Raw genomic sequence first — 144179 nt, forward strand, 5'->3', positions numbered from 1 at the left:
TTGAGATTTGTTAAGTTAAATATGAATGTTAAAATTTCTAGACTAGCTACTAACCATATAAAAACAGAATGTATAAAAAACAAACTTTTTCAAGCTGGAGCACGTATGTTAATTCCCATCAGTAGTTAATACCTAAGGAGGGCATATGATGTAATGAGCACTGGGTGTTATATGAAATGGATGAATCACTGAACTTTACCTCTGAAACTAATGATAATGAATTTAAATATAATAAAATTTTTAAAAAATACTTAATACCTAACCTAATTGCACTTTCAGCCTTGTCCAGGAGTGGAATTTTAAATCAACCAATCTGGAAGTTTCTTATGAGCCCTAGTAAGATAGTCTGCCTGAGAAAATCCCTTGCCTTTTCCCCAAGGAGAGTGACCTTGCCTGAAACAATTCTTCCTTTTCTTTTCTCTTTTTGTTAATAACTTTCTCATCCCACCCCATTTCTACCTATAAAATTCTTCCATTTTGAGCAACTTCTTGGAGTTTCTATCTACTTGCTAGGTAGTATGCTGCCTGATCCATAAACTATTAATAAAGCCAATTAGACATTTACATTTACTCAGTTGAATTTTGTTTAACAAGTGTATGATTTCTGAATTAGCAAAGAGCAAAAATGGAACTTGGTAAGTGGAGACCTTAAATCAATGCATTTACAGAAGTTAAAAAGGCAAAACTAAACAATGTGTTTTATCATACATATATGGTGAAACTGCATTAAAAAAAAAACCAACAAGGGAATGAACACAAAGAGTTGGTTGGGTCCTTAAATGAAACAAATGACACACTCAAATTAATTGGAGGAGAAGTTACTAATGGGATTTCTTAGAAGGTAGGGGCAGTGTGTAGAAAAATAAGCTAACGGAATGACCCATTGGCCAAAACCAACCGAAAATTGGAAGGCAATGGAGACGAGGTGGAGGCCATGCAAGTCAGTTAGAGCACACAGTATGTGGGGCAGAGTGAACCAAAGAGGTCAAAGGGAAGGGCAAATAGAAGGTATCTACACAGTAAAACTTATTTCTTTTTCCTTTTAAATCAGTAAATGTATGTTATATATATAGCTTAAAAGTGGGGAAAATTACAATAAAGATAATGTAGCCTTTTTTCTCACTGAAATATTACTCTAAAGACGTTTCAAAAGTAGAAATGGGGGCATCTGGGTGGCTTAGTTAGTTAATCATCCGACTCTTGATTTCTGCTTGGGTCATGATCTCAGGGTCCTAGGATTGAGCCTGGCCTCAGGCTCTGTGCTCAGCATCAGTTGGGCTTGAGAATCTTTTCCCCTCTCCCTCTGCTCCTCCCCCAAATAAATAATAAACAAATTCATAAACACATAAAATCTTAGAAAAAAAATAGAAATGAGGAGCAAGGAAAGTAAGAAACATTGATGTAACTAGCAGCGGCATTATTTTTTCTTTGCTCTTAGCTAGCTCCTTTACTTCTATTTTTCTTATTTGTAAAGAAGATAGCAAAATATTTTAAGTTGTCACGATCTCATTTATGAGATCATCCAGCAAAAAAATAAAGGCAATTTCCAAGTTTCTTACTGGGAAAAGTCAGGGATAACACTTCATATTCAGGGAAGGCAGTGTGCTGGCTCAAAAGTGGCAGATTGAGAATAAATTAGATCCCATTTACTGTGAAAATGATACCCAACATAGACAAAAATTAAATAAACAGAGACAGTTTAAACATAAAGAAGTTCAGCCGTCATACAGAAAATGCTTTTCAATTCTTTTTTATTTTTTTAGTTTCAGCTGTTTGACTATTACAAAATTATATGCAAAAAAATAATTAAGCAATAGTAATAACCAACAATTACGGAGTGCGTATTTTTTTGTCAGGGAGTGTTGTAAGTGCTCTGCACCTATGAAGTCAGTCATAGGTGAAACCAAATACCTTGAAAACCACAAGGTAGCATTATTAGTACCTTTTTGTAAATGAGGATACTGATTTAAAAAAAAACAGTTTTTTGATTAAAAAAAAAAAGAAATCTAGTCACTGGACAGTGGAGTTGAGCTCATGTTCTTTATGTCCGTGTCCCTGGAGATGCCCCAGTTGAGGTGTGGGTACACCCAGCCAAAGTTCCAGCCCTTCTGTCTTCTTTCCTATCATCAGGGCACCCTTCCCAAGCACCTACAGAACTCCAAATACAACAGGGAGCATGGTTGAAACCTACCAACTTACAGAGTAGAAAGCACATAAGAATATTTGAGGGTGTTTCATTTGAGTGTTTCATTTGATACTAGGTTTCCTTAAAGTCAAGAAACACTGGGAAATAACAAGGCTTATCCTGGGAGTTCTTAGCCTATAGGTCATTGAAAGCTCTGATATCAAAGCTTAACTCTTGCATGTCATCTAAATGTCCCAGACATCTGGCCTAGGAAATCAAGTTTCTCTTTAATATCCAAGTCAGGAATATTTGAGACCACAGTGCTCTTGGTTGCAAAACCCAGTTTTTTTCTAGCTTCCTTATAAAAGGAGTCTCAAAATTTCCAGGCAAGCTTACAGGTGCCACAGATCATCCTAATCATAGGATGATTAGGATAATCATACTACTTAGTAAATAAGTATAACTTAGTAAATAATCATACCTTGCCACCTCAAGCAAACTTCTAGCTCTAGAGTGTAGCCCATCCCGTCTGCAGATTATCTTTTGCCAATTAATAAGGATAACTGATTCCTGGAATCCTTGCCTTAGGGAGACTGAGAAGCATAATAATATTGCAAAAACATGGGTAAGGTCTCAGACTTCAAGATCAAACAAGCCTGGGTTTGAGTCCTGTGGGCTGTGGATAAGTTGTTTTAGCTGCCCTTTGTTTCCTCATCTATGTAAGGAGGATTATAATATCTACTTAGTAAGTTTATAGAGAGAATTAAATTCACTAAAGCATGCACCTAAAACATACAGTGTACTCTCTGAATGGAAGCTTTTGCTAGATTCTTAGTCCCTTGCAAGAGAAACTTCTAAAAGTTTGCAGAAACCCTAATTTCACAGGACCATTTCTCCTATCAATATTCAAGAATGCCAAAGAGCAATATTAAGTTACATTAGTAAAGGAAATTTTATAGAGAGTTACACTAATTCTGACCAGATTATTTAATTTATAGTGATCTAATTGGATAAAGAGCTGGAACTGAAATCTTACAAAGGATAAATGGTTAATATTTTATTTAAACTGATATGCTCTCATGTATCAGGTATATGAATGGCACTTTTTAAAAAAAAGATTTATTTATTTATTTGAGAGGAGAGGGCAAGGGGAGAGGGAGAGGGAGAGAGAAACTCAAGCAGACTCTGAGCTGTGTGTGGAACCTGAGGCAGGATCACAACCTTACCAGAAACCAAGAATCAGACTGGGCTACCCAGGCACCCCCTGAATGGCATTTGTTGCATGAGTTAACTAGGTCAACTCAAAACTAAATTTTCTGGTGAATGCATAGGACACAGAGATTCTTTGTTCCTAACTGACACTAGATCCATAGATTTAAGGTATCAGATGTGTACATGACAAACTTAACTCCTTATTTGGAAGTTATGGAGTACATTTTTCTAGCAAAATAAATGAGGACTTGATCTATTCTCACACAGAGGTAGAAAACAAGGGTAAAGAAAATTCACTCCCAGAGAGCACTTCCCCTTTTACTTCCTAGAATATCATCAAGAAGGGCATGTGAATTTTCTTTAAAACAGGATGACAGTTTTTGCCTCATGATCAAAACTTCTGCATTCAATTTTACAAAGCTCGCTCACAAAAAAATCGTCATAGTTCAGTCAAAATTGAGAAGTTAAAATGTTTTTGAAACGACAAATCCCAAAATACAACTAAGTGTGTTCAAGAATTTGGTCAAAATTCACCTGAAGTAATCCTTTCTTCTCTCTGAACAAAGCATTGCAGCTATTGTGCTTGGAAATAATGCTATAATGCATGCAAACTACTCTATCACTCATCCAAATTTATATTTCTTTAGTGGTTATTTACTAAGTAGTTTATGTGCTAAATCATACTAACTTAAGTACAGTGTATTGTGTTTTTATATTTTTATTTTTTACTTTTTATTTTTTTATATTTTTATTTTTTAAAACATACTTGTTCCTCATAATGAACCTGGGAGTTAGGTGAGACAGGAGAGGTCAAGGTCAATGTTGCTACAAACATATCTTAAGCAGCTACTAGTCTATAAGGAAGCAAAGACACATAAGGAATTCTAGTTCCTTGGGAAATGATAAAATAATATCGCTCTACCCCAGACTGAGTCCTGAAAGGCCATAGTGAAAAGAGAGTGACTGGATGAGAATAGAAGGACTTGGAGAAGCCCCAGGCACACCAAAAGGGGCAGGATCCTAGTGTTGAAGCAGAAGAGACCAAGAGCTACAGAGCAGGGGATAGGCTGCTGAGAAATTTCCTGTGGCCCCTATTCTCTGCCCTTCAATCCTTGGCTGGACATTACCAGTTGAGGTCCACGGCACTTGTCAGGAGCTGTGGTGTCGCATCAGGACAGCCGGGGAACAAGTTGCCATGGGGACAAATGGCAACAGGCACAGGCAGACCAGCTGATTCCAGATCATTTATCCTTCAGCCCTGCCCCAACACTCCGGGGGGACAGGAGATGACAGCCCAAGCAAGGTCACTTTGGGGAAAGGGCAGTGTTGGGCTAAGGCGGGGGAAGGTCCCCTGAGAGATGGGGTAATAGGAGCTGGAGACACAATAAATGGGACTTCACATCAGAGCTCTCGAGGCTGAGGAAAGTGAGGTTGGGGGCATTCCCTCTTTAAATGCCCTTGGAAGAGCAAAAACTAGGAGTTGAGCCTTTGTCCCCTTCCCAGTACACCAACCAGCTAAGGGCAACAGGGTTAGCTTCCTGGGCAAATAACAAGACCATAAGCTCTAAACACTTCTCCCAAATTGATCCATTGTTCTTTTATATATCTTGACACTAATTTGGCTGGCACATGTATGGCTGTCACATCTTGATCTCAGGTTCCTTTTTCCCCATATTAATGTCTCTCTAACTTTTAGGATGTTTGTTGTCCTAAATTCTGTCTTAACCTAAAATTGTTATCTCAGGTTCCTTTAAGTTCATGGTTTCCTGGTGTATCTCTTTCCATTCACTCCTTTCAACTTTTCTATATCCTTCTTTGCTGCAAAATCTATAAGCTTATATTAATAAGTTTGAGTTTTTAAAAGGTATTGTACTTATTATTGTACTAGAACATTTTCCTGCCGTATTTCATACTTTGTATTGGCCATACTTTTTCTTTCCTTTTTTTTATTTCTATGTTTTTTACTAGATAGTTCAACTTCCTTGTTCAGAAATTTACACATTTTTTTGTCTCTCCAGGGAGCACCCCTTATTTTCTAAAATAAATATTTGTGTTAATGTTTATTTTTCCCTGTTCAACATTCTTATCAAGATACATTTGTTTCCCTTGAAAAGGGCACTTTTTGTTGTCTGATTGCTGTTGCTAGGACTTCCAGCGCCACGTTGAACAACAGTGGCGAGGGTGGGCATCCTTGTCGTGTTCCTGATCTCAAAGGAAAGGCTGTGAGCTTTTCTCCATTGAGGATGATATTCGCTGAGGGTTTTTCATAGATAGATTTTATGAAGTTGAGGAATGTTCCCTCTATCCCTATACTTTGAATCATTTTAATCAGGAATGGATGCTGTATCTTGTCAAATGCTTTTTCTGCATCAATTGAGAGAACCATGTGGTTCTACTCTCTTCTCTTATTGATTTGTTCTATCACATTGATTGTTTTGAGAGTGTTGAACCACCCAGGGTTAAATCCCTCCCATGGATAAATCCCACCTGGTCATGGTGGATAAATTTTTAACGTACTGTTGGATCCTATTAGCTAGGATCTTGTTGAGAATCTTGGCATCCATATTCAACAGGAATATTGGTCTGAAATTTTCCTTTTTGGTGGGGTCTTTTCCTGGTTTGGGATCAAGAGAATGCTGGCTTCATAAAAATAGAGTCTGGAAGTTTTCCTTCTGTTTCTATTTTTTGAAACAGCTTCAAATAGGTTTTACTTCTTTTTTTTTTTCCCCAATTTATTTATTTTCAGAAAAACAGTATTCATTATTTTTTCACCACACCCAGTGCTCCATGCAAGCCGTGCCCTCTATAATACCCACCACCTGGTACCCCAACCTCCCACCCCCCCGCCACTTCAAACCCCTCAGACTGTTTTTCAGAGTCCATAGTCTCTCATGGTTCACCTCCCCTTCCAATTTACCCAAATTCCCTACTATTCTCCAGGGAATCTCTCAGGTCCTGGGCTCTTGTTTTTTGGGAGGTTTTTGATCACTGCTTCAGTCTCGTTACTAGATATTGGTCTATTCAGTTTGTCAATTTCTTCCTTATTCAGTTTTGGAAGTTTATAGGTTTCCAGGAATGCATGCATTTCATCTAGTTTGCTTAACTTATTGCTGGCATATAACTGTTGACAATAATTTCTGACGATTGTTTCTATTTCCTTGGTGTTAGTCGTGATCTCTCTCTCTTTTCATTCCTAGTTTTGTTAATTTAGATCTTCTCTCTTTTCTTTTGGATTAATTTGGCCAATGGTTTATCAATCTTACTGGTTCAGAAACCAGCTTCTAGTTTCGTTGATGTGTTCCACTGTATCTCTAGTTTCTATCTCATTAATCTTTGCTCTAATCTTGATTATTTCCCTTCTTGTGTGTGGGTTTGGTTTAATTTGTTGTTGCTTCTCAGTTCTTTAAGGTGTAAAGAGATCTAACCTCTTTGACATTGGCCACAGCAACTTCTTTCTAGACATGTCTCCTAAAGGCAAAGGAAACAAAAGTGAAAATGAACTTTTGGGACTTCATCAAGATCAAAAGCTTCTGCACAGCAAAGGAAACAGTCCACAAAACAAAGAGGCAACCCACGGAATGGGAGAAGATATTTGCAAATGACACTACAGAAAAAGGGCTGACATCCAAGATCTATAAAGAACTCCTCAAACTCAAAACAAACAAAACGGATAATCATGTCAAAAAATGAGCAGAAGACATGAACAAACACTTCTCCAAAGAAGACATACAAATGGCTAACAGACACATGAAAAATTATTCATCATCATTAACCATCAGGGAGATTCAAATCAAAACTACATCAAGGGGTGCCTGGGTGGCTCAGTGGGTTAAAGCCTCTGCCTTCAGCTCAGGTCATGATCCCAGAGTCCTGGAATCAAGCCCAGCATTGGACTCTCTGCTCAGCAGGGAGCCTACTTCCTCCTCTCTCTCTGCCTGCCTCTCTTCTTACTGTGATCTCTCTGTCAAATAAATAAATAAAATCTTTAAAAAAAAATCAAAACCACATTGAGATACCACCTTACACCAGTTAGAATGGCCAAAATTAACAAGACAGTAAACAACGTGTGTTGGAGGGGATGTGGAGAAAGGGGAACCTTCTTACACTGTTGGTGGTAATGCTGGTTAGTGCAGCACTTCGGAGTGGAGATTCCTTAAAAAATTAAAAATAGAGCTACCGTATGACTCTGCATTGCACTACTGTATATTTACCCCAAGATACAGATGTAGTGAAAAGAAGGGCCATCCATACCCCAATGTTCACAGCAACAATGGCCACAGTTGCCAAAATGCCCTTCAACAGACAAATGGATAAAGAAGATATGGTTCATGTTTACAATGGACTATTATGCCTCCATCAGAATGGATGAATACCCAACTTTTGTAACAACATGGACAAGACTGGAAGAGATTACTCTGAGTGAAATAAGTCAAGCAGAGAAAGGATCTGTACAAATCAACAACACAGGAAACAAAACAACAGACAAAGGATATGATGCAATTCACAGAAGGGGAAATACAAGAGGCTAACAAGTATATAGAAGCCAAATCTATAGAAGCCACTATTCCTTGTGGACCTGAAAACTAAATGAGATCAAACACTAGGTTATATTTAGATAGATCAAATAAACATCAGATAGACAAAAATCTGATAATCAGAAAACACGAAGTTTTAGTAAAAACAGGGGGAAAGAAGAATGATTATGCATCACAGGTGGAAATGTACTATTCTAGTCATTCAGGAGTCTACACAGTAGTATTCAGCAGACCCCATGAACAGGCAATGTGACTCCTGGGTACAGTCCTACAGGAACCTCCATATAGGCTCAACAGGCACAGGGCCTGCATGCAGGGACACCTCCACTGAGCAGAAAGTGAAAAACATTAAAGATGTCCAATCCTGGGGGAAGAGATGACTGAAATCTGATAAGTTTTTGTTAGGAATGTCATGCTACAGTGAGAAGGAATATGGAATATTGAGTTTTAAATGTATGGGAAAAAAAGATTGCTATCTCAATACTACTTAAATAAATTTAAAAAACAGATCTATGTGCAGTCAGCAAGGTATTTTGCAGGATATATGTATCTATATATTTATATTTGTGTGTGTTAAAAGAAAAAACACCAAGTCTTTAGTATTAGTGAACCTAACTAGAACTGCTACAAGTAAGAATTATGCTCTCACATCCAGCTCCCAGATCTGAGCCAGTTATAAGGAGTCCCTTCAACGAAGAGGTGATAGAGTTTCCCTGAGAAATACCTTTCATCACTGCCATAATTACGCACTATATATCTTTTTCCTAAATCTTCAACAAAGAGGCATGTGGTCCTTTGCTAGGGTAACTAAGCACTGGGAAATTGGAACACATTATTAGACTGGATCTGAGCAGATCCCCAATCTCTATAGAACCAGAACTCCTCTAGCCCAAGAGGTCTAAGAGGCAGATGAAAATGAAGTCTTGGCCTGAATTGTCTCAAATAGTCTGCAAACTCAAACTGTGATGGTTTCTCCACATCCTGGGTACTAGTTCAAAGAGTTGTATCACATTCTCCAACCACGGATTAAGGGCTATTATGGAAGAAAAGACTAAATTAAGTGGTTTAGGCTGATTGCCTCTTCCTTCAGAAATAACAACGGAAAAAATAGCATACCCCTAAGGAAATTATAACAATCAGTTCCACCCTCCATCAAAAGCGTGGAAAACGTAGGGATTGGAGCAGGACTCCTATGACACCCCTACTTGATTGGGTTGCCTAACTTGTATAGGAGATACATGAGTCCTGGAAAATGACTGGTAAGTATAAATGTAATCACATGTAAAATGACTCTAAGTTAAGGTACTTTTACAAATGCAGCCTCTTTCCTGGAGCACATCAACTCAGCTCAGCCCCTGCCAAACACTAGGGGTTAGAGAGCAACTATCAGGATTTTCATATTCAGTAACAAATTTTGTGGAAGACTAGAACAACTCGATAGACATAGGATCACCAAGGGCTCCGACCCTTTAGGAACAATGGTTAAAAAAAAAACTCAACCAACTAAAAAAAATCATTCAGCCATACGAAGAACTCCAACCAATTAAGGAGTTGGCTAAAGTCAAAGGGTACACAAGTGGGTAGAAGATGAAGAGAGACATAAATATAAGCTAACCTTATGATAATTTGCAGAAAGAAGTATTAGACTATTCAGAATGTACTAGTTGTATAGATGAGGAGGAGAATATTTCTCAACTCTGAGCATCAGTTTTCTGCTCTATAGGATCTAGGCTGAGGATAATCATATTTACTGTGCATAGCTGTTCTCAGGTTTACAATCAATATATTGGTATTTTGCACTTGGATTTCAGCACTTGGTAGGAATTCAACACTTCGTAGTCATCTTTTAGGAAGGCGGTAGGATCTAGTGTAAGGTGATTAAAAGCAGAGTAGTGGTTGAAATCCACTGTTTATAGATCTGGGACATGTTGATTAAGTTTTCGAAGTTTTAAATTTCCTCTTCTACAAAATGGAATTAGATATACCTATTGAATGGTTTTCTTAAAAATATTCAATTGGGGGGTGCCTGCGTGGCTCAGCAGGTTAAAGCCTCTGCCTTCAACTCAGGTCATGATCCCAGGGTCCTGGGATCAAGCCCAGCATTGGGCTCTCTGCTCAGCAGGGAGCCTGCTTCCTCCTCTCTCTCTCTCTCTCTACCTGCCTCTCTGTCTACTTGTGATCTCTGTCTGTCAAATAAATAAATAAAATCTTTTAAAAAATATTCAGTTAGGTAGAATAAGACATTTAAAAGTATTAGAAAATAATAGCTATTATTTTTATGAAGTAGAGTCCTCATTTCATAAATCTAGTGGGAAAAGCATACATAAGTAGATATATGTTCAATATAATGTGATAAATGGGGAGAAACATAGGTGTATGATGAGGGTACAATGAGAACATGCCAAAGTGTAGACAGTGGAGATACTTAGTGCAGTCTGGTGGACATTGTTGATGGATCTAAGTCCAGATAAAAGTAAATTTGTCCATGGTCCCAGACATAATTGAGGAAAGACCTGGGCCTAAAATACAACCTTCTGACTCTTGGACAAATTTATTTTTTCTAAGATTTTATTTATTTATTTGAGAGAGAGAGCAGGGGGGAAAGGAAGAGATAATCTGAAGCAGACACCAAGCTGAGCACAGAGCTGGATCCCACAGGGCTCAATCTCACAACCACAAGATCATGAACTGAGCCAAAATCAAGAGCTGGATGTTCAACTGACTGAGCCACTCAGGCACTCCACAAATTTCTTTTTTGTGACAAAATGTTGTATTCGGGGGCACCTGGGTGGCTCTGTGGGTTAAAGTCCCTGCCTTCTGCTCAGGTAATGATCTCAGGGTCCTGGGATCCAGCCAAGCATTGGGCTCTCTGCTCGGTGGGGAGTCTGCTTCCCCCCTCTCTCTCTGCCTCTCTCTGCCTACTTGTGATCTCTCTCTCTCTGTCAAAATAAGAAAAAAAAAAGACCACTGATTTTTAAAAAAATGTTGTATTCGTATGACATATGAACTAAATATAACTTATTGAGTTTTCCTGGGCAGAATTTTCAGAACATAAGATATATCTGCCACATAATTATATGTGAATAATAGCTGAAGTATATGAGTCTTTTATTTGAAAACTCTTACCTTTCCTTTAAACCCATCTTTTAAACATAATACAATATAGTATGATCATTAATATCTTTAGGAAGCACAAAGGAAGGAAAAGACATTAATTTGCTCACTCAAATATTTCAATGTCTTTCATGGGTCAGATACTATTCTGGATAGTGAGAATACAGAAGCTAATAAAAACAGACACAACTGGATGGGAGAAAAGTAATAAATACCTAAGTGAAATACACAATGGTACATCAGCCTTCATGTGATAAAATGGGCAGGTATGGTGTTATCTTTTATGTATGTTTTCAAATCTTACTATTTAACAAAAAGTAGTGTTTATATATATCTGGGAAAAAAAAGATTTTATTTATTTATTTGAGAGCAAGAGAACATGGTGGGGAGGCTCCAGAGGGAGAAAGTATCTCAGGTAGACTCCACACTCAGCACAGAGCTCAACATGGGGGCTTGATCCCACGACCCTGAGATCATGACCTGAGCCAAAGTCAAGAATCAGGCGCTCAAGCAACTGTGCCACCCAGGTGCCCCCAGAAGTGCTTAAGTATACTTTTTAAGGTGAGGATTTGTTATCACTGTGTTTTCCCATCTCTGAGAGAGGTGGCTGGGAAGAGACTACTCAATGTACGTTAGGAAAATAATAAAGCAGAAGCTGAGGTAGAGGGAAGAGAGAAAATATTTCCTGATTAGTTAGACGTTATCTATAAGGTTTTATCCAGGCAACTGTAAAGCTCTTCACAGGCAGATACATTCTCTTATACTTTCCTACGGGAACAAAGAAAACCAGAAATTTCCATGAGAGAGAATAAGAACCTCTAAAAACTATCTTAGAAGTAACCCTTGAGGGAGGGCTAGAAAAATAGGCAAGAATTTTAAAGCTCAACAGTCAGAAAGTTGCAAGAAAACGTTAGGGATTTTACTTCAAAGATGGGGTAGAATTCTCAAAGCCTGAAACTTCATAACATGCGAGAGTTTGGGGCATGAAAAGTATTGAGATTTAGAAAGAAATTTTCAGTTTTTTTCAATGGAGAAATGAAGAATGGATGGAAAACCAATACTTACGAAAGAAGGAAAAGAATGTTAATTATATTTAAGTATTTGTATTTCTTTTATTCTTGTTCTAATTATATTTTCAATCATAGTGACTAAATAACTGTGTCATGCTTAAAGTTTTATGATTTCCTTAGAAATGTGTAACAGGAATAAGGCAGAGCTCTTATCTGAATCATAACTCTAATATGACAACTGTTCATTTGGACCTTGAACCAAAGTACAATTGGTTCTGGCATATCCTTCTCTCAATATAATTCCCAACACTGAGGCAACCATATAGTGATACAGTAAATTTCGACAACTGTATAGTGATAGTGATTATCATAGGCAGTCGAGAAAATCCACCCGCAAAAAGAACTTCCAAGAAACCAACATAGTCTATGATTTGTTCCCTCAAATATTTGACAGTGCATACTCGGCATTGTCAGAATAAACAGTCCCATCCTGTCATCTCCAGCTAGACTGGAGTTACCATCCTTTTGGGTGGCTCGTTTGTGTCCCACATTCCAATCAGCCTCTTCTAAAAGCAGTTGGTTTTCAAAGGGTTGCTGACTAAGAAGAAGGCTGAGTTAGAGAACATTCTTCTTCTTCTTCTACTTTTTGTAAATCATAAAAAAAAAAAACCTCATATCCTAGGAATAATGAGTCAATAATAAAGACCTCTTGGGTCTTTAGCCCTTGGTGGTCCTGACTATCGAGTTGTTCTAGTCTTCCACAAAATTTGTTACTGAATATGAAAATCCTGATAGTTGCTCTCTAACCCCTAGTGTTTGGCAGGGGCTGAGCTGAGTTGATGTGCTCCAGGAAAGAGGCTGCATTTGTAAAAGTACTTTAACTTAGAGTCATTTTACATGTGATTACTTTTATACTTACCAGTCATTCTCCAGGACTCTGAGCCTAAGTGGCTCAGCTGGTTAAGTGTCTAAGTCTTGCTTTCAGTTCATTTAGGTCATGATCTCAGGGTCCTGAGATCTGCCAGGTGGGGCTCTGTAGTCAGCATGGAGCCTGCTTAAGGTTCTCTCTCTCCCTACCCCCCCTCCCCGCTCTCACTCTAAAATAAATAATTTTTTTAAAGGTTTCTTTAGTAGCCAGCATGATGGTAGCAGTAGAAACAGACAGAAATTTATATTCTGTCTTAAATCTTTCCAAAATCTGTACCTCACATCTTCTTTTTTAAAATTTGATTTAATTTTAATTAATTTAAAATAAATTTAAACAAGATAAATTTAAAATTTAAATTTAATTAAATTTAAATTTAATTTTATTTTTTCAGTGTTCCAAGATTCATTGTTTATGCACCACACCTGGTGTTCCATGCAATACGTGCCCTCCTTAATACCCACCACCAGGCTCATATCTTCTGAAATGAAAGGTTCAAGAAGATTGAATAGGAGCATTTATAGCCTCTGTTTCTTGACAACCATGGCTAATTAAAAAAAAAGTTCTCCCACTGTAGGTCCTTCTATCAAATAATAGATAACAAAACCATTCTCCAGTTTTTAATAAGGAGACGCCTAGTATCAGGATCGGAGGCCTCACTTTAGAGGCAAAGGAGACAAGAAAAATTGCATGTTCAAGTCTCTGAAATCAGAGGACCTAAAATCCTCTGAAATCAGCTGACCTAAAGTATTTCTCTTTCTAGTCTAAAGAAAAAGAACAGCTCAACAACAATTCAGAAACATGCTAACTCTTCTCAATGCCCAGAAATTCCCATTTTTAAGCCATGCTTTAGGTTATTCAGAAATGTATTACTCCTCGTAACAACTTAGAAATTTCTTAAATGGTCAGCACAAATAAAGCATATTGTGCAACTTCCCCTCAAACCACAATTATAGGATAAACAATCAGATCCTTAAAGAAGCAACTAAAAATAATAGATTTGACTTTGAGACTATAGAAAAGGGATACTTTTTCTGAAATGTAGCTTTATGTATTTTTTTGATAAAGAATACTCTGTAAGTTATAGAAATAATAAATAACCATTATTTACTATGTACAGGATACTGCTTTACATACAATTCTTCACACAATCCTATGAAAAAGTCATTATTATTATTAATTATTACCCCCTTTTTACAGGTGAGGAAAATAAGGCTTCTGGAGCAGGTGACTCAGCTCATGATGGTAGCAGTAGAAAGAGACAGAATTGGTCAGGTTCTGGGCATATTTTAAAGGGAAAGCCAAAAACATATCCTGATGAATATGATAGAGATCTAGGAGGAAGAAAAATCAAGGCTGATCTCATGATTTGGGGCCTGAGCATTTGGAGTAAAAGAAGACAAGAGCGGGAGACGGGGCTCGGGGATCCTAAAGATCTCGCTGTGGATATGCTAAGTTTGAGGTGCTGGTTGGACAGCAGGTGCAGGCTCGGGATGTAAATATTCAGAGATGACAGCAATGAGGAGGAACCAACAAAGGAGAAACAGGAGCAGGCAGTGTTACCAAAGACTCAACCAGGAGTGGCATCTCAAGGTTAAGGAAAGGACAAAGGGACATCTGGTATGTCAATTGATCTATGTCTTTTTTTTTTTTTTTTAAGATTTTTATTTATTTATTGAGAGAGAGGTAGTGAGAGAGAGCATGAGCGAGGAGAAATCAAAGGGAGAAGCAGACTCCCCATGGAGCTGGGAGCCCGATGCGGGACTCGATCCCAGGACTCCAGGATCATGACCTGAGCCGAAGGCAGTCGTCCAACCAACTGAGCCACCCAGGCGTCCCTGTCTCTTTTTCTAATAAGTCAGTGAAATGCATCTAGAGAACTGCCTGATCATTGGGTTTAGCAAGATGGGGACATTGTGAAATGCTATTTCATTTTGCTATTGAGCTCCTTCTCCTTATCATTTAAAAGTGAAACATTAAGCACATCAATTTGTTTATTTGCCTTAGGCCCCACCATCAGCTACTAATTTAGCTTATCTTTTTATTATACCCATAATCATTCCTGTTTTGGTGGGTTTTGTTTTGTGTTGGTCACACTTTACCAATACTACACCTACCTCAGACCTCTGTTAGCTCAGGGCTGAATCACTGTGTATCCTTCAAACCTGTCTCGCAGTTTCTGGTCTCCTCACCAGCAATGCGTCCTAATTAGTCATCCTGGAACAAAGCTTTTCTCAGGGATTCCTCTGACTCTTTGGTTCTCATCAGAAGCATACTAAGGAGGGGCGCCTGGGTGGCTCAGTGGGTTAAGCCACTGCCTTCGGCTCAGGTCATGATCTCGGGGTCCCAGGATTGAGTCCCGCATCAGGCTCTCTGCTCAGCAGGGAGCCTGCTTCCTCCTCTCTCTCTCTCTCTGCCTCCTTGTGATCTCTGTCTGTCAAATAAATAAATAAATAAAATCTTAAAAAAAAAAAAAAAAGAAGCATACTAAGGAGAGGCCTCTCTCACCTACCTCCCCAGCTCAATGTATGAGTATGCACTCCTAAAACACAGCATAACCCTATGTGTATGTGAACAGCAAGGCTCTGCCTAAACTCCACATGAGAGAATCCACAATGAGAACCACCAATCAAGATGATTGGGCTCCTCTATCTGTCATAACCTGATGGACTCATAATCTTTCAATCTAAGAGGAAGTGTGGGAGAGTGAAAAATACCAACACTGATTAACTGGCGAAAAGCCTGGTGCTTTCCAATACAATAAAATCCCATACACCTATTAAAGTCGTTAAAGTAAAATTAAAAAAAACAAAAAACAAAAAACAAAGAAACTTCTACTGGCAAGGACACTGGTGGGAATAAGGAGCAGCTGGAACTCTCATTCACTGCTGGTGGGAATGCAAAATTGTTTGGCCAACTTGGAAAATAATCTGGTCGTTTCTTATAAAGTTAAACAAATACTTAACATATGACCAGCAGTCCCATTTTTTAGGTACTTGCCCAAAAGAAACTACAATATGTGTCCATACAAACTAACCTATCAGTGGAGGTTGACAGTACCTTTATACATAATAACCCAAACTAGAAACAATGTAAGTGACCATTAAATGGTGAACAGATAAATGCATGGTGGTACGTCCATGAGATGGAATCCTACTCAGGAATAAAAAAGACAAATTCCTGATACATGCAACAGCATGGGTGAATCTCAAAGCATTACGCTGAATGAAAAAAGCCAAACACAAAATGCCACTTACCAAATGTTTGCATTTATATGGCAGCCAGGAAGAAGCTAAACTGTAGAGACAAAAAAGAGATCACTGCTTTCCTAGAGCTGGGGATGGGTAGAGGATATGATTATATAAGGGCTTTTGATTTTGATGATGGAAAATATACTTTAACTTGACTGTGGTGTTATTTACATAATTGTATAGGTTTGTCAAAACCATAGAACTGTACATCCGAAAGTGGCAAACTTTACTGCATGAAATGATACTTCAATCAACCTGATTTTAGAAAGAAAGTTCCATAGGGCATGAACTTTGTTTTTATTTTGGTTTGTTTTTTAGGAGTTTCTTTTTCTTAAAAAGAAAAAAGATTTTTATTTATTTGAGAGAGAGAGAGAGTAGAGTGAAAGAGAGAGAGTGCATGAGTAAGGGAGAAACAGACTCTCCCCTGAGCAGGAGCCTGAAGGGGGGCTCTATCCCAGGACCCGAGATCATGACCTGAGCAGAAGGCAGATCCCTAACCAACTGTGCCACCCAGGTGCCCCTGTATTTTTTTTTTTTTTTAAGATTTACTTATTTTTTTGAGAAAGAGAGGGCCCAAGATGGGGGCGGGGGCAGAGGGAAAGAATATTGAAGCAGACTCCCCGCTGAGTGCAGGCCCCCCCCCACCTCCCTACAACATGGAGCTTGATTCCATGACCCTGAGATCATAACCTGAGGCAAAACCAAGGGCAGGATGCTTAACCTATTGAGCCACCGAGTGGCCCTGGTTTTATTCACTGCTTTATCCCTATCCACCAGAAAAGTAACTGGCACATAGTAAGTATGTATGGGAAAGAAAGAAGGAAAGGAAGGAAGGAAGGAAGGAAGGAAGGAAGGAAGGAAGGAAGGAATTGAGGAGAGAGAAAAAGGTAAAAAGAGGAAAAAAAGAGGACAGAAAGAGAGGGTGGAAAGGAAGATCCAATTCTGAATTTTAGTCTGAAGATTCTTTAGATTCTCTAATGCAAATACCCTGGAAGTAATAGGTAAGCCATCCCAAGAGCTCCAATTTACTAAACATTGGATTTCAAATTTCTTTTATAGCCCAAAGTAGAGGGTAAAGATTTATGACTTGAATTTTGAAGCCCATATAGCCCTCTTTCCAATGTTTAAAACACAAATAAGGATTAAGAGACTACATACGTTTCTGAATGAGCTAATACAGATAGAAAACAAAAAAAGAAAATTTGCAATAAAACATTTTAAAAATTGATTTGGTATAAGAAGAACACAGGACAAATTTAACTTTGCATATAACTGTAGAATTTTCTATTCAAATTATTTAAGCGAGGAGTTCAAAACCAGTCATTTCAAGTTAGAATTCTCTGTACAGAATCATCAAAACAAACAGGAGTGAGTTCCAGTAGTAAAAAATAAAATCTGAAAGAGAAACTCCTTTAACCTCCTTTAGTCAATAAGCATGCTATGTGTCAAATTTCTAGTACATGAAGTTGGAGTGCAAAACAGGCTCTATGTGGCCCCTAAGGGACAGCGTATGAAGGACACCTCAATGAGTAACAAACTTTAAGAATAACAGCAGCCAAACTTGCCTAACATGAAAGAAAGAACCCATTGTCAGGTAGAATAGAATACTAAGCTAGCAGCTTGGTATTCTAAATAGCAATAAGTGTGTTTAGAAATGATACCTTCCGAGATGTAGATTATATCACTATAGATTAAATCTTTGGTTAAAGATGGTGTTCACATGGGGCGCCTGGGTGGCTCAGTGGGTTAAAGCCTCTGCCTTCAACTCAGGTCATTATCCCAGGGTCCTGGGATAGAGCTCCGCATTGGACTCTCTGCTCAGTGGGGAGTCTGATTCCCCCTCTCCCTTTCTCTCTGCCTACATGTCAAATAAATAAATAAAATCTTAAAAAAAAAAAAAAAGATGATGTTCACTTCCTCTGATTCACTTCTCTTGGCTATCTTGGGATTTCTGAATGCCCCGTCTTAGAATCACTTGTTATTATCAACCTTAGTCTATCAATGTCAACTATGTCATCACCATGAAGTCTAGCCACCTTCCTTCCCTGGAAGTTCCTTACTATCTCCTATGCCAGACTCTTTCCCACAGTCTCTGAATAGAAACAGCAACCCCCTCTTTTCTGAGATGAGAAATAATACAAATACACCAATCATGGTTAACAAATCATACCGCGAGACAAAGGAAATGTATTGATTTTGCAACAGAAAAAACACAAATGGCAAACAAATAGGCAGGAAAATATGCAACCCCAGTTGAAGGTTGGATGGATTCGATTTTGTTTTCCTATTAAGCCAGAAACCTTTCTTCGTGATATAAGAAGCCTTGCTAATAACAGAAGAGGCACTCTCATATGTTGTTTCTAGGAGTGAAGTTGCTACAGTATTTCTGAAAATATTTTGGAAAATATTTATCAAGTACCTCTATAGCATTCAGATGATTTGGCAAGTAATTTTACATCTAGATACCCACCTAAAAGTGCAGGAAAAGACTCATGTATTAAAATGTCAACTGTCGCATTCATTGGTTGGAAATTAAAAACAATCTAAGATTCTCTCAGGAGAATGAGTAAGTACATGACAGTTCATTTATGGGATAAGAATACCTAGTCTTTAAAAATGATATTTATGTATAGTCATTAATGAAAAAAAATGCTAAAATGCAATATTAAGCCAAAATAAGGTAGAATACAAAGTTGAATACTCAGCACATTCGTTTTTATTTATTTATTTGTCAGAGAGAGAGAGAAAGAGAGAGAACACACAAGTAGGGGTAGCAGGAGGCAGAGGGAGATGTAGACTCCCCACAGAGCAGGGAGCGCGATGCCGGCTCCATCCCAGGACCCTAGGATCATGAACTGCAGACACATAACCTACTGAGTCACCTGGCTGCCCAATCTATAGATGACATTTTAAAACTAAGAGTGGTAATAACAAGTGATTCCAAGACAGATCATTTAGAAATTCCGATATACCTGAAACATATGGAAAAGAAGTCAATCAGGGAAAGTGAACACCATTATTAACCAAAGATTTAATCTGGAGTGACATAATCTTTTACAACTTGGAAGCTCCCATTTCGAAGCTCATTTCTAAACCTTTTTCTTTTTCTTTCTTTTTTTCTTTTTTTTTTCTCTTTCAGGCAGGAAGCATGAGGGGAATTCTGGCATGTTATAGCACTCTGTTTCTTCTGGGTCCTGGTTACTTAGTAAATTCAGTTTTCAAAAATGAATAATGTTTTCTTATGTATGCTTTTCTGTGTGTATAATTCATTGAAAGTTTTTAAAAATATATATAGTTCTCTTCCAGAAAGAGGCAAAAGCGGATATTTTAAAAATCCTGGAAATCTTCATAAAACTATGACCAAACATAATATTGTCCAATTAATCTATTTTCTCCGTAGAGATTTTAATTCATCCCACTGCAACGAACAACCAAGTAAAACATTGACAGTTCAGACTGTGAGGATTGAGAGTGAATGGAGGTCTTCATTCTTGAATTTCCCAGATTTATGTGGGGATCCTCACTCCAATAAAGACAGTCAGAAAGAAAGTAGAAAGCACAAAGCAGTTTATTAAAGGGAACATACCCTCTCAAGGTGGGAGGGCAGGTAGGTTCTGAGGTAGAACCAGTCTCTGGGTTGTTTCAGGATTGGATATTATTGGGTCTCTCGGAACTGGGAGACTCTGTGAAGACTGTGGAAAGGTCTCTAATGAAGGCTGCTTCCAGTCATTTGGAAAACTCCTCCCATAGATTAGGAGGGGGAGTTTTTGACTCTATAGTGTTTGCATTGGAACCATCATGGCAGCCTTTCTCAATGGGAGGTTCTGGGCCCACAATGCAGATGTATTATAATGAGTCTAGAGGTTACCCTGGGGCAGATGTGGATGAGGAGTGTGCATGTTCTGAACCTGTGATTCTTACTCTGTCAGGCCCAAGGTCTTGGAAGCCACAAGGTCAGGACATGGTGCTCCCAAGGCTTTTAGGGTAGAGTATATTCATCTATGTTGTTGCCTCCAGCTCATGTCTCCATCGTTCCCCTTTGAGGACTTGGGACTCTGCCTGGGGTGGTCCTTCCACTGTTCCTATCTAGCTTCTACCTAACAAGATCTTAATACTAACTAGTTCTCCAGATTCTCACAGATATTACTAAGAACCAACCCCCCCCCCAAAAAAAAAAAACATTTAAAGGCTGGCAAGAAAATGTTCAAGGGACATACATGCACAGAAAAGAGTTGTGCTATGAATTTGACTCATCAGTGTGTGTCTACAGGTGAGAAAATTCATTGCTCTTTCCTTCCAGGCCAGCCGATAAGGACGTCTTTCAGAACTCTTTCTTGCAATTGGGTAGAATACTGAAGAGGAATAAAAACAGCCAAACAGAAAAGGAAGACAAAAGTGATAAACCTCAGTGAGGTTTATTCAGTTAAAGGCCAGACCTGGGTGTTGGTAGGAAAGGACTAGAAAAACTGCCTTGTGAAGCATATGTACAGGCCCCTCTTGAGAGGTAGTCAATGAAGGGTGTGTATGGAAAGGAAATTACAACTTTGGGCATTTTTAACAAGAAATTGTTGAAATTAGTCAGAAGTGTGGCAGGTGGGAAATGTAGTAAGAACATGCCTCAAGGGGCACCTGAGTGGCTCAGTTGGTTAGGTCTCTGTCTTCAGCTGGAGTCATGATCCCAGGGTCCTGGGATAGAGCCCCACATCAGGTTCCTTGCTCTGAGGGGGGCCTGCTTCTTCCTCTGCCCTCTGCCTGTTGCTCCCCCCACTTGTGCTTCTTCTGTCAAGTGAATATATAAGATCTTAAAAAAAAAAAAATTTGCCTCAAGAGGAAGAAGGGAAAATAAAAACTTGAGGTCTATTTTCATCCCTTCCTTCACTTATTTGTTTTTAAGATCAAGAAACTCCTGAAAAGTCCCTCAGATATAAATCTTTGCTTCCTCAATCTTGAAACAATGACTCATCTATTTAGTACAGTTCACCACTTTTCCCCTCCCACCTCCAAATCTCCTTTGATACGAAGCACAAAAAATTATTCCACAACTTTTAAAGATAGGCTTTCTGCAATGTCAGAGCCAAGGGGGTTTTCCTGAGAAAACAGAGTAGTCTAGTCAGAAGCACTCAAGAGTGCAAAGCATCCTAGACATGGGGGTAAGAGCCCAGCCTTCAGGATAAGTCAACCAAATCACCTGGCTCCCGGAACCTTGGGAAAGTCATTTGACCTGCACTTCTGTTACCATGTCTACAGAACAAAAACAAACCATATTGGGGCTATCTACAGCTGGCAGTTGGGAAAATTCAGTAATATAATGGTTGTTTAAAAGTGCTCCCTAAACTGCAAAGCAAACAAGTTCCTGTTACTACTGTCATATGAGTCAGTGTTGAGCAATGGCCCATACACTCAGGCCAATGACAATGTGAAAAATTGAAGAGATTATCAGATACAGTGCTAGACCAGGACCCAAGCTAGACCTCTCCACTTCAGAATCAGACCATGACAGGTGTCATTCTACCTGTAGCTAAAAGACCGCATGGGTAAAAATCAGAAGCCATCGAGTGGCCTCTTGAACCACGTGTGAGAAAACAGAAAAACAATGAAATAACCCTCTCAAGTAGCCCAGGGTGCTCTCCTTGTCCCTGCCTCCTCTCCCAAGGCCCAGTCTTTGGACTTCCTGAGATGTCCTGGTATCCTTCCCAACAAGTTCAACTTTTTTGGACTAAAATAATAGACCATTTCAAACCTTCATCATTTTCCGAAGGAAGAGCAGGCAGAAGACCCGGAATCTCATAGCAGGATGGAGGCATTATCAATCTCAAGGAAAGCAGGGACACACTGACTGAGGGAGATCTGAGCAGGGAGGATTGCTCAAAGCATGAGAGAGGAATAACATGGTGGCAGGTGGCAGGCTGTTGCAAGATCCAAGCAGGAGAGCCTGAGGCCAACATGGCTACGCCACGGATGCAGAGAAGATGGCAGAAATGAAGAACATCCTTGTGTAGTGCCACAGATTTTAATATGAACCACGTATGTGATTTTAAATCTTCCAATAGCCACATTAAGCAAGTGTAAGAAGGTACAAAGAAATACGGGCAATCCATTTCAAAAACATATTTTATTTAACTCAGTATATCCAAAATATGATCCCTCAACATCTAATTAATATTGGAAAAATATTAATGATAGTTTTTGCTTTTCTCTCTTGTATGGAGACTTCCACATCCAGAACGGGTTTCCTCTTACAGCATATCTCTCTTTGGACTAGCCACATTACAAGGGCTTGGTAGCCACATGTAGCTATTGGCAAGTCTAGCCTCTTAAATCATCTTTTGATGTTTCATTCTTTATCTCATTTTGTAACCGCAAAACTGGACTGGGGTTACAGATTTTTAAATCCAAATCCTCATCTCTTAAAAATAGATCATCTGCCCAGGCCATTTATTTTTCTGACTCTTTATACTTTAAAGAGAAGAGTCTGTTGAGAGTAATTTGGACTCAAGCAGTGGGAGGATTCTATCAACTATTCTAGCTTAAAACTACAATTGCGGTTCAGCAAACTCCCCAGCTCCTCTTCACTGCTGACTAATTAACACACACATTTTAAACCACAGAGTTGAGAAAACAAATCTTTTGAAGTGATGATGAAGTAATGATTGGAATTTAACACCTTCTAGAAAGGAAACTCATTGCAATTAGCTATTTAAACGTCCAGACTACGATTTAAAACCTCCCCAGTTTTTTCGACAGAGAAAGTGAGAACCGTTTTAACCCTCAAAAGATTGCTATTTCTGTATTTTCATTCCTTTTCCTAAAAGAAATACAAAAAAAATTTAATACCATCATTATGACATTAAGCATTTTATAATGAAACTACAGAGTTCCTGAAAATTTTGAGGCCCAGGTAAGAGATAAATTCAAAATCTATTTCCCATGAGCTTGAGCACCACCAACAAAGGCCCAAGCACTGGGGAACGGGAGGTTTTATCTTTCTCTTCACTCAGTCAGAAATGAGGCCCATTCACCTCCTGAATGTCTCCTCCAATTTCCTGTTTTCCTAAGGTACTGTGCCTAGTATGGGTGCAAAAATTGTGCTGGACACCATCTTCCTCCTGAAGTGGATTTTACTAATTTGCTTTTTCTGGATATTTTGCTTCCCAGAGGTAGCTGGAGCCAAGTTCAATTGTGTGGCCAGGTAGTCAGGGATATTCTTATGGTTGCAGGCCTACTTCTGGAAATTTAGTTTTGTGCTAGTCCCTACCTCTTTCCTTAGCCCACTCAGTGACAAGTACCCCCAAATGGTAATAGGAAGACCCAGTTCTGCCCATATCATAAGCCAACAACTGAGAGAGTGGGAAGAACCTATGTGCCCGTGGATGGTATTATCCTGAGGAATGCTCAGTCTGTCTTCATATTTAGTGTCTGTCTTGTCAAAAAAATGGACATCTTCTTCACTTTTGCAGAAAACAACAGAATGGCTGAGAAGGTTAATTTGCTGTATTAAGTTGGTTGGGCCACAGTACTCAGATAGTTGGTTAAACATTATTCTGGATGTTTCTGTGAGGGTGTTTGGGGATGATATTTCCATTTAAATTGGTGGACATTAAGTAAAGCATATTGCCCCAGAAGGGCAATAGGTTGGCCTAGAGTGAGGGGTAGGCTGTACTCTACCCAAAGCCCATGAGCGCTATGCAGCAAAGGAGGGCCGATATGGATGTTTGCAAGAAACAACCATAATGTTCAGAGCAGGTCCTCACACTTTCCTAGCTTGGTCAGAAAGGCTAGCAGCATGGTCTATGAAATCACAAACTAAGCTTGAGAAACACTGAACATGATTATATAGATCAGGATTCTCCAGTAAAATGAAACCAGTAGGATATGTGTGTGTTCATGTACGTGTGTGTATATACAACATATGTATATATAATGTATGATATATTATGTTTATATACATATTATGTATATACATTTTTAAAGATTTTATTTATTTATTTAATCTTAAATAAATTATAAATAAATAAATAAAGCAGGCAAAGAGGCAGGCAGAGAGAGAGACAGGGGGAAGCAGGATCCCTGCTAAGCAGAGAGCCCAACGTGGGGCTTGATCCCAGGACCCTGAGATCACAACCTAAACCAAAGGCAGAGGCTTTAAGCCACTGAGCCACCCAGGCACCCTGGGAGATTTATTTTAAGAAATTGGCTCGCATGATTATGGAGGCTGACAAGTGTAAGCTCTGTAGGGTAGGCTAGCAGACTGGGGTCCCAAAGAAAAACTGATGTTGCAGTTCAAGTCCAAAAGCCATCTGCCAGCAGAATTTCTCCTTGCAGGGAGCGGTCAGTCATTGTCCTATGAGGACTGGCCACTGATTGAATGACACTTCCACTGATTGAATGGCTACTGACTGAATAAATGCATTCTTGCGCCACACTTCCCACTCAGAGTGATTTTCTCCCAGAGGTCTACTGCTTCTCCCTGTAGTGCCTCCTATCAGTATCTATGTTTCTGAGTCTCAATGTCAGGCAGGGCTCAAGGTCATCAAGAGGATGCTAGTCCTACGGTAAATCAGAGATGTGGCTTAGCACCTGTTTAAGGTTCCTCAACATTTCATGACAGTCAACAAATCCCCCATGTCATGTGACCATCCTCAGCTTGTTTCTTCTGTACACTCTGAGCAGCTGTAATGTGTGGCTTCATCTAACACCACCAGCCAGTGCCTCAGCTTCCACCCCACTACATAACCAAAGTTAATGTCAGGAATGTCGGAATGGAGTTGGCTTGAGCATAGAGTGTAATGGGACGGAGGATCAGAGAAAAGAGGAAAACTGCTGATACTGAGAAAAGAGAAAGGTGGCCTGTGATGTCTCAGGCACTCTCTCTGTGTCAAGCGCCATGCTACTCTGTCCCACACATTTGCTGAATTCCCACATCTGCCATGTTGAGGTAAGGATGACTATTATCCACATTTTACCAGTGAGGAAAATGAGACACACGGAGCTATACTAACTTACCCAAGCTTCCAGAGCTATTAGATGGGTCTAGGATTTGAACCCAGGCAGTCTGGCTTCCCACCTCTGTTTTTTCTAGCAATGGGACTGAATATGAGCATGATCAGGAAAGGATATCTTCTCTTTCTCCAGGATTCTACTGGAGACACATTGAATAATTTTGCATCCCAGACCTCCATGATTTTTCTGTGTTTCCATCATAACCATTCTTCTTTTGATGTGATTTTTAAAAAATACATTAATATCTCCACTTAAGTCTTGATTAAATTGTTCTTCCATCTTTTGGTTTAAGGGATAGTGTTGGCTTTATTATATTTTAATTTTAATAAGCAAGCTCCTTCATAGATGCAGACAACAAATAGGTAGCTATAGTGGGTGTGGGGTGGGCAGAGGAAGTAAAATGTGTGAAGGGGTTCAAAAAGTATAAACTCCCAGCTATAAAAGAAATATCGTGGGGTTATAATATACAGCATGGTGACGATAGTTAATAATACTGTGTCTGAAAGTTGCTCAGAGAGTAGATCTTAAAAGTTCTTATAAGAAAAAAACTGTGACTAGGTATGGTGACAGATACTAGTTTATTGTGGTGATTATTCACAATATTTACAAATATGGAATCATTATGCTGTGTACCTGAAACTAATAAAACATTGAGTTCAATTATACCTCAATTAAAAAAAAAGCAAACTCTTGTTATGACATTCTACTATCTTGCTGATGTACTTAAACCTGACCCGAATGACTAAGGAAAGGGGTGTGGTGAAGGTACAGAGTTTGTGGGCTCGGATATGCTGGAGCTATAAAGGCAAAAACAGGGGGAATGCAAGCTGGTGTTGCTTACAGATTTGTTATTTCCATTCGCTGAAATCTAAGCACTTTTGTCAAAGACATAGTCATTTCCTATTAGTCTATAGGGAAATAATACTTGTTGGGAAGAAAGAATTTCTCGTCCCCTTCAAGATCCTTCCAGCCAAAGAATCAAGTTGACGTGAGACAGATTAACAGGAGAAAATAAAATTTCATTTCATTCACACAGACATAGAAATTCCAAAGACATAAGCCTAGGAGGCTCTGTTGATGAAGCTTCTGTCTTGATTTCTGCTCAGATTGTGATCTGAAATTGAGTCCCTTGTTGGGTCATGAGATCGAGTCCCTTGTTGGGCTCTGCATGGAGGACGAAGCTTGTTGAGTTTCTCTCTCTCTTTCTCTCTCTGCACTCCACCCTGCCAACGTACACACGCGCGCACACACACACATGCACTCTTTCTCTCAAAAAAAAAAATTCCAAAGGCAGTCAGGCAAAATGAGGTATGCATGTCATTCTGACGTAAAGAAAGGAGGTAGGGGTCGGGGACTTCAAAGGGAAGGAATTCAATCCCCAGGAAAATGAAAAAACGTAAATGGTAGACAAATGTTTGCTGGGACTCTCAGAAGCAAGTGGGCACAAAGGACTTTAATCAAACAGGTTACTCCCTGTCTCCACACCGGGCTGATGTCATGACATAGTTATTTATGGTGATAACTCTCTTCCTGGAGCAGATCCTCTGTCTCAATTCTTGTAGGCAGTTGTACGGAGGGAAAGAGACTTTTCTGAATCTGCTGGGTTTTGATTGCTTTTTAATCCAAAATAGTCTTCATGCCCAAGTGGCACATCCTGGGACATCCTGCTTTCAGCCCCCACATACTGTTAAAATTTTCTATTTTATTTTCTCCACCACTAGTTGGTGGTTGCTGGATCCCAAGGTGAGAATAGAAACCAGTTTCAAGATCGCTTTCCACCCGGTCACTCTCCACCTCTTTGAATAGAACTAACAACCCTTCTGTGTTCTCACCACAGCTAACACAAACTTCTATTACAATACAAAGCTGTAATGCCATTTAAAATTTTTTTTTTGTTCATTTGCCGGAAAGAGAGAGACAGAGTACAAGCAGGGGGAGCAGCAGGCAGAGGGAGAAGCAGGCTGCAGAAGGAGCCCAATACAGGACTTGACCCCAAGACCCTGGGATCATGACTTGAGCTGAAGGTAGACGCTTAACAGACTGAACCACCCAGGTGTCCATGTAGTGCCATTTTTTATATTTATATTTATATTTATTTAGAGTTTGGGGGGGTACAGCAGATGGACAGAGGGAGAGGGAGAGAATTGTGAGCAGATGCCATGCTGAGTGCAGGGAGCCAGACACCAGGCTGCATCCCAGGACCCTGAGATCATGACACAAGCCAAAACCAAGAGTCAGAAGCTTTAACCAACTGAGCCACCCAGGTGTCTCGTGTAATGGCATTTTTTTGTTTACAATCCTCTATCTCATAGAATAAGTTCTATCCAGAATTAATCATAGTTTATTCTTTAAATTACTGTGGCAGGGGGTATCTAGAATATACTAATACACAGCTAATGTTTATCCACTTACCTGTCAGGCATAGGGCTAAGCACTGTTCACAATGACCTCATTGAACCTTCACAATAACCCTATGTGCAATACATTATTCTATCTCCACTTCACAGGTAATGAAATTGAGGCACAGAGAGATTAAGGAACATGTTCCTAGTCACGTGGCTAATTAATGGTGATGGATACATTAAGCCCAGGTTGTGCAGCTTCGGAGGCTGCATGCCTGTCCTTGCACTATGCAGTTTCTCTTCAAAATGTCTGATGATGGACTGACTCAGTCTTGCTCACTCCTAAGGAGCAGCTAGGATTAGCGCTTTCCTACATGATACATTTCCATGTAAATGCAATTGTTCTCTACACAATTGGAAGCGTCTTCATCTCTTCCAGCTGCAATAACAGGATACCATAGACTGAGGGGCTTGTAAACAACAGAAATTTATTTTGCACAGTGTGGGAGGCTGGGAAGTCCCAGGTCAAGCCACCAGCTGACAGCAGTCTGACAAAAGCCAGCTTGCTGGTCCATAGACAGCCATCTTCTTGCTGAGTCCTCACAAGATGAAAGGGGCAAGGGACCTCTCTGGGGTCTCTTCTACAAGGGCACTAAACTCATTCAAGGGGGTCCATCCCTCTGACCTAATCATCTCCCAAAGGCCCCACCTCCAAATACCAATAAAATGGATTAGGATTTAACATATGAGTGTGTGTGTTGGGGGGGTAAACTATGTTCTTGGACCAAATTAGGGCCCTTAATTAGGTTTCTTTGTGTAGAGGGGTGCTTCCCAACACCAAGCAATTCTGTCAGTAGCAGGGTTTGACAATTCAACTAATGATTCCATTTTGGGGCTGTGGTTTTAATATATATATATATATATATATATATATATATATATATATATAATGGAGAGGGCCCGTGTGAAAGATTACCTCTTCGGTACTGATCAGAAAATTGCTGACTGACTGGTAAAATTACATTTCTGGGGGAGGTTGAAACTGCAATCAGTTTATGTATTTTATATATATATAAAAATATTGCAGGGCAACACTGTCATTCAGTTTATAGCAAGTAAAAAGAAATAATTATCCTTTCACTGGTTTAATTTCTAGTCCAAAAAAATCACATTATAAGTTCCTCATTTACACAAACTTTCAATTCTCTTTTTAGAGGCCTGGATAATAGCACTTACACATTCTTTGATCAAACTATTGATTATGAGAACTTGGCAAGGTATCATTCAAGGTTAATTAAATTAAAGGATGATATGAGGTAGAGGTTTCAATTTGGAGTTGCTTATGCTAGGCCAGTAACCAAACTGGGGCTTAATACGTAAACTGATTGCAGTTTCAACCTCCCCCCAGAAATGTAATTTTACCAGTTAGTCAGCAATTTTCTGATCAGTACCGAAGAGGTAATCTTTCACATGGGCCCTCTCCATCCCCCACCAACCCCCCTCGCCTCCAAGGAGGAAGAGAGAATCTATCTAATAAGACCCCCTGTCCTTTCCCCTAAGGGAATTTAACCTTGCCTGAAACAATCCTTTCCTTTCTTTTGCTAATAACTTCCTTGTCCCCCCTCTTTCCTATACAAACCTAGGTGGCTCAGTAGGTTAAGCATCTGACTCTTGATTTTGGCTCAGGTCCTGCTCTCAGGGTCCTGATCTCAGGATCATGAGATACAGCCTAGTGTCAGTGGCAGGCTCAGTGCTCAGCAGGGAGTCTGCTAGAGATTCTCTCCCTCTATCCCTGCCCCCTCCCCATTCATGCTCTCAGTCTCAAATAAATATAAATATTCCCCTTCTTTATCTCTCAGAAAGGGAGGGATGTGCAGATACATTTTGCAGGAAAAGCTTCCTTCCCCACAGTAAACCGTTATGATATCTGGTTCTCATCACATGGCTCCAGGGGAGAAGAATTAAGACAAAGGAGAGATGGAATGACTATTTGCTCTATGTAAATAATATTCTGTTCTGCTCTAGAAACTCTGTGTTGGCATACAGGATAATATTAATCAATATAGATATTAAAAACTTAAAAGGAATGTATACTCTGCTAGAACCAATGCAAATAAAACTTTCTTGCTGACCAAACAAAACAGGTCTACTGACTGAATTCAGTCCATGAGCTGTTAGTTTACAGAAGCTAGTATCAGGTGTGTGCTGTGTTTGGGATGACAAAAATAAAAAAGGGAACCTCATTTAACATAGAGTCACAGAGCCCTGAAGGAAGAGCCCTTAGGAACCTGAAGAACCAGTACTAAAAAAGACAAGAATTATTATGACAAGGGAAGACATTTTTCACATAGCTATTTTATGTCCTGCTTTTAAGAAGAAAAACGATCAATGCACTGAGCACCCCATGCAGCCAATGAGAAACCATCACAACCTTGAACTCTTATTCTTCTCCAGTGAACTTTTGTTCAAAACCCTCACCAGCTTCCTCCTAAATCCTAATAAAAGCTGCCCTTCCCTTTGTCTCTCTGGACTTGTCTCTGGTTCACCACAGTTTGCAATTGCAATTCCTTTCCATTTCCAAATAAAACCCATTCTGCTAGTAAAATAACTGTTTTATGATGTTATATCATAATTTGAAAAGTACTCAAAAGATTCCTTTTCCCAGAACAAATACTGTGATCGATATGTACCTGTCAGTACCTCAAGACCTCCAACATCACTGTTGCAACTGTATTGTTTTGCTACTTAGGAGCTGTTATAATGCTAAAATATCTAAAGGTGCTAACCCCAAAAGAAATACCAAATGCTAATACATCTAAAGTAAGCTGTTCATTCATCTTTACTCCCAAAAAGCTAAGAATATCTGTCTGTGCATTATCAAATGGTTTACCTAAATGCTGGTCAAAGATCAAGGTAGATAGAGGTCTTGAGCCCAAGTTTTATGAACCAGGGCAGTTTTAGGGATTTCTCAGCATGGGAGGTCTCTTAGTATGGAAAGAACAGCAAGGAGGCACTGGGCATTAGTGAGGTGAGGGAAAGCACTTCAAGAGGAAGAAACACTGAAAGAGGAAGTAGTAGGAGGCCCTGGGGACAAACTCCATGCTTCTTTAAGTCACTTGGTTTTTTTTGTTTTGTTTTGTTTTGTTTTTCCAACAGCAGTTAAGCAACTAGTGTTTTGTATGATCTGGAGAAATGTTTTCCAAAAGAAAATGGTATCTGTCTTTTAAGAAGCTGACAACATATGGCTTGAAATTATCTTAAGTGAGTTTTTTTAGATGACTGGGACAGAGACACTGATTTTGGTGCAGATGTGCTGCAAAGTCAGAAGAGGAAATAGTCAGCTGTGAGCCAGTCCTCATGGGCCACAGTGAGGGAGAAGTGTTCAGGGTACACAGCCTTGATAGCAAGCTTCTGGCCGCTGCTGCTGCTCTCAGACTGGGGTCTCTTGTTCTCCCCTTAGTGAGGGATCTTCTTTGCTTAGTAGTCTGGAGTTAGACTTTGTGTCCTTGAGTCTGTTGCTTTTTTTTTTTTTTTTTTTTTTAAATTTCTCCTTACCCCCAGCCATTCTCCTTGTCATTGTGGTGTACATTCCAGCTCTCTGAGAGAGATTTAGGTTGGCCTGACAGAGAGTGAGAGAAAATTTCATGTTAATTAACAGAAAACCAGACTGGCGGTAGCGTAAATCAATAGGACTTCAATTTTCTCTTATAACAAGAGTCCAGAAATAGGTGGTTGCAGACATTGGTTCAGCTGCTCAATGCTTACATTGACTCCTCAAGCTTTCTATCTTTCTATTCTTCCATTTTTAGCTGTTGGCTTCTTATCTTCAGTCATGTTGCCTCATGGTTGCAAGGTGACTGCTGTATCATGTGTCTACATTCAAGGCAAGAAGATTGGGGGAGGGTCAAGTCTAGCAAGTTTTTCCATTGCATCTATCACATGCGTGTGTGCATGTGCACACACACACACACACACTTCTGCTTAAGTCTTATTGACCAGAACTGTGTCATCTGATGACGTGTAGCTGCCAGGAAGGTTGGGAAAGTGAGTATTGAGCTTTGACAGTCTCTATCGTGGGAAGGCAACAAAGCAGAAGGATATTGAGCAAGGTTATTAGCAGTCAGGTAGTGAACAAGGTCTGCCACAGTCAACATCTTGCATGTGGCATCTACCTTAGGAAATGCTCTGAGAGAAGCTATCTGCTAAAAGACTTTGCAGTTGATGGATAACTGTCTTTGAGTCAGAGGTATATGATCAGATGATATGATGACATTACATTATTAGATGTCAGCATGACAGCTTTCCTTGGAAGAGGGCTGGATGAAGGGCAAGAACTAATAGTCCTCTGGTAACAGTATGATATACAAATGTCTCAATTCTCATCAGTGGCCCAATTATAGCTTAATTAACCACAAATTTAACTGTATGTGCCACAATCCCCCATCTATTCACAAGCTTGCTTGGTTCATTCATATATTTATTCAATAAACATTGGTGTAATGATAGGTACTTATCTAGGTACAGGGGATATGGTGGAGAAGAATATAAGGAGCTTACTTCCTAGTGGAAGAGAGAGAGAACTTATACTCCAATAACCCCATTGCTCTCTTTGGTAACAATTAGCACAATTTCACTACTTATATATTTAGATGGTAATAAATGCTATGGTGAAAATGTAAGTAAGAGGCAATGTAGAAGCATGGGTAAAGTGTGAGAGGGTAGGGGAGCATGAACTATAATTTATAGAATAATTAGATTACAGAACTAAATGCTCTGGCCACAAAATTTTCAGCCTGCTGCCTTTAAAGGAAAATGAGCATTTTTGCTCTAGAGAAAAGGGGAAGGAAATACACATAGCTAAGAGCCAAAAGTGCATAGTTTGTACCACACACACAGTCTCTGTTCTCATTAGATCATTGTCTAATATCTTCAGTTATTTTATTTGTCCTATTACTTTCCTGTGTTGAGTATAGCCTACAAAATGCAGCCTTAGCTCCGAGTGGCACTTCAACTTTTACTTAGCTTTGGGATTAACCATCTCTTACTCTACATTGTATGTTGTTTGCTTTGGTTTGGTCTGGTTTTAAAATCTCACCAGAGGATATAAAGAAACCACCATATACTGGGATATTCTCCAGCCCTTAAGCACAAGATTTTTACCAAGGCAACTGCCATTGCTCATTTGCCTTCTGTGTGGCTATATAAGATTTGTATATTGGAGCATAAAATATATTTTATTGATCATCCTCCTACCTTACTCATTACTTACTAATCTTACTAATTTGTGAGCACCAATCTCTCAATTTTGTCTAGACTAATTGCTTCTTATCCTTCAGGTCATGGCATAATTATAACTGCCTTAAGAAAGAATTTCCTTAGGGGCACCTGGGTGGCTCAGTGGGTTAAAGCCTCTGCCTTTGGCTCAGGTCATGATCCCAGGGTCCTGGGATCAAGCCCCGCATCGGGCTCTCTGCTTGGCAGGGAGCCTGCTTCCTCCTTTCTCTCTCTGCCTGCCTCTCTGCCTACTTGTGATCTCTGTCTGTAAAATAAATAAATAAAATCTTTAAAAAAAAAAAAGAAAGAATTTCCTTAAAACTTAGACTAAATTTCAGTTTATTCTCTTATAAATCCATTGTTCTCCTTGATGAGGACACTACAATTCCAGTATTTATTTATGTAATAGTTTGATGAAGGCTTGTTTAATCCCTTATAGACTATAAGCACCATGGAGGCAGGGGCCATATCTGTCTTACTTAGCTCTTTATCTCAATGTATAAAAGGGTTATATATACATAGTGGCTCTCAATAATATTTAGTAAATTAATAAACATCCTTAGTCTCCAAGTGACTAACAATGTGCCTCAGAAGGACAGACACTATTGTGAATGCAGATTGTGAAGTTCTGCCCATAATACCTTTTAAGAACAGAAGATTAAGCCCCATCCGCTCCTTGTTGGGGGGAAAAAATAAAACCTTTATTGTCAGCATTATTTGGATAATGCCTCAGTTAAAGAAATGGACAAGCCCAAATCATGTCCCCTTACAGGGGTTTTTTGTATCCAATAACCAATCAGTGTTGGGAATTGAAGGGCCAGTCACTTACATCATCTCATGATACCTCTAAAAGATTATCCCAGTTCCAAGGGGACAGTCGAAGCCCTTTTTTAAAAAAATTAACATTTAATGTGCTATTAGCCTCAGGGGTACAGGTCTGTGAATCGCAGGGTTTACATACTTCGTAGCACATACCAGCTGAAGCCTTTGTTAGGATGACATCACCGATCAGTGTCTCCCTCTGTTCAACCCTTGAGCACAACAGCATGTCCTACATACTAATCTCCTCTGTAGAGTCTACTTCATGAGTAATCCAACCCATGTTAGCCACTAAAAAATATTTACTGAACTGAATTGAATATCGTGTTCTGTCCTACTCCAGCAAAGATCAATTCTTATTCACCCTCACATTCTTGCAATGACTAGGTGTCTTTCATATAGTGAGTGCTATTGTTTGAATATTTGTGCCCCCCAAAACTCATATGTTGAAATTCTAACTCCCAAAGGGGATGGTATTAGGAAATGTGGCCTTTAGGAAATGCTTGAGTCTTGATGGAAACCTCATGAATGGGATTAATGCCCATAAATGACCCTTTATAAAAAAGGGTCCAGAGAGCTCACTCCCTCTCCCATCATGTGAGAGCACAACTAGAAGTCTCCAACCCAGAAGACAGCCCTGACCTGATAATGCTGGCACTTTGATCTTTGACATCAAGCCTCCAGAGTTCGAGAAATGAAATTCTGTTGCTTATAAGCTACTCGGTCTGTGGTATTTTGTTAAAGCAGCCTAAACAGACTAAGACAGTGGGCATCATAAATACCAACGTATTCCCCCAACCTTGATCTACATAGAGGTAAAGCATCCCTATTCAAAGTATGGTCTTAGAGCCAAGGGCACTGGCATTCTCTGTATATCATTACAAATGCAGAGTCTCAAGGCCCAACTGTATCAGATCAATTAAGTTAGAGTCTGCATTTTAACAAGATCCTCAAGTGGCTCATATATTCATTGAAGTTTCAGAAAAAAAAACCCTGCTTGGGAAAAAAAAACCAAACCCTTATTTTCAGCATTATTTGGATAATGCCTCAGTTAAAGAAATGGACAAGCCCAAATCTGAGCTAAGAGATTTATTAATATAAATAAAATGATCCTTTTAATAATTCCTTTCTAGAATGTACAGCATCTTAAATTTTTTCCCTCTAAAATTTTGCTTAATGCTACGCAGTCATGCATTCTTTTGTTCAACAAGTGCCAACCAAGTGCCAAAGATTTCAGGGTGATGGAGCTTACATTCCAGAAGGAGGAGAAAATAAACATTGATATGCCCCTAACAGAGCATGGGGGTAAGGAAAGTGCCATGAAAAAATAGTAGGACAGGGTAAGGTAAGGTGAGAAGCTGGGTTGTGATTCTAAATTTCTGCAGAGCCATGATAACAAGATACTTGAAACAGCTGAGGTAGTTAGCCATATACATATCTGAGTACAGCCTAGAGTGTCCTAGGAAGGCAAAGGCCATTTGGCTGAAGAGGAATGTGAGAAATGCAGAGTTAATATGGTCAGGGAGGAAGGAGGACGTTCTTAATAAATCACTTCGTGATATTTAATTGCTAAAAAGATAACACAAGTTGCTTTTCCTCCAAGGATGAAGTACTTCTTGGCCAAGCCAGTTCGATGTAGGCTGTGGAAGGCTGCACAAACCGTTTCACCACTGAAGCTTCAGTTTCTGCAAATACAAATGCAGGGATTAGAGAAGGCGTTTAGGGCTCTTCCTGTTCTAAACTGTCAGTCGCGTTGACGACAAAGTCGAACAGGGTTAAAGTAAGGATCATGGCTCGGTTGTGGCTTCAAGGAAAGTTCTGCAACCCCAGAACATAAGAAGAATCATCACGGAAGGTGGTGCCCCATCAAAAGAACCTAACCTTTGGATCCAAGTTCCTCATAAACCTGTGAGCCTTGTCACGACCACAGACTTTCACGCCCTTAACTCCGTGAGGCCTTGGACCCGGCCCCTCCCGGCCTTCCCGTCCTAATCTCGCCTCCCAGCCCACGCCGGGTTTGGCAGTCCGCATCCTGTCTTCCAGCCCACGTCCGGATTCCCGGCCTCCATCCGCCAGGCCCGAGATCACGCCTGGTCGCGGCTCTCTCCCCGCCTGGCCCCGCCTCCCCGCCTGGCCCCGCCTCCCGGCTCTGGCCCCGCCTCAGAGTTCTGGCCCGCCTCCCCGCCACGGCCCCGCGACTAGGCGCACGCCCAGCCGCCCCTCCGAACGCCGGTCGGCTGGTCCGGAAGTGACGCGAGGCTCCGGCTGTAGGCTGGACGCCGCATTCTCTCTGGGCCGCTCCCGGAGTCACCGCCGAGCAGCATGGCTCTGCAACTTCTGCTCCTCCTCGTCTTGCAGGCCGAGAGCTGGGCTGAGTTGAGCCCCGCGGATCTGGAACTGCCTTCGGGTACGTCGCTCGCGGCGGGGCGGCGGCCGGGTGGGGATAGGACGAGGGAGGGAGTCGCCCGGGTCTGGCAGCACGGCCCTGCGGGGTCGCGTCCTCTTTGGCCGGGGACCTCGCGCGGGGTTCCCGGACGCCCCGGGACGTCTGCGTGGGCGGCCGCCGGGGAGGCCATTCCGGGCGTCGGCGGTCAGCGGACTTCGGTTCCCTTTCTCTCGCCTCTCCCATTGTTGCCGAAACAAAACTGCCTTTTGGTCTTCCAGTCCTTTTAATTCATTTTTAATTGAGTTTCTCGGTCAGGATTTGGACAGTGTGGCCAGCCCTCGTGACTTAAATATTCTTAGAGTAAACCCCAAATCCTTACGAGAGAAGTTGTTCTTCCCCCATTATGAGAATCCGTAAGTGGCAGTGGTTGGTCATCTTGTGTCTAAGTCTGGCCGCCGTGCGGTGCTGCCTTCGGGAGCAGATTTGTCAGGCTGTGCATCTTAGCTTAGCTCCTCGGAGCGTGTTATTTCTGCCTGCTCACTGAGATTTCCCCGGAAATAAATGCAGGGAGTATGTTTTCCAAAGTTTGGTTGTCCTGGTGATTAGGAGCTCCAGTGAGATCAGTGACTCTCTTCTGCAAAAGCGTTAAATCTAAATCATAGGAAACCCCATCGTCTTGAGTGTCTGCTCAGTATCCACAGTAAGCAGTTGCCAGAGGCCCCGCCTTCTGCACCCTTGGCAAAATCTGGGTCCGAAACTCTCTATTATGCCTTTGTGAGCTCCAGTTAGGGGTGCTGCATTCATATCCACCTGTCCTTTGGCTTGCTTCTTAAGAGGCAGGCAAACAAATAATTAGTCATTCCTTGGGATGGACATTGTTCCAGATGTTGGGAATACAAAAATGGGAGTTACTCAGTTTCTGTTTTCAAGGATCGTGATTCTATTGCCAATACTTACTAAGCGCTAGGCACTGCTGTTACCTTATCACATCTCATTTTCACAACAACCATATAAAGTAGGTGCTAATCGGTATCTCCATTTATGGAATGAGAAATCGAGGCACAAGGACATCTGCCCAGTTTTTAGAGAAGTCACAGCTACTCAGTAGGAAACCTGGCATTTTGGTTCCAGAGTCCAAGTTCTTAACCACTCTGTAGACTGCCATTACCTAGAGCAAGTTAGTCACCTACAAGGGCAGTTACAGTACATTGTGATAAGAGCCTGGACCTTTGCACAGGCTACTGGAAAGCAAGATAGGGGGTACCTGGGTATGACCGGAGTAATCAGGAAGGACTTCACAGAGAAAGATGATAACCCCAGAGTTGGAGCTGGAGGTACAGACTTGTGTGTACAGAGGGAGAGGTGTGAAACAGCACGTTGAATTAATGGAATACTAAGGGTTTCATTGTAGAATATATGTATGAGGCTATAAGGGGAAATAAGATAATGTAGAGAGCTACGAACCCAGTAAATGAAGTGCTTGTCATGTGTAACAGACAACAAAGGAGAGCAACATAGCATAGGCTAATTTAGGCAAATTGGGGGATTTATTAGCTTAGAGAATCCAAGCAAGAGTTAAAGTAGAGATGCCCCCTGGGCCTGAGAAAGCTGAACCAGTAACTCAAAAGTGCAAAGACTGTTTCTTATTACTGACTCTGGGTGCGGACAGCTTTTCCTACTTGGCAGGAATCATGGATGTGGACAGCTTTTGGGCTTTGCATCTTGCAGCTTCTGCCGTCTTAACAAAATCCCAGGAGAAGGCTCTGATTTGCTCGCTTGGGTCAGGCACCAGCTTGCAGGGGAAGGACCATGTTCCAGGGGTGGCAGTAGGGTAGTTTCCAGAAGAGAAATATTCCTGAAGGAAGTACAGGTGCTAGGCCAGTAAAATAAATATGCTCACTATACGTTGCTCTAGTTGGTGGGCGGTCATGGATTATTTGAAGAAGAAATGATTTTATGCAGGATCAGTTAGGCCATTTAGAAAGCCCGTTCATCTTACACAGTACTTTGGGGATAGACTCGAAGGAAGGAGGCCAGTTAGGACCCTGCTTAAGTTGGGATGAGTCTATGGAAATGGCAGTTTAAATGCAGAAGAGAAGACAGTTTGAAAAACCTTTAAAAGCAGAGGCAGGGGCGCCTGGCTGGCTCAGTGGGTTAAAGCCTCTGCCTTCGGCTCAGGTCATGATCTCAGGGTCCTGGGCTTGAGCCCCACATCAGGCTATCTACTCAGCAGTGAGCCTGCTTCCTCCTCTCTCTCTGCCTGCCTCTCTGCCTGCTTGTGATCTCTGTCTGTCAAATAAATAAATAAATAATCTTTAAAAAAAAAAAAAAAAAAGGCAGAGTCAGCAGGAGTTAGTGATTGGATGTGAGAAGAGCAGATGGCTCTGTTTCCTGGTTTAGGTAGAGCATTAAACCATGTGCCATGCCCTTCTAAGTGCAGGCAGGGTTCTCCTAAGCCAGGTACCCCTACCTGTGCAAAAGTCCAGGCTCTTATCACAGTTGCCCTTGTGCCGTAATTGCCCTTGTAGATGACTAACTTGCTTTAGGTAATGTCAGTCTGCAGAGTGGTTAAGAACTTGGATTCTGGAGCCCATCTGCCAGGCTCCCTACTGAGTAGCACTGACCTCTCTACAAACTGGGTAGACATTCTTGTGCCTCCATTTCTCATCCATTAATGGAGATACCAGTTGTGAAGATGAGATGCAATTAAGTTAACAGTGGTGCCTAGCACTTAGTAGCTGTTAGCTACATAATCATGATCCTTGAAAGCAGAAACAGTACCTTCCATTTTTGTATTCACAGCACCTGGAACAATGTCGGGCCCCTTGTGATTACACAGTGTGCACATACTTGAAGACAGCTCTGGGAGTATTGTCTGTCTGCTCTCCTGGGAACATCTACTATGGCCTCTTGTACTCCTGGCATTTTGTAAACAGAAGTGCCAGTGGGACACCCCCCGCCCCCCGCCTTCTATTTTCAGTACATTTGTCCAGGCTTTTCAGTGTATTTCTCTAGTTTGTGTTGTGTTTCCTATGCTTTTAAAGTTAGTTTGAAATGTAAAGTTAGTTTGAAAACCCACAAGGACAACCTACGCCTGGCTCTTTGCCAGCTTCCTTGTCTCGCTAGTGCCTGACATTTAAAAGGCACTCAGTGTGTTCACTCTCACTGTGCTGGGTTTCACATATGCTTGATAGTTCATCTTATATGAGGGAACCTGGTAGGAACAGGGAAGCAGGCAGGAGAACATAGTCTCTGCAAAATCCAAGTGGTTAGGAATGTATTGTGCTACAGTGATAGGCTTTTGTTAGTATTTTTTAGTGAATGGATAGGAAAAATAAACTCATGTGTCTAATAATCAGGTATTTCGCTTTTCATCCAGTTTTACCTGGATGAAAAGTAATATATATACTACTTTTATACTACTATTACAAGAGTAGTATAAATATTTTTAAAAGTATATATATTTTTATAAAAATAGTATATATATAAAAGTGTATAAAAGTAGTATATATATTTGTAAAAAGTAGTATATGTATTTTTAAGTGAAGCAGTGTCTGCCTTCAGCTATTTGCTCTTCCACTCTGGGTGTTAGTAATACCCAAGAGCACACTGTACTTTTTCACATAGATGTGGGGCTCTTAAGTTGTTTTCTCCACTGATAAAGTGGAGAAAGTCTTTTTTCTGACTTTAAGGAAATGCTCTGGGTGTTCTTAAACTTTTCATTATTTTATTTGAATTCTATAGTTAGAGATTCAAAATACTTAAGACAGTGCATTTTTATTATATTTAACAAGTTATTAATCATAATTTTCCTCTTCATTTTATTCTATTTTCCATTTTATTCTGATCCATAATTCATAGGGACTTTAGAAGGTCCTCATTTTAGTTCTATATAGAGGAAAACCTAAGAAAGAGAAATGTAACCTTGTAAAGAGCACTCATAAAATTTGGCAGCAGACAGCAGTAGTGCAGTTGTTTTGTGAACTGGATGAATAATTAATGGTTCCATTGTAATTGGACAGAGAAACAGAATGAGAATTGAACCAGAATTAAATGAATTCCTGATAGGAGGGAATCAGTTTATTTGTAATTTTCTTACTGAGGGAGTCTCTTTATTTTAGATTATCCAAAGGCATAGTAATCAGAATGTTGATACCCATTTCAGTCATGTCCATTCCAAAGAACTGATTTCCTTTAATGCATTGTTCAGATTTTTGCAGTGGTCATCGTATAATTGTGATAGTATATTAAATCAGGCAAAACTACTTGAATTAGATGCTTGTGAAGTCATCCAAAAATAATAATTTCCAATTCCCATTAATATGTGGAGGTCATTTTCTAATTTGTTAAACTATCACAAAGATGATGCCTAAGTAACATTTTTTGTGTTGGTTTTTGTGTTGGTTAACAAAAACCAACAAAACTTTTTAATAATTTTTTATTTTTTATAAACATATATTTTTATCCCCAGGGGTACAGGTCTGTGAATCGCCAGGTTTACACACTTCACAGCACTCACCAAAGCACATACCCTCCCCAATGTCCATAACCCCACCCCCCTTCTCGCAACCCCTCTCCCTCCAGCAACCCTCAGTTTGTTTTGTGAGATTAAGAGTCACTTATGGTTTGTCTCCCTCCCAATCCCATCTTGTTTCATTTATTCTTCTACCCACTTAAGCCCCCATGTTGCATCACTACTTCTTATCAGGGATATCATATGATAGTTGTCTTTCTCCGCTTGACTTACTTCGCTAAGCATGATACACTCTAGTTCCATCCACGTTGTCGCAAATGGCAAGATTTCATTTCTTTTGATGGCTGCAAAACTTTTTAGATTGCTATATTTTTAAATAGCTTCTCTAAGGCTTTGTTCTTTCATTGGTAAAGATATGTATAATGATACCACCTTCCTCATAGAATGGTTTGTGTTGGTTCGCTGAGACAGTGCGTAATAATGTGGACCATATTGCTTGTCTTGTAGTAAATGTTTACACATTAATGATTACCATTCAATAATATCCACTGTTACTTATTTTAGCAAATACATTTTAAATTATTAAATTGTTGTAGTTGTATAGAAGAGATTGTGTTGCCTTTAAAAAAAAAAAAAAATCTCATCCAAATCAGCATGAGAAATTTTAAAATAGGTTCAGCAACTAATTTGTTCTACCTTTTCCCTGTTCTTCATAGACTAAAAAAGACTCTAGTTTTTCAGTTCCTATTTCTCAACCATTTCTCAACTTGCAGTTACTTAGTCCAAATGGGAATTAGTCTTGAGAAAGGACTTCTCTTGGGGACTAGGTGGGTCTGGTCCAATTAGAGTTTATTGGCATGCTAAGCACACCCAACTAGATAAAATGAATTAAGGGGAGCACTTATAAAAATCATACATTTTAGGTCAGAAAGTAGCTAAGCAGATGTTTATTGGATAAGCTGTAACTTGGTGGTGGTTTGAGTAAAAGATCTGGGAGGCTTTTAGTTAGTTACAAATTCCATATAAGACACTATTTGATATGTCCATCTCTTTTTAAAAAAGAGGAAGGAAAGTACTTCATTCATGTCTCTTGTATTCTGGGCTCCACAACTTAGGAGAGAGAGTGAGTGATAAAATCCAAATATATTCTGAAGACAGCAGACATATTAACAGTTTTGACCCAGCTAAGGAACTATTTTATGAAGAGTAATAATTTTATTATTTTATTATTTATGATAGTAATATTATTATTTGAATCCTTAGCTCTGAATCTCTTGTAAAGATGTAAGAAAATAATAGAAGTAGAAAGTAGACTTTTTGTATCATCTCACAAAATGTGATGGGTGATTCAAAGCCCCAAAATATTGAAGTGTTTCAGTGAAAAAACTTAAATGAACATTTGAAATATGTGCAAGAATTCTCAAAATGTCTTTATTCATCTTAAATCTAGAAGACACTGCAGTTTGCTAAGAGAAAAATTTAGAAAGTGTTAAGAAAAATAACACTGTGTTAAGAAAAAAGACACTGCAGCTTGCTAAGAGAAAAATTTAGAAGGCGTTAAGAAAAATAGCCATTTTATAAATTCTGTAAAACCATTCAGGAGGTATGGATTGTGATCGTAAATCTATTTGGAAAAATAAATTGCATAAGTCTTGGTTTGTTATTTCCCCCTTTTCTTCCCTGGACTTCTCATGCCATTTCTCAGTTTGCAATGGAAGAAGAAGCCTTTGTAAAAACACCCATGGCCCTGCCTGCATCTTTCATTAGGGGAAAGGTGGTAGAGCTTTTCTCAGAGTTGTTCATTCCCACAAAGGGTCTGGATGCTTTAATTTGGAGCATTTGTTTTTGAGCTGTAGTGTCAGATGGCTTAGAGTCCCCCAAAACAGTTCGAATGCTGGCCCTTTATTGTTAACATCTTTATGCCTCTCACCTTGTCCTTCCTGTAGAGAAGTGGGTAAGTGGATTGTCGGATGGTGTCGCCAGACCCCAGAGCTCTGCTCCGCGGTAGATGTATCCAGTCGTTGTAGGTGATTTTATTAAAATTGAGGGAAGAGTTCTGTGGCTATCCCTTTTCCAGTAGAGGCACAGGTGCCTTTGGTAGTTACGGGATGGAGGACATGCGGCAGCGCATACTCTGGTCATCATCCGCGCTGAGGAAATTTGGAGATGTCCGTGGTTCCTTGCTTCCCCAGCAGTTACAGCAGAGCTATTCTTTCTGGCTGAGGTTTTCTGGTCTTTTGCGACATCGCCATTGCCCTGTCTTGTGGCACTGCTTCCTCATCTCCCGTACTGATCTTCATCAGTCTTTTTGTCCTCTTCCTTGCTTTTTTTTTTTTTCACATCCTGTCTCTCCCGGTTTATCAAGAGGAAACAGTTGGTTGTAACCAGAACTCTCCTTTTTCTCTGCCTGCATTGTAGAGTGTTACAAAAAACCAATTGTTTGTTACTGTGTTTGGATTTGTTAAACCTCAGCTGTGTTCTAGAAACATTCTGAGAAGCAGATTTGAAAACAGTGAATGTTTATTTTAGGTAGCTTGCACCAAATAACGGAACTCATTGCTGAAACACTGTGAGTTACAGAAAACTATCTGTATCATTTTCAAGAGATGGAGAAATCTGTAAGATTATTTTATTTGATGAGATACTCTAGTAGGATCTTTCCTTAAACTCCACAGCTAATCCTTTCTTGCTATTTCTACATATATTTTTATTGACAGAAGGTAAATTTGTTTTGAATAGAAGTTTGCTGTAAGCCTTAATTATTTTAATTTGAATACAAAACAAATTAAACTTTAGGTCACAAAATTCTAGAACAGTAGAAAATTTATCTATCCTGCGAGTTTGGCAAATAATGACAGAGGCAGATGTGTAATAACCACATGGTTTCTCTTCTGGTAACATTAAAACCACAGGTTACATCCTTTGGTGTATATATTCAAAGTTTCTCCTTTAATAGAATGGTAAAGTCTGTAAGTATCCACTGAGACCTTCTCCTCCCACGGTCTGTTCTGATTACTTTGAAAGCTGTGATTTAAACCCAGTTCTGTCTAACCAGGTCAAGTTTTAACTTAAACTAGGGGAAACGTCATTTGATTCACATTAGAAACAAATCTAATGTGCAAGCCTACTTTGTGGTTTTATAACCATGATTCAGTAATCTCTTCTTAAATGTAAATGCATTTTACTTAATATTCTATATCCCTTTTCCTCAAATATAGGAATCTCAGCCTGAATCTATACAGTAAAAACATCACTCCTTTTGGGAATGATTTTTTTTTTTTTTTTAAGAGACTTAAAAGACTGAAGAACTTCTCATTATTGGAAGCGAGGAAGGCAGGTCCTGGTTACCAGAGACAGAAAGTTTAGCAACACTGTTGCGTTTGGTAACAGGAAGAATAAGAAATTGCCTGGTGAGCTTAGCTACCTAGCCAGGGAGGTTGGAATTCAGTGCTGAAGGTGCCATGTGGTTTCTTTTTGCCTTTTTTTTTTTTTTTTTTAAGATTGATTTATTAGCGCACACAAGCAGGAGGAATAGCAGGTAGAGAGAGGAGGAGACAGTCTCCCCACTGAGCAGGGATCCCGACTAAGGGCTCGATTCCTGGACCCTGGGATCATGACCTGAGCTAGAAAGAGTAACCAAGAGAAGGACTGTTTAACAAAAAGGAACCAGGACCAGGAGGTTTGAAAATAAGCACCCTCCAGAGAGGCAAAAGATGCTAAAGTTAAGAGATGACTTTTGAGAGAAGTTCACATTCATTGTGAGTTTTCTTAGCATTGGTTTCCTCTCTTATCTGGTAGAAAATAATGTTTATCTGTGACTGTTACTATTTTTTTAAATAAAGGTTTATTTGAGAGAAAAACATGCATGCACAAGTAGATGTGAGTAGGGAATGGGGCAGGGGGGCCATGGGTTTGATCCCAGGACTTTGGTATCATGACCTGAGCCAGAGGCAGACACTTTACTGACTGAGCCACAGGTGCCCCTGTGTGAATGTTATTTGATATTAATGTTGACTTGAAGCTAGGGAAATGGCCGGGGGGGGGGGGCTTGTATTTCTTCCTCACAGGTATAAACTCTTTGAGACTAGGTCATTTCATGAATTTGAGGTGCAACCATACAAAACCATACCTAAAGAAACCTAGAAAAAGGAGGCCCCAATATACCTTGCTAAGTAAGGCCATGGGAGCTCTACCAAAACCAAAAGAGAAGAATTAGGGCTAAATCTTCCCAGACCAGTGCTTTTTGGCTCACCTGGAAGAAATTGCTTAAAGAACCAAAGATGCTAGGTACCAACAGCTATTTCAGAAAGAATAAATAGAAAACTTGTAGGTGTCTGATCCCTGGCTGTGGAAAGAGAGTATTATATGCGTGCAGTGTTTGAATCTGTGAGATATCCTCCCAGCTTCATAATCTCAACCTTTTGGCACAAATCATCACATTTCATTTCTTTGGTAGGTGGTTATACAAGTTAGATAGTTGGGCACTAACCAAAGCTATTCATTGTGGGGAAGCCATGAAATATATTGGCTTATCAAAAAAAAATCTGTTTTTAAGTTAGTTTTTCCTCCTAAATAATAATAAAACATTCCTAAAGTTATGAACATAAGAAGCAGGGTTCCTCAGCGTTAGTGCTATTGGCACTTTGGACTGCCAAAATGCAGAGAGCTATCCTGGACATTTATGGAATACTTAGCAACCTTTGCTTCTCTTCTGAGATCCCAGCAGCACCCTACCACTACCAGCCAGTTGTGGGAACCAAGAATGTCTCCAGATAGTGCCACATGTCCCCTCTGAGGCACAAATCACCTCCTGTTAAAAAACCACTGATACAAAGGAGAAAAGTAACTAGAAAGGGGAGGAAAAAGGCAGTAGAATAATTGTTCCCAAGTCCCTATTTTTTACCTAAGTAATTCTGGATCTGTGTTCTGCCTTAAAAAGATAATACAAGTGTAAAATATTATAAATTAAAAGAATGTACCAGTTTGGGTTTGAAAATTGAAATTTTTGTTTTGGGAAAAAATATAGTAGGTGTTTCCTTCACAGTAAGCAAATACCTTAGGTATATGAAATTAACACCTCATGTGTCAAATTAGGAAATCTGAAGTGACAAGTTGTATAACCAGGAAAGAACCCACATTTTTTAATGTCCAACCCAGGGAATATTTTTCTTATTAGAGTTCCAGTTTATATAACCCCCCAAGTAATCATGATTATAGCTGGGGAACTTTGATTTTTATTTTTTACTTACATTTTTTAAAAAATATTCATTTATTTGAGAGGGAGAAAGAGAATCTCAAGCAGAATCCCCACTGAGCACAGAAGTCCAATGCTGGGCTCTATTCCAGGACCCTAAGATCATGACCTGAGCTGAAATCAAGAGCTGGAAGCCTAACCAGATAAGCCACCCAGGCGTCCTGTGCTGGGGAACTTTAAAAAAATAGATAAATAAACTTTGGCTCTCTCGGAGTTTTTGAGGCTGATGATATATTTGGAAGCCATATTACCTGACCGCATTGCTGTTCATTCATTTATCTTAACTGTAATTGTAAATTATGTGTAATGGTTTTCAGGTAGGATTGAATCATCTTAAAATTGAGGTCATATTGCCAACTCTTTATCTTCGTGTTCATTGATAAAGAAGGGAAGGAAGGGAGGGCAGGAGGGAGAAAAAGAAAAAAGGAGAAAGGGAGATGTATGTGTGTGATTGTTTTCCAAGGGATGGTGGACAACAACCTTTTACCCTGAGCAGGGGAATAAATGGCTAGTTTTAGTAACTAGTTACAAGATGTTAAAGTGACTTCTGCTTATTCGCTCATGTGACTCACATCTCAGTAGACGTTTTCTGAAATGGTTTAAAAGAGCAAAGGTAAGAATATTGACTATGTTTTGTAAAAAGCCCTGCACACCCCAGAAAGCAAAATGTTAATGAAACTGACAAGGTGGATGGCTCCTGGAGGCAAGTTAGGTTTCTATTCCTGTATTACAGAAAAGGTGCTAAGGTGTTTGATGATACCAGGCAAAGGGCTATGAGCTTATAGGGTATTTTAGAATGAAATTGACCATCCCTGGGGTAGCCAGTTCTCCTCTAGCCTTGTAAGGCAATCTCTGGTATCAAATATAGGAAATTCTGCTTATTAAATGAATTGAGGATTATTATTACAATGGGCAGTGTATTTATTTATAAAAACTCCTAAAACATAATAAGAGATTTATTGCCTCTACTATACTTGTATTTCCCTCATACTGCAGTGTTGTCTCAGGAATTTAAAATGAGTAAGAATGCTATGCATTTTCCAATAAAATTAACTTTTATAAATCTCAATTTAAATAATTATATTATTTGTCCTTTGAATTTTACTTCAAAATACATATTTGGCTAACATAGCTCTTTATAGGGTTTTCTAATGTTAATGATGGTTTCTTACAATTGTCCGTTTTACTTTTTGAATCTCTTACAGTGCCAGTACCAACCAATATTAACATTGAGGCCTATAACTTTAATACTGTCCTATATTGGGACTACCCAACCATGCCACAGACCCCTGTTTTTACTGTACAGGTAAAAACCTATGGGTAAGTTCTACTCTTTCATCTTTTTTATTCTGTTTTTGTCTAGGTCTCTTTACTTTCCATAACTCTGTGTAGTTATGTTTCCTTTCCCATCATCTTTCCTTTCCCATGTGGCAGGACTTCTTAAACTGTAGATTTCCAGAAGTGCTGAGGAGGCAAATTAATTATTTTCAGAGCACTTCCTGCCTCTTAGTTCTTCTTCGTGTCATAATTGAAGTAGGGGAGTCTCACTAACTTTTAAGACTTAAAGATCTGTTTATTTGAGAGAGAGTGTTTGTGTGTATCCTAGCGGGTGGGGGGGGGAGGGTGGTAACCAAGGGAGGGGAAGAGAAAGAGAATTCTCCAGCAGACTTCCCACTGAGTAGGGAGAGGCTGGGGCTCAATCCCAGGACCCTGAGATCATGACCTACATCCAGATCAAGAGTCAGATACTGAATTGACTGAGCCACCCCAGTGGCCCAGGAATTAGAGATTTTTTTTCTTAAAGGCATGCAAATAAAGCTTACAATTCTGTATTAAAAGTAATGATGCCAGGCACCTGGATGGTTCAGTTGGTTGGGTATCTGACTCAATTTTGGCTCAGGTCGTGGTCTCAGGGTCCTGGGATCCAGCCACACGTTGGGCTCCGCGCTCAGCATGGAGTTTGCTTGTCCTTTTTCCACTGTTCCTACCCCCACTCTCTCTCTCTCAAAACAAAATCTTTAAAAAAAATAAAATGATGTCCTCTTACTTTCCATAGTGAATGTATTGTTGAGTAGAAAGATAAAACCTTCAAAATATTTCTGACAAGTGTCAGGAGTCTGTGCAATGTGGTAGATTCTGCAGTCGAGTAATGATTATTTATGTTAACAGAATCTAGAGTTATTTAAAGATAAGATTTTAAAAAATTGTATGGGGAATGTACTTTGTTCAAGTGTTGTATTTTGAATTGAGCTTCTTTATTGTAAAATTTCTAGTACTTCTAACCAGGCCTATAACTTTAATACTGTCCTATATTGGGACTACCCAATATAGTAGGACTTCCTACTTTGTCTAGGCTGTCTTCTCCAGCCTAGTGTTCAGCTCCTTCTACCAGTCCCATGCTGTAAATGAAAAAAATGAAGCAGAAACAGAGATGATTCGAGTTTATAAATTAACAGTAAAAGTTACCGTTGTGCTTCTTTATTCCTCTTCATTTTAGGAATGCAATGTGGATTGATGCCTGCAATACCTCTCAGCACTTTTGTAATATCTTTTCCGTAATTAATGATCCATCACTTTCTCTCTGGGCCAGAATTAAAGCTAGGCTTGGACAAAAAGAATCAGCCTATGTAGAGTCAAAAGAATTTATTCTGTGTAAACAAGGTGAGTAGAACTTTTAAATTTGAAATTTTAAGTTTGAAAATACTTACACATATCTTCTGTATATGTTTGCTAAAAATTATCACAATGCCCAAGAAACTTTTGGAGGACTTTAGGGACTCTGTGTCTTATTCTTTCGCTGAGCCTCACAAAGTAGGGCTATGAGGTGCCCATCACTTTTGCCCCTTCTAAACCATTACAGTTCCACTCCCTACAAGCACAGATTGGTGCTGCCTAGGTGGACTCTTTGCCCGTCTTCCCCTTGTGCACCGCCCCACCCCCGCCCCAGCTCCATCACTCGCTGCTGAGCTACGCGCACTGAGGACAGCTCTCCCTCTTGCACCCTCTGCCTGATCCCCAAGGCCTCAGCTTAATACATTAACAAATTGTAGATTTCTATAATCTCCTCAACCCCAGTGATTTTTTAGCCCTTTCTCCTGCCAGCAGTGCATTCCTACAGTATACCTGATCTTAGTTATCACCTCAGGCTCCAAAATCATCATGGCCAGTTCTTCTGTGACTGAAATCCTGCCTTGTAGTTCTCACAGCCTCACTCCCGGGTGAAGAAGCAGTTAGTCCCTTGACTCCTCCCTCATGTTCTAGGCCTTGTGCCTTGCCATCCACCTCCACTTCCTTCCTTGTTCAGCCTCCACATGCGGTTTCTTCCACCACAGCCTGGCTTCTCCTGCTCTTCAGATAGTTGCCTACTCCACGCCCTTCCTCTACTTGCCCTTGAAATAGTTTTATGCCCAAGTCCATGCCTTTGTCATCTGTTAACTGCAAGGCATACTGTGCTTGGAAGTACACCAAGCCCTGAGGGTAAATTAGCAAATAAAAATAGGCCTGCCTGGCATGTAGTGGGCAGTAAAAACATGAAGAATAAGCAAACAGTTCACCAACAAAGTCTCAAGCATGAGTGACACATAATAAATATTTGTTGAATGAAGGAATATCTAGTTTTGATTTTCACCATAAAAATTGAGTGTATTTAGCAAACTTTCATTAAGAGCCTTCATGCCAGCCATCCATAAGCATTGGTGATACGGAGAGTTTCAGTGAGTGTTCAAAGGTGACTGAAATGCCTTTTCTGAAACATTTTTTAGAGAATAGGTTTTCTTTGTAATAAGCACACCCACAGAAAAAGGAAAAAACTTAATAGAGCTTCTGTTACGTGAAGGTTTTTTAACAGGATTCGTGACCTGTTGACTTTTAGCACTAGAAGTGCATTTAAGCTGTTAAAGGAGAGCTTCTATTAGATAAAAATACATCCTGCTTGAGATTAATTTAGTATTTCTTTATTAAGGACATTTAGAATATCTTCTAGATATTTGTGGAGTGGTTTAAACATAGATCTGCCTTAGAACAACTGAAAGAGTATGTTAACTGATTGAATTGGGCAGTTTTGTGTAATGCACTATAAAGTTCCAGGGCAGTGCTGATTCTCCTTTTTTTTGTGTCCCTCCCACCCTGCCACAGGGAACATTGGACCACCTGCAGTGGGTATTAGAAAGAGGGAAAACCAAATCATCGTTGACATATTTCACCCTTTAGTTAATACAAGTGAAAAAAAGCCAGTACCCATATATGATGAAAATTATTGTCACATATTTACGTACACTGTGTATTTAAAAATAAATGGAAGTAAGGTAGGTTTTCTATTTCCTTTATTCTGTTCTGTTTTTCTGTTGCTAGCATAAGTTTCTTCTATCTATAGTGTAATTAAAGTGAAACGCTTATGAACACTCAGGCAAGACTTACATGTCTTCAGTGTTGGTAAGAAAAAACCACATAAATAAATGTTGTTGAGGGGAGTTGCTGTTGGAGTTAATTACTAATGCTGGGCAAGTGAATACATTTAAGTTTTGCCTTGGCCTCATTTAACAGCATGGCCCTATTTTAGGATTTTAAACCTGTTTATTCCTATTTCTCCACTGGTAAGACGAAGATGATTTTAATATTTTCTTCCTCATGGGTAGTGATGTAAAATAATAGGAAGCTATAATTGGAATCCTTGTTTTTGAAAGAGAAAGTTGGTGGTTCTGCTGTGGGGATATACTTGCCTTCTGGTGCTGATGTACAGACCACACTTGGATTGGAATGACTCTAATCCATCCCTTCTCCGCAGCGCTGCCGTTGCTTTATTAAATAGTATTTGTCAGGCACGTGCGCTGTGTGTCCCTGGGACCAGCAGACAGCAGTGAGCAGTACAGACCCTGCTCCAGTGCTTCGTGGAATGGAGAAAAACAGAGCAGAGAGAGTGGATGGGCAGTGGGGTTGGGGCCGTAGTGATCTTCAGTAGTATGGTCAGAGCAAGGAAGGTGTTACTGGAGCCAGGTCTGGAGGGTGCTAGGAGGTGAGCTTCATGGATCTAGATGGGGAGAGTGTTTTAGGCAGAGAATCTGGCAGAAGCATGCTAGGCAGAGTGCAGGCCCAGATGAGGTCAGAGGTCACCAGGGCCACATCTCTTGGGGGCACTGGAGAGATTTGACGTTACACTGATGAAGGTGTTAGGTCTCTGGAAGGATTTTAGCAGGAAGAGCGACATCTGACTTAGATTTTAAAACATCGCTCTGGATGCTTAGCAGAGTCATCCTTCTCAGGTACACATCTACCCTTCCTTCACTCCTTAAAATCTTTTTGCAAATCCCTAAGAGCTACAAAATTATATCTAAATTCCCTTCCATGGCATGGCCTACCAGGCCTCGTGATTTAGCCGCTTGTGTCCTTTCAGCTTCCTCTCCCCATTTTTTCCAACCTAAATTTTATTTGTGCTGTGGTGAAGTGCTTTTGGTTCTTTGTTCCCTACAGGTACCATTGCTGTCTCACAGAATGTCCTCTCCACCTTATCAACTTGGGCAAATTTCTGCTCATTCTTCTATTGAGCGGGCATTTCATCTCCCCCTTTGAATTCTCTTCTGACACCATAGACTCTTTGCACCCCTGTGGTTTGATCATTCCTAGTTCCGTGTAATAGCCCTCTTGCAGGACTCCTGGCTCACATTTCTTTCTGCTCTGGGGGACGTTGTTTGAGGTCCGGCACCACTGTCCTACCTTCACGTGTTCAGGCACTCCCTGGCACAGAGGATGCATATCCTTTGGCTGGTTGGATGAATGACAAACTGTCAGAGACTGCCTTTGTCTCTTCAGTGTACTACTACTAGGAGATGCCATGATCTTGGCAAAATCCCTTTCATATTCTTCCTACGGGTACTTTTATCTCTCATCAGCTAAGTTTTTAGCACTATTAGAACAAGACTAATGACTACTGGTTGCTTTAACAACTAACAATGAACATTCCTGCTATTTGAGTTTTTAAATCTGTAATCCCTACAAAGCACATTTTAATGGATATGTAGCATAATGCTGTGTTAAAATAACAAATTGACTTCTTATTTGATATCAACTGTTTGCAGACATGTTCAACTTTGACCAATAGGTTTCCTTCAGGTGTTTGATCAGGATAAAAATGGTGCTTTTTTTGGGTCTGGTTTTGTTTTTGCAGAATAAAAGAAGCCATACATTTTCATTGTTGTTGTTTTCCCCATACAGATTCAGTATCGGGTGTCAGGAGAGAATGAAGATAATTGCAATGAGACTCAGTGCCACCTTGTTATCCCAGTGTCCTCTCTGAGTTCGCACTACTGTATTTCAGCAGAAGGGTTCTCAGAAGATTGGTCTGTTAAAACTGAGATGTCTGATGACCTTTGTATTACCACTTCTGATGATAAACACATAGAAGGCAAGTTTCTGCCGTTTTTTCCTAAATATAGGGAAGGATAACAGAACTAGAGTAATTGAAAAGAGGCAGTTTCAGTAAATCTCTGTTCTTTAAAAAGATATTCAGTGGTTGCATTTCTCAAAGAATTCCAAAAGCAAAAATAAGCTCATTTCTCAGGCATTAAGAGATCGAAAACAACCAATTTGGAAAGCTGTGTGATAACCCAGAGAAGAAAGAAACATAATATCTAAAATTCCATGCATAGATGTCTGCATTTCAGGATTACACATAGTGATAAAAAGCAACTTATTTCAGTATAGCATGATGTTATGTATCCATTAGAATGTTCTCTGTTGGGGTGGTGAGTTTAAAAACTGAATAGCAGAAATATTCATTGGCATGTGTGATGTGAACTGGACAAACACTGGAAATTAGTATCTGAAAATAAATGTGGATAGGTTATGGGTCATTTTTATAACACTTAAAAGTACTTTTATTTCGTTATCTTTTCTTTGTGTGTGTGTGTTGGGGGGGTGCATATATATGATGGAATTTTAGAACTGGTATTTTCAAGTGGCAGGCACCTTAACAAAAATTTGACCTATTCTTGGCACTTAACAAAATGTAAATGTCATTATAGATAATTTATAAAATATAAAAGTCTAGAAGAAAACAAAATTGGGGCACCTGGGTGGTTCAGTGGGTTAAAGCCTCTGCCTTCGGCTCAGGTCATGATCCCAGGGTCCTGGGATTGAGCCCCACATCGACTCTCTGCTTAGCAGGGAGCCTGCTTTCTCCTCTCTCATTGCCTGCCTCTGTCTACTTGTAATCTCTATCTGTCAAATAAATAAATAAAATCTTTTAAAAAAAAAAAAAAAAGAAAAGAAACCAAAATTATCTGTAGTCTTGCCATCCAAATATTTCGTTATAATTTGGTGGTTTTTTTCCTCATTCTGTTCTCTTTCTACATAGCCATGATCGTATTATATAGTATATAAAATTTTATGTAATGCTTTAAGTATATATTTTAAAATATTTTTCCATTTTAATTCATATACTTTATTAATACTATTTTTAATCTCTGCAGACTATTTCATTGTGTAGAATTTGTATTCTATTTAATGTTCCCCAATTTGGGACTTCTAGATTATTTATTATTTTCTCTGTGATAGCATGCTTTGATAACTCTGTGTATAGGTGTATTTTCCAATTAGGCTGTTTTTATAATATATTTTATTTTTGTTTATTTTGAAAATTTATTTATTTATTTTAGAGAGAGAGAGAGACGAGAGCATGAATGGGAAGGGCAGCAGAGAGGGAGAGAGAATCTTAAGCAGACTCCACGCTGAGCATGGAGCCTGAAGCAGGGCTTTATCTCCTAACCCTGAGATCGTGACCTGAGCTAAAACCAAGAGTTGGGGGCACCTGGGTGGCTCAGTGGGTTGATCTCAGGGTCCTGGGATCGAGTCCCACATCGGGTTCTCTGCTCAGCGGGGAGCCTGCTTCTCCCTCTCTCTCTGCCTGCCTCTCTGCCTGCTTGTGCTCTCTCTCTCTGTCAAATAAATTAAAAAAAAAAAAAAACAAGAGTTGGATCCTTAACCAACTGGACCCCCCAGATGCCTCCCAAAATTTTATGATACAGATATCTTCTTTTTTTTTGTTATGTTTGTTTGTTTGTTTTAAAGATTTTATTTATTTGCCAGAGAGAGAGAGTGTGTGCAAGCAGGGGGAGAAGCACTACTCCCTGCTGAGTAGGGACTGGGATCATGACCAGAGCTGAAGGCAGATGCTTTGTTGACTGAGCCACCCAGGCGTCCCTACAAATATCTTCTGGAAGAATGGGATTCTAGGCTGAAGAATTAGACCAAATGCCTAAAACTTATAACTTTTAGGCTATTATCATGAGGGTTTCAAATAGTTTGTGACTTAAAATAATGCAGTGCATTTTATGCCAACTTGCTATTGGGTTATTTTGAAAAAATAAAATCCTAGTTAATACATAAAATTTGAAATAATGCAGATGCCCCAGATTTTTTTTTTTCCCATGTCTGAATTACAAACTGGGCTGGTTCTGTGGCCACATGGTGGCGGCCCTGAGGCTCAGGAGCAGTCCCTGCTTCTCATCACAGTGATTGTATCTTTACTGTCGTAGTAACTTCATGTTTTTCTGCATCCTGTAATAGCTGTTATACTCGCGCTCATTTAGTCATCATTTCCAGAGCGACTATTCCAAAAAAGTAACTTTGGAATAGAAATGAAAGGTAATGAAATGCCAGTAAGGAGGCTAAACACCACCATGATCATTTGGAAGAGAGGACTGTGAAAATAGAATACTGAAGATTGTGCCTTGAAAATAAAAAGCAAAATTAGAGCTATAGTGATTAATCACACTGTAGTGATTATAGATGTATGTGCTCTGAAACAGATCTTTCCTATTCTAAATTATAATCTCTGGTTTGCGTTTAAAGGCACACACGTAATTCCTGCAGCTTTCCTGTCCGTGTGTGTTGTGTATATGTCTGGTTACCTTTACAAGTATTTGCAGTCTTGAAATAAATATAAAATGAAACAAAATTCTGAGGAGTGGGATTAAATGATTTTAAGAGTTATAAACATTGTCAATTTATTTCTGAAGAAATGGATTTTTATTAAACTTTCTTCTGCTTTTTAATGGAGAGAAAAGTGTAACTAGGGAAACACCCTATGTTGGAGGCTTTAAGGAAGTTGTTATGAAAGTCTGTGTTAGCCACTTCATGTCGTGTAGGTGCAGAAGGTAGGAAATTGCAGAGCTGGGAAGAGCCCTTTTAGTTTTCTAGGACAGGTGCACTGAAGCTTTTTTCATCTTGCCCAACTTCTGCGGCAAGGGTTCTTTGCAATTCTGACCGTATTAATTACCCAGTGGGCAAATCTATTAAAGAACAGCAGTAAGACTTTATAACTATTTCATGGATATAACAGTATTCTGTCTTAATTCTAACTTGCTGTTTTTTCCCTTCTTTTAGATTCTGTTTGGGTTCCAATTGTTGCCATTCTGCTTTTTCTAGTACTTATTCTGGTATTTGTATATTGTTACACTAAGAAGATGAATCCATGTAAGAAGGAAAGCATCATGTTACCCAAGTCCTTGGTAACATATTTTAACATTTTTCTTTAATTATATATACTAAAGCATTTATTTGGACTCTTTTGATAATTTTCTTAATTTTTTTAAAGTAGAATGACGTTCAGCAGCATGTCACCTGTCATAGATTGGTTGATCTACCACATCCAAACCCACATAATTTTTACTACACATCATGTACTTTTTGCATAGAACAAGAGCATAATTGGATAAGTCTGTTAAGGAGTTTAAAGTTTAGTGGGAGAAGAAGATCAGTATTCAGTGGGTGTACGGTGTTCAAACACAAAGGTTTTCATCTGTGCCAGTGAGGACTTTGTCCACCATTGGAGGGTGGGATTTCATTGTGGCCCTTCCAGAGACAGTAATACTGGAGCGTCTTGAGGGACAGACATGTATCGAGGTATTAAGGGACAGTCTGTGCTAAACCTCAGCATCAAGAAAGTGTGGCTTTTGAAAATCCTAAAATACAGAACCTCCATTATGGTTGGAGTGTAGAAGGAAAGATGGCCACAAGTGAGACCAGAAGTTTGATGTTTTTTAAAAAGATTTATTTATGTATTTGAGAGGGAGATAGCATGAGCAGGGGGTGGGGGAGAGAAATTCTCAAGCAGATTCTCCACTGAATGTGGAACCTGATGCTGGGCTTAGTCCCAAGACCCCAAAATCATGACCTGATCAAAATCAAGAGTTGGATGCTTAACTGACTGAGTCACCCAGGCACCCCAGAAGCTTGACCTTTTAATGTCTAACATCTAAAAGCCTTTGTATGATGAAAAGAACATCTCCAGCTAACAGAATGGTAATTATTTGAATCAAATAGGACAGGAATAATATCTATAACATGTAAAGAACACATTTCAATTTGTTTTGAAAACACTACCTTAATGTAAATTGAATAAGAACTGTTGGTGGTAGGTAACTCATGTATGAATTGTAGTATTTGTCCTTACTAATTAAGGATAAGTAAGTAGATAAGCACAAACCAACCTTGCAGTATGCAGTTTTATACCCACTAGAGAAGGAAAAAAATGAACCTGAATATCCAGTAGTACCAGTAGTAGTCAAATTGGTGTATACTGGTAAAAGTAATTCAGCTCTGGTGGGAAGGTAAACATGTAATGGGTATAATGTGTAGTAGTGCCATAAATAGTGCAACAGCCTTTGACTTAGTAATCCTACTTTTAAGAATTTATTCTTTAAAAAAAAAATTCCTAAATGAAAAGATATGTAAAGATACACATTTCAACATGTTCTAGAAATAGTAAAAATTAGAAACACTTCAATATGCACTGTTAGAGAAACTACTTTAATCATCAGTATAAAATTGTATGAGGCAGTGAAAATTCTAATAAAAATTATAATTATGAAGGCAAATGGTGAAATATTATATAAGTAGGTGTACTCCCATTACACATGTGACATGCATACATGTGGAGGTGATGGAGAAAATTATTTGAATTTTAATTGATTTAATTATTTGATTTTAATTGAATGGAGAAAAAGCAACACATATGGTTAGATGGTGGATGGCTTTTTAAGAATTCTAAAAAAACCTTGCTCTTAATATAGTATATTTTCATTTAAAAGCAAGAAAAGACAACCACCAGATGCTATTACATTGTTACCGTAAATCTGCCATTTAGTGGTATATTTCATTGCCTATTAGTTACCTTTAGACAGTATCTTTTTAAGGATATGCACTTAAGTTTAATAATTTATTATTTTTAATCTTTGGTTTCTCTTCCCTTAGCTATCTGTGGTAAAAAATGCCTCTTCAGAGGCAAGGTCTGAACCAAAATGTGTATCACCCATCACCTACCAGCCAATTGTCCCAGAAAATGAGAAGATGGTCTGGGAAGACCAGTTGTCTCCAGCCACAATTGTAAGTATGCCCACTGAAGACAGCCTAGGTAAAACAGAACACCGAGAAGACGTTTCCAGTGAAATCGAAGTGGTCACCACTGAAGAAAATAATCCTGACACAGCTTCTGGTAGCCCTCTGACCCCAGGAATGGGAGAGAGTTCTGTCCATACAGATAGTAACCAGTCTGAACCCTGTGTCATCGCCTTAAACTCCTATCACTCCAGAAATGGTTCCGATAGTGGCGTTGTGGAATCTGACAGCTTCTTATCTGACTCAGAATTTCCTCCAAATAATAAAACTGAAATCAAGACTGAAGGACAGGAGTCCGTAGTGCTGAGAAACACTACCACCTCCTTTGGTTACGATAAGCCACATGTATTAGTGGATCTGCTTGTGGATGAAGGTGGTAAGGAGTCCTTGATTGGTTATAGACCGACAGCAGATTCCAAAGAGTTTTCCTAATCAACGAAGATGTGCTGACTTTGAAGAATCAGCTTTTCCCATATAGGTTTTCCGCTTTGATTTCCTGAAAGGATCACCTTTCAGAAATTGTATCTTTGTCAGTATTAACCAAAGAAGAGTATCTGGGTTTACATAAAGTATCTGGGTTTACATAAAGTGGCACCTGTTATATTTGGTCTGAAAACTGCAGAGGCTTTGGGAAAAAAAAAAAACCATTGTCACAGTTGGAATTTTCCACCTAGGTGGGCTGTTAGTGAAAACTCTAAGAACCCTGCTTCCTATGATAGTAGGTGAGATAGCCTAGGGTCCTTTCCAATCACTTCCAAGACCTAGAATAGATTTTTTTTCTTCTCTGTACCTCAGCATATTTGTTTTTGGAAGTCTATGTATATAGTGTGTGTGTATATATATACATATATATATGTTTTTTTAATAGAGCAATAGAGCAGGAGTAAGGGGTGATGAGAGGTAGAGGGAGAGCAAGAGAATCTTAGGCAGGGTCCACACCCAGCACAGAATCTGATGCGGGCCTTGATCCCATGACCCTGAAGCCATAACCTGAGCTGAAATCAAGAGTCAGATGCTTAACGGACTGAGCCATCCAGGCGCCCCTATGTATATAGTATTTTTTTTATATGTAGTATTTTTAAATGCTCACTTTCAGAAGAAATCCTGAAAACTTCCCCATATTGAATTTAAATTCTAATTCAAATCAATAGACTTAATAAAGAATATGTAAATAGAAACATATATGTTTTTTTATGGAACATTGCATTTGGAGACTTATGAATAAAGTATTTTTAAAATTCATTTTGTACTCATTTATTCAAGCACTCAGGCGTAACCTAGTATTTTTATCCATTTGTTTGCTTCCATGCATTAAGACTATAGAATTATTTTCTAATTATTCATATCTAATCTTTATAACAGTCCTAAAAATAATGTTTAAAAGTGGTCCTTTTATGTCTGTATTTTAATACTTATCCCTGTATAAAACACTGTTCCAGGCTGTTTGGGAAGGGGGAAAAAGCAGATTTTTTGGAGAGCATGGGGATTGAGGGGTCCTCGAGCATAAAGACAGTGGTCAAAGCCGTTGGAGTAGATGGGAGCCCTGAGAAGCATGTGTGAAGAGAGAGTCCCCAAAGAGAGGCAATTTGTTAACAAATCAACAAGAGAGTTAATTTGTATATTACACAAGGAATTCTTGGGAATTACAAAGAGGATAGTAATTTCAAGATTCAAATGAATTAACTGACCAAAAAAAAATTTTTCAAACATAACTTCTGTGAGTAAGTTAACCAGGGAGAAACATTTCCCTTCACTTAAAAGTACAGATTAAAATGAGGTGCTATGTTATTCTGTTGTAGGGGAAAAATGTTGTAGTAAATACTAGTGAGATTTTGGTAAAACTAGTATACTCACTTATTTGGGGAACAGTGTCTTTACAGTTTTTAACTAATATATGAGTACATATATTCCATAAAAATACATATCCTTTTCAGAATTTAATCTTTTGTATCAAAATTGTAAAAAATAAATCTTTAAGACAAAAGCGTGTAAGTTAGAAAAGGAAAAAGCAAAAATATGAGAATAATTGAAATAGACAAATTACTGCTTTCCAAAAGGATTGCGCTAATAATAGACATTCCAGCCACATGTGTACATGGTTTTTGTGCCCTAGCTAATTAGGATAATAGTCGTTTTAATTTCTAACAGCTGTATAGGTAGCCATTTTAATACTTCTGTTTGCATTTCTTTAATAATTAGTAAAGTTGAGCATGTTTTATGTGTTAGGTATTTAGACTTTAGACAGGTACAAGAGTTTGCCTTATCTTGTTCTTTGTGCATTTCTTTGGGGGCTGTTTTTTTTTTTTTTTTTTTAATTGACTATATCCTTTGTCTGCTGTGAGTTACACATTTATTTTATAATTTCTTATCTCTTACCCTGCATGTGTTTAAAATGTTTATAAAGTCCAATTTATTCATCTTTTCCTTCCATTTTAAAGAAACTCCCTAGAAAATACAAACTTCTACCCACATTTTCTTATGTTATTTGGGGATCATTGTTTATTTCATTTCTACACTGAGTTCTTTTATCCCTCTAGATTTTTTTTCTTTTTGTGCAAGTGGGAAAGTAGGAATCCAGCTTTATTATTTTGGTTTCTAGAGCTGCCATAATAAAATAGCACAAACTCGGATGGCTTAAAACAATGGAAATATATACCCTCACCATTCTGAGGCAAGGGCCACATTATATTGGAAAGCTCTAGACGGATCCTTCTTTGCCTATTCCTAGCCTCCAGTGGTAACTGGCAACTCTCAGCTTTCCTCGAATTTTAGCTGTGTCATTCCAGCCTCAGATTCATGTCACATAGTGTTCTCTCCTGTGAGTCTCTGTGTCCAAATCTTTTGTCTCCATAAAGACACTAGTCATTGGATTGGAGCCCACTCTAATTCAGTATGACCTCATCTTAATTTAATTAGATCTGCAAAGAAACTATTTTCAAATAAGATCACAGGGGTGAGGACTTTATATCTTCTTGGAGGATACAATTCAACTCATATTTACCATGACAAATTAGCTGCCCTAGTACAAATAAATCATCTCAATTCTTTGCTGATTTCAAAAATCACATGTATCATGCCAAATTCTCAATACTTCTATGACTTCCATTGTTTTGTCTTTTCTTATATTTACAGCCTATTTATTTATTTAACTATCTTTCTTTTTTAATCCCTTTCTTTTTTAAAAGATTTTATTTTTAAAAATCTCTACACCCAGCAGGGGGCTTGAACTTAGAATCCTGAGATCAACAGTTGCCCACTGTCAGCCAACCAGCCAGGTGGCCCTGTGTCCACTGTTTTGTTAGAACTTTATACTGGAATATTTTAACTTCCGAGACCCTTCTCAGTACTTTAGGTCATTGCTTGTTGGTCATATTTCCCCTCAACAGCTGTTCTTCGAGGTGAACTATAAGAATGTTCACCAAGTTTCCCCCCAAGTTTTGAAGGCTTTTGAGAGTTGTATTGGCATTGCATTGGCCCTGTACAATGTTTAGGAATATCTTACATTTTACGAAGTTGAATGTTCTACAAGAATGGAGAATATTTCTGTTTTCAAGTATTATATCCATCATGAGAGTGGTAGAGGGAGGGCATTTCTTACCAAGTTTATTAGTTGATATTTGACGTTACGGTTTCTAAATGGCTGTTTGTAAAAAGTAAAAACAAGAAGCTATTGTTACAGATTATTTTTGATATAGCCAACATCTAAACTTACTTCTTTTGAGTTTTCAGTTGGTTGGCTGTGCCAGTATGCAGCTATCTCATCTATAAACAAGGATATATTGCCTTGCTGCTAATATTGTACTTTGTATTTTATTCCCTTGTCTTCAAACTTTGATGAATTGGTAGGGTCTGTTTCCTAGGGCAATATACCCACTAAATTTTAGGTCAAAAGCTGCTGCTGAATGTGAGTAAATTACTTAGCCTCGTGAGAGTTGAATTAAATTCCACCTTTTGGCTCCAAGAGTAAGTTTCCACTTAGGTTAACCCATAAAGGGGTCTTCTTCCTGACACAGTTCTGCTTCTTAAATTAATTTTTCTCCTAAATTATTACTGGTTAGCCAACACTTTTTGTATCATTTCATGCCAAGTTAAAGTGTCTAAGATTACTGGCTGTGTCCCATTAAGATACTGGCATTTATACCCGAGAAGCTTATGAAAAGATGTCTTAGATCACGAATTCCACTTTTATAGGGTGATTAGTTAGCTTCATTTATGAGGTGAGATACTTGCTCTACATTTCTCCTTCTCTGCCTCTAGATTCTGGAATTGGACTCTTGCCCACTTTAAACTAGAACTGCTAATCGAGAATGAAGGGAGGAATGAATGAATGAGCAAAGAAAAAATGAGTAATTATTAAACTGCTTGAAAAAATACCCCACCTCGTTTCATTTTACAGCACCTTGTGAGGAGGAATTGCTGTCCCCATTTAAAATGAGAAAGCATGACAGCAGGGTTAGTGACATACCCAGTGACTGGTGGGATAAAAAATTCTGTCTCCCATGCTTTTTCCAGTAAATCTCAGCTGCCTGCTAGTGGTTGTTGCAGCTTGGTGGTAAAGAGACTTTAGAGTTGGGGATGTTTTCTGGGATGCTTAAGCTGTATTAAGAGGCAATAAAAGTGAAATAAGTCAAGCAGAGAGAGTCAAGTATCATATGGTTTCACTTATTTGTGGAGCATAACAAATAGCATGGAGGACAAGGGGCGTTAGAGAGGAGTAGGGAATTTGGGTAAATTGGAAGGGGGAGGTGAACCATGAGAGACTATGGACTCTGAAAAACAATCTGAGGGGTTTGAAGTGGCGGGGGGGTGGGAGGTTGGGGTACCAGGTGGTGGGTATTATAGAGGGCACGGCTTGCATGGAGCACTGGGTGTGGTGAAAAAATAATGAATACTGTTTTTCTGAAAATAAATAAATTGAAAAAAAAAAAGAGTCAATAAAAGAAGACTCATTAAAAACCAAAGGGTGGAGAAGGAATTAAGCAGCTAGGGGAAAAGCAAGTCAGAAATAGACGTCTGTTGACTTACGTGTGCCAACGAGGTTGTAAAAGGGTGGCCAGCTTGCACTGAGTTCCCCACGAAAGAATAATGCTTCAGTGTGGGAGTTGATTTGAGAGTCTCTAGAAGCCTCCGTAACTAGGAACTTAGGCATAACCAACTCCTACTGGCTAAGTCCTCACCGTGTGCCGGGCGCTCTGCCTAGGGCTTCACTTGCACACTTCATTGCTAAAATCCCATGTTACTCGTGTTTTTAAGTGAAGAGACTAAGGCTTGGAGGGGAAGAGGAACCTCTGGGTCACATAACTAATCCCACACAAAGCCATTTCTTTCAGAATACGGAGTGTGAGCATGAGATTGCCAGACAAGAGATTCCAGGAAGGAGAGGGAATCTAGAACCCCACTGAGGAGAGGGTTGAACGGCCCTTCTCTCCTGCTGGGAAGAGACCATGAATGGCATGGTACCCACAGTGGGCAGGGTGAAGTATGTGGGCCTGAGCAACAGGCATCCCTGACACTAACCCGGCCTGACTTAGAAAGGCACTCTAAATTCAAATCTCAATGATGGATCAATTTCAAATGAGGATTTGGTCTAAGAAACGTCTTCTTTTGGTCAATGTTTTTTCCCCTACTGAGAGCCAGGCCCGCACGGGTAGCCCCTAGTCCAAGTGTGTGTTGGGGAGAGACTGGCTAAGATCTCTGAAGTCAGACCCATGCGCTAGAGCCCCAGTTCTGCTATTCATCAAGTGGTTTGGAGCAAGTCACTCGGTTTCACGTTTACCCTGCAGGAGGATAACAGCAATGCTTAAGAGATGAGCTCCTGCAGCCCTTAACGCCATCCCTGCAAGGGCCGAATGCAAGACCTCATAAAGATCGGCTCCCCACGGGTGGGAAGGAAACTGATCAGATCATCACATTCTTAATTACAAACAAACTGAGGAGTATAGTGAAGGACAAGTCCAGGGTGCAGTTGCCACATAACAAGCAGACCTCATTGACATTGGGAATGAGCCTCTTGAGTAAGTGACATTTAAGTATAAATTGGGTGGTGGATGTAGAGGGAACGAGTTGAGAAGAATCTTCCACATCTAAGAAACAATGTAGCATCCTGAGTTGCAAATTTTTTTTCATATTTAAACATACATAAGGATGGTATTTTAATTCAGCTTCTTGCCCATTTCAAAATGTCCTCTCATTCTCATAGCTGAGCAGTGCTGTCTAGCAGAACCAGAACTCTCCACAGGAAGTGTTGCCACTCAGAGGCAAAAGATAAATGGCTTTGTGTTGCACTGACCCTGACAAGGAACAAGAATGGGGTGTCAGAACTCTCCCATCTCGTGTTCCCAATCTACTACTTCAACATTGACATTTTATTGTCAGTCTCATTTCAGATGTTTTGTGTTAAAATGTTCCAGTGGCTTCCCCATCTCTCAGAAAGCATCCAGAATCCTTGCCATGGCTCCTAAGGCCTTTGGCCCCTCTGGGTGTTCCTGACCACATCGCAAATACTCTGCCCCTTTCTTCCTCCCCTCCAACCGTGTGGCCTCTCACTCTTTCATCTGGACTTTGTGGCTCCCTCTCTCACACTGTGCTTCTCTGAGGTCTGCATGGCTCCCTGCCTCCCCAGCTCAGACCTCCATCTACATAGCACCTGGTCAGCGAAGCCTTCTCTCACTCGCCCTCTGCTGAGGCATCCGCCTGGCTTTCTTGGTCCCCGCACCCTGTGTTGTCTCCACAGCACTGATCCCACTGACAAAACAGTCCTGTGACTACTCACTGTCTGCCTCCCTCTACACACGTGCTACAATGTAGCTGTATGTAAACCAGAGCTTGCCTAACCCATTGTATATTTCCAGAATTTATGACAGTGCCTGACGTGGAGCAAGTTCTCAGTAACACTTGCTGACTCGCAGAATTGTCTTATTCTCTATGCAGCCACTCCTATCTGGCTTATCGTCATGCCCATATCAGTGTTATTCTTTTTGCAGCTCTGTGTGTGTGTGTGTGTGTGTGTGTAGAGATAGAGAATATGTCTGTTTCTGACATTCCAGAAAATTTGAAAACTTGCACAGAAATGCAGAAATTCTTGCAAACCAGAACTGACTCGATCAAATCTATGGAATAAATGAAATAAAGGTGTGGGATTATAGTTGGATGATAAAAATTCGACAAGCTGTAAAATCCCCCCAAGCCCAGCTCTTTGATTTTGAAGGGTATTAACCTCCGTGTCCTGTAATAGCTTTCCAAATTCAGTGAACTGTTTTTACCTCAATGAGTCTACCCGTGTTATACCATCTATAGAACTGTTTGCTGCCATCATTTCTGTAGCTCTCAGATAGGGCCAGCATGGAAACCGATATGACCCCCTCCCTCTCTAGACCTGTGGCCAATCCTCTCTTTCCGCATAGCATGATTCCTGCTTGACTCCTTCCTGAGTGTTTGGGGAACATTATGGCAGCTGTCCCAACTCACCAAACCTAGAAGGAGGATGAATATTCATCATGGCTCCACTATAGGCAGATGTTTGGCAAATTTCTCTTATTGACCCTCCTTGCTGTCTGGCGAGACAGATATTATACATTTTTTCCAAGTGAGGAAACAAGGCCACAGGAAAGTAGTTGTTTTTTGGTAAACGAGAAACCAAAGAGGTATATCTTGGGAATAAAAGTAGTAGGAACTCAGAATGTACATACAACATGGAGGATGGCAGGACTGGGGCAATGGGGAGCCAGGGAAGTTGGGGGGTGCCACAGAGCCTGGGAAAAGGTGCACCTCAAGGCTAAGGAGTCAGCCAAGAGCTGTGACATGGGAATCTGGAGCCTGCAGCCTTGCCCAGAAACCTCTGCTGGAGTCGTGTTTGGCTGACAGAAGAGCACAGGTGGAGAGAAAGTTTTTTAGAAAATTGAAATGTAATTGACATTTAACACTGTATCAGTTTTAAGATATGCAATTCAATGTTTTTTCATGTTATATAATAATCACTACAACAAGTCTAGTTAACATTCATCACCATACATAGTTACAAAATTTTTTTTCTTGTCCTAAGGATGTTTAAAATCTATTCTCTTAGCAACTTTCACTTATACAGTACAGTATCGTGAACTCTAGTCACCATGCTATAGGTGACATCCCCCGGACTTATAACCCTAAGTTTGTAACTTTTGAATATGGGATGTTTAAATGCGTTCAGTAAAGAATCTAGAGATCCCAGAAATCAAATGAACTTAGTCTGTCCTTTAGGTTTGTCTGGGCATTTGGGGGAATAAGTCACAGGCCTTTGAGTACCAGGATGGGAAACCCATCCCAAGTGTATGAAACTGAGAAAGATCTATTTTGAGGGATTCGAACTTAAGATTTATCTGTCTCCAAAGTGCAGGCTCCTTCCATTTGTCTTTGAATATAAGTCCTGCTTTAACTTTGATAACCAGGCAGCTCCCTCCAGAAATAGCCTTAGGTGCAGCTGGAAATACACTCTAAAACTAATAAGCTACTTATGTTGGTTACAGTGCTACAGTAAAGTAAGACAAAAAGTCATTACTTTAAAATGCAAAAGTTACTTTCCTTACTCTGAGGTTTAGGAGGATTTCTAAATTTTGTTTAGGAGCTCAGTGTGCATCTTGTTGAAGGGACATTACACCCAAGCAGTTGTGTGGCCGTATTTTATCTTTGTTCGTGAATAATGAATGAATACTAATCCAGCCTCCTGCCCTTCAACTCCCAGAAAACAAAACAATAAGAGGGGATTTCCAAACTGCACATGGTTGCGTAAGTCAACATTTTCTTCTCTGAGAATCATGAAAAAACAATGAGAATTAAAAAGTTTTATCCATGAGTCAGAAAAAGCGATCTAAACTACAGAATTGTTAAAGAGGAAAATGTCCCACTTCACAGCAAAAGACCCCTGGGATGTAGTTCAGAGTAAATTTCTAGTGTAAATTACTTGTATTGATGTAAAATAAAGAATGGAACAAATATAATTGTACTTCAATAATAAATTTTCTTTTAAAGCAGAATAAGTGATTGCATGCATAATTGTTCCCTGAAACCTTTATAACCCCATACAAAAGTGAGGTGTTTTGTTATTGAAATTTTGGGTCTTTCAAAAAAAAAAGAATAAAACAAATGAAACAAACTTCTGACTCCAGGAGTTCTTATAAAAATAAGCAACAAATGAAGTAGAAGACAGTAGGAAGGAATTTTAAGGGGCAAAAGGAGATACAAACGAAACATGAAATTTTTTTAAAAAAGTAGGAGGTACAACTAATCACAAAATCTGGTTCCTTGAAAAATTTTTAAAGACAAATAACTAGCTGACTTAACTAAGAATAAAATTTTGGAAAGGGAGAAAATATCATTTCTCAAAATAGAAATTATAAAAGAAATGGCAGAAACGAGGGAAATCAAATATGGATATCATTAGCGAATAATTTGTATAACTCCATGCAAATAAATTCAAAAGCGTGAATGAAATGGACATTCTTCTAAAGAAAATATAATTTTTTGAATCCGAACCTTAAAGAGATAAAACATCTGAACACACTAATTAGGAGAATTCGAATTAGAAAATTGCCAAAGAATTGCGCGCGCGCGCGCACACACACACACACACACACACACACACACACACCCATTCTTCACCCAGAGAAGCACCCAGGTGATTAATCAAGGAAATGTCTCCAACCCTCAAGAAGCAGCTACATCTCAGGTCACACAGATTACAAGGTAGGGCTGGAGAGTTGGCAGTGGTGCCACCTGGTGTTACAGAGCCTGAGTTGTCTGTATGTGTCTAAAGAAACACAGTGACCTCGCAGATCCAACAATCTCAGCCCCATGTCATCAGGACTCCCACCCTCAACTATAAGAAGCAGAGAAGCATCTTCATGTTCTTCTGGCTTAAATCTTGTAAATTCCTTTCAGCTGCTAATACACATTCCTTTTCACTGGTTCACTAGCTATGCCTTTGTACTTAACTATGGTTAAGTACAAAGTTAAGTACTATGGTTAAGCATGGTCTGTAGTGAAACAGCGAACAACACATGAACGTCAGGAGGTCACTCCTAGAGTTTCTGTTCCAGTGGGGAAGATAGACAGCAAAAAAAAAAAATAAACAGTCTATCAGATGATGATAAAATTTATGCAGGAAAATTAACCAGACAAAGGAGATGTGGACAGATGGTGGGCCAAGGGGGAGAAGTGCACCCATGTTGGGTGGTCATGGAAGAATCCACTGGTAAGGTAATATCTGAGTAGACACAGAAAGAAAGCGACAGGTGTGTCTCAACATCTCAGAAAGCGTGCAAGCAGAGAGGACAGTGAGTTAAAGATCTTAGTGAGGGGATAAGATGGGCATGCCCCCATTAGGGCCAGAGCACTATGGGTTAGGAGAAGTATAGGAGGTGAAGTTAGGGGTAATGGGACCAGAATGCCCACAGCCTTATAGGTGAGTATAAAAATATTGACTTTTAATTTGAAAGAGACGTGAAGACATTAGAAGTTTCTACGCAAAGGCTTGGATTGAATATTTTTAAAGAAAACTGTCCTGCCAATGCCGAGGACAGTGTCAACAACAGGGAAAATGGACAGGAGGCTACAGCCACAACCCGAGCAACAGATGGTAGTAGGGGGGACCCAAGTGATTGCAGTGGAAGGGGTGGCAACGGGGTGGATTCTGGTTATGCCATGGAAATCTTTCCAAAGTTGGAACAATGCCCAGACACATGTTAGGGGAATTGGCATAATGACTGGTTATATCCAGTAGGGTGCTCTGGGTCAGTAAAAGACCTTGGTCAAGAATAGTCAAAACCAAATCAGTAACAGGCATGAAGAGCAGAAAGTTACCCTAAGGAAGCCCTCAATCATATTAATGGAGATTTTAAATAATGTATCAGTGTTCGTGGTCCAAAAATTAGTCAGAACTAAACTTAATCAGATTGGTCATGTGTTGACTGCATGTACTTGAACAACGAAGTTCTTTTTTTTTTTTTTTCTGGATTCTAGTCCATGAACTGTTTTGAAATGCATGCCAATTATTTCCAGAATGCAGAAGTGCTTAAAGGTCATGATTATTCAGAGTTATTGAGGGCAGGGTGCAAAAGAGAAAACAAATCGTTTCCTAGTTACTGGTATTACAAGTGTATGGTTCTCTCTAGTTCCGAGGAAGAGAAGAGTGGATTGCAAGTTACCATTGTGCTCTGTTAAGTCAGCTTTAGAAAGAGGCCCTGCTGCCTACCAAATCGTAGAATGAGGGAAAGAACCTGGAGCAGAAACCCAGTCCATCTTGGATATATACCACTGAGGCAGTTTTTAAACACTTTTATGAAGGAGCATGAGGAATATATGGCCTTTTGCTATAAGATGTGGCTGAAGAAAATGAAGCTGGCACCATCAGGACTGGCTCTGCCCTCTTGTTCATCACTGCATGCCTAGCACAGTGCCTCAGGAAACTGCACATGCTCCGTAAACATTCAGTTGAGTGAATCAACAGTGAAAGGAATGAATGGCCAAATCTTCATTGACATCGTTCTATCCCTTTATGAAATAAATGCTACAGGTGAAGAATAACACAGAGTGATTTTGTAATAGACGCTTTAGGTCAGCCAGACCTGACTTCACTCCTTGCTTTGTCACTGCATGTGATGAAGCTGATTAAGTTCGTAATATCAGGATACTATTACCTCCTGGACCTGTCCTGAAAATTAACTAAAATAATGCATGAAAAGAATTTAACACAGTCTTACATAGTTATTAGGTCCTGTTACCGACACTAAAATGGCACCTAAATTACCAAAAGTTTTATAAAGATGGCATCTTGTAGATAAACTTTTAAAGTCCTTTTCCTTTTGTTATGAAAAGTTCAAATACATATACAAGTAAAAAGTATAATAAGGATCCCTGTATCCAAAATCCAGTTTCAATAACTACCAGCTTGTGGCCGGCTGGTCACCCTCTTCCTGACCTCTTGGATTACCTTGAAACAAATCCCAGACATCATGTCATGTTATCTGTAATACTTCAATATATATTTCTAACAATAATAATAATGATAACCAAAATCCCATATTACACTTAAAAATAATTAATATTTTCTTAATTGGGTAAATTTTTGGTTTGTGGGAAGCCATAGGGAAAAAGAAGAGAATTAGGTCTGTCCAAGGCAGGGGCTTAGGCAATTTCTCTCCAGACCCACCATGATGGAGGTGTCCTTGTCACTGTCAAGATGGACTCTTCCTGCCCATGAGTTAGAGGGGAGGAGGGTACTGGGGAAAGACGGGTAATGAGGAGTTGGAAGTCAACATTCCATGCTTGAAGCAAAGTAGAGTAGACATCTCCTGTTATCTGTAATTTTCTTACTTCCCAAAGCAAATGTATTTTCATTGAAAATATTTCTGTACAAATTCTTCTGCTTCAAATTAGTAGGATTTTGAATTTAACTTGACCTTCTCATCTACCTGAGGTGTTGTGGCAGAACTGGCTTTTAGGCAGATTATGATATTACACAACTAGAGAGCTCATTGAATGCTTACAGGACTGGTTTGTTTTCTGCAATTTGACATAGCACAAAAGTTCACACATCTTTGAGAGAATTCAGTACTTAGTATATTCTGTGATCTCCTTTCCCCTCTAACTGTCCCTTATTTGCTCTACAAAAATCAGTAACCCAGTGGAAACATGGATTTCATTGTCTGCTGCACTACTTATTAAACTTTGAATTAAAATATTTTTCTTTTCTTCTTAACTGGAATTTGGGATAATTGGGTTGCTTTGAAACAAGAACTATTTGTGTGGAAGATAGGGAACATCAGTAGTTCAAGCACAGGTTATCACTCCTCCCCCCACTTATAAGCCAAGGTTAATGTGGGGCACCTGGGTGGCTCAGTCAGTTGGGTGTCTGACTCTTGATCTCAGAATTGAGAGTTCAGGCCCTGCACTGGGCTCCATGCCGGGCATGGAGTCTACTTAAAAATAAATAAATAAATAAACAAACAAACCAAAAAAAAAAAAAAAACCAAAACAACAACAACAAAAAAACCAAGGTGAATGCAAAGTCTACAGCTCACTGGGTAATAGAATAGCAGTGAGTAGGTGTGTGCTGCTGAGAAGCTTAAAGGACAAGGAGCACTGAGAGGGTACAAAGGGAGCCTAAGATCTGTCGCACGTTTCTTCCTTGAAAGCCTTGGTTTGCTTCTAAGTAGTGAAAATCCCATCTGGAGGAGATGCGGGGTCTGGTTCCAAAGCTGGACACAGCATGGAGGCACTGGAAAGCCTGGCATTATCTTCACAGACCCCTCCGTACTGCTCTGACAGTTATGTCTACTTCCCCGTACAAGTAGGCTTTGGGAGGCAGGGGCAATGTCTGTCTCAACCGCTGCTGGACCCTTGCCGCTGAGAATAACCAGGCAGCAAATGTCTGGTGCATGCTACTGAATGAAGGAATGAATGAGAACTGCTTAGCAGCCCTACCTCGTACTTACTACAGAGGTTTTTCTACCAAGGACTTAAAAGAGACTACAGGTATTTCCCTTTTTGACCTAAAAATCCTCACTTAAAAAAACAATGTCTCTGCTCAGCGGGGAGCCTGCTTCCTCCCCTCTCTCTCTTCCTGCCTCTCTGCCTACTTGTGATCTCTGTCTGTCAAATAAATAAATAAAATCTTTAAAAAAATTATGACTTTCTTCTTGTGCTCTAACGTACAATTTTAGTGACTCTCCAAACATGTGGTTAAAAAAATCGGTAAGAAAAATGAATATAATGAATCATAGGCAAAGAACAGATGACCTAGTTCAATCAGATTTCAAAGAAGATATGAAAAAGAGAGAATGTAGCTCCACACGATTGCCCTCCGCCGTTCAACGTTTTAAGGACTCCTGCAGTTTGACAGCTCAAAATCTTTCTCAGATGGCTGGAAACGAAGGTGGGGAATGGAAAAGGAAGAACATTAGTTGAGTGGGGCCCCGGGCCACCATGGACTGGGAAGAGGGATGAGTAGGGCCCGGAAGCCCTGTGGAGAGCCAGAGGATGTGGAGGGTACGAGGTATACCCAGGAAGTTAGTCAGAGAGCTTCCAAGAAGGGAGGAAAAGGAAGAATCAATCAGACACCCTACCAGCTTGAACCACAGCCAGGAGCCCGGGTACCTGTAACTCCCGAGTACATTTCTCAGAATCAGTCTGCCAGCCAGCACCTTGGCCTCCCAGCGCTACCTTCCCTGAGGGCCTCAGGAGTGTTTTACTCCCCTCACCTTCTAGTACCTTGCACAATTCCTGCTCTACCCTGCCCTGCAGTCTGCCAATCCTCCGTGTTCTGCCTTTTCGGAGCTAACAAAGTCCCAGTCCCGACAAAAACAAGCTTCCACGTTGAAGTGACTTACGGCAAATATTCTTTGAAGTGATTTTTATACTTTTACAATAACCCTAGAATAATAAACAACATAGTGTCTTAACCGAGTGAAATCGGAGTGGCTTCAAGGAACCATGGTTAAACCCACGAGGGGATGTCCAGCCTGAGGATTCTTCAGTTTCCTCTTCTGTCCAGAGCTGCACTCTCAGTGAGGGGCCATTGGCTGTCTGACCGGTCGCACTCCAGCCATGCCGCCCAAACATTGCTTTCTAGGCTTCCTCATCTGTTTCTTCCCGACTGGGGTCATAGGTAAGTGCTTCACTTCTTTTTAACTGCTCACGACTTTGTCATCCGAGTCTGCTCAAGGGACTGTTGAAAATGGCTCTACTTTTCCTGGCTTTGTCAAATTTTCAGCTTTCTTCTGACATGAAATGGTCAGACATGGAGTCAGTTTCTCTCTGCAGCCTGCATAACTCCAGGTGGACTTAATAAGTAGCTACGAAAGGGGAGACACTCAAGAAACTTCATATCCTGAGGAAGGAGAAACCTAGGGCTGGGCTGAGGGCCTGGAACCAAAATGGATCCCAGGCAAAATTTCACCTCAGTGTAGCAGTCATACAATGGCTCCTGGGAAGGTGGGTGAGTGGCCTTGGTGCGGGCTTTTCATCTTGGTCATTACATTCCATCACCGTCATGGAAGGCACTGAAGATGCTATTTTTTTTTTTTTTTTTCACTACCATTTGCTCCCTCTGGAGCTTGGCAATGGGATGGGAGGGTATCGCTTGAGGTTTTACAGTCAGGAACACAGTTGTTCTAGAACTTGAGCATGCATAAAAATCCTTACACTCCAGTTTCAGAAGTTGACTTCTGGGCTCCACCTCTCCCATCTGCACTTCCAGCAACTCCTTTAGGAAATCCTGATGCAGGCATCACACTGCCAAGTATTGGTAAGAACAACCGTGCCCTTGTTCATGTTCAAAGTTTTTCTTTCTCCTTTTATTTTAGAAACTCAGTCAGCCCATGAGTCTCTGAAGCCTCAGAGAGTACATTTCCAGTCTCGAAATTTCCACAATGTTTTGCACTGGCAGCCTGGGAGGGCTTGCACCAGCAACAGCAGTATCTACTTCGTGCAATATAAAACGTAAGTAATTTGAGGTTCCTCCAGCTGGGATCAAGATGGCCACCAGGAATATATGCTCTAGAAGACAGTGGAGTGTTAGGACCTTTTTTTCAGCCTCAGAGGGGTTAAGAAGAAGCAGCGGTAGGGACAGGAGCGTCTTGTCTCCTTAAATGCTGCCTGAGGACACAAAAGTCTCGATGATGAGCAGTCTGTTGGGGACACGCTTCACCCCTCAGAGACGTAGCACCAACACCTTACGAGCTGAGCCTCTGACTTCCCAGTGGAGCTTGGCACACAGTGGGGGTCTCTACATATTTATTTATCTAGTGAATGTTGGCACAAAGTGCTTAGCACGTAGTAGGTACTCAACCAAGCTGACGCTGTTGACAGTTGAGGAAGCCGCTGCGGGACACATGGGGATGAGTGCACAAAAGAGATTTTTAATTCAACAGTCACTTTTGAAAACTTAGAAAATTCTTTTCAAAAACAAGTGACTCCTAGAATGTGCTGTGGCATGCTCCTCCCTGTGCTCTGTGGGCTGCTTCTGGGGGATCATTGCCAAAGCTCAGATATCATCAGTTCCCTTCCAGGATTGAGGCCAGGAGATCGAAGCTCTTGATTTGCTAATGGCGGGTTTTCCCACTCATCCATTTCTGGGGGTTACTGGGGCTCCTCCTTCTCTTCCATAGTTTGAGATGGTGGCTGAGAGATCCTGAGACAGCAGATATTACAGTACCACATTCATGATTTTTCATTCAAAGCTCAGAAATCAGAGGTAGCTGTGGACCGAAATAGCAGTTTTTATTCCATACCCTCAAATCCATGTCTCTCTAGACGGGAGTAGGTTCAAGGTCAGATTTTCCCATTAATTAACCTCCTGTTAATGTCACAAGAACCATTTCCAGAAGTCTTTCAGTCTTTAACTATTGCTGCTTTTCTCAACAGATTTTGCATAGCAACTGTAAAATGTATGCATCTTTACAATAAAGCTTTCTCTGTTCTAAAAATAGATCTGTGCATAATGGGAGCTATTCCAGCATATAGAATGTAAGGCTTGGTGTGTCTTTTTTATACTTTCACCTTAGGTAATATAAATAGGGCCTATAAGTGGTCCAGTGTTGACAGTGGATTAGAAGTTGTTTAATGAAGATTAAACTTTAGGACCCTGTGGGAGAATTTTATACTCATAATTCTTCTTAAAGAGGGCTCCTCAACTTTATGAGATTCAGATTACTTGGATCCATTCCTCTCTGTATGATATTTTCAAGAGCACAATGCAGATTTATATTTTTGAAGCCTCTCACTTTATTCTATTCCTTTCATGTGGGTCTACTGTTAATATCTGTCCCACTTGGGATAGGACAAAAAATGAGGTATCACATTACCAAGAGAAACTAGCCACTATAGCTAAATTCAGCTAGCAAAGACCATATATCAACAATAAATAACAATTAAAAACATCAAATTTTGCCCGATATATGTAATAGGTTTTGCTCTCACGGTATCCTTTGATAAAATGCCGCTGCTGCCACCATAAAATTTACAAAGTACAGACACTGGAAGTATTCCTCATTATGTGGCTGGAAAGCTAGATTTCAGGTCTTTCCACAAGTGTTTTGGAAAGACTTCTGCCCCAGCTTCTCATTTCTACTCTGTTCCCACCGTCATTTATTATGTCCTCTGATTTGTGACGGAAAACGAAGGGAACCACTCATCTTCCCTTCTGCCGTTGTACCATCTCATACTCTTGGGCTGAGTCAACCTATCTGCTTCTTTATGGGCTTTCTTCATGGGCTCCCTTCCCTCACTCCTAGTTCCTGATTTTAGGGCTCCCTCACTGCAACCCCCCACTCCACTTTCAATGAAAAGATTGACCAGATGTGTTGGGTAAGCAATACCTGAGATGAAAATTGGTAGCGACTTCTCAGAATTGGCCACATTACTCAACAGCAGGCCAATGAGAAGTGAAGAAAACCACAGGGTTGAAACCTCAGAAGCATTAAGGATGTGGGAAGCTAGTACTCAAAAGTGGAAGTTGGTTCATATACCAGAAGAAAAACTTCACTAAGTATTAAAAAACCCAAAACCCTTTTGCTACGGTACAGAAGACGTCAGGCTTGAGTTTATCTTTCAGCAAGATAACACTTTGATTATCAAGAATAAGAACTTTTTTTAAAGATACTGGAGAACAGCCGGAAGCTGTCACAGGGGTACTGACCTTGGAGGACAAATCCCAATCGGTCTAAAAAATTAATAGACTGAAAAAATGGAAAACTTCTTCAACTGGGAAAACAACTACAACAACAACAACAACATCAACCCTTAGATCTTTGTCTTTTCCCTTCTGCAGGTACGGACAGAGACAATGGAAAAATAAAGAGAACTGTTGGGGTATTCTAGAATTCTTTTGCGACCTTACCAATGAAACATCAGATATACAGGAACCTTACTATGGGCGGGTGAGGACCACCTCAGCTGGGATCCACTCGGGCTGGACCATGACACGGCGCTTCACTCCCTGGTGGGAAAGTGAGTTCCCGTGGAGTTTCTTTGCATTTGCTCTTCCTGCCCCTGAGTAGCCCCACGGAGCAAGCTCAGTGCTTTGCTGAACTCTAGGCATCACGTTATTTGACCTAATTCTCAAAACATCTCTGGAAGATGGCTTTGACTAACCTTGTTTTATAGCCCATGAATTCAAGGCACTGAGGGCCCAGTGGTTGGCCGGTCTCATGGCTTATACCACCCAAGTCAGGATTCCCATCCTGCTGCATCTGACTGCAGGGCCACAGTCTAGTCTGCTGCCAGACTGCCAGCTCCTACGAGGAGAAGTAGTTTTACACGGCAGAAAAGGAGTCCTAATGCTTTTCCCGAGCATGGGAGTGAAGTTCCTGAAAATACACTTCAGAAATTAAGACTTCTGTTCATTTCCCCCAAATGGGAGAAAAGAAGTTTGTTCTTATATCCATTCCTCAATGACATATATTCTTTTTCTAATGTAGTCATAATCCTAGAATAATATAATCTAAAATGTAAATTATAAAATAAACCATTACCATGTAATGGTGTGACAAAAGGGTAAGAGAAAAAGGAAAGTGTTTAATGTATATATATAAAAAAACATGCATACCAAAGCAAGAAAGAAAATATGGGTATTTACTGCAGTCCTCATAATCACCATTAGCCATGAAGGCAGTTAACATTTATAACTTTTTACAATATTTTTTAAATTTTTTATTTACTTTTTTGAGAGAGAGCATAAGAAGGAGGAGAGTCAGAGGGAGAAGCAAACTCCCTGCCAAGCAGGGAGCCTGACGCAGGATCGATCCCAGGACTCCAGGATCATGACCTGAGCTGAAGGCAGTTGCTTAACCAACTGAGCCACCCACATGCCCCAACTTTTCTCACTATTAACTCAGTGTTCACTTTCATTCCAGCCAGTACCTCAGCTCCTCATTCTAATGGAGTTGGGGTCCTTTTAGTCTTTTCCTGTGTTAGTTTAACATAACCTTACATTAATTTTTATCATTGAATATAGGAGCTGTAAGACGCACCACAGAGGATACCAAGCATACTTCTACCTGGCCCTTGTTATATAAATAGCAACTCTGCTTCTCCTTGATACTCAGAACCAGGGGCCCGGACAACACACAAGGACCTCATTTTCTCCTTGTTGGTTAAATGGCATGAAAAGCTCCTCATAGTCAGAAGGCAGCTTTGACTTCCAATTCTTTGAAACCACTGTTGTTATAATCAAGTGTATGGGAAACAAATCATTTCATGAGTCCTTCATCATATTTAATAGTAAGAATCAGCCCTCCCACTTCTATTTCTTATATCCTAGGCCAGTGAATGTCTATGAAAGAAAGAGCACCATATATTATTGGTCACAAGATTAGAGCATATACCAGCTCCCAAGGTCCTGTCTCTCAAACTGAGTTTTCAATTAGCCACTTTATCTTTCTGTGAAGTGGGGGTTTCTAAGTGATGGGATATATCAGAAGGCCAAATATTCCTTTGGGTATGAGACTGACGTTAACTTGGTTCTTCTCTAGTTAAGCAATATATCCTCAAATATTATGCTCATGAATAAAATACTACTACATTCATTGTAGGGTAGTCAGCAGGAATGTTGATAAAAGCCCTGAAGCAGAGAAGACAAGTCTAGCATCAGGAAAGTGTCCATTCCACTGTCTCTCGTCCCTTCACCATTAGAAGGGATAAAAAAAAAAAAAATCTACTCTATACAGTGAACTATACTAGGGGTTCAGCATTGGTCCTCCTTACAGGGAAGTTAGACTCTCAGTACTGTCAGCCCAAAGGAAGTACAGTACTGACAGTACTTCCTTGCTCAAAGGAAGTCCATATGTTGAGTCTCTATATAGTTTCCATCCCTCTCACACTGCCATTTTTTTCCTGAGCCCGAAGAGCAAGTATGAGACACTGGAGAAATAAGCTTTCACTGCCTCCATGTAGAGTTTTTAAAACAACTTTATTGAGATGTAATTATATTTTTTATGCCTTCATCAGAAAGGATGATATATAATTATATAATTGAGATATAATTTCAATTACCTATATAATGAGTACAATTCAGCAGTTTTTAGTATATTAATAGATATTACCACCTTCACTTACAGTCAATTTTAGAGCATTTTCATTACCTCAAAAAGAAACACCATACTCCTTGGCTATCACCTTCTTTATTTCTTTATTTGACAGTGAGAGAGAGAGAGAGATCATTAGTAGGCATAGGGGCAGGCAGAGAGAGTGGGGAAAGCAGGCTGAACAGCTCTGCTGAGCAGAGAGCCTTATGCGGGGCTTGATCCCAGGACCCTGAGATCATGACCTGAGCTGAAGGCAGAGTCTTAACCCACTGAACCACCCAGACGCCCCAGCTATCACCTTCTTATTCTCATTTTTGCAGCCCCTTAGCCCAAAGCAACCACTAATCTACTTTCTGTATGTACAGAGTTAGGGAACTCAAACATTCTTGACATTTCACATGAATGAAATCATGTAATATGTGGTCTTTTGTGACTGTCCACTTAGCATTTTCAAGGTTCACTCAGTATGTGACTAAATAATATTTCAGTACATGAATGTATCAGATTTTGTTTATCCATTCCTCAGTTGATGGACATTTGAATTGTTTTTACATTTTGGCTATTATAAATAGTATTCCTATAAACATTCATGTACAAGTTTTGTGTAAACAAAAACAAAAATGTTTTTATTTCTCTTAGGTATATACATAAAAGTGCAATCTCTAGGTCTCACGGTAACCCTGTGTTTAATCATTAGAGAAAGTGCCAGACTCTTTTCCAAAGCCACTGCACCATTGTACATTCCCTTTAGCTATGTATGAGGTTTCCTATTTTTCCACATCCTTAGCAACACCTCCCTGACTTTTTTTAAATTTCTTTTTTTATTTTTTTAAAATTTCTTTTCAGTGTAACAGTATTCATTTTTTTTTTGCATCACATCCAGTGCTCCATGCAATCCGTGCCCTCTCTAATAATACTGACCACCTTGTTCCCCCAACCTCCCACCCCTGCCCCTTCAAAACCCTTCAGATTGTTTTTCAGAGTCCATAGTCTCTCATGGTTCACCTCCCCTTCCAATTTCCCTCAACTCCCTTCTCCTCTCCATCTCCCCTTTTCCCCCATGCTATTTGTTATGCTCCACAAATAAGTGAAACCATATGATAATTGACTCTCTCTGCTTGACTTATTTCACTCAGCATAATCTCTTCCAGTCCCGTCCACATTGCTGCAGAAGTTGGGTATTCATCCTTTCTGATGGAGGCATAATACTCCATAGTGTATATGGATCACATCTTCCTTATCCAATCATCTGTTGAAGGGCATCTTGGTTCTTTCCACAGTTTGGCGACCGTGGCCCTTGCTGCTATAAACAGTGGGGTACAGATGGCCCTTCTTTTCACTACATCTGTCTGACTTTTTGATTATAGCATCTTAGTTGGTATGAAGTGGTAGGTATCTCATGTTTTTTTGTTTTGTTTGTTTGAAAGAGAAAGAGAGAGAGAGAGAGAAAGCATGAGAGCAGGGAGAGAGGGAGAATGAGAAGCAGACTCTCCACTGAGCAGGGAGCCTGACACAGGCCTTGATCCCTGGACTCCGGGATCATAACCTGAGCTAAAGGCAGACACTTAATGGAGTGGGCTAACTAGGCGTCCTCCTCATATGGTTTTGATTTTCTTTTCCCTGATTAAGGATGTTACGTATCTTTTCATGTGTTTGTTGGCCATTTGTGTATCTCTCTTGGAGAATTATCTATTTAACTCCTTTGCCCATTTTTAAGTTGGATTATTTGTCTTTTTATTATTAAGTTATAAAAGTTCTTGATATATTATGATACCAGACTTAGTCAGATATATGATTTTCAAACATTTTCTCCCATTGTGTGGTTTGTCCTTTCACTTTCTTGATGGAGTGATTTGAAGCACAAAAGCTTTTAATTTTGATGAAATCCAATCTATTTTTCCCTGTTGCTCATGCTTTTGGTATATCTAAAAATCTTTTGCCTAGTCTAAGGCTATAGAGGTTTATCTTAAGTTTTCTTAAAATGAGTCTTACAATTTTAGCTCTTATATTTAGGTCTTTGATCCATTTTGGTTCATTTTTGTGTATGGTGTGAGGTAAGTGTCTACCTTCATTCTTTCATAAATGGCCAACCAGTTGTCTAGTGTCATTTGTTGAAAAGGCTATTCTTTTACCCTTGAATGATCTTGGTGCTCTTGGTGAAAATATGTTAATCACAGACCTGTGTGTTTACTTCTAAACTTTCAGGTTGTTTCCAATGATCAATATGTCTTTCCTCATGCCAGTATCACACTGTATTTTTTTTCTTAAGATTTTATCTATTCATTTGTGAGTGAGAGAAAACAAGTGGGAGGGAGTGGCAAAGGGAGAGGGAGAGACTTCCCACTGAGCTGGGAGCCCAATGCCGGGCTTGATCCCAGGACCCTGGGATCATGACCTGAGCTGAAGGCAGACACTTAACTGACTGAGCCACCCAGGGAACCCCACACTGTCTTGATTACTGCTGCTTTGTGGCAGATTTTGAAATTGGAAAGTGTGAGCCCTCCTACTTTGTTCTTCTTTTCCAAGATGGTTTTGGCTATTCTGGTCTCTTGCAATTCTATATCCACCTAGATTTTTGAAAACTTCCTTTTGGTAAGTATATTTTGCTTTGCATTCACCTGAACACAGAAATATTTGCTCAGAGGTCCATCCATATACTTCTTATCCAGATCTCCTGCCACAAACTGAGTGTGTATAGTGCTATAGCAGTCCAGTTCTGGCCAGTACCCTCATGTCATGCAGAACCTTCTGGGAATCAGTTTTCTTCCCCCCCCCACCTTACTTAAGTTAAGTGGTCATGTAGGACTCCTCAAGATGCCATAACTATAGAGGAAGAAAAAGTAATAGAGCAGTAGATGTAGTTGCACTGAACTACTTTCACAAACTAATTTGATGGTAAGACCTGCTAAAAGTTGGACTCCTAGAATCCACTTCCACTTAATGTTGGCACTTTATGATGTTCTACATCAGAAGACACCCAGTTCATGATAGGAAATTCAGGTCACATGTTTCCTTTGTATCACTTGATTCCAGTGTTCCATTTTTATCTGAGCTCAGGAAGTCTGGAAATTATTCTCAAAAGGAAAATAGTTACTTTCTAAAGAGGGAATGACTTTGTGCCAAAAATCCCAGGACTCGGAACTGCCACAGTCTCTAAATAGCATCCTGATCTGCCACAGATAATTTGAAAATTGTTAGATTTCCCAGATCATAAAAGTGGCAGAGCTGCTTGTTTGCAACATGAACTAGTTGAGAAGTCTGTCATTTAGTCTGGGTCCTTCTCAAAGCTGAAAATCTTATGGATTACTTTGCAAATGGGTAACATAACTAAATGTGGTATGTGTCTCCTACAAAATGCATAGAGGCCCAACAAACCCAGTGAAACTTTCTTTGCCGTGGAGGATGCAAAGTTAAGCAACTTGCCTTTCACTGGAAAGGAAATGTCTCAACAAACCCCAGAGGAAATTTAACTCCAACACTCAGGTTCAGTGTATCTTCCTTAAGGATCTATAGTGCGTAGGACTTGAGGATACCAAGTTCAATCAGTATTGTATGAGCAGTTTAGTGGACCAACATGATAATCTGTGGTAAAAAGATCAAAGACCCTGTAGATTATATGTGACAGAGATCCAGATGACAATGAAAGCCAAGTGAAAGGAAATTGTTCTGGTGCTTTCTAATTATTGAACAAAGGCAGGAAAAATTTCTCCAGCCAATAGCTATATTGATTGGCTCCAGAACAGAGATACTGCAGCTAAATAGCAATTACACCATGGTCACCACCTGAATAGGTTTGCAATTTTCCTTTTTATCATTCAAGGTCCGTCTTTTTTGGAAGAGGAGGGTATAATTGAAATAAATGAGTCAAGTGGAGAAGTGATACATCTCACTACCTCTGCACTTTTCAAGGTGTTTTGATGCACAGATTTTGTTCAAAAGAGAAACTCCATTGACTTCCATTTGAACTTCCATCCCATAATAACTTCCGTGGATCAGGGAACCGGAATGAAAATGATATCTGTCGGTTGTTGTGTATTAGCTCATTAAATTTACTTTTATTACCTGACCACTATAAGAACACACTATAAGAGGCATTCTGAGTTTGCAGAGATAATTATCAACTCAGAATCAGGGTCCCATTTCTGGCCAGAGTCTGTACTTACCTTTCTCCAATTCATAATTATTCTTTAGGGAAAGATGAAAGATTTGTCATAAAACTGGTAGCATTATTACTTCTCTTGCCTTCCAAATCTCATCCTAGTCATCTAACTAGTGCAATGTCTAATTAAATCCAAACTAATTAGATCATGTCCAGAATGTTAGATGCATTGGAATTTAGAAAAAAGGCATCTTTAGTTTTGCAAATCTTCAACTAGTAGAAGAGTAGAATGGGAATTGAGCAAACTATCCATGGCATCCAGCACAGTATTTCTTGGAATAACACGAGATTCAAGCCTAATACACTCCACCAATTCTTTGGTTGAGGAAAAAGAGACTTTATAACCAAGCTGGTATATGACAAAGAGGGAATTTGCAGCGTAGTTTAATTGCTATATTCAAGCCTAGAAAAGGGGTCAAGTTCAAATTTGTTCCTCAAACAAAGCTTTCTTGAGTGTGAGCCATTAGGTTAGTTGATAAGATTAGCCAAAGACATTGGCTGAGATGAGCGTCAACACAATTATATATATTTTTTTTCCCAATTTATTTATTTTCAGAAAAACAGTATTCATTATTTTTTCACCACACCCAGTGCTCCATGCAAGCCGTGCCCTCTATAATACCCACCACCTGGTACCCCAACCTCCCACCCCCCCGCCACTTCAAATCCCTCAGACTGTTTTTCAGAGTCCATAGTCTCTCATGGTTCACCTCCCCTTCCAATTTACCCAAATTCCCTACTCCTCTCTAACGCCCCTTGTCCTCCATGCTATTGGGTATGCTCCACAAATAAGTGAAACCATATGATAATTGACTCTCTCTGCTTGACTGATTTCACTCAGCATCATCTCTTCCAGTCCCGTCCATGTTGCTACAAAAGTTGGATATTCGTCCTTTCTGGTGGAGGCATAATACTCCATAGTGTATATGGACCACATCTTCCTTATCCATTCATCCGTTGAAGGGCATCTTGGTTCTTTTATATTTTAATTGAAATAGTGTTGCATTGAGAAGGGTTTGTGTTCTTTCTGTATGTCTCTCCTATGAAGGATAAAAGCCCCCAAACTAAAAAAGCCTTCTGCCAGGACTTCTTAAGAAGAATAGGAAAGCAATCTGTATCACAGTCAAAACTGGAGCAACTCTTGTGGAAGAGATAATGAGACCCCTGCTCACTTGCCTGTTTCCTTACCTCCAGCTTTGCCTCTCTTGCCACAAATCCTGAGGCTTTCTGAAAATAATGTTTTGAAAAACACGTTGCTAGGCTACAAGGACAGCATGTTCCTAGAGTCTGTGATACAGACCTAATGAATCAGCTAGCTGCATTGACTCACCTGAGATCTGTTTCTGAACACTGGGGTGTGGTTTTAGGTTAAGGGGTTCTGGCTCCTGGTATCTATCTAGGGACAAAGCAACATTAAAAAAAAATTCTTAAGTTATAGTGGCATTTGAGGCTCAGTATGATTTCAGTATTTTTTAAAACCATATTTTCTTGAATTAGAATGAGCTGTGGAGTTTTGGAGTAGACCTGATTTTCTAATGGAGTGACTTAAAGTCAGATTAAATAATCACCTTGGCTCCATTCATTCTGCAAGTATTTATGAAGCACTTACTATGTTCTGGGCATTATACTAGGTCTTGGGGAGAAAATAGCAAGCACAGCAGACACAAAGAAGTTTCTTTCTTCATAGAGATTTCTGTTTAGTGGAGAAGACAGACTTTAATAAAATAATAATACAAATAAACATAACATGATACTAATGGCAGGTGATACAAAGGAGATCCACAGTCGTATCAGAACCTCGTCAAGGAGGGACCTGATCAGGGATGTCAGGAAGAGCATCTCTGGAGAAATGACACTTGAGCTGATATCTAAGGATGGTTAGAGGTTAACTAGACAAAAAAAAAAAGTTGGAGGATTTCCAAGCAAAGGGAATAACATTGGCAAAGGTCCTCTGGCAGGAGGAAGCAGGCCAAGTATAAGAGTCTGAAAGACAGACACATGGTGAAGAAGAGCGGGCAGGAGGGATGTGAAAAAAGAGGGGACTGGAGAGATAGACCAAGAATGAAAATTTTCTTTTAAGGAGTTATGACTTCTTCCATAAAATTGTTAAGTGATTTTTTGTTTTAAAGATGTATTTATTTCGGTGCCTTAGTGGCTCAGTTGGTTAATCATCCATCTTTGGCTCAGGTCATGATCCCCAAGTCCCAGGATCAAGTCTTGCATCAGGTTCCCTGATCAACAGGGAGTCTGCTTCTCCCTCTGCCCTTCATCCCACTTGTGCTCTCTCTAGCTCTCGCTCTTTCTCTCTCTCAAATAAATAAATAAAATCGTTAAAAATATAAAGATTTATTTATATTAGAGAGAGAGAGCATACATGAGGCAGGGAGGAGTTGAGGGAAATAATCTCAAGCAGACTCCCCTCTGAGCACAGAGACTGACATGGGGCTGGCTCTGACCACCCAGAGGTCATGACCTGAGCCAAAATCAAGAGTCAGACACTTGGGACGCCTGGGTGGCTCAGTTGGTTGGACGACTGCCTTCGGCTCAGGGCGTGATCCTGGAGTCCCGGGATCGAGTCCCACATCAGGCTCCCAGCTCCATGGGGAGTCTGCTTCGCTCTCTGACCTTCTCCTCGCTCATGCTCTCTCTCACTGTCTCTCTCTCTCAAATAAATAAATAAAATCTTTAAAAAAATTATTTAAAAAAAAAAGAGTCAGACACTTAATTGACTGAGCCACTCAGGCGTCCCTGGAAAAATATAAGGTAATTTTAATCAGGAATTACATGATCAGATTTGTGTATTGAAAAGATGACTTCAGCTATATTTGGAAGTACAGATCAGAAAAAGAAGAGCAATTGAGTTAGTGAGTTCTTGTAATAGTCTGTAAGAGTCAGGATTTGGCTTGAATTAGGATAATGGAAAGGACTATAGAAAATTTATCATTGAAGAGACATTTGGTAGGAAAAATTGGTAGGGCTTGGTGATGGGTTGCATGTAGAAATAAGGAAGAAGGACATGTCAAAGATGACTTCCAGGCTTTTGGCTTGCATAATTGGATGAATCCCTGAGATTTTTTTTTATGAGGTTTGATGGAAAAAGACCAGTTTGATGGGGTACAAAGTATTGGAGATCATAGGTCAATTTTGAATATGTTGAGTTTAACATGTTTTTCAAATATCCAAGGGAAATATCTATGCATATATCCCCAACTCTCTAAGACATACATTTGCATATAATACAATGGGCATGGATAGGACTGCCTAGGCAGGAAGAAGTATTGAGAAGGAATGTTGGTAAGGTCAGGTATTGAAAGAATCTCAACAAATGATGCCTGAGTAGGGAAGCTATATCTCACAAGGAGAAATAGCCAACAAGGTAGGAGGAAACCAGAGGACTGATATATGCTCTGGGAAGAGAGTGTTTCAAGGAGAGAGTACTCGAGTAAAATGGCCTTGTAAGGTCAAGTAATCTTAAACTGTCCGTTGTAACACAATCACAGTTGAGTGCAAAGGTCAAGAATGGTCACTCAGTTACAAAGCTCAGCATCCTAGATGACACTCCAGGAGCTCCTGTGATGTCTGCAGCCAGGCTCGCTGGTATCCTAGGCCAATACTTAAAGTATATACTTCACCTGTATTTAAGATTAAGATGAAGTATCACATTGAGCAACCAAATCTAAGATGATGAAGGTACACATTCAAAGGACAGGTTCTACATGCATATGATTAAAAGAAAATTCTTCAGTAATAACAACTTGGGCGAGAAGGGGCAAAGACTGGTCAGCTTACACAAAAATATTTTAATGAAAAAGAGATAATATAATCTTACCAGTATTCATCTTTAACAAATGTCTGCCAATTGAAGTATGTCTAAACTCTGAGACATGTTAGTAAAAAAGGACTGGATTTTTTGGTTTTTGGGTTTTTGTTGCTAGATATGTGACAAGAATGTTAGAAATAAGTTTTTTATCTAGGAGAAAATTAAACATATGTCAAACTAGCCTACAAAACTAAGCAATAACTCTCTTCTCAGCTTGCAAGGGATAGACAAAGGGTCTGTGATTACTAGAATTTGGAACATGGAAATCACAAAGAGGATTAAATACCAACCACTTCACAGAATTAAAGTGTAAACAAAGGGGAAATCCTTCACTAATCAATTTGGCAAAATTTCTGACATTTGACAAGTGGATTAACAACTTTTGGGTTCGGATTAAATGGGGTGGGAGTTTGTGTGGGTTGAAACTGACCTCTTCTAAAATGCTTTCAAAGTCTGGATAAAACATTTCACATTCTCTTATAGAAGAACATGAGAGAAAAAAAAAGGAAATCTCCAGGGGCCAAAACAAAGTAGCTGGAAACCAGAAGGAAAACCAGAGGATAAACAAAGTAAAGTCCTGAGAGTATTTTTCTAGTTTGGGAACTAGACCCTGAGTGGTAACAGCCATTCCTGGGGCAGAGGACCAGGTTGTAGGTGAGCACAAGGTGGAGTTACAACTAGTACCGTCACAAAGTCTTGAACACTTGAAGGGCTCCTATAAATAAAAGAGCAGACTAGGAAAAGCCCATCCAAGAAAGAGGAAACAAAGGAGGACAATGTTTCAGTATTGACTCTGTTACCAATTAGGTATTTCCTAAATTCATAAAGCCTTGAGATTTAAATATAATCCAATTTTGTGTTTTAGAAAACACCAACTTGAGGTTGAATCAGGTTGATATGGCCTCAGGACAGCTTGCAGACACAAAACCAAATGTCAGAGTTCAGAGGGAATGCAACATGAATAGGGTCATTTGATCTGTGTCCACAGTGTAGTTCAGTGAAGTTAATTAACTATGGTCTAATTGAGACTAAATAAGACAATAAATCTTGTTCCCCTTTCCATTTACAAAATCAAGTCTAGCTGGCTGAAAAACTATAAAACTCAGCAGCTGTAGCTTGTAGACCAAAGTGCCTGCTTCTATTTTTGTCAAGAAAATTCTGATAATCTCACCCATTCATTTACATTTTGCCTGCAACTGCTTCCATGCTACAAAAGCCATGGCAAAGTGAAGTAGTTACAACAGACACATATATTGCCCGAAAGCCTGAAGTATTTATCACCTGACGTTTTACAGAAAATGTCTGTTGACTACTATTCCATAAGATAACGTGGGAGAATATTTTCATGACTTTGGGATAGGCAGATTCCTAAAAGTACTAATGCTGAAGGAAATTATTAATAAATTGGACTACACTAAAGTTAAGAATTTCTATTTATCAAAATATACCATTAAAATAAATAAAATGCAAGTCACAGAAGATATTTACAATGTCCCCGATAAAGGATTATGTTTGGAATGTACAAAAACTTACAAATCAATAAGAAGAAGACCAAACAACCAATTAAAAAAATGAGCAAAACACTTGAAAAGCTCTTTGCAAAAAAGGGCATCCAAATGGCCAATAGACACATGAAATTCCATTAGTTGTGAAAATGCAACTCAGAAGCACAATGAATTGGTATTTTACAATTACCAGAATGGCCAAAATTAAAACTTGTAAAAAATAATATTGTCAAGTGTTATAATGTGAAAAATAGGAACTTTCATATACCACTTAATGGAATATAATTTGGTGTGTCAGCTGAAACATGGAAATATCTATAAGAGCTAAACCTATATAAAACAACCTAAGCCTGTGAATAAATTGCAATAGTCATACATTTAAATACTATATAGCAGTGCTCGCTTTGGCAGCACCTATACTAAAATTGGAACGATACAGAGAAGAATGAATACTGTTATGCTGAAAATAAATTAAAAACATGATTTAAAAAAAATACTACCTAGCAACCAAAAGAACAAACTCTTAATACAGCAACATGGATGAATATCTATATATATTCCTATATATATAATCTACATAGATTCCTATATATATAATATATAATATGTAAATATCATATATATTCACATATATATATATATATATTAGGTTGCTAGGGCTGCCACAGGATACCACAGAATGCCACAGAATGCCTGCTTAAACAACAGAAATTTACTTTCCCATAGTTCTGAGACTAGAAGTCCAAGGCCAAAGTGCCAGCAGGTTTGGTTTCTTCCAAGGCCTCTCTCCTTGGCTTTCTCTCTGTGTCCTCACATAGCCAGCTCCCTGTGCTCATGCATGCCCATGTCTTTTACAGACACCAGCCATATTGGATTAGGACCCACCCATACCACCCATGAAGTCAGTCTGACTTCATTTTACCTTAATTACCTCTTTAAAGGGCTTATCTCCAAATACGGTCATATTCTGAGGTATGAGGGATTAGAGCTTCATCCGATGAATTCTAAGGGGATACAATTCAGCCCATAATTTCATATATACATATATACATATATGTATATACATATACATATATGTATATATGAAATTTCATGTATACATCTATAGTGAAAGAAGCCAGACACAAAAATAGTTATGTATTGCATGATTTCAAAAACTAATGTATATGGGAGCACCTGAGGGACTCAGTCTGTTAAACGTCCAACTCTAGATTTTAACTCATGTCATGATCTGGGGGCCATGGGATCGAGCCCCACAGCAAGCTCCATACTCAGTATGGAGTCTCCTTGAGATTCTCTCTCTCTCTCTCTCTCTCTCTCTCTCTCTGCCCCTCCCCTGCTCAAGTGTGCATACGTTCTCTTTCTCTCTCAATGAATGAATAAAATCTTAAAAAAAAAAAGAAAGAAACAACTAATGTATATGGTGATAGAAGTCAGGACAATTGTGGTCATCATCTGGAGTTAAGTAATGGGAAAGAACGTGAAGGAAGTTTCTGGAGTGCTAATAATGTCCTGTTTTTAATCTGGATAATAGCTATTCAGTAGTGTTTATTTGTAAAGATTTGTTGAGCCATATGATTTACTTATATAGGATTTATTTATTTGTCAATATCTATCTTATAGGTCAATAAAAGTTTATTTAAAATTTAAAAATTCATACTTCCTGGTTGGGGAGATAGCATGATCATGAAGGTGGATGTACCCAGGTCATTCTAACCCCTGCAACTTCCCCAAGCACAGGGAACTCCGCTGCACAATTTCTGTTGGTAGGGGGTTGTGTTCAGGCTTTCCTCTGATTTAAAAAAAATCTTTTAATTAAATTTTAAAAATTCAAACAAAAGCAACAAAAAAGAAAGTATCAACTTTAGACACGTGCTCACAGTAAAAACACAAGGGAGCAGATCAGTATAAGCAAATTTGGAACAGTCACCTAGTGGACTACCCTTTCAGGTATTTATAATAGTGGAAGCCGATAGCAAAGTAAATAAAGTCATAGCAGAGAAAATAAAAGCATAATCAAAGTACAAAATTTTTTTTTAAGGACAAGATTGAAAAAGACCCAAATAGAGCTCATTAAAATGAAAAAAAAAAATCATTGAACTAAAAGAAAATGTAATATGGGGATTTAAAAGTCAGTTCAGACATGGCTGAAAAGTAAATTGGTGGGCTGGAAAACAGGTCTGAAAATAAGAAATTCTAACAGAAGTTGAATTGAAATTCCAGAAGATGAGCATGTATATCTCTCTATTCACCTGTCTATCTGTCTATATTATCTTTCTTATCTATCGAGAATGGTTAATTTTTAAGAATTATAAAAGATATGAATCTATAAACTGAAAATATGTAATGAATATCAAAGGAGATGACAACAACAATATCCACCAAACAATTAATTCCACCTAGGATTATTATAGCTAATCTGAGGAAAACTGAAGTGACCACTAATTTATCCAATATTCTTTCCTAATTCATAATGATCTAGTTAATGATATCAAGATAAAAGGACCAAAATTTCTCTCTCTGGATCATTCCCATGCTATTCCATAGCATATAACATAATCCTGTAGAATGAATTTTATAGCAACATGTTCAAACAGTTTTAAAGCTACTATGAAATTTTGCATCTTTTAAGAACCTACAAAACATCAGGGCACCTGGATGGCTCAGTCGTTACTTGGCTGCCTTCGGCTCAGGTCATAATCCCAGGGTCCTGGGATAGAGCCCCGCATTGGAGGCTTCTCCCTCTCCCACTCCCCCTGCTTGTGTTCCCTGTCTAGCTGTGCCTCTCCCTGTCAAATAAACCTTTAAAGAGAAAAATCTTTAAAGAGAGAAAAAAAAAGAACCTACAAAATATTTGCCCTACTCTAAGTTCTCCACCCAAATAACTTTTTACACTTCATTTCCCAAATGGGGAAATGACTGATAAATTTCTCCTTAAAGCTGAACCAGAAGGTATGAGTCTTTGCAAAGAAAAAATTATCTTTAAAGAAACTTCTCAGACATTCTTATTTTAGTTTTCAGCAGTATCTCTTCATAATGATTTCAGCCAGATCTCTAAATTTAATCGTGACTTGTTATCTACAGTGTGTCCATGTGAAATATTATTTTTTGAGTGATTTGTCAAGTTTTCCTATTCTTTCTCCAGCAAGAATAGATCCTCCAGTAATGAATATGGCCCAAGTTAATGGATCTTTGTTGGTGATTCTCCATGCTCCGGATTTACCATATAGAGACCAAAAAGGAAAAAATGTATCAATAGAAGATTATTATGAGCTAGTATACCGAGTCTTTATAATTAATAATTCACTGGAAAAGGTAAGTTCAGGTGAATAGATAAGTTTGGTATTTTTCTTTTGTTCACTTAAGTAACATTTTAGCTTTAAAGTATGTCTTCTCTTCTGCCACTCAATTCCCTCTTACTTTTCTTAACCTTTTTTTAAGTTCCTTCTCACTTCCACCATCACTGATAAATAATTAGCTCTTGGCATCACCATTACAACTCTTGCGTATGTCTATCTGTGTTTGTGCCTTTGTTCAGCTAGTGTCCACTTAATCTTACTTGCATATCTAAAGATTACTGTTAATTATATTTAATTTCATTTGAGGACCATGCATACTCATTTTTATGGATTTTACACAAACTGTTTTTTTTTAATTTTTAATGCTCAATGATTCATTAGTTGTGTATAACAGTGCTCATCTCAACACGTGCCCTCCTTAATACCTATGACCCAGTTACCCCATCCTCCCACCGCCCTCCCTTCTGTAATCCTCAGTTTGTTTCCGAAAGTCCAAAGTCTCTCATGGTTTGCCTACCTCTCTGATTTATTTCCATTCAGTTTTCCCCCCTTTCCCCTGTGGTCCTCTGAGCTATTCCTTATGGCCCACATATCAGTGAAACCATATATTTGTACTTCTCTGCTTGACTTAGTTCACTCAGCATAATCCCCTCCAGTTCCATCCATGTCGTTGCAAATGGTAGGTATTCATCCTTTCTGTTGGCTGAGTAATATTCCATTGTGTATGGACCACATCTTCTTTATCCATTCGTCTGCTGAAGGGCATCTAAACTCCATCCACAGTTTGGCTATCATGGACATTACTGCTATGAACATTGGGGCACACGTTTGAAGTGACTTTTGCTTCAGAGCGTTATGTCTTTATGCCAAATTTGCTATAATATTTTAATCCACCTTCAGTGACTTTATCTTGTTTGATGATTAACTGTATGTTCCTTTTCAGAACGCATTTAAGGCAGGGTTCCTTTAGTTCTAAGCAACAGAAACCTATTTAAACTGGTTCAACTGGGAGGGGGCAGTTATTAGGAGGTAACAAGTGAACTTAGGGACAGACAGATGCAAAAAAGAAAGTGCTGCCAGGCTTGGAAGTCTGGGAAGGACAAATGGAGAAGTGGGTCTTAAAGGATCTGAGTTCACCCCTCTGGCCACATGTTGTGTGTCTCCAGTGGTCTCCATGTCTCCTCCATTCTCTTCACAGTCCAATTCTTGGAAAAGAGACTCTGGCCACTGGGTCAGCAGGTCAGCAGCCTTCATGTTGCATGTACACAACCATGATCTGTCCCTTTATCAGGCTCTGAATGAGGACTCTGGAGGAGTATGTGTCTGGGAAGAAACCCTATAATCTAGCTACTGCCAAGACTATGGATGACTTACTAATTTTATCAAAAATAGAGCAAATCAGTGACTAACCAAAAACTATTTATCATCTTATTTTGCCCCTTTATATGTAGGAGCAAAAGGTATATGAAGGAGCTGGCAGAGTTGTTGAAATTGGAGCTCTGGCACCTGGCTCTTCTTACTGTGTGGTGGCTGAAATTTATCAACCCATACTAGGCCGAAGAAGTCAGAGAAGTAAAGAAAGATGTGTGGAACTTCCTTGAAGGGGTATGGAGTGCTCCACAACATGGAAATCAAAAGCTCTCTGAAAGTGGGATGGCTCATTGTTGAAGCATCTCACTAAAAGTTGTGTTTATATTTTCTTTTTTTTTTTTTAATCAGGGGAAAGCGCGAACGCAGTCCCCCACTACCACAAATTATGCAGTCGAGTTTCCCACATTTGGGGAAATCGCAGGGGTCAGCACATACGGAGTTTATATTTTCTTGATGCGGTGTTCACTATTACACTTTGGGGAGCGCTTTGCTTATCCATTCTTTCTTCCTTTACATCTTACTATAAACTGATTTTACTATAAATTGATATACTATAAACCACTCAAAACACTGGAATTAGGGGCACCTGGGTGGCTCAGTGGGTTAAAGCCTCTGCCTTCAGCTCAGGTCATGATCTCAGGGTCCTGGGATCGAGCCCCACATCGGGTTCTCTGCTCAGCGAGGAGCCTATTTCCTCCTCTCTCTCTGCCTGCCTCTCTGCCTACTTGGATCTCTGTCTGTCAAATAAATAAATAAAATCTTAAATTAAAAAAAAACGTTGGAATAAAAGAAGAGAGGGGAATAAAGGACTCTCTGAAATACAGAACTTTATTTCTCAATGTAACATCCTAACAACATTCTGCATTGCTCTAAGACAACTATATAAACACTCAAGGGCCAAAGTAAGAGCAGACATTTAACAAAATATTGTTGGATTCATTTTTTTAAGGTAATGTTACAGGCAAAAAAATTCTGAAGCAATCCTTCTTCACTCTCTACTGACACAGTTAACTTGACATACATAGGCCAACGTTTACATAAATGGAACTTTTACATGAATGAATATTTTCCCATACATTTCCTATTTCATATGAATATACTTTTTCATATATTTCTGTTATAAAATATTTCTACTTAGTGCACTAATATTTTCTTTTCTTTTTTGCTTTCTTATTTTTTTAAAAAATTCTTTAAATTTATTTTCAGCATAACAGCATTCATTGTTTTTTGTACCACACCCAGTGCTCCATGCAATCCATGCCCTCTATAATACCCACCACCTGGTACCCCAACCTCCCGCCCCCCGCCCCTTCAAAACCCTCAGATTGTTTTTCAGAGTCTATAGTCTCTCATGGTTCACCTCCTCTTCCAATTTCCCCCAACTCCTTTCTCCTTTCTAACTCCTTATGTCCTCCATGCTATTTGTTATGCTCCACAAATAAGTGAAACCATATGATAATTGACTCTCTCTGCTTGACTTATTTCACTCAGCATAATCTCTTCCAGTCCCATCCATGTTGCTACAAAAGTTGGGTATTCGTCCTTTCTGATGGAGGCATAATACTCCATAGTGTATATGGACCACATCTTCCTTATCCATTCATCCATTAAAGGGCATCTTGGTTCTTTCCACAGTTTGGTGACCATGACCCTTGCTGCTATAAACATTGGGGTACAGATGGCCCTTCTTTTCACGACATCTGTATCTTTGGGGTAAATACCCAGGAGTACAATTGCAGGGTTATAGGGAAGTTCTCTTTTTAATTTCTTGAGGAATCTCCACACTGTTCTCCAAAAAGGCTGCACCAACTTGCATTCCCACAAACAGTGGAAGAGTGTTCCCCTTTCTCCACATCCCCTCCAACACATGTTGTTTCCTGTCTTGCTAATTTTGGCCATTCTAACTGGTGTAAGGTGATATCTCAATGTGGTTTTAATTTGAATCTCCCTGAGGGCTAGTGATGATGAACATTTTTTTCATGTGTCTGATAGCCATTTGTATGTCTTCATTGGAGAAGTGTCTGTTCATATCTTCTGCCCATTTTTTGATATGATTGCCTCTTTTGTGTGTGTTGAGTTTGAGGAGTTCATTATAGATCCTGGATATCAACCTTTTGTCTATACTATCATTTGCAAATATCTTCTCCCATTCTGTGGGTTGCCTCTTTGTTTTGTTGACTGTTTCCTTTGCTGCACAGAAGCTTTTGATTTTGATGAAGTCCCAAAAGTTCATTTTCACTTTTGTTTCCTTTGCCTTTGGAGACATATCTTGAAAGAAGTTGCTGTGGCTGATATCGAAGAGGTTACTGCCTATGTTCTCCTCTAGGATTCTGATGGATTCCTGTCTCACGTGAGGTCTTTTATCCATTTTGAGTTTATCTTTGTGTACAGTGTAAGAGAATGGTTGAGTTTCATTCTTCTACATATAGCTGTCCAGTTTTCCCGGCACCATTTATTGAAGAGACTGTCTTTTTTCCACTGTATATTTTTTCCTGTTTCATTGAAAATTATTTGACCATAGAGTTGAGGGTCCATATCTGAGCTCTCTACTCTGTTCCACTGGTCTATGTGTCTGTTTTTATGCCAGTACCATGCTGTCTTGGTGATCACAGCTTTGTAGTAAAGCTTGAAATCAGGTAACGTGATGCTCCCGATTTATTTTTGTTTTTCAACATTTCCTTAGCGATTCGGAGTCTCTTCTGGTTCCATATAAATTTTTGGATTATTTGCTCCAGCTCCTTGAAGAATACTGGTGGAATTTTGATCAGAATAGCATTAAAAGTATAGATTGCTCTAGGCAGTATAGACATTTTAACAATGTTTATTCTTCTGATCCAAGAGCATGGAATGGTCTTCCATCTTTTTGTGTCTTCTTCAATTTCTTTCATGAGTGTTCTATAGTTCCTCGAGTACAGATCCTTTACCTCTTTGGTTAGGTTTATTCCCAGGTATCTCTTCTATGTAAATAAAAATGGTATTTGAAATAAAAAACTTCTCATGATCTCTGGATTAATACCTAGATTAATATTGACAATAACATCTAAACACCAAAGGAATCCTATGCAATATAATTTCCTTCATTTAATATATCCTCAGATTAAGGTTTTCTTTTCTGTGTTGGCTTTGTTTCTTGATATTGCCCTAAAATAACTTATCCTTATTCTCAAAATCGAGTAATATCTTTCAGCAACAAAGTAAAAAGAAATTTGACTCCAATTTATACCATACTCACAACTCAATCATCCTGGGCAAAGGGTCTCTTACTGGTGGCACTTTCATATTCTCTATATTCAAGGATGTTATGAATGACATTTTGACTGGTGGACATAGATGGTGGTTGGGAACCAGATAGAGAAGTAGGCTTGGAGCTGAAAGCACACAATGAGTGGTAGGTTTATTTGGGAGAGGGACTGGAGTAAGCAGAGATTATAGAGCCAAAGAAAACCCATCAGAGACCCTCCAGCAGCTCCGCTGTCCCCTGAGCAAAGGTCTGTGGTTTAAGGCTCAGTGAGGGAACAAAAGCTGTTTTCTCCACTTTGGGCTTAATCTTGTATATGTGTTTAAGGTTGTCTTTCTTGTGAAGAGCTATGTATCAGAGAATATTTGTACAGTTCCTCATTAAAACTGCTCCAAAATGTAATAAAGATATAGTAAATGCTTCTTGTTATATACAACTACACATGATAATAGATAGACTAAAAATTACCCAGAATTTCATGGAGGGAGAGAGTAAGAAACAAAGCAAGAGCTAGAGAATTAGTTTCATTGCTTTCCGATATGACCAGAAAAAAATGAATTTGAGCATAACTTCAGAGATAATCTCAGCCCAATATGGAGAACTAACCATAAAAATGAATGAAGGGGTGGCCATTTCTCCAGGTACATTCCTCATCAGGTCCAGGCTTCAGTCTGTACAAGTGTCCATTTGCATATATGTTATATCTTTAACCCTCACATCTGCCACAAGGTAGTCGTGATTACCCTGAAATAGATGGTCACTTACTTTACAGGGGAATCTCTGAGAGATTGTGATTTGACAAGGGCCAAGACCACATCTATCCGCTCCACAGCTTAAGCACTTTTATCAGACCCTCTAGAACTTACTCTGGGATTTTGTACAGACAGATATTCCCTTAATTTCCTAGTTAAAATTCCTTTTCTTTACACCCCCCCCCCAAAAAAAGGTAATTTGAGAAAAAGAGAAAGTGCCGGGGGAACGGGCAGAGGGAGAGAATCTTCAAGCAGACTCCCTGCTGAGTGCCTAGCCTAAACTGGGGCTCAATCCCATGGCCCATTAGATCATGACCTAAGCTTTAACCAACAGTTGGACGCTTAGCCAATTGAGCTCCCAGGTGCCCTCAAAATTCCCTTTTTATATGTTGGTCTCATTTTTTTCTTTAATATTAGCTGCTATATTAAAGGACAGTGTTGACTTTTAGGACAAGAGAGCAATAGAGGCAGGAAGATCCAATGGGACAGTTGGGCAGCTGGTACGTAGCCATCTGCTTTCAGGGACAAACAGAGCAGCACCAGTAGTTCCTGTTTGTCCTGAATGGTTGGAAAGCAAGTATTAGAAAGATCTCTTAAGTCTATGCGGTTATTAGCAAATGCTCCCTAGTTGGCAAAATCCATATCCAAGTTGCCTTGAAGGCTAGTGCCAATAATTTCTATGGTATCTTGATTTTCAAGAAGAAGTTCAGAAATTTATTTTATAACTGAAGACTCAATATTTTCAAGGCAAAAAACAAATCTAAAAAATCAAAAGCCAAAATCAACAATAGAAACCAAACAACCTGATGAGTTGAAAAGCTGATTTAGAATGAACTCTAAACAAACATTTTAAAATTATAACCATAGAAATTCTTACATCAAAGTGTATGATTCCCTTTAACTATATGCCATTTACTCAAAGGCAAAAGTGAACTTGGAGAATAATTTTTTATTGTTTCAGTGGATTTTATTTTGTTTATTTTATCATGCTTTTGGGACCACATTCTCCAGAAAGAAAAGTGGACTTCTGTGTCTTAACAATAATGAAACTCACTACAAAGCCTGGTAATTGGTGTTGTCCAGACTGAACAACAAAAATTGATCTCTACAGAAGAGGAGTGATCCTAAGAGAGGGACCTTGACCCCAATGCCCCAAAGATCTCAATTTGTTTTTTTAAGCTAAGACCTCAATCCCTTTCAGCACTTCAATGATATCTAGCCTCTCTTTACTTACCTCCTGGGCCTGCTCTGGGCAGGAGCTGGTCCATTGGGCATTCTTTCACCTGTCTAGGCCTTCCTCCTCTCTGACCCCCTGTTGGTGACAGAAAGCAACCATGAGCCAGTTCTGCCAGATATTTGCATTGGGGCTTTTTATCTATCAAAGACTAATCTGGAACAATATACTATGCCTTGAGTAAAGCTAATTCTAGACATACTGTGCAAATGGAAATATATATTTTAGGTAGAAAGGACCTGTTCCCTGCCTTTGAAATCATACCAAGGCTGATGATCCTGGAGATGGTCTGTTTAATCCTGTTTGAGGCCAGGAAGGTGGGAGATGGTTGGAAAAGGCAGCAAACACAGCAGCTAGGTTGATCACTGCAGAGCTGGTCCTTTCTTCCCAGTCACTCTCATGTCATCCACCAACTACAAAGATTGCCACATGATGGTCCCCATAGTTATGCTCTTCTTTTTTGCCCAGGTTTGTCACCTTATCAAGGGGGTTTCCTCACCCCCTACATCCACAGCACCTCCACTTGCTGGGATCTGATTTAGTAGGTCAATCAGGGTTCTTCTCAAATATTGAGAGCAGAGGAGAGAAGCCTGCTCTTTCCTCTTGGATCACGCACTGTGAAGATAAACTAAATGTGGATCATTAGCTAATGTTATCAGCTAAATTTGGCCACTGGCCAAATTTCCCACCCGAGAAGCCCATTAGAGACTGAAGTGAACACAAAGGAAAGCAGAGCAGAGTTGGAGAGAAAGACTTCTGATGCTCTTCAGGTAAATCCAGCTGAACTTTGACTTGAGTGAGCAAGTAATTTGCCCCCCCCCCTTACTTTATTTTCACTAAATTTCTATTGCTTTCAACCCAAAGATCCTTGACTAGTAGAATAAAACAAGTTGTGTATGGCATGAATTGCGTGCTGTAAGTAAACTTTCTTTGTGTCTGCTCTAACCTTTAAATGCTGAGAGGAACATTGCTAGAAAGTGTGTCTTTCTACATATGATAAAATTAATGCAGTTTGGGCTTGGGAAAGCCCTACAAATGTGTATTATTCATCTCAGGGATTTATCAAAATGGGGTTAGCCGTGGCCTTATGTGTTCAGCAAATTCTTAACTTGGTTATACCACTTGGTTCAATTTGCCACTACCTTGGCACTCAATACATGTGATTTTTCATTTGTACTCATTTTTATAACAGCAAATCAAGGTCCCATGTGATATCCTTCAGAAATCATATGGCTGTATGAAAACTATAACTGAAGGGCCAATATTTCCCTCTTGATCTATTAATACAATCTTCAAGGTCAAATGGTCCTTTTAGATTGCTCCACATTCAGGCCACAAGTATTTGTTGGTGTCTTAGTAATGCCCCTCTCAGTACTAGTGACTCTATTCCATGGACCACACCTACAATGTCTTCAGTACTTGTTTCAAATGCTTACAGTTCTCTTGCTCTATATATTACACACACACACACACACACACACACACACACAGAGCAGTTGCCATCTCCTCTACTGGTTTGAGAACAGAGCTTTGTTACTCTGTCTAAATTCTAGCCAAGACCTGACTTTACCACTACCTTCCATATTTACAAAGAGAACAATATTTGGGGGTATTTAAAATTAATCTATTTTTTGTTTTCTCAAAGTAACTTTAGCAAAGAAGAATGTTTTCAAAAACATTGTTTGTCAACTCCATAACAGAACTCCAGCTGACAAGTATATTTCTGTTCTTAGTTTCGATGTTGTATGGCACCCCAGGGCACAATCCTAGGTATCGATGGTTTTGCCACAGTGGCAAGAATGGAGCTATGGAGATAAGACACTGACAGTCTGGGGCACCTAGATGGCTCAGTAGATTAAAGCGTCTGCCTTCAGCTCAGGTCATGATCTCCATCCTGGGATCAAGCCCTGCATTGGGCTCTCTGCTCAGCGGGGAGCCTGCTTCCCCCAGTCTCTCTCTGCCTCCCTTTCTGCCTACTTGTAATCTCTGTCTGTCAAATAAATTTTAAAAAAGACACTGACAGTCTGCCAAGCCACAGGCTGGGACCCACTGCCATCAATATATAGTGCTCCAATCATTCAAGTTCATTATTAAAAGTAATAAATCTCATTCTTTTAAGGAAAAGGTAGTTGAGGTCATTACTTTTTTCATAAACCTATAAAAAGAAAAGTGAGCTCACATTGCTCTGGAAGGAAAAGATCTATTATTAAGATCTGAACTTAATCTCTCAGCACCTTCACCCTGAATGGGTGCCAATTCCTGTCCTTTTCTACAAATAAGTGAGGAAAAATAATCTAACAGAAAGCAGCCTAAGGATTCCCTTCACTAGCACAGCAGCTGGTACAACACAGGCACACTTTAAGTGCTTTTTGATTAATTGAATTACGTACCCTGTACAGACATTTGTTATTCTTTCAGGCTGCTTCATGTTGGAACCATGTCTTATGTTCAGGAATTCCCCCCAACCCCCAGTTTATGAAATAACAGCAGGTGATTTCTCTCCATATTTCCCCTGCACCTTGTACTGCAGCTCTCCCAAACTGACAGCCCCGCCCAGGCTTTGAATCCCAAAATAGGTTTCAAATGAGCAGTCTTATGCAGAATCCATGTCAGCCAGAGTGGTGAGAGAGTGGCACAGAGATAGTCGTGGCTGCAGTTTTGGTGGTAGCACCTGATGCTGGTGTTTGAGCTTTAAGTGGTATGAATGGCACCCGCATGCCCACTGCAGCACAGGAGGCTTTAATGGGCCAGTCTGCAGCACAACTGGGACATTGTTCCTGGCTGTGCAGCCTCCAAATGACATTCTCTTCCCTGGCCCACTCCCACCCTCCAGAACCTGTGAGGTATTCCAAGTACATTTATTTCTTTCTATTAAAATTAAGTTATAATTTATATGCTAAAAAACCCCCACAAGTGTTAAGGATATAGGTCAGTAATTCTTACATAGGTATGCTGTATGTATTTCAGACCAAGATATAGAATACTTCCAACATCCAAAGGCTTCTTTGCATAGCCCTCCCACTTAGTATGCCCAAGGAATACCCACATCCTGATTTCTGTCTCAGAGGCAAACTTTTTCTATTTTTGGACTTCATATAAATAAAATCGTACAGTGTGGTATTCTGTATCTGCTTTCATTTAATGTCAGCAATGTAAAATCCATTCATGTTGTAGCATGTATCAATTGTTCAACTCTTTAAATTAACAGGTAAATTTCCATTGTATATTTAAAACACAGTTTATCTTTTCCATTCCCGGACACTGGGTTGCTTCTAGTTTGGCATTGTCACAAAGTTTCTACAAATTTTCTTATGTATGTTTCTGGCAGACGTACTCAAGGATTTCTGTTGGATATATACCCAGGAGTATGTCAGTAAGTGTAAGTATGTTTAGCTTTAGTGGCTATTAACAAACCCAATTTTTCAAAGTATTTTAATTTGTATTCTCATCAGCAATACATGACAATCTGAGTTGTTCTATATCCTTATAAATATTTGGTATTGTTAATATTTTAAATTTTTGTCCTACTGGTGGGTATTTAGTCATATTTCAGTGGTGTGTGTGTGTGTGTGTGTCTTTAAATGAGTGTGTATTAGAGATTTCACTCATGAATGAGAGTACCAGAAGAATGGTAAATCTTATTCAAAGGAATATAGGAGACAGAGAAGCATTTATAGTCATTGAAATAAAGAATGTTGGACACAAACCTGGTTAATGTCCTAGAGGTCAATGAAACTATAAACTTTAAGGTTATCTTCTGAAAATCACATACATCTCTAAAGGAAGAAAAAGTAAGATAAAATCCCTTTTATCCTTTATTAATGGTTCCTTCATTGCTATCATCAATAACCGTGTATTTTAGCCTGGTACACTTACATAGATACAACAAAGAACTGTTACTTAACCTATAGAAGTCAACTTGTATAATCAGCAGATCTAGAGCTGTACCTACTTAAGCATTTACTAAGACCACAATATTAACTTCCATATCAAAATTTTGCAGAAATTGTATTTTCAATAGTCTTCATCTATCCAAAGATGTATTTTCAATTATTCTATTCCAAGTTTAGAAAACTAAACCCAAGAAATTCATTCCACCAGATTTTACCTGTAGTTATTATAAATATGGGTGAGTTCCTCTCTCTTCAAAGTTTTCAAAATCTTTTAAAACACCAAGCCTGGGGCTCCTGGCCTGCTCAGTGGTAGAACATGCAACTTTTGAATTTGGGATTGTGAGTTCAAGCCCCACGTTGGGTATAAAGCGTACTTAAACATACAAGGAAACAAACACTAAGCCCTATCAGGAATTGACCCTCCTTAGTATGAAGGGGTGGATCTCTGTAAATCAAAGCAGGTACTAGACCATTTACTAGGGGACTTTTTAGCCATTGGTCCTATATGTAAAGTACAACCCTTATTCCATAATGGTGGGAGTTTATTATTTTTTTTTAATTTATTGACTCTGGGGTCCCTGGGTGTCTCAGTTGAGGATCTGACTCTTGATTTCAGCTTGGGTCATGATCTGGAGGTATGGGATGAAGACTTGAGTGGGGCTCCATGCTTAGCGTGGTGTTTGCTTGAGATTCTCTCTTTTCCTCTCCTCCTACCCCTCTCCCTGCTCATGTGTGCATTTTCATTCTCTCTCTGAATAAGTAAATAAAATCTCTTTTATTTATTTTTTTTTATTTTTTTAAGATTTTATTTATTTATTTGACAGAGAGAGACCACAGTAGGCAGAGAGGCAGGCAGAGAGAGGGGAAGGGAAGCAGGCCCCTGCTGAGCAGAGAGCCCGATGCGGGACTCAATCCCAGGACCCTAAAATCTCTTTTAAAAGTTACTGACCCTTTAAAAAATCAATTAGATTGCACAATCAGTTCTTCAAATCATATTCTGGTTTAAAGGGTCATTAATTGACTCTATACAAGTAACCTCATAGTCACTAAAGGGGGAAAGCTTCACTAGCAATAATTGTTTCTGAATTCCAAGGACTCAGTGGGAATGATAACCTTTCAAAAATGTTCTACTTAATTAAGATTAGAGATGCAAGATTTTGAGATAGATTAAGTAGCAATATCTAGCATATATCTATCAAAATACAATATTACAACTATACATTATTTCAATAAAAAATCAATTAGATGTTTCTCCTCAGTTCATTGTGTTTTATTTGATGAATTCTTGCATCCCTAGATATTGGAGGTAGATAGTCTGTGCTCATGAGTTCATCTGTTTCTGGACTGAAGAGAGTTCTGGAAATCCTGACAAAGACCCATGGTATAATCTGACAGCCATCTAAACACTATTCACACAGAAACTATGCTATTCTGATTCTGGTCTTTCAAGTAACAATAGATGCAGATATATCTGGTAGAGTCCTTTCCACTAAGTCTCTGAAACCATCTTTTTCTTTCTTTCTTTTTTTAAGATTTTATTTATCTGACAGAGAGAGAGAGACAGCGAGAGAGGGAACACAGCACAGGGAGCGGGAGAGGGAGAAGCAGGCTTCCCACTGAGCAGGGAGCCTGATGCAAGGCTCAATCCCAGGACCCTGGGATCATGACCTGAACTGAAGGCAGACACTTAATGACTGAGCCACCCAGGCACCCCTGAAACCATCTTTTTCTGTTAAAGATCCATTTTTATAGTGATAGCTTATGACAGAACCCTCAGGCAAATATGGGAGGAAGACTGAAACCATTTGTCTATGAGAAGACAGATGAGCTGCAGTTAATTTGTTATAATTGCCACCAATATCAGAATGGAGGAAACCGAAATTTTCTATCAGGGTATAGTACATATTTACTTAATTTCTTTCTCACATTACAGTGCAGGGTTGAAAAATGGGTTCTGCTCCAGGAAATCATTGAAATGATTTGAATCATTGGAATGAAATCAGGAGCCCACTGGAAAGAAGGGGGGTGGGTAATCTCTAACATTTAGCTTTCTAAGGCTGCCACAGAAATAGAAAAATGAAGAGTGATTCAAAAGAAACATCTTTAAGAAAATGAGCTGGCAATTATTTACATCAATTGCAGTATCCATTGGTGAGGAATTAGGCACATGGCTATATCCAGTTGCAAGGGAGTTGGAGGAATGTCTCAAAGAGGGTGGCCCCCTTCAGTATAAAGGGAGAGAATGAATTGGAAGGATAATCAACAGCCTTCCATGGGCAGCATACTGCTGTACCTTATTCTACATAGTGTTTATATAGTATAAGACGGAACAGACAAGGGTGGCTCAGTTGTGTAAGTGTCTGCCTCCAGCTCAGGTCCTGATCTCAGGGTCCTGGGATCGAGCCCCGTTTCGGACTCCCTGCTCAGTGGGGAGTCTGCTTCTCTGTCTCCCTCTGCCCCTCTCCCCACTCTTGTGCATGCTCTCTCTCAAATAAATAAAATCTTTAAAAATGAACAAACATAACAGAATTTTTCAGCCATGTTCTTCTTGGTGGGTTTTTAAATGGTTCTCAATTTATTGCTATTGTAAAACTTCTTTATAAATAATTTTGATAGCTGTTCAGCTGCCTTGTGAAGATGGACTAATTTGCCCTCCTGCTCTCCCACAACCTGACAGAAGTGCATCTTTTCTCATCTTTTAGTTTTTGTTAATTTAGCAGGGGAACAGGCGGTGTTCTGTTTCATTTTGCATTTCTTTAATTATATTGCTTTTTTCCTTTCTTTATAAAATCTTTTATTTCTTTTTCTCCCTTGTAACTACCTATTCTAAATTTTTGCCAGTTTTCTATTGGGTTTTGAGTTTTGTTTTGTTTTGTTTTTTTACAAATTTTTATGAGCACTTTATAAAAAACATAGTGCTTTTCCAAATACAGTATACTTGGGCTAAACTCTGCATCAGAGATGGGCAAAAAATAGGCTTGTGGACCCAATCCACCCTGTAAATGAAGTAGTGCTCACTTTCTAACATACTGTTTCTGGCTGGTCCTGCACTGGAATGGCCCATTAAGTAGTTGTGATTGTTGATAAGGAAAACTTCACCTCTGCCCCATCTAAGGATTTCAGCAGGGACTCATTAACAGAAAGGCAGATTAACAAGAGAAAGACAAATCTTTTATTAACATGTGGGGCAGGTATCATGAGGGAGGAAGCTAAGCAAAGAGTGACTCAGATGGCAGCTTAGTATTCCAGCTTATCTGGCATCTTCAACAAACAACGATGCATTCAGGGGTACTGACCAGGGACCCAGGAAAGCTGTTTCAGGTCTCCAATGGCGGCAAACTGAGGTAAGGTCAATATATGGGAGAAAACTAGTCAAAGAAGGTTTATTTGAAGACTCCTCTGGAACCATCCTGGGCTGAAGACATCTGTCTCCAGTGAATGGAGAATTTATAACTCGCTTTTAGACAGAAAAGGGAGAGAATATCAAGACTTTTCCTGTGTTTGTTGCCTTCAGCTCACAGTATTTTTTTTTTAATATCAAAGAGACCAATTTTGGAGTGACATATTCTAGTTTCCTTCATGACATATTATTATGTGGCCTAGAGCCTAAAAGATTTACCTTCCAACCTTTTATAGGAAAAGTTTGTCAATTCTTCCCCTAGACCCACTGAAAGAATCTCCAGTGTTGGGGGCTCGGACCCATGTGCAGAACCATAGGTGACCCTGTATGAAGACATTCACTAAAGACAATATGAGCAATTAGGACGATTGGATTTTATGAAATGAGTATTAGTTAGAGTCTTTTAAATCTTTAAGCTTTTAAGATTCACAGTACTCGTTCAGTATAGATTTAGGTCGTCTGGCCATGCCATCCCTAGGTTTCATTTTATCACTGATAACTGTTTTCTCTTAGTGTCTCTTTCTTTGTTCCTGTATATCACGTATATCAAAGGTTGGTAAACTATTGTTCGAGAGCAAAATTCAGACCTTGTCCTGAGTTTTGTATTCTTGTAAAACCCATGAGCTGAGAGTATTTGCATTTGCTAAGAGTGTTTTTTTTAAGACTGTGCAGCAGAGACCGTATGTGGCTCACAAAGCCTAAAATACTATCTTGAACTTTACAGAAATCATTGCCTACCTCTTCTCTATATCATAGGAAACACACACATACACACAAACATCCACCTAGCTTGTTCCTGTTCGATGGAATGGGCTGATCTAATGGGGGAATATAAAGAGGAAATGGCTTTAAGTGTCTCTCGTCATAGCTTCCATCATGCAATATTGGATTTCCCTTCCCTAACTCTTGGCATCTCTGGTAAACTAACTTTCCAATTTTAGGTATTGAAAACTCCAGTCTAGGCTAAACCAAAACCATAATACCACACCCAATTCAAAGCTTCTCCTCTCCTGCCATTTGCACACACACACACACACACACACACACTCCAGTCTGAGGACGAACAGTCAGCTGTGGATAGAGTCATCTCTAGGCTAATCTGAGGCTGGAGAATGTAAACAGAAACCCAGACTCATTCAGGTGGCTATTGGCAGAAGGCCTCACTCCCTTCATTGCCATATGGGTTTCTCCATAGGATTCCTCATGACATGACAGCTGGCTTCCCCAAAGCACATGATCTGATGGAAAAAGAGAAAGAGGGAGAGAAGGAAAGAGGAAAAAAGAGATGGAACCAGCATTGTCTTTTATGTCTCAGAAGAAACATGCCCTCATTTCTGCCATAATGGTCAGGTCAGGTACAGTCTGGGAGAGGACAACCCAAGGTTATAAACGGATACAGGGGTCCTTGGGGGCCATTTTTGAAATCTGACCATTATGACTGCTGATCTTTTAAACCCCCCTCAGTTTTCTGCCCTCAGCAGATCACCTCATAGCATGTTAGTCCTTGAGTCCTCTGCTCCAGCAACCCTCTGGTGTTGGGTCCCAAGACAGCTCAAACCCTGTAACCCTCATGTCTCTGGGAAAATCACCTCCTTGCCATATTGAATGGGAGAAAGCCCCTTCTACTGCTGCTTCCCTCCTGCCTTCTGCAGCCATTCAAATCTACTCTAGCCAGATTCCTACTATCAGAATTCTTCAGGAGGAAGGCAGGCACCAGTATGTATGTCCAAAAATCTGAGGAGCATATTTAATCTTGTGAGTCAAGAACTCTCAGCCACCATGCTCTCTACCAGAGCTCTCTCATCCACCTTATCTCTGGAACACTCGGGGGAGCCTGTAAGTGGTGGCAAGTCAACAAACACCAGATGGGGGTGAGACGCCAATCTCTACTTGAGGCAGGATTTGCCCTCCTGGACTTCCCCTCAGATGTCAGTGTGCGGAAAGCACCAAGTCTCCTATGAATTCCTCTTTTTTCTTTCTTTCTTTCTTTTTTTCTTATTTTTTTTTAAGATTTTATTTATTTATTTGACAGACAGAGAGAATGAGAAAACACAAGCAGGGTGAGCCGCAGAGGGAGAAGGAGAAGCAGACTTCCTGCTGAGCAGAGAGTCAGACATAGAGCTCCATCCCAGAACCCTGGGATCGTGACCTGAGCCAAAGGCAGACAGCGAACTGATTGAGCCCCCCAGGTGCCCCTAAATTTCTCTCTTTTCAATAAACTTGTATAAACCACCAGAAGGAATAGGAACGAGGACTAAAGGACCAGTTTGGCCTCTACTTTACACTTTAGGAGAAAAATAACTGACATTTTAGGAGAAAAATAACTGACAGGAGTTGGCAGTACTCTAACTTTGCAGATACTCACCCCATGTGGGTCTCAGCTCTGGTCATTAGCAGCAATTCTAAGATGAAGGGAGAGGTCCTTTTTTCTTTCTGAGAGGTGTGTGGTAGGGTGTGAGGGTCAGCCTCCGGGAGGCCCTGTGTGCTGCAGGCCTAACCCTTTGTGAAGAGCAAAACTGTTCCCAACATTACAGGAACTAAGGGAAGGTCAGAAATAAATGAGGCTCATATTTCAGAAACTAATTGTTTAAAAACAAATAAGCTGTTAAATAAAATACATCCTACCCTGGGATGCCTGGATGCCACCCTTGATTAAGTGTCTGCCTTCGGCTTGTGTCATGGTCCCAGATCGTGAGATCGAGGCCCGTATTGGGCTCCTTGCTCAGCAAGAGCCTGTTTCTCCCTCTGCCTGCCATTCCTCTGCTCTCTCTCTGTGTCTCTCTGACAAATAATAAAATCTTAAAAAAAAAAAAATCCTATCCTGCAATCTTGACAAATATGCCTTCATAAGCATAAAATTGAGAAGTGTGGAAAACTATGGTTTTTATGTGGCTTAAAGTTGGTCAAATATCCATGATGACTAAATTTAGTTATTATTACATATGTCTAGGTGTTCTGCTAATGGGTCATTGACATTCAGAGGAGTAACAAACTAGAGAGGCATGTAATTCATACATTATTATCTGTTTATTATCATTATCTATTTACTTCATGATATTAATTATTCATGCCCTCACTTCTATTTGCCTCATTTTACAATTACTAATTGTGTTGTTGGAATCAAGATTTTCACTTATCTTGTGTTCTGCTCGCAGTAACACAAAATAAACAATCTCCCCTACAGACACCGTAGTTCTGATAGGGTTTTTACTGATTTCATTTTGGAGAAGTTTTCCACAGACTACTTTGGAAAAGTGAAATAGCTAAACTCAAGTTGATTTTGTTGTCTTTATTTTATTTTTTGAAGGTTTTGCTTATTTTATTAATAGGGAATGGTTCACAGTAAACAACTATAGAGAAAAAAATTCAAAATTAATTTGATATTCCACCAAAGACCATGACTTCCTTTCTGGAGAACAGCTGTCCAATGCTTCTCTTTCAAAGCATCTTGTGTCTTGTCTGAATTAAAAACAAACTCGTTTAACAGCACTTATTCAGCATGCCTATCCTTTGAGAATGTTTGCAAGGTCAAATTTATTTGTTTGTTTGTTTGTTTGTTTGTGAACCCGCTCCTGTGCACAAGCAGGGGGAGGAGCAGAGGGAGAGGAAGACTTTCTATTGAGCAGGGAGCCTGATGCAGGGCTTGATCCCAGGACCCCAGGATCATGACCTGAGCCAAAGGGAGACACTTAAGCCACTGAGCCACACCCAGGTATCCCTGTGAGGTCAAATCTTATATGTGCTTCATCAAACTGCTTCATCTTTAGGCAGATGAAAATATTTATATAATCTCTGCACTGTTCCAAAGAATTTCATTACTATCAGCCTTGTCTCTTGGTAACAAATTCTAACTGCACCATACAAAGCACAAAGACTGCCCTGGATTTTTAGCCAAAATTCTGGCTTTTTCCATTTCCATTTTCATTATCAATCATGTTAATGCCATTATCATGGTATGCTTTGGAAAATCTTTTAAATCAATGACTAAAATTTCAAGATTGAATTTTTTTTTCAGTTCAAACCTCTACTTTTTAAAAATGAGGTACAAGATAGTGAAGTAATCATTATATTTCAACTTCCTTGTTTACTTTTTATGTTAGCTCAGCAATATTTATGATAAATATTTGTTTGTTAAAACATTGAGCTTTGTCCTTTCTCTAGGTAAAGGTAAAATGTTTGTCTTTTCAATTTTTATGTATGATTTATCCTTTCCTTTTATTATATATTTAGTAATGATCTCAGTTTGAATTCCCTATCCTAGAAAGGGATTCTTTTGTATTTAGAAAGTCCTACATGTTGGCCCATTATTGAATCAAACTTGAGAAATATTTCTACAGAACCTGGAAATTTCACATCATTTTCCTTAACTATTTTGCTATTATTACAAAAAAAATCACTATGCTTGGTTAAATATTGGACATACAGTATTATTCTATACAAACATGACATCAATGTTTTCTGTTGGTGTTAGTTTGCCTTTCTCAACTACTGTTGATTGCTATCTATTCAGTCTTTCTTTCCAGCTGAATGATTGCGTCTGTGCTTTTTGTATGTATAGTTTTATGATCTATAATTAAATCTTCATTTAATAAAGAATATGACATCATAGGGATTCCATCTGAAATGATGGAACCATGTATTTGAGGTGATTTTCTTATTCATTTTCATTGTTTTAACCAGTAATTAAAATTTCATTAAATAGTTTGTGAAGTCTAGTTTCTATCATTGTTTCCAGATTTTAAGTTAAGATGACCACTTATTTCAAGATTTTCTAAAGATTTTTTCTTTATTTATCTGACAGAGATCACAAGTAGGCAGAGAGGCAGGCAGAGAGAGAGGAGGAAGCAGGCTCCCAGCAGAGCAGAGAGCCCGATGCGGGGCTCGATCCCAGGACCCTGGGATCACGACCCGAGCCGAAGGCAGAGGCTTAACCCACTGAGCCACCCGGGCGCCCCGATTTCAAGATTTTCTATGTCTTTTTCTCTTCACCTTTTTTTCTTGCTGTGTGTTTCACCAAACTGTTCTATATATAAGCAGATGAAGAAATTATATTATGCTATATTATGAAATTCAATCCTTACCATCTTCTTGACTTACAGCTATTCTTAATGATCAAGGATTAAAAATATAATATTGTGTATGGACTTGAAATTGAATATATTTTAAAAATACATGTTAAGATAAAATATAAATATTGTTATTATATTGTTTTCAAAAAGTTATTTTCCATTAAAATATCCAGGATATCTTTTTTCCTTTAAAGGTTTTATGTATTTATTTGACAGAGAGAGACACAGCGAGAAAAGGAACACAAGCAGGGGGAGCCAGAGAGGGAGAAGCAGGTTTTCTGCTGAGCAAGGAGCCCAATGCGAGGCTTGTTCCCAGGACCCTGAGATCATGACCTGACCCGAGGCAGACGCTCAACAACGGAGCACTGAAGCAGCTCCAGGATATCTTCTTTTAAAAAGGCAAAAAAAGGGGTTCCTGTGTGGCTCAGCTGGTCCAGCATCTGACTCTTGATATCAGCTCAGGTCATGATCTTAGGGTTGTGAGATCAAGCCCCATGTCAGTCTCCATGCCCAGCTTGTGATTCTCTCTCCCTCTCTCTCTGCTCCTCCTTTCCTCTCTCTCTATAAAGAAAAAAAATTTTAAATTAAAAGTAAAAAGAACAAAATAAGGAGATAATTAATGACCACTTTATAATTAATAAAGTAAAACTTAGAATTAAGGAGATTTAAATATCAAAAGTATTTAAGTTGAAAATCTAATGATTTGAGATTTCAATGAAATCATATTACATATTCTATAACAATTAACTCAACTCACAATTCTAAGGTACCATTTCCTTCTGATTGCAATAGAAGCAATAGAAAGCAATACCTTTCATGATATTCCAACTACACCTAAGAGATACAGTATTAAGGGGAAAAAAGAAGTGTTCAGTCCCACAAAGTGTGTCTTAACCACTACTATATGCAACGGCTGTGTATCCAACACTAATTTGTGAGCACTTCTGGAAAGATGTTTTGGAGTATGAACAAAGGAAGAAAATGAATGATTTTGGAAAATGATGCTTTGGATGCAAACATTCATTAGTTTAATTGGTGTAATGAAAGGAAGAGTGCAAATCGATTTGTGCTTTCTCTTATTAGGTAGGTCTGCTTTTCAAGTCCTCCTAATGTAATCTGAAGCTGTCTGCTCTGGCATACTGAGAACAGAACTTACCACTCTACACACTATTTTGTTTCCAGACATAGAGCAGGAAGTATAAATAAGTGCCATCCCATGTCCTAACTGGTATCTGTCCAGAGAACAGATGTTTAGGGCTATGTGTGGGACTGTGTCAGCACATTGCATGTGGTGTGCAGAATATTTTCAATATATTTGTATTGAATCAAAGAACCCGTATTTAGTTAGGTCACCTTAACAGAGTGGATCTCGGGCTACAGAAGTCAAGGAACCCAGAGCAGAAAGGGATGGACAGACAGATGGTTTAATGTTCAAGAGGTTTAAGCCTATGAAAAAAATGTTCTTTTTTTTTTTAAGATTTTATTTATTATTTGACAGAGATCGCAAGTAGGCAAAGAGGCAGGCAGAGAGAGAGGGGGAAGCAGGCTCCCTGCTGAGCAGAGAGCCCAATGTGGGGCTCAATCCCAGGACCCTGAGATCATGGTCTGAGCCAAAGGCAGAGGCTTTAACCCACTGAGTCACCCAGGCACCCTGAAAGAAATGTTCTTAATAGTAATATATCACTTAGCACTCCATTTATGAATCTGTTTTAACTTATTAACCAAGTGACATTCTTTACAAAAGCATTTTCCTAACTAACCATATATTACTTACACAAGTAATCAAAAAGTGAGGTTAACCAATTAGATTTATCCAAACATTTAAACACTTAATAAAAACTTAATCAAAGACTTTTTAAATTAAAGACTCAGAAATATTCTAAATCTCTTTAGAAATACACAGAAGACTAACTATTGCAAAGTTTATAAAATTTATTTAAACTATTATATCAAAATAATTTTATAGCATAAACTTTTTATTTTTATCCCTCACATTCCCAGTCTTTCATTTTTTTAAAATTTTAATTATTTATGTATCTATTCATTCATTTGTTTATTTACTTGAAAGAGCAGAGGCAGGAGCAAGGGAGAGGAACAAGCAGACACTGTGCTGAGCACAGAGCCCCCCATGTGGGGCTCAACATCCAGATCCTAGGATCATGACCTGATCTGAAATCAAGAGTCGGAAAAAAAAAAAAAAAGAGTCGGACACTTAACTGACTGAGCCACCCAGACAACTCTGAGGCTTTCACTTTTTATATTTTCTGGAGGTTTCAATAATCCTGCCAACTACTGCCTTATAACTTATTTAGGATTTTAATAATCTTACTGGACCTAAAGAAAACAAAGGGATGGAGCACCTGGGTTGTGCAGCCAGTTAACCCACCAACTCTGGGTTTTGGCTCAGGTCGAGATCTCAGGAGATGGAGTCCGGTGTTGGGCTCCATGATTAGCAGGGAATCTGGTTAAGACTTTCTCCCTCTCCTTCTGACCTTCTGCCCCATGCATGCACACTCTCTGACACACACCTTCTCTCTCTACTCATATAAATAAATCTAAAAGAAGGAAGGAAAGAAAAAAAGAAAGAGAATGAAAAAAAAGAAAGAGGGAGGAAAGAAGGAAGAGAGAGAGGGGAAGGAAGGAAAGAAGGAAGGAATGAAGGGAAGGAGGGAGGGAGGACAAAAAGCATCGCAGACCAGCTGATCCTGCAGGTTCTGGGGTAGAACCCACAAATTTTGGGGTTACATAGTCCATGGCCATTTTAACTTGAGTTTTCAATCACAAGCTGAGTACATTTAATAAAGCCATTTTCACCCATATCCCCTCCTCTCACAAAGATTCTCCATTTTTGAGACATCATGGCAGTGCAAAAAGTCCTTGGGGATCCAAGCTCATTTTGTTCTTCCACTTTGCCATTCTTCTGCCTGTTGGCTTTTGTCGACATTCTTGCTACCTCAGGGTTCTAAGACACCTTCTGCCCCTCCAGGGCTCCTATCCACTGAGCCATCAGGAACAGGGAAGCAGAGGCAAGAACAAAAGCTGTGGTAGACTTTATTTAATAACATAATTTAAACTCTTCTTGAAAGTTCCATCCAGCATGGATGGTAAGAATGGAGAAAGTAGATTAATTTAAGAACTGTCCAGAAGTAAACATAAGAGATTAGATATGAAGGATAAAAGAGGAGGAGGTGTAAGCATGACACTGAGGCTTCCAGCTTGGGTACCCAGGTAGACGGCGGAGCCAGTCACTCAGAAACTGATCCACAAGCACTGGGTTGTGGTTGAGAAGATCAGGAGTTCAGGTTTGGATATGTTGAGTATGAAGTGCCTTTAAAACATCACCAAAGAGTTGCCAAGTAAGGTAATTTGGTATATGCCCTCTACTTTGTTTCCTATGAAGAAACTATGTTTGTGAGAAGCAATGCTGTGTGACAAAACATGATGGACAATAAAAAAACTCAGTAAATCCACAGATGCTGTGCCAAACAGAAGCCTGGTGGGCTAGCAAAGCAAACCTAAGTCTAGATGGGCCTACACCAGGGCGTACATATCACTGCCCCCTCCAAGATATGGTAACATACAATGTGTTTATAGGTTTCTTGTTGCTGTTGCCAATAGGGGCACTCAGAATGGCAGAAGGCAGGCCAGCTTCAGTGAGAGGAATCTCATGCTTTTGAGCTATGTTTAATAGCCTCCCTCTCTACTGCATGGACATTTGCTCATGAGCACACTGAGAAAGTTGGTGTATCTGGGAAAGGGGTTGAGTAGGTCACATATTCACAGAATGGGTCAGCTTATCTATTGATTCTCAAGGTTCTGCAGCTTATGTGTGCCCTAAGAACATGTTTGGGTTTAGTCTTGTTAAGCCTCTCCTGCCTTCCAGCTTGATGGTCCAAGAGAACACCCATTAATGAAGAGAGCTTAGGTCACATGGTCACAGAGCTACACTTGGTCAGGCTTTTGGCTTCACTAAGGGCCTGGTAATAAGCCAATAACTGTTTTTCTGAACCAGACTAGTTATTTGCTGAAAAGGGTAAAAATTTTTTTCCAAAACCCTAGAAGTCTCAGCTGTGTGTCTACTATCAAGCTCACTTGCCACTTCCTTTTCGGTCTTCTATTTAGAGTTGCCTCCTCCCATCTAATTCTCAGATATTCTTTAGAAATGATATTCTTTAGAAAGAATATCCTTTCTAAAATGAAAATCTTGTCATGGCTATCTCTTGTTTAAAATCATGAATTAGTTCAATCATAATACTTTAAAGTATGCTTAAAGAGCACAAATGATGTGCCTGTTCTAGGTCATGAGTATTCAGCAGAGATCAAGATAGGAGGCTTTTGCTCCAACCTTTGAATATGCAAAATAAATCTCTGCCTCATAATATGACTTGAGGAATGTTAGTCCCACACTGGTGCCCAAACTCCACCATTAAGATTCATTCTTTGGATTAAGCTCTTTGTCCTATGTGAAATGCCCTGAGGCAGTAAAGCTTTTCATTCCTGGCTATAAACATTCTGAGCAAGTTCATAGGACAGCAATCCAAAATGAGACAGTCCAGTAGAGTATTATTTATAGAATTTTTATGACATCCTTCATGCCAGAAAACTTACTCTAGCAATGTTGTAATGTTTTTAAATAAATATTTTAATTTACAAAATCTACAAATTCAAATCCCTTGATATTCCTTGAGTTTTTCAGTACAACTCATAAACTTTATTACTCTTTATAAATCTTGCAACTTTTAACAATCACTTTTTAAGAGGGCTTTCACAACTTAATTGAATTATTATTTTTTTAATATTTTATTTATTTGAGAGAGTGTGGGGGGGCGGAGCAGAGGAGGAGGGAGAGGGAGAAAGAATCTGAAGGAGACTCTGCACTCAGTGTGAGGCCCTACTCGGGTCTTGATCCCATGACCACCAGATCATGATCTGAGTTGAAACCAAGAGTTTGATGCTCAACCCACTGAACTACCCAGAAGCCCCACTTCAGTTATATGACAAACTGTCAGGAGCTTTGAGAGATCTGGTATTGTAAGATAACAAGTTAGCCTGTCAAAGTTTCTTTGATGCTGACAGTAGACAGGAAACACCTGGGTCAGAGACAAAGGGCTTTTATACTCATAGCAAAAGCAGTTGCTAGAGTAGCATCATTTCACATTAGTTCACTGATCAATAGGTCTGGGTTAAAAGCCAAATATAATTTGAGTAATTAATTAAGTGATACCCTAGATGAAATCAAGAAACAGAAAAAGGGCACCAGGTAAAACCTAAGGAAATCTGGAATAAGGTATGGACTTTAGTAATAATAATACATCAGTATTAATTCATGACAAATATACTATATAACTCATTAATTGTGATACATATACTATAATTATGATAACTATACTATATATTAATTTATAGTATAAACATATACTATATATTAATTATGACAAATATACTATAATTATGATAACTATACTATATACTATTAATATATCATATGATAAATATATATACTATATACATAGTATATATATTATATACTCTAATACATTAATTATGATAAATATAGTATAATTGATAAATATAATATATAGTATAAAAATACTATAATAAAATGTATATTATTAACATGTAAGATATTAATATAGGGGAAATTGAGTGAAGGGTATAAAAATAGGAAAATCTCTCTGTTATATTCATAAATCTTTTAGAAATTTAGAACTATTCTGAAAGAGTTGTTAAGTAGAATAAGTGGAAAATATTAAATAAATAATAGCACATATTGTACTTGAATATTGAAAACATTGTGAAAATTATAGTTAATGACAGAAGTCTCAGAACACTGAGTATATGAGAGATGTCTGAATACTCACTCATTCAGTGTGACAGGGGAAGATGTGTAATTAAGCCACATCAATAGTTGTCCATAGGTTACAATTTCAGATATTCTTCCGCAGCACTAATTTGAAGAGTCATTCATCAACCACCCTGAGAATAAACAGAGACTAACCACCAAAAGCAGAGCTGAAACTTCACCAAGAGTGAAACATGTCTTTCTCTGTAAGGAACTGGGGCTTCTTGGTGTCTGGGTTCTCAGGGGATTTCTTAGGTGGGGCGTCACCATTAACACCCAGGCTCTGGTTTTCCACAGGGGTGTGGCTCTTCAGAAACCTGTGTCTTTTAAGAGTTCCTTGGCAAACAAGAGTCTTTATCCACACATACAAGACCCCTCACTCTGGGAGTAGAGAGACAGAATGGAGGGCCATGCCTATCCTCAGTAGCCCCCTACCATCTCTTTTCTACCGTGCTCCCAATCATCTGAGGATTATAGGTCCTTCTCTCAACACCCAAGGTCCCAAAGTGAGAGAAGAGCATGCCAACATTCCTAATCTATAAAATGGAGGACAAGAAGAAAGGGTTGATCCAAATCAGTGGTCTGTAACTTTAGCCTACATGAGAATCATCTGGAGGGTCTGGTATAATACAGGTCACTTCCCTCCCACTCCAGACTTCTTATTCAATATAGCACCAATAATATGCCTTTCTAACAAGTCCCTAGGTGATGTTGATACTGCTGGTTGGAAAGCCACACTTTAATAACTACTGGTTCAAAAGATCTGGAAGGCATATTTTTTCATCAAATTTATTATATCCGTGTATCTCAGACTCATGTGATCATAAGAATCACCCAGGAACTTGGTTAAATATGTAGATCACCAGACCCTATCTCAAATCTACTGACTCAGAATCACCATGAGAGCACCCCAGGTAATTCTTATGATCAGAGGATTTGGAAAAACTTTATTATATCAAACACAGAACACCATCAGTGTATATGGTCTTAGGTTGGAGCAGGACATGGTGGGGAGTCACAGGCGTTCAAGGACAGCATGCATGTCACAGAAGAAATGGGTAAAGTTGATGGTGGGAGTGAAAAGGGATCATCAGGGTCACAGTTGTCCTTCACCCTTGCCCACTGTGTGCAAAGCACTGCAGAAATCATCTCAACCATTTGGCATGGTTTTATACTATTCTATCAACACTATTGGATAGGGAAGGCAGGAGGCTTCTGGGAGTACAAATGGCCAAAGGGATAGTGTGTCAAAAGTCAACATTAGATGATCATCACATATAACATCATTGAGTGTTTTGAATGTGTTCAGTTTCCCCTAACACATAACAACATATCAGTGGGAAGATCTTTTACTTATTTAGGTTTTTATCCTCTCTTATGTGTATAGTGTCCAGGGACAAAGCTGGTCTTATGAATAATTAAAGCATATGGCTTCTAGAGCCTCTTATGGCCAAGACTATCATATGTCCAGGTTTTTCCAGGACAGTTTACTATTATCACAGCTTCCTGTGTGCTTCTCACCCCTAAAATGTTTCAAAGTATCCTGGTTTGGATGATAAATTATATAACTTATATTAACTAGAAAAATTCATATAGCTCTTCAATTCCACTTGACCACGGATTTAATAATAGTCACTTCTATTTGTCTCATGTCTTTTAACTTAAAAGGTATTTTTGTAAAATGAATTGGAGTACTTATTATCCCCATTGTTAAGTTCTGGAAACACAGCCTCAGAGAGGCTAAGTGACAGGACCAACATCACAATACTTGGAGGGGCAGAATTAGAGCTAAAGACTCTTCTAAGCCCTAGACCAATGAGTTTCTTCCAAAATAGTCTTATTTGAAAGTAAAGTATTCCCTCTCTTTAAACTATATTATCTATATGTCCCCCCCAAAACAAAATTTCATCATTAAAATGTTTATTTCTTGATTTTTTTAATACCAGTGGTAGAAGTCCCTTTTGAAATAAAAACATTCTAAGTTCCCAACACCTATGACATCAGTGGGGTTGAACAGAGAGGCAGGAAAGCTGGACCTCCTCTAGTGGGTAATGAAGGACACGCCGCCACCACCACCACAACCCCACCATGCCCTGGCAGGAAGCAGAAAGAAAAATAGTAGCAGAAGGAAAGAACTGTGAGTAGGGAGATAGTCCTTCTCAAAAGCTTTTTGGGGTTTTGGGTTTGTTTTTGTTTTGTTTTGTTTTGTCTTCATTTTTTCGAAGTAAGTTGCATGATGACAAGGACATCTTGGCTCTTGCCTCCCGATTTCGCCTGTGTAGTCTCCTGGACTGCTAGCTGATACAAATTAAACAAAAAGTGATACTAACTCTCTGACTGGAAGCAATGTGAGGTGATAATTTGACCTGAATTCTCTTATTAAGGGGCATAGAGCACAAATAAACAGTTCTCAATAGAAGACATACTAATTCCCAGTAAATATTTTTATTATATATTATATAATGATCTGGCCCAATGATGGCAGCCCAAGATGTTCCATTTAAGACCATCTCAAAATGCTATTGGATAATAAAGAAATCTTACTGAGAATGAGAACAAGAATGTTTCTGGAGATATTTTTCCTTTTCTTCTCTGAAAGACAGATTCAAGGCCATGTCATTTTTCCCCGTTGGTGACCCCCACCTTCTTCCCCACAGCATGGGGGAGCTGCTCGATTAAACAAGAGACTCAAGGAGAAGGCCGTTAGAAAATTGGAAAGAGTGGCAGCTAGAGAACAGATGCTCCTGCTTATAAATTAGGAGAAGATTATGCATGGCCAGCTGTACCATATAAATGCCCAGTTTTATACCACACCATGACCCTCTGTGTTTATCATATGGTCCAGCATCTGGTCAATTCTGTCCCCAGCTCCCATATATCTATTCAAATCAAGCATTGGCTGGGGATTTATTTATGTATATGCTTCAATCTCAATCAAGACACCCTCCTGAGGTCTCAACTTGCAGTGTGGCAGAGAATTAATCCAGCAGTCCTTTGTACCACAACTACCAGTTCTCATTCACCTGGAGGATCATTTCATTTTTATGAGGTTCAGGAGGTAAGTAGCGGCCACATGAGGAATGCATGCATGTATATGTACATAGGTAGACATAGGGACAAAGATACAGAAGACTCAACATTTTTATATAGCAAGAGAAAAAGATATGAACACTGTACTCTAAAATAAGGGGAAAGCAGTATTTTGTATGCCTTGAATAATTAAGATGAAAAGAGATTTTTCTTGTGTTTTAAAAATCTTACATAACAGTTTTCTAAGTTTCTTTTGTAAAGATAGTTTTCCAAAAAAATCCATTAATTGATTTTTTTGGCATTGGGTATTTTGCTTTAGATGTCTTTGTTCATTTAATTTTGATGGAGACCAGATTACATGGGCCTATCTTTGTGCTATAGTAGAAAAATTACTTTGATATTTTTCCCATACCACACATCAAAACAAATTCAAAACCAGAGAATTAAATTGAAAAAACAAACAAACAAACAAACAAACTCAAACCAAAAATAAACTTAGAAGAAAACACTTCACATTTTTTTCTGATCTCTGGACGGTGAAAAGTTTTAGATTATAAAAAGAAAAAATGGAAGAAGGTTTAATAGAAAAAGATTGATAGATTTTTACCCATAAAACCTAAAATTATACTAAATCTTAAAATTTAACATAAGCTGAAGTAAAAGACAAATAGCAGGGTGTGGCTGTTTTGTTTTTGTTTTGTTTTTTTAACAGATAATGAACAAAGCATTTCTCTTAATATATGAAGAGCTCTTAGGGATCAATAAGAAAAACATCAAAACATGAATAAATAGGAAAAAAGCACAAATAAACAGTTCTCAATAGAAGACATACTAATTCCCAGTAAATATTTTTATTATTCAATTCATTAGTAATGTTAAAATGTTAAAGTAAAACAAAGTACCATTCTATAACCATCAACCAGAAAATGATTAAATTATAATAATAAGGAGAGGATGAGATTGATAAATTAAGGTAATCACTTTGGAAAGCAAATTCGCCTTAAAGTGTTCATATCCCTTGACTCAGTGATTATATTTCTGGGCCTCTGTACTAAGGGTGAAAAATTAAAAATGCAAATACAAATTCACACACAGTAATATTCATTGCTGTGTAAGTTTTAATAACAAAACAAAAAGTAGAAACAATCTAAATGCTCTTCAACTAGAGGGAAAAGGCAAAGTATATTAAGATGTGTCCATTAGGCTATTATATCTACTATGTAAAAATTTCTTACAAAAATTTATAATGACATAGAAAGAGGGAATAAATTCACATTTTTCTGGCCTATTCAATGTTGTAACTTTTCCATGTGCACTTGGTTGGCATGAATTATCAAGTCAATGTAAAGTAGGATACTGACGGGATCAGAGTATGCTATCCCAAAATATACCACTTCAGCATAAAGATTTTTTTTTTAAGATTTATTTATTTGAGAGAGAGAGAGTGGGAGGGAGTGATGGGAGATTCAAGGAGAAAGGAAGAGAGAGACTGAAACAGACTCCATGCTGAGCATGGAGCCCAGTGCAGGGTTCGCTCTCAGGACCCTGAGATTAGGGCTTGAGCCAAAACTAAGAGATGGGGGTACCTGGGTGGCTCAGTCTGTTAAGCCTCTGCTTTTGGCTCAGGTCATGATCCCAGGGTCATGGAATCAAACCCCTCATTGGGCCCCCTATGCAGCAGGAATCCTGCTTCTCCTTCTCCCACTCCCCCTGCTTGTGTTCCTTCTCTCACTGTATCTCTCTCTGTCAAATAAGTAAATAAAATATTAAAAAAAAAAGAATCAACAGATACAGGAAGAGTTTTCTGTCTTCCCCTTTCCTGCCTATGTACAAGGCGTGCATTTCCCTTTGTAAAGCTGGAATAAGATTTCCCCACCCTCCTGTACTAGGATGAAGAAAGCAACCTGTATCGCAAGAGACAGAGTCAGCACCAAAATGAGTCTGCATAAACGAAGCTTTACAAAATAACCTTTTATTAGTTCTGCCACATATTTCCTTGTTACTTCCCCACAATTTACAGTTCCTTGAACCCTAAACCCTCTTTCTCTTGTTAAAATTGTATATAACATCCCAAGTCTAACCACTCCTGTGGGTTTCACTTCTTCTCTGTGAATTCCTGTGCGTGCAAACATATTAATAAATTGATATTCCTTCTCTCATTTTAATCTGTATTTTGTCAGTTAAATTCACAGACCCCCAGACAATGAACCTGACGGTAGAGTAAAAGTGTTTTCCTCCCCCAACAGTTTCTAACACATAGACATTCCTTCATGAATCTTAGCTATTATTGTCATTCTCATTCAGTTATTGAAACAAGTCTGGCAAGTTGACAATGTTTTGCCCATTTCAACAAAGAGAGTGAAGCAAGACTCAGTGAGGTCAAGTCAGGGGTTCTAACTAAATAGCTATATGAACACAGATCAGTCAGCCTCCACAGACCATGCATTTTTTGTTTTTTCAAAATATTATGCTCCAAAGACTGGAGAATTCAACAAAACTCATCATAAGATCCAACATTCCATGTTAAAAAGTCATCTTCAATTGGTTAGAGGATTACAGTTTTGTACTGCAGAATAGGTATGGAAAGAGGCTACTAAGTATGACTCTGGTAGGAAGAGGAATGATTTAAGATCTTAAGATGATTCAAAACTAAAGCAATATTAGAAAAATCTATCATACTAATGATAGTACTCCCATAAAGAGTTTAAAAAGATATGCAGTAGTATGATCTGTCTTCTCCTCAATGATTTTACCCAATTTAAAATTGTCTTCTGATATCTGCAGGCAAGTATGCCTGTAAATTGCAAATCTGAAATTGTAAACCTGGACTCTGACACCTATTAAGTGGAATGTTATAAATGGGACCCAGCTGTTACCTTAGCACACTGCAAACAGAGGAGTCTCAAAACCGCTCATCGAGTGACTTATAAATATCAGTGATGCTGAAAACGTAACTTGTTTCTTTCTACAATACCATGATGTTACATGCATTCTTTTTATTGAATTTGGTTACCTGCATTTCCCTTTTGTTTATTTTTGAAAGGGAACATCCTTTTTACCATTTTCCAGACATACATCAGTATATTGGTTTTTGTGTTGAAGTTAGTAAGAAAAGGGGTTATGCAAAGTAGGTCTCTGCTTGGCACAGAGAGGAGTCATTGAAGAATTGCACATGATTTTGAAAATATTTAAGAATTAGAGGGAAAAGACAATCATGCAAAAAGCACTAGTTAAAGAGAGAGTTTTTAAAAAGTAAAAGAAAGGAGGAAAATTAGTTTCTATGATTTTACCTCATTTTTTATGTACTCTGGATGCAGAGATACCTGTAAACATCACAAATTTGAAATCACATGGCTTGAATTGGAAGCATCTTATTCAATAGATTCCTATAAATGTGACCACAGCTGTTTCCTTACATGCTTCAAAACATAGGTGTCCCAACATGGCTCACCAAGTGGCTTTTAAATACCATTCATGCAAGGAAAATTAACTTGGTTTTATGTAATTGGGCCCTGTTGAGATTTTGTAAGCCTTCAGATTTTACTGCTGGTAAAAGCTATAAATTGAGTCTTCCCTTACTATCACTGTCTTTATCTTGGATCTTTCCCCAAACCCCACTTTTCTAACATGATAAACCATTGAACCCCAGAATAATTAACCACTTTTATAAGATGATTTCATCATCGACCTGGAATATAAATGATACAAATATCTTTCCATTTTATGGGATGGCAAACCTATTTTCCTCAGACATTTATGAGGAAATCATTCTATCCAATCTCTTCATTCCTGGGGTAAGAGGTGGTGGGGGGGACAGTAAGGAAGAGGGAGAAAAAAATTCACCCTTCCAAGTGCATTAAAAACACTTAAACTGGGCACCTCGGTGGCTCAGTGGGTTAAGCCGCTGCCTTCGGCTCAGGTCATGATCTCAGGGTCCTGGAATCGAGTCCCGTATCGGGCTCCCTGCTCGGCAGGAAGCCTGCTTCCTCCTCTCTCTCTCTGCCTGCCTCTCTGCCTATTTGTGATCTCTCTCTGTCAAATAAATAAATAAAATCTAAAAAAAAAAAAAAAAAAAAAAAACAACACTTAAACCAAACATTATGCATTTCCCATGAGAAAGAAAGAGAAAAAGAGAAGGAGAAAACGGGAGAGAGGAAGGGAAACAGGAAGGAAGAAAATACAAGTTCTCCTGTCAAGAAAATTGTCTTGGTGAGTTTTCATGTGGTGATAAACACAGTTTGTAGTGACAAAAAGCAGTGGTTTGGGGCTCATTTGGGGTTTTTTGTTTGTTTGTTTGTTTTTAGTTACCAGCTTACAATCACAATGAAAATGTAAAAGACAGATGACATTTAACTTTAAAAACTGAACGAATGATCCTCATTATTATCTGAAGGGAAAATACCTTCTGACACAATGGCTGGTGGCCAAATGGTATTGTTACGTGACTTACACACAGGAGTCTATGTGTTAATACAGAGGCATGTCTGCACACACAGGCATACACAATGTTTCTGCTGCTCTCTTACCAGCGGATTTCAGAGGCATTTTCATTTAGTCTCCTTGAGGTCTGGTGGGGATTGGAAGTGAGAGAGGAAGTCACTGGTCCCATGGGAAACTGAGCTGGGTTGCAGCCTCCTAAATAAGAAGGAGGAGAAGCCACTCAGAACCCAGCTAACTCATCTAGACAGTCTGGGACAGTGAGTACCCACAGCAATTCTCAGGTACTGACTAACAACTTCCTGACTTACAACAACAGTATGGTTAAAAACCTGCTTTCGGTGCCTAGGAAATATTATTTATATTGGAATATCAAGACACCAGTCTTCTTCTGAATTATCCTGGTTTTCTGTAACAATTGTTGACTATTCTGTGAAGTAAAACTCTGGAGAAACTCAACCATCCACGAGCCATAATCCTTCTTTAACTGGTAATTTTGCACATTTGCTGTAAAATTAAAAGTGATTCTGGTTGCAAACAAAAAAACAGATTTCCAGCTAATTTAAATAAAACATGAATTTGTTCAAAGGATAGAAATTAGTTCCTGGGATCACTGGGGGAGCTGTGTTTAAGCAGAACTAACGTTGGCAAAGCCCAGCCAACACGCTGCTGGAATCTGCTGTTCCTGGGTCCTTGCTGCTGTGCCATCAGCGTCATAGCCACTACCACAAATAGATAATATCTAAGTGGCCCTGAGCTTTTGAATGCTCCCATTGGGAACATCTGACTGACCACCCCTTGGCCACCCATCCATGCTCTAGCAGGCAAGGGTCAACAGTAGAAAAAGAATCTGCCTCCCTTTGATTTCTATTGGGGTAAGTCAAGCCCGTCTCCCATCAATTTTTGGATTCTCCCAAAACAAGAAGAACCCTAGGCATCCAGAACCACAAATTTAAGGGTTTTATAATAAGCCCTTCACCTATATCATCTCATTTAATTATTATAATAACTGTATCATCCCATTGTAAAGATGAAGAATTGAGGCTCAAAAAAGAAATGTAAGTATCCATAGTGACAAAATCCAAGATAGGGAAGTGCCATCCCAAATATCAAGAAATCTGAAATTGTGCTTGCTATAGTTCCATTGGTCAATGTGTTTGAGTCTCCTCTCTTTGAAAAGGTGGGATATAAATGTGATATATGTGTTCACACCCTTAACTCAAACATAGGATTAATAAAAATACCATTTCTTCAAATACTTCAAGCACATGAATCTTTAAGAAGAGGTTAATGCCTATTCTATTTTATAACCTGCAAACATGCTTTCTTCAAGCTAGCCTGTCAATTTATACAAAAGGAATAAGAAACTCTTAATTTAGAATAAGGAATTTATGAATTAAAAATAGCACAGGGGACTGAGTTTTTTGCCTCTTTGTTGACCCACAGGAACCACTGATCCCCTGTGGCTATATTTCAAATATTTCAAATATTTCAAAGTGCCCTCTTCAACTTACAACCAGCTGCTGCCGGAGAGGTTCCCTGACTAATGTGATCCCTGTATCTTTGTTTATTTGTTTTTATTTATTGAGAAACTATTATGTTTGGGGCATCAGAAAGGCACTTTAGCTACATTGTCTCATGTAATCATTGCAATAATTATGGTATTCCCATTTTACAAATGAGACCTTGAAGTTTGGAGATCAGTAATTTCCCCCAAAATCTGAAGCATAAAATTGCTCTTGGAAAAAAAGGACTCAAATCTTTCTCCCTGTCTTCAAAGTCTGCTAGCATCTCTATGAAGACTCCTGTTACTACCTGGCAGATGGAACTATCACGCCCTCAGGACCTCCATAGTTGGCTTATTCTGCTTTGTATTATTTTTATGTGTGCTATTAAAAACTTTGAGTGGTGACTGGCTGGGAGGAGATGTAGACTTGTGAATTCAGAACAGAAATTCTTTGCAGGGTCAAAATCTGCGCATGCAGTGGGAGAGAACAGCAGTGGTCATGACACTTCACAATTGCTCACTGTGTGTTAGGGAGCAGGTGCTTCCCATGTTCTGATGATGCAATCTTTATACCAACCCCATGATGGAAGGTTTATTGATATCCATGTTATGCAGGAAGAGAAACTAAGGCACTGAGAAGTTCAAGTTGTTGTTGTCATGAATTGCATTATATCTCCTGAAAATTCATATCCTGAAGTCCTAATCCCTAAAACTCAGAATGTGTTCTTATTAGGAAAGAGGGCCTTTGCACATGCAATTAGTTAAGATAGGCTCATATGCAGAAGGGTGAGTCCCTAATCCAGTATGATGATGTCCTTTTAAAAAGAGACATATACACACACAGAGGGAGAATGCCGAGTACAGATTAGAGTTCTCCTGCCTCAAGCCGAAGGCCAAATATTGTTAGCAAACCACCAGAAGCTAGAGGAGGGGCCTGGAACAGACCCCCTTTCCCAGCCCTCAGAAGAAACCAATCTGCTGACCCTTGATTTTGGACTTGTACTTTCCAGAACTATGAGATTATACATTTCTGTTGTTCCAAGCACCCCCATTTGTGGTATTTTTGTTATTAGGAATCCCTAGGAAAATGGTAACAGTTGTCTAACATCACAGCTAGATGGAAGCCTGAAGCCTGAATGCAAACCTGAGCAATGGGACTTGGGAGTCCCTCCTCAGTTTTGAAAAAAGGTGGGGAAGAGGAAGAAAGTGATGAAAGAAGTTCCTCCAGGCCCATGGGAGGGTGGCCAACATCTACAGCAAGCTGGGAAGGAGGGATGTGGTACAGAACTCCCACAGTGCAGAAGCAGTAACTCTGGCTGTCTCTCATTTGCACTCTGTATCACCCAGGATGCCCACATGGTCCAGGGAGCCACGTCATCAGCAAACATCTGTAACAACAATGATGGTCCACACCACATTGGACCTTTAAGTGAGGCTTGCTTACCAGCTGTCAGACATATACCACAATGAACAGAGTATCCCCAAAATGCTAGCAAGAATTTTAAACTTAATAGTTATATTGACATATAATTGATATACAACAAACCTGTATGTATTATTTACAGTACACAATGTGATACCTTATGACAAAAGCATACACCCACAAAGCCATCACCACAATCAAGTTACTGAGCTCACATCTCTGCAAAAGTCTCATTTCGTCCTACCCCTTCATGTTATCTCCCTCCACTCCTCCCTTCCTATCTCTCTGTCTACCAGCAATCTGCTCTGTTATCTTTCACTATATATTAGTTTGCATCATATAGAATTTTATATAAATAAAATCCTACAGTATATACTTCTTTTGTCTACCTTCTTTCACTAAACACAATTATTTGTCCACAAAATTGTGTGTATCAGTATACCTTTTTGTTCACGACGGAGTGGAATTCCATTGCATGGGTATACCACATTCGTTTATCCATTCACCTGGATTCTTTTCCCAATTTTCTTTTTATTGTGGCAAAACAACAATCTTTGAGCAGACTTCCCACTGAGTGCAGAACCTGATGCAGGACTTGATCTCACGGTCCTGAGATCATGACTTGAGCCGAAACCAAGAGTTAGACACTCAACTGACTGAGCCACCAAGGCACCCCTGTATATTCTTAAAAAAAGAGAGAGAGAGAGATTTTATTTATTTGTTTGTTTGTTTATTTTTGAAGATTTTATTTATTTATTTGACAGACAGGGATCACAAGCAGGCAGAAAGGCAGGCAGAGAGAGAGGAGGAAGCAAGCTTCTGGCTGACCAGAGAGCCCGATGCGGGATTCAATCCCAGTACCCTGGGATCGTGACCTGAGCCGAAGGCAGAGGCTTTAACCCACTGAGCCACCCAGGCACCCCTATTTATTTATTTTTAAAGAGAGAGAGAGAGAACAGGAGCAGGACACGACGGGGAGGGTGATGGAGAGGGAAAGAGAATCTCAACCAGACTTGGCCTTGAGCAGAGCCTATACTTCTCTGCATATTCCATAACTGTGTGTGTGTGGTTACCAACACAAACACAAACACAAAATATATGGGGATTACATTTGACATCCTAAAGTTATAACATTCTGATTTAAATTTACGCCAGCTTAACTTCAATAACATTAAAAACTCTGCTCCTTTACAGTTCCATTCTCACTTTTTTTGATTGCTGATTATCATAAAATTACATCTCATTGTGTGCCCCCAAATATAAACTAATATTTGTTTCAAATACATTGGTCTCTTAAATATTCATTTGCCTTTTTAAAATTTATTTATTTATTTATTTGAGAGAGAGAGAACAAGCACATGTCGCAAAGGAGGAGCAGAGGGACAAGAATTTTCAAGCAAACTCCCTACTGAGCATGGAGCTTCATGCAGGGCTTGATCTCACGACACATGAGATCATGACCTGAGTCAAAACCAAGAGACAGACACTTAATCTACTGAGTTACCCAAGTGTCCCTCCATTTGCCTTTTGATGTGCACTTAATTATTTCCGGTGTGGAGCTGTCACAAATAAATCTGCCATGAACATGAATCGGCTGTGACCTTGTCTTTGCAAAAACATATGCTTTCCTTTCTCTTAGGTAAATATGTAGGAGTGGAATATCTGAATCCTATGGTATGTAAATTTTTAACTTTTTAAGGACCGGCTAAACTATTTTCCGTAGTGATGACACCGTTTTACATTTCAACCAAGAGCATAAGAGAGTTCTGGTTGCCCCATCCTCCTCAGCAACCGTTGGTATTGTTATTCATTTTAGATTTTAGTCATTCTAATAGATGTGTAGTGGTATTTCCTCATTTTAATTTGCATCTCCCTAATGATTAATGATGTGGAGCACATTTTTCCATGCTTATTTGCCATAGCTTCTTTGATATATCTAACTTTTTATCTCTGACCTATCAATTGCAGTTGATTCTGGTGACCCTCCAAACATCTTTTCTGGATTTTTCCCCACAATTCTTGTCTTTTTTTTATGTCAATTTAGGCTCTACTTCTTACCTTGGTGTCTTCTGCCCACTATCTATATGGCATTGAGAAGCAGGGCATCTAGTAGAAGCAGTGACTCTGGAAGAAGCCTTTAAAGAGTTCCTCTTTCTGTCCCCTCATTGTCCTGTGTCAATTCCTGCCTGCCTTTTTTCTGTGCAACTAACTGCAGATGGTTTCCAGTATTGGCCTCCAAGGGGGTTCTATCTGGGCAGCACAAAAGCACAGCTCTGGTGACATACTGATGGAAACAGGTGCAAACTGCCCCCCAAATCCCTAAGCCTACTGATGATTCCTGGGGAGTATGCCTCCTTCCAAGGCATTTTCTCCCTAAAGGTTAAAGATGGAGACATTGCTGATCTGCAGCTGCCTGGTTCGAAGGTGGGCATGGGAACTGCTTCTTTTGCAATGTTTACTTCCTCTAAAGATCTATAACTCCAGACTGCTCTCCATCCCTTTAACTATATGATTGGTCAATTTAGGAAGAATAACAAGGCATTCTCACCCTTGCTCTGGCTTCTTCCTCTGGGGAGTGAGCTAGGTCAAAAAGCAGATGATTTTCTCTCCTAGGACACTGCCTCAGTCCAGCAGTGCTGTGCAGGTGGGTAAGCTGGCTTGCCGTCTTCTAGAATAAGCCCATGTACCTCTTATGTGAAGCTACATTTTTTACTTTAGACTTCCATTAGTAATAAAGGTACTACTTTTGCTTCAATATTTACCTTCTTGTTTCATTTTCCAAGTAATTTAAAGCTTATGCAAAAAGAGCCGCATTATCTCCGAGGACCTCAACTGGCAGCTGGGATAGAGTCTGCAGTCAAACAACAGAGGCACAAAAGCTGTTTCCTCCATTAAATACCACATAGCCTCTACCTCTACTCAGAGTATGGTCTGCAGAAAAATGTTGGGTATTACCTGGGTGATTGTGAGAAATGGGTTCCACACAGGGCTCCACCCCACATTTTCTGCAATGGGACCTGCATTTTAACAGAATCCCAAGATGATTCAAATATACATTAAAGTTTGAGTAGCAAGATTCCAGAGAGCTAATAGCAAATATTAAGAAGGGTAATTATTGCTCTCTCCCAACTCAATTGTACACTGTGAACTTAATTTGTATTTATTTTATCTATTTTTTAATCATTTTAATTATCTTATTATTTTTAGGATGGCTTCTTATAACAAATTTCTTCACAAACTTTTGCTATAGTGTTAAAATTACATCAATATAAAACCACTTTTGTAAGTACATAGCACAACGAACATTTTCAAAGGATAAGTAAAATACGTTGATAAAAATATATTTCTCATAATAGAAAAATATAAAATATAGAAAATATAGAAAAATAGAAAAATGAGCAGATTCATGTTTATTTTCTACCATAGTAGAGTTTAATATCTTGGTTTCTAGTCAATAGGCTGATTTTACTACAACACAGAGCTCCTTGAAGTGGAATAAAAACTTTCATATGAGTTTTTATGAAAGTCTCATTTACATTTTGGGACAGTGATTCATCACTTTTGACTTAAGAGGGTGAGAGGCAAAGGAAGATGTGACTCATTTATTTCTTCTTTCTAAGAGAATGTCAACCTGAGTCTTAACCATGCATATTTCAAGATCTCACTGTTGTAAGATAATAATACCTTATGTTTGTGTGATGTGCTACTATTAGCAAAGGGCCTTCCCATCTATTATCTTGTCTCATCCTCCCACCAAAGCTGGTGATGTTAAGCTCTTTATGCAGATGAGTAGAGCCAGCCATACTGAGGTTGACTTCCCTGAGGTGCAAAGCAGTGAAGAGGGGGACAGGATGGATAGTCTATTCTTCTAACTCCAAGCCCAAAGTTATCTCTACATGGGACCTAGACAGGATTTGTCTGAATGTGCTCTGTTCCACAGAGCTAGAATCTGGATATGGATATATGAAGACACAATAGAATAACAAGCTTGTGTTGGCATTGTTTTAAATGTTTTACTTCTAAAAGCTAACTGAATATTTACCAGTATTAATATACTTAACTCTCACAACCCAATAACATAGTTAATTGTATTATTTCCCTTATAAAGATGATTTCTATCTATATATGCCCTTGGCTTTGGGCTATATGAAAATTTATCAGTATCATATCAAAAAATAGTTTCTATGAAATTAAAACCCTCAGATCTCTTTATTACTAGAATAAGTACATCAGCTTGGGTTATAAATTACTTCAGACATCAAACAACATATATATGCATATATATATATGTCATCAAATGGCATACATGTATTTAGTGGTGTACTAATAAATGTCTCAAAACCAGCCTTCTAGGAACAAAAGGCCTTAAAGTGTAGATCTTGCCATTTCTATGGTGGAATTACTTCCATCTTGGCCATTTCAAGCTACCAGCTGATTTGGAGCTGGGAACTGATGTGCACAATCAGCTCTTGCAAACTTATTCTGACACATTACTGGTCCAGGGCCAGGTATTACCCATTTTTAAGCTGCTATTCTTCATACGCTTGAGTAAACCCAAACTGCTTTGGTTTTAAGAATACGTTACAAGAATTTTGACAAGTTTTAAAATTATCATTAATTTTTCCAAATGTTTTTTCGGAGTGAATTATACTAATATTCCCTCGAGAGCATGAAGACCCATGTATAAGCCACTAAGCCAAAAGCTGGCAAGCCTTTTAAATAAACGGTCAGCACTACATGGTCTGAATGTTTCTGTCCTCTCCAAAATTCATATGTTGAAATTATAATGCCCAAGGTCATGTTATTAGCAGATGGGACCTTTGGGAGGATTCATGGAACCTCATACATGATGATAGTGCCCTTATAAAAAGTCTGAGAGCTAAATTACCACTGCCGTCCTCTGAGGACACAGGAGACATCTGTGACTGAGAACAGAACCCTCACTTGACTGTGCTAGCACCATGATCTTGGGCCTACAGCCTCCTGAACTATGAAAAATGAATCTCTCTTGTTTATAAGCCACCCAGTCTGCGGTATACTGCTGTGGCAGCCTGAGTGGACTTGAGACACCCAGACGGTGAACAGTTTTGGTTTTTCAGGCCACATACTGTCTCTATTGCAGCCTGACGCAGGGCTCGATCCCAATACCCTGAGACCATGACCTGAGCTGGAATCAACAGTCAGACACTTAACTAAATGAGCCCCCCAGGTGCCCAATTCTTCTTTATTTTTACAGTCCTTTTAATTGTTATTCTTAGTGCGTGGGCTATTCACAAACAGTTGGATTGGCCCAAAGACTAGATGTAGTCTATAAGCTAGCGTTTGCTAACCTCATCTCTAAGCCCTGGGAAGGCAAGCTTGAGAAAGATGTGAGAACAGTCATGTAGTCAGACTTGCCTGATCTTTACTGCATATGTGATATTGACAGGTCACAGCCTTCTACTTTACAGAGTTATAATGGTTAAATTAACCAATTCCTATGAGAGCTCTTCCTAAGGTATAATGTTTCTTTAACTGTAGGAAATTGTTAGCATTATCCTCAATCGCCCATGAACTACTGCAACTACATTCCAGTTGAATTAAAACATCTACCCAGACCATAAAGCACCAGCTCTTTAAATACCTAGAAGCTTCAACCTCAGGGGAGAACTAAAACAGGTTTGGGACCTTATTATAAAATCCTCTATCTGTTCTAAGTCATTCATGAGGCAACGTCTTGTCTTCCTAGCACTGGATTGCAATTTCAATGTCAGTTTGAATGTCAAATTGTCCAGGGATCTGACCGTGCAAGTGTATTTCCATACAGTAGATGGCATACAGTAGATGCTCAATCTGTACTGAATGAGTAGCTGAATTAATGAATGATCACATCCAGCTAGCTGAGCTTTCACCTTGTGTGAACCTTAGTCCTCCCGAACAATAGTCCCAAACCATGCGCTACATCAGCCTCCTGCTCATCCAAATACCAAGAGGATGCCTTCCTGTGCACTGAGATGTTTCTCTGGCTGAGATGATAGGTGAAAAATAAAGACAACACTGTGGATGTCGGACATCCAACCACCCACGACTGTTGAATAAATGCCTGGCTTCCTTTACATCTTAAAAATCAAGAATGGAGGGGCACCTGGGTGGCTCAGTGGGTTAAGCCGCTGCCTTTGGCTCAGGTCATGATCTCAGGGTCCTGGGATCAAGTCCCGCATCGGGCTCTCTGCTCAGCAGGGAGCCTGCTTCCCTCTCTCTCTCTCTCTGCCTGCCTCTCCATCTACTTGTGATTTCTCTCTGTCAAATAAATAAATAAAATCTTAAAAAAAAAATCAAGAATGGATAAGGAAGATGTGGTCCATATACACTATGGAGTATTATGCCTCCAACAGAAAGGACGAATACCCAACTTTTGTAGCAACATGGACGGTACTGGAAGAGATGATGCTGAGTGAAATCAGTCAAGCAGAGAGAGTCAAGTATCATATGGTTTCACTTATTTGTGGAGCATAACAAATAGCATGGAGGACATGGGGAGTTAGAGAGGAGAAGGGAGTTGGGGGAAATTGGAAGGGGAGGTGAACCATGAGAGACTATGGACTCTGAAAAACAATCTGAGGGTTTAGAAGGGGCGGGGGGGCGGGAGGTTGGGGTACCAGGTGGTGGGTATTAGAGAGGGCACGGATTGCATGGAGCACTGGGTGTGGTGCAAAAACAATGAATACTATTGAGCTGAAAAGAAATAAAAAATTTTAAAAAATCAAGATGTTATAATCATAATTATGTCATGATGATAGATCATTATTTTCTAAAAAAAAAAAAAAAAGAAAGAAAGAAAGAAAGGAAAGAAAGAAAGAAATCCCTCTCTCAAACTATGAAATCCAATCTGACAATGAGGAGGGTCCCAGGAGCTGTGCTGATAGGAGGACGTAATAGGGCAGAAGAGACCTTAAGCTCCACTCCTCTCGCATCATTATTTGATGTTAGACAATGTAACATTATGTGCAAATGCCTTCTAACAGTTTATTAACCTGGTATACTTTCTGAGCAAAGATCTTAGAGCATTTTAACTTTTGAGACAAGATTTCTATTTGAACATACTGGTAGAATTTAAAATTTTGATGTCTAAATCAAAACCCATTCCTCAAATCTATTGTTTCAGAAACTCCCACCTTCACACAGGAGTGTAAGCTGGGATCCTCCTTTTAACCCCAAATAGGGACAGTTCCAACTAGCTGAAATATGTTTCTACTTTATCTGTTTCTTACTATAGGGCTAATGAATTAAAGGATGATAAAGAAAGACAGATTTAAGAATCTAGTTTTGGGGTGCCTGGGTGGCTCAGTGGGTTAAAGCCTCTGCCTTCAGTTCAGGTCATGATCTCAGAGTTCATGGATTGAGCCCTGTATAGGGCTCTCTGGTCAGCAGGGAGCCTGCTTCCCCTCCCTTTCTCTGCCTGCCTCTCTGCCTACTTGTGATCTCTCTCTCTCTCTGTCAAATAAATAAATAAAATCTTTAAAAAAAAAAAAAGAATCTAGTTTCAGGAAAGAAGGCAAACTTTTTTTTTTTCAGATACCAGAGAGCAAAAAACACAACTGCAGTTTTTATCTATCAAATAAATTAGGAAGTGGAATTTGGAATTTAGAATCCAAAGAGACACCGTAAAGTCCCTCTGAATGCAGCAGCTAGAGTAATTAGGAAAGCTGGTACTGAAATAAACAGAAAGAGATCTTCATAGACCAATTCAAACTGGTTGATATGTTTTTACAGAGTTATGAAATCATGCAGCATTCAGTTGTTTGCTTTTTATTCATCTCCAGTGAAGCCATATCCTCACCAGGAAATTCATTTCCAATAAAGAAGAATGGAAATACTATAAACCAGTGCTACTTAAATGAAATGAGTGAACCTAGAATTTTTAAAAGTCAATTCTGGTGGATTGAAAGAAAGAAATGAAATAAAAATGATTCTAACTTTACATAATTGATCCTAAAGTACCTAGAAACAATTTGCTATTGCCAAAATTCACAGTGTATATAAAAATTATACCAGTGGGGCACCTGGGTCATGCAGTTGGTTGCACGACTGACACTTGGTTTGGGCTCAGGTGTGATCTCAGGCCCTTGCATCAGCCTCCACCATCCGCATGGGGTTAGCTTGAGTTTCGCTCTCTTTTGCCCTCTGCTCCTCCCTGCCCTCGCTCATGCAGGCGCACGTGCTCTCTCTAAAATAGATAAATATTTTCTTAAAGATTTTATTTTTTAATTTCACAGAGAGAGAGAGCACAAGCAGGGGAGCAGCAGGCAGAGGGGGAAGGAGGAACAAGCTCTCTGCTGATCAAGGAGCCCAATGTGGCCTCTGAGATCACGACCTGCCCAGAAAGCAGACTCCGAATTGACTGAGCCACCCAGGCACCCCAATAAATATATCTTTCTAAAAAATTACACTAGTGTCCATCTTCATCATTCTCTTAGGAAGTTAAATCATACTGACTCTCAATCTTCAATGATTTTATCCCTGTGAATTAGCCATTTTGTAAATTATCTATAATAACACTTTAAGCCCAAACTTATTTTATTCTTTACTCTTCTATACATTATGAAAAATCTTCCTTGCCATTCACTGGTACCCTCAAGAGAAAAAAATTTATTCAGAAAGTAATCAAGCCTATATTTCCCAAACTTCATCCCAAGCAATGCTATTCTTATGAGATGTTCTGTAAAAATGAGGTTCATCATCAAATAAATTTGAATATATACTGTCTATGATTCCTTTCTCACAATGTGCCTCAGATTTTAAAATTTCTGAGGGGTCTGGCAGTAAAATAGTTTATTTGATCATGGGCAGGTTTATTTTGTTTTTAGTTTTTTGTTTTTTGTTTTTTTGTTTTTTCCCTCGTTAACATTTGTTAACATCTCACGGAACAAGTATTCACAGACACACTTCAGGAAAACTTCTATAAATAAACTAAGAGGGAGATAAAACAACTGATAATAAATTCCATAGCTATAGTTCAAAGCCAAACTTTAGAGAGCCAGAATCACTCACACAACTCTGGGCCCTACTGTTTGCTCCAACCCATTTCCTACTTTTATGTGCTCTGTCCAAACACCATAACTCCCCTCCCTTCCAGTTCCCACCACAGCCACTCTAGTTATCTATCAGCATTGTTTTAAAGACAAAATACTTTGAAGTTCTTTGAGCCTTAGTAAAAAACAGACCTCGGTCTTTAGACAGAAGCTAGTAATATTTGAAAAAATACACGTACCCAGGTAGGACAAAATTAGGAGCATGATTAAGAAAAATAGAGTAAAAACATAAAAAGTGATTTTTGAATAGTCATTTTCAGAAGTATGTAGTGGTGTTTAGGCTACACAAAGGTGTTAGAACTATGACTATTTTCTCATGAAATTACATTAGCTCAAAACACCAACAAGCAATTGTTGGGAATGGTCAAGAAGTAGAGAGGAGAATAGAAAAGAAAGTGATGAGAAATGGCCTGTTGAATTCCAGAATGTTTCTTCTTAACAGCAAAGTGACAAAGAAAATAATCTCACTTCTGAAAATCTCATTATGGTCTTCATGATCATGACACTCTTTAGGTCCTACAAACTCTTTGCTAGATTGTGCTGGGTGTTTCCTGTCAGCTACCACTCAGCTAGCAATGTGCATAAAAAATTAACATTTTATTATCACAGGTGAAGGAAAATCAGAGAATGTAATCATTCTTTGTCACATTTTTCCTTTTTTCCACTAAAATGATCACTAGGTGACCCTACAGAGCTGCTGTATATTTTTCCCTGTGATTTGGCTAAATCTGCAAATGGAAATTAGGTGGACAACTTTATAGAATACAAGGCAGCAAGCATTTAAATATCACTAATTTATAGGCATGCTGTATGAGATCACTAACACATTCTTATAAAAAAACAAGAGGGGGAAAGATAACTTTATTTTTCTACCCTAATCAATGTGAAGCAAGAAAAATCACAAATTGACACACTTTTTATTATTATGCTGGGCAGGGTAAAAAAAAAAAATAGTGCTGCTTCAACAAAACTAAAAGACTCAGGTATTCTCATAATTCTTTTCTGAGCCTAGATTTGAACAGGGCCATTCCATCTGATTGTAATTCCTGTAGGTAAGCAGATGGTCAGGCAACATACCAAGAATTATAATAATCTATGTGGGATGTTCCTAAGACATGAGTTAATGCTTTCAAACCCATAAAGCTTGGGATTTTATGGAGATGAACCACATTATAGACCTACATGCAAGCATGTGCTCATCAAAATTACTTCAACTGAATCAACAGCTCAGCTCATTTGCACCTCCTGACCTTCTGGAACTGACCTGCGAGATACATCCTGAAACCAGTTTCTTCCCTCTAAGGACTGAAATTAGATACAGAAAGGTACACGTAACTAGCAGGGATAACATGCATGTTCAGGTTCAGATTTCTTGATCTAATGACAAATATGAGAAAAAAGTTGCAATGCCAAAAGCAAAAGATTTTTTTTCCTTTTATTTATTTATTTATTTATTTTCTTTTTTTTTTCCAATTTATTTATTTTCAGAAAAACAGTATTCATTATTTTTTCACCACACCCAGTGCTCCATGCAAGCCGTGCCCTCTATAATACCCACCACCTGGTACCCCAACCTCCCACCCCCCCGCCACTTCAAACCCCTCAGATTGTTTTTCAGAGTCCATAGTCTCTCATGGTTCACCTCCCCTTCCAATTTACCCAAATTCCCTTCTCCTCTCTAACGCCCCTTGTCCTCCATGCTATTGGTTATGCTCCACAAATAAGTGAAACCATATGATAATTGACAAAAAAAAGCAAAAGATTTTAAATCATAATCCACTAGGGGCACCTGGGTGGCTCAGTGGGTTAAGTCTCTGTCTTCGCCTCAGGTCATGATCTCAGGGTCCTGGGATCGAGCCCCGCATCGCGCTTTCTGCTCAGCAGGGAGCCTGCTTCCTCTCCCCACCCCCTGCCTTTTTGCCTACTTGTGATCTCTCTGTCAAATAAATAAATAAAATCTTAAAAAAAGAAAAAGTCTTGACGCATTAAAAAAAAAAGTCATAATCCACTGACTCCCTAAGATCTCAAGGGCCACTACCAAAGATGACTGGGAAAGAGATGGGAAGGAGAACAAGTGGGGAAACTCACAAAAGTAAACCAGTCTCCACAGATTATACATGATCCATTAAAAGCCATAGTATAGTTAAGAATACTGGTAAAATATCTTCTTCAGTTTTTGTCTATATTTTGGTGAAGTGAACAGAAGGCAGGGCTTGGAATCCAAAAGAAGTGTTAATCATGGCTCAGATACCTACTGGCCAGTGGCCTTAAGAGGTTATTTTACTCTCGCTGCTTCTGTGTCCTTATCCTTAAGATGGGGCTAGTAACACCTGCCTCATAGCATAGTTGCGAAGTAGCCTGTAGAAAGTTCCTGGAACATGGCACACCACCAGTTCATGTGTTTGACCTTTCTTTCTCCATCTTTTCTTTTCGGTAATAATGCTTTCATTTTAAAAACATCTCACTGCTTTCAAAGCTCTTCTACACAGATTTTATCAGTGTATCTCACAGCAATATCTGATTGAACCACGAGCTCCTTTTCACGTACGAGAACCCGAGGCTCATTCTAGAACCCACACTAGACCCTAGTTACCCAGGCTACTTCTCAGCCTGCGTGAATCCCACTAGATTGAATATAGCTGAATATGGTGAACAGACTCGAAGATCGAAATAAGATGATGAAGGTTTTTAAAGCTATGAAGTCAGTAGACAAAAGAATATTACGGCGACCCAGGTGGTATGCATTTCAGTTTTCACTACATTGTTGGGACCACGGAGGGTTAGAAATAAATTTCTCATTAAGAATTACAGAATGCAAGGTATAGGTTTTAGCATTATTTGTGGAGAGTTGTGGACTAATTCATTTAAAAATCCTCTCTTGTTTGCAATGATTGCAGAAATCTACAGATAAAATATATACATTAATATATAAGGCAGTTCTTAAAAGGTTTTACTTGGCAAAGTTCATGTTAAATAGTAAGGCTGCATCAGTTTTAGCAACTTAGAAGATAATAAATTAACTCATAGTATAGTCAAGTATACTGGTAAAATATCTTCCTTCACTTTTTGTCTATTTTTCATGTATACCCTACTCCTAGAAGTCTTCATTTAAAAGTGAAATTTTAGGGATGCCTGGGTGGCTCAGTGGGTTAAAGCTTCTCCCTTCAGCTCAGGTCATGATCTCAGGGTCCTGGGATGGAGCCCCACATCAGGCTCTCTGCTCAGCAGGGAGCCTGGTTCCTCCTCTCTCTGCCTGCCTCGCTGCCTACTTGTGATCTCTCTCTGACAAATAAATAAAATCTTTTTTAAAAAGTGAAATTTTAGAAGGACTTCATGAAACTCTCAGAAATAAAATGGTGAAACAAAAAGGTAATTCAAGGATTCAACAAATTTTGAAAGAAAATACAAATAAAGTTTAGTATTTGAAAAGAGGACCTACATAAAGTTCCCAACACTGTGTCTTGTGGAAAGCTTTCTAGGCAAGTTTTCCTTTTCTGCCAGTGTACTCTAGTTTCCAAAGAATAAAAGGCAGCGATAATGCGTCAACAAAGATGAAATCTGAAAGCAGAGAGAGCAGCAAAGTAGAATCAGTTCAAGGTTAGCAGTAGGTTCATGTTTTATAGAAATATAAAAGAGCCCGTCAGTAATTTCTCAAAGTCCCATGTGGGAACAGCCTGTCTGGGTTGCCATAACGGATACTGAACTATACCAACCATATCCTCAATTCAAAAGGACATAATCCTTTTCCAGCTGCTAGAAGTGTTGGCTGATACAGGTATGTCCTTCCCAGGGAACTGCCTGTGGCTGAAGGGAGCTCTGCCTCACCCAAGTTTATGCTCCTCCTTCCTGGAGCAGCTGGTGCTCAGGCACTGAGGCATGCACAGTTATGAGGTCCAGCAGCGCCTTGCCTCAACTGAGACAACTCTGAAGCCTGTCCTCTCACCCCGGCCCCAGAGCCCCTTAAGCAACTGGTTGAAGGTTCTATTACAACCTCAGCTCAACCTCAGTCTACCAATACTCCTTCCCTCAGCCCGTCACCCATGTCCATCCTTGGAGCACTCACCAACAAATGACTGGCCATAAACCTCCATTTCAAGCGGTTTCCAGGGGACCCAGCCAGTGACAGTTGGCTACAGAAAGGGCCCTAGGAAGTAGACTCTAAATATGGGATTTTGGTGATAGAGTGCCCACTGGCTTCCTGGCAATGAGGACCCCACTGAGGGCAGGAAGCACAGAACTGATATCCTGACACATTGTAGGGGTCGGCTGTCCAAGTGTTCACCGGCTGTTGAACTGAGATGGAATGAGAGGAAAGGCAAGGCAGTGCACAGGCTCGGGCATCTGAGAGGAGCCGTGGGCATCACTGTTATCAGGACCATGGAATAGGGGAAACCTGATTAATCAGGGAGAAAGATTTCACTGCAGAGATGCCTGGACTTCAAGCCAACACTGAAAGGTGAGTGCATATGTGAGGGGGAGGAATGATTACAAAAGAGCCTCCCCCCTCCCCCTGCCAAGGAAATAGCATTGACAGAACCTCTGATACAGAAAAGTGCCTGGGAAGGAGAGGAACTGAGAGTGAGGGTCAACTCTCCGGAGAGTGGAAATGAAACAGGGGGGATGGTGTCTCATGACGCTGGAGGCCCAGGCAGGGGTCAAGTCACAGGATGGTCGAGACTGTTGTTGTTACTGCACAGCCATGATGAATCACTGCAGGATTGGGAGCAAGAAAGCTACAAGATAAGATTTGCCTTAAGAAAGATCCCTCCGGCTATTTCCGAACTGATGTACGAGAACAAAAATGTACACAAGGCAAGACTTTCTGGATTGCTCAGCACTAAAAATCAATGTTATGCAGGAATAGTAAGTAATCCCATGTTGAAAAGGCCTGGGCAGGTGAGTCTGTGCCCTCCTACAGGCTGTTGGAGTGGCCCACACTGGGAGGAGGTGATTGTCACCGGAGCCTTGTTTCTTCACTGAGCTCTCAAACACCATCTCGCTGGTGGGAAGGCCGGTGCACCTCTGCTTACTGGCTGATGTCTCCAGAAGCAATCTGGGCCATTTCCCTTTTGTTTAAGATTTTAATTTCTATTTGACTAGAATGTGGGCTCCACATTCTAGTGGACTTTATTGGTCACGGCTTTGTCCCCAGCTCTTAAAAGAAGAGTGCTCAGTACTTAAAGGTGATACTCAATAAATAGTTGTTGAAAATTGGATAAATAACTTTTAAAGGAAATATTCCTAATGAGAGTGTAGCAAATTCCTACATCTATACCTTGATCTGAATGATAAATGTGAGCACAGGCTTAAAGGGGTGGGAAAGAAGGACTGGGTAAGCAGACTATAGCAACTTGCCTACTTTATTATATTTACAGGTGTGGATAAGTATGGGAGGCAAACAGGTAATGCCTGTAGGTTGAAATCTTAATGGGACTGGGTGAAGTACACTTCTGAGTCAAGCTTTAACCTTGTGCTGTGAAGAAGTTCTTTCAACGGGAGAACGACCATCATGTTTCGACATAAACTGGTCATTCTGCCATGTTTGTCGTTTCCTGTTTTGTTTTGTTTTCATGGAAGGATTTTTTTTTAATTTTTTCAATTTATTTATTTTCAGAAAAACAGTATTCATTATTTTTTCACCACACCCAGTGCTCCATGCAAGCCGTGCCCTCTATAATACCCACCACCTGGTACCCCAACCTCCCACCCCCCCGCCACTTCAAACCCCTCAGATTGTTTTTCAGAGTCCATAGTCTCTCGTGATTCACCTCCCTTTCCAATTTACCCCAACTCCCTTCTCCTCTCTAACACCCCTTGTCCTCCATGCTATTGGTTATGCTCCACAAATAAGTGAAACCATATGATGATTGACTCTCTCATGGAAGGATTTTAGTGTTATCTTTGAAGGTAATCTCATCTAGCTGTGAAATCCAGAGTATGTCCAGTCCTGCTTCCAAGACTGGGCCTGTAGAAGATTCCATCACTCTTGACTGCAAGATAAAATGGCAGCTCTGTTCCTCCTGGCAGCTGTGTCTTCTCCTGAGCCTTGTTTCAGGGCTGAGCCTGAGGCTGAGCGCGGCACTTGAGATCACTCCTGTCATCTAAACCTTTCTGTGCAGCTCAGAACTGAAAATCAATTTTATGAAGGAACAGTAAGTGGTCCCATATTGAGGAGGCCTGAACAGGTGTGTCTGTGCCCTCTGTCACGATTGTAAACTAGGACACTGCATATTCATACACGGAGAGACCGGTTAGGGCACCCAGACTCTGGAGCATGAGAGAAGAGTGACACCCAGTGGTGAGCTGGGTGCATTTCTGACATGTGGTGCCACACAGACCGTGAAGGGGGTGCTCTCTCTTTGCTCGAGATGCTGGCTTCTGCTTTGTCCTTGCAACCTGGGAACCCTGGGACACTTCAGGGAGATTCTGATGGCAGACCAACCAGGTTCTACCAGTAATATTTATCCTTCCATATTTCTGGGTTTTTTTCTTTCAGAGTAATCATTCATCTCTCTCTCTGGAGTTGCCATGTTTTAAATGGCATCAAAAATTAAATAACTGTTCATGTTCGACACTTAAGAAAATGTAAAATTCCGAAATTACATTTGTTCTTAGTTTTGAGAATAAGGTTTGTGCACCAACTAGGTGCCAAGCAGTGAGCAAAAGAATAATTCTTACCTTCTAGAAGGTTATATTCTTACTGGGGAAAACAGTAATGTATGTAAACTGTACATACACACATACAGACATGTGGAGTCATGATACGTGCTAAAAAATAGAAAAAGAAGAAGAAACAAGGTTAAAAACAAGGAATCTGACAAAATGCTACTTGTGATGGTGACTCTACAAGGTCTCTCTGAGCACATTTGAGCAGCAAACTAAACGGAAGGGTCAGATAATGTGTGTATCAGAACTTTCCTATTCTAAACATAGAAAAAGGCAAGTAATAAAAATGACTGCCGTCTGAAATCAAGATTCTAGAGAAAATTAAAAATGAGATCTTCAGTGTCAAAACAAAAATGCTTATACATAAGAGCCTAAGCTCAACTTTCATACCTTAGATGGAAGAGTTCAAAAGTTAATTACAGTCAAGCTTTGAATTAGGAATTCAGATCTAAAGTAAAACAGCGCCCTAAAACAACAAATTGCCACTGTTTACCAATAATTTATTTCAATGAAAAGGCAAAAGGTTGGAGATGTAGATAGACACCTGCTTCCTTCAGTCCCTTCCCTACCGGAGTGCACTCAAAAGGAACATAACAACACAGGCCGCCCAGTGGTAACGAAGGCCACTACCTTTCTCTCTCCCTGCCCCGCCTCCACATACACACAATGGAAAGTTCCACATTCATCATGGTATATAGTAAAGATGCAACTTTGGGAAAGATAACTTATTTCTTTTCCGTCTTTTTCGAGGTGTGATATACACATATCTTTAAGGGTACAACTGGCTTAATTTTTACATCTGTTACATATGTATAAATTTAACTACCACCCAGATTAACATGTAAAACATTCCCAGCTGCTCACACTCTCTTTTGCCCTCCTTCCCACAACCCCTAAAAGGTAATCATTATTCTCACTCTGTCATTATGAATTTATTTAGTTCAGTCTGTTCTTTGAAATTATAAAGGAAATCACAGAGTATCTATTCTTTTTATATCTGGGTTCTTTTGTTCAACATCACAATGTCAGATTCATTCATGCTGCTATACATAATAATAATCTGTTTTCATTGCTGTCTAGTATTCTAGTATAAATATATACATACACAGTGGATAAGTTGCACTGTTGACAAATGTTTGGGTCATTTCTTGATTGGGGTTATTACAAATAAATCTGTTATTAGCATTTTGTACATGTCTTTTGGCAAAAATAAGTATTCACCTTCGTTGAGTATGTCTCCAGGATCAAAATAACTGGTTCGTAAACGGCCACAGCTACTAATTTGCAGGGCCCAGTGCAAAATAAAAAGGCAAGTCCTCTTGCTTAAAAAGTAAGGGAAAAGTGCCACCGACATACTAAAATACAAAACCCTTTCCTTTTTTCCACAATCTCTCTAAACTTGTCATAGTGTTCTTTTCTTTGCTATTCAATGTCACTTTAAAGAAAAATTAGAACATTTAGATATTAGCATGTATTTTCCCATTCACCTTTATATTGTGCATTGACAGTTGTTGTTGTTGTTGTTTTTAAGACTTATTTATTTATTATTTGAGAGGTGGAAGGGGCAGATGAAGAAAGAGAATCTCAAGCAGAGATTCCCAGCTGAGTGTGGAGCCCCACGCAGGGCTCACTACCACCACCCCAAGATCATGACCTGAGCAGACACCAAGACTCAAGTCGCTCAACCAATGAGCCACCAGGCGCCCGGCAGTGGCAGTTTTAAATGCAAATGTAAGGGTGACACTTCAATTACACAATTTGTATTTCATAGCTTATACATGCATATGGATTCCATTCTTCTTTTTTTTTTTTTAAAGGCTTATTTACTTACTCATTTGAGAGGGTGGGGGGCAGAGGGAAATGATCTCAAGCCACCTCCCTGCTGAGCAGGGCCCCGAGGTGGACAGGTTGGGCTCCATCCCGAGATTGCAGCCCGAGCCAAAGTCAGCAGTCGGCACTCAACCCACCGAGGCCCCCAGGCTCCCCATAGATTCCTTTCTTAACAAAACAGTGAAAATACTGCATTGAGCTAAATCAATTTTTTTTACTTTTGTTTCTTGTGACATGCACGTTATATCAATGCTCCTACCCTCAGCTTACCTATGAGAAAGAAGGACTAAAAGGGAAAAAGAACTGTAGGTTGTCCTCTCTTTTCCTTTCCTTCCATGTTCTCATTTCAAGCATAAGTGTTTGGCTCAGGCAGTGAAGTCACGTAAGTAAGAAATGATAGGATAGGACTGTCTGAGCTTTCAGGTTTCCTAAAACAGCACTGCCTTCTTTCTCCATTCAGTGCAAGCTCTGGTTCGAGTGGAACCAACGCTGCTCAAGGATGTCGGTGGCCCCCACGCACCTCGTACTCCTCTCAGCCTCACTGACCTCTGATGCAGGAGCGTGCACAGAAGTTGGTGCTGCGGGCATGGCGTGTGCTGTATGCGCACGGGACAGCAGAGAACAGTGGCAGGCACACAAGTCGCTCCTGGCTCCCTGCTCAGGCCCCTGCTCCACACTCTGAACAAGACTGCACTTGTCCCAAAAAAACACATTAAAAGGGAAAATCATTCCGAATGTCAAGACGTGGCCAGCTGCGCATTAAGCCGTGCACAGAGCCCTGATGAGTTTGGGGCCCTGAGTGATGGACTACACTGGTCATCTCTCCCCGAAGTGCGCCCTGTTTGCAAGCAGTTCTGTTAAACCGTTTTCCAAAGCAGCTTTCCCAGTCTCACACTCCCACCAGCAACATGGGACAGCTCCGGGAGCTTGAACTCCTCCCTGACACTTGCTATCATTTACCATCCTACTGGGAGTGGATTAGTACCTCATGGTGGTTCGAGTTTGCATTTCCCTGATGGCTGATGATGCTGATGTGGGGAGGCCTGTTCTCCACTTGGACAGCTCCTTTTGCTAAACTACCTGTTAGAACCTTTGCCCCCTTTTATACTGGGTGGTCTATCTTTTTCTCATTGATTGGTAGGGGTTATTCATATTTTCTGCATTCTTTCCATGTGCGGATATATTGCAAATATCTTCTCTGTACTCTTTCACTCTCTTAACTGTTTTTTTTTTATAAACAGTGGTTCGTTTTAATTAATTCTATGTATCAATTTACAGCTTTATAGTAAGCTTTGCTGTCTTGGTCTCAGCTGACCAGTTTCGTTCGTCTTCACTATTATCATGGCCATTTTTTTTTTTTTTGAAATAAAAACTCTGAATGCCCTATGTGACGACCTGGCATTTTCAGAAGTCTTCAGGTCTAAATTTTTTAAATGACCCAGCAGAAGGAACTGCGCTACAACCGAG

General features: G+C 39.4%; 2 protein-coding genes and 2 pseudogenes across 3 annotated transcripts; 3 read left to right on the forward strand and 1 right to left on the reverse strand.

The window, feature by feature from the left end:
• The first annotated feature begins 35843 nt into the window (after positions 1–35843).
• On the forward strand, positions 35844–58083 carry IFNGR1 (interferon gamma receptor 1). Its single transcript, XM_044247975.1, has 7 exons — positions 35844–36014; positions 46927–47041; positions 48219–48382; positions 49856–50025; positions 51929–52118; positions 55100–55224; positions 56969–58083. Exons 1-7 carry the CDS (start codon positions 35930–35932, stop codon positions 57542–57544), a joined length of 1425 nt encoding a protein of 474 aa, XP_044103910.1. The 5' UTR covers positions 35844–35929; the 3' UTR covers positions 57545–58083.
• A 13589-nt stretch (positions 58084–71672) lies between these two features.
• On the forward strand, positions 71673–91914 carry IL22RA2 (interleukin 22 receptor subunit alpha 2). Of its 2 annotated transcripts, XM_044236690.1 has the most exons (5): positions 71673–71750; positions 72448–72583; positions 74913–75091; positions 89796–89965; positions 91401–91914. In XM_044236690.1, exons 1-5 carry the CDS (start codon positions 71690–71692, stop codon positions 91548–91550), a joined length of 696 nt encoding a protein of 231 aa, XP_044092625.1. In that variant the 5' UTR covers positions 71673–71689; the 3' UTR covers positions 91551–91914. The 2 variants fall into 2 exon arrangements, with proteins under 2 accessions (XP_044092625.1, XP_044092619.1); XM_044236684.1 differs by lacking the exon at positions 71673–71750 and having other exon boundaries at positions 72314–72583.
• On the forward strand, positions 88307–88445 carry LOC122896779 (annotated as a pseudogene).
• On the reverse strand, positions 91666–91844 carry LOC122896767 (annotated as a pseudogene).
• Positions 91915–144179: the final 52265 nt, after the last annotated feature.

The sequence above is a fragment of the Neovison vison genome, chromosome 1 (assembly GCF_020171115.1).
Source record: "Neovison vison isolate M4711 chromosome 1, ASM_NN_V1, whole genome shotgun sequence".
Classification (NCBI taxonomy): Eukaryota; Metazoa; Chordata; class Mammalia; order Carnivora; family Mustelidae; genus Neogale; species Neogale vison.

What these genes read in the sequence shown, in the direction of transcription:
- IFNGR1 (XM_044247975.1), top strand. Translation starts at nt 35,930, where the DNA reads ATGGCTCTGCAACTTCTGCTCCTCCTCGTCTTGCAGGCCGAGAGCTGG. An exon ending in GTACAGGTAAAAACCTATGG is followed by an intron (nt 47,042 to 48,218) that starts GTAAGTTCTACT and finishes TCTTCATTTTAG; the next exon opens with GAATGCAATGTGGATTGATG. An exon ending in ATTTATTCTGTGTAAACAAG is followed by an intron (nt 48,383 to 49,855) that starts GTGAGTAGAACT and finishes ACCCTGCCACAG; the next exon opens with GGAACATTGGACCACCTGCA.
- IL22RA2 (XM_044236684.1), top strand. Translation starts at nt 72,363, where the DNA reads ATGCAGGCATCACACTGCCAAGTATTGGTAAGAACAACCGTGCCCTTG. An exon ending in TACTTCGTGCAATATAAAAC is followed by an intron (nt 72,584 to 74,912) that starts GTAAGTAATTTG and finishes TCCCTTCTGCAG; the next exon opens with GTACGGACAGAGACAATGGA. An exon ending in TTAATAATTCACTGGAAAAG is followed by an intron (nt 89,966 to 91,400) that starts GTAAGTTCAGGT and finishes CTTTATATGTAG; the next exon opens with GAGCAAAAGGTATATGAAGG.